We start from the raw sequence: 144,179 nt of genomic DNA, 5'->3' as shown, positions 1-144,179 counted from the left end.
CGCTGACGTCTAGCTCACTTTTAAATCCGTCTCCAACTCTCACTGCAATGAAAAACACCTGTCATTGTCAGGTGATGATCCTTACCATTCTCATCTCCTGATCTCGCTCTCCATTCAAGGGGCTCTCAATCATACCATCACCACCACAGGCAGCTAAAGTTCAAAATATTGAAAATTTTAGTGTAATGTTTGAAAACTTGGGGGAATACGTTGTTGCACTCAAATAAATGCAGCGCCATGAAAAGAGCAACATTTTTAACAGTTTAGGATTCTTTTAAGTTGACATGGTGTTTAAAAATGCAACCAAGCCACCAAAGACATCCGTCTAGCGCACGTTTTCATTGAAAAACAATTATAAAACAGCACAGACAGACACAAAATATGCATTCATATTAATAATGCATCATAATAGATGAATTTTAACTTGTTTTTACTACGATTTATAATGGTGAGACTGAGGTTATGTGCCCAGATGCAACAAACCCTTAGTAATAAATACTGTAAGGGTACGTCACTAAGCCTGGCACAACCATAGTGCAAACATCTGTGAATTTAATTTATGTTGTTTATTATATATATATATATATATATATATATATATATATATATATATATATATATATATATATATATATATATATATATATATATTACTTCCGTTCAGTACCTGTTTTTAAAGGTTTGGTCACAATTAACTTTTCTTTATTATTTGTTCCTATACATTTTAGAGTTTAGAGTATAAAGTCATCAAAACTAAGAAGAAACACAAATGGAAGATTGGAAATTATGCAGTGACCAAAACAAATTAAATCAACCATCTTATATTCAAGCTTCTTCAGTATAAGTGTAGATTCCAGCTGTGCACACTCTGTTCAGTCTCTTATGCAACCTCATGGTGTGCATTCTGGGTTACTTTTTAAACAGTACTGAGCGATTTCCTGTGTATGCTGGACACTTGTTGGCAATATTTTTAAGGGTTTGTATAGACATCTAAAATAAGACAAAATTTATTTTTGTGTACAGGATTAATCACAACATTTGAACATAAGCCTTTATATCACAAGGTTTAAAGCTTGTGAGAAACACACTTAGGTAGTGTACAGACCTTTGACTGGTAGTGAAGGCTACATATATTTATTTTATATTTATGTTTATATTAATTTTATTTACTAACTTTTGATATTTATTCATTTCATTTTTATTGTCTCTTTATTGCATGCTACTGCTGTAGATACATCTAAAATAACTATATTGGACACAATATTGAGTTAATGAGTTTTAAGGTCTCCAAACCCATAAGACACTGTTGTTGAAGCAGTAATACATCCCTTTTGCTTGTTATTTAAATATTTGTTGACTATGTTTCTGGTCAGACAGAAATTTGACCAAGATTAAAGTAATTCAATAAACTATGCTCATTCCTTTTTATCTCTGCATTTGTCTCCTGTTGCTCTTCCCCTGCACCTGCCTCTTAGTTGGTAGTCGAGTTTATGTATCAGACCAAATCTGATTTTCCAGAGAGAGAGAGCGAGAGAAGTTTTTTACGTTTTATACCTCTTTATTTAAGCAATTTCTTTTCCTCTAAAACATTATTTTTCAATTAACAACCATCATCACATAGAAAACTATATCAATATACAAATAATTAAAATAACAATAAAATAACAACAATTTAAAATAGGGATAGAGAGAGTGAGAGAGAGAGATCTAGCAATATAATATGAAGGATCAAATACAGATGAAGACTGAATAGCAACAAATGTATCTATGTGCCTCTGTCAAAGAATAAGTCCAATAAAGGCCCAGTGTTCATACATCAATTCCAAATGAAATTAATATTTTCAGCAGTTATATGAACTTAATATTTTGGTAGGTTTATCTTTCCAAATGGGTGCTATGAGTGAATGTATATATGCAGGAATGAAATAACGAAAGGTAATTACATATACGTTGATTACTTTTGTTTTTACATTTAAGTAATGCCAAATACTAAAAACAATTTAATGTCTATGACATGGGGCACAAATGAAAGACACCGGTTTAGAGTGATTTGGACTATTTGAGGTTGAGCGTGATGTCACCTTTCCCGAATACAAGCTGTTATTTCTAATGAGGGGAGATAGATACAATGTTTCTTTTAATGGCACAAATCAAGCCCAAACGAAAGACAATGATTCGGAGCGATTTGGACGGCATGTGGTGATGAATCTGCTCCCAAAAAGTTTTCCTGCTATATCTAAGAAAGGGAAATAATTACAGTGCTTGTTTTAATGGCACACACCGGCACAAATTGAGCACAAACGAACGGCACCGGTTTGGATCGATTTGGATCACATGGGGTGGAAAGTAACATCACACAGGCATCACTTTCTGTAAGATCTGATTTTATGCATTTTGAACACAGCAGAAAAATAAACATCCTCTCAATTACAACTGCTTTTATTTTAAATTTAACATGTGTAAATATTTGTATGAATATAAAAATATGAAACAACTAAGACATAAACTGGACAAGTTTCACAGACATGTGACTAACAGAAATGGAATAATGTGTCCCTGAACTAAAGGGGGGTCAAAATCAAAAGTAACAGACAGTATCTGGTGTGGCCACCAGCTGCATTAAGTAGTGCAGTGCATCTCCTCCTCATGGACTGCACCAGATTTGCCAGTTCTTGCTGTGAGATTTGCAAGTTCTCAGACATTTCTGGGGGGAATGGCCCTAGCCCTCACCCTCTGATCCAACAGGTCCCAGACAAGCTCAATGGGATTGAGATCCGGGCTTTTTGCTGGTCATGGCAGTACACTGACATTCCTGTCTTTCAGGAAATCACGCACAGAACGAGCAGTATGGCTGGTGGCATTGTCATGCTGGAGGGTCATTTCACGATGAGTCTGCAGGAAGGGTACCACATGAGGGAGGAGGATGTCTTCCCTGTAATGCACAGCATTGAGATTGCCTGCAATGATAATAAGCTCAGTCCGATGATGCTGTGACACACCGCCCCAGACCACGACAGACCCTCCACATCCAAATCGATGTAACCGGTGTAACACTCATTACTTTGATGATAAACGGGAGTCTGACCATCAACCCTGGTGAGACAAACCTGTGACTCATCAGTGAAGAGCACTTTTTGCCAGTCCTGTCTGGTCTAGGGATGGTGGGTTTGTGCCCATAGGCGACATTGTTGCCAGTGATGTCTGCCTTACAACAGCCCTACAAGCCCTCAGTCCAGTCTCTATCCGCCTCTTGCGGACAGTCTGAGCACTGATGGACGTATTGTGCATTCCTGGTGTAACTCGGGCAGTTGTTGTTGCCATTCTGTATCTGTCCCGCAGGTGTAATATTCGGATGTACCGATCCTGTGTAGGTGTTGTTACATGTGATCAGCCACTGTGAGGACAATCAGCTGTCCTTCCTGTCTCCCTGTAGTGCTGTGTTAGGCGTCTCACAGTACGGACATTGTAATTTATTGCCCTGTCCACATCTGCAGTCCTCATGCCTCCATGCAGCATGTCTAAGGCACATTCACGCAGATGAGCAGAGACCCTGAGCATCTTTCTTTTGGTGTTTTTCAAAGTAGAAAGGTCTCTTTAGTGTCCTAAGTTTTTAAAACGGTTACCTTAATTGCCTACCATCTGTAAGCTATTAGTGTCTTAACGACAGTTTCACAGGTGCATGTTCATTAATTGTTTATGGTTCATTGAACATGCATGGAAAACATTGTTTAAACCCCTTACAATAAATATCTGTAAAGTTCTTTGAATTTTTACAAAATTATCTTTAAAATACAGTGTCCTGAAAAAGAGACGTTTCTTTTTCTGCAGAATTTTATATTGAATTTTGAATATTGAAATAAATTTTCAGCTGTAATTTTATAATCAGAATATTTACATCTAATTTCACCTTTAAAACATTCACAACACAAAATCTGCTGTTTAAATATGCAAAACTATAAAATACGCCACAAAAACAATTACATTTTGTTAAATCCCACATGTCTAATTTACAAAATTCAAAATCAAATCTTTTTGTCATTAATTTAGCTATATATCTTAGAGCTTTCAAGCTACATCCGCCAAACTCTGTACCAGTTGGATAAATCATTCAAAAAAGTAATCCACTACAAATTACTAATTAGTTCACTAAAATTATAATCATATTATTTTACTGATTACTTCTGAGGAAGAGTAATCACATTACTAATTACTTTACTTTTAAGTTACTACCTTAAAACATTTTCACAGAAAAGGTTTTGTTTTTCCACTCAACGAGTTCAAATTAATGTTTACATTACCTCCTGGTCCATTATGACAAGCCCTTTAGCGCCCACAGATACACAAGCAGATGTTCATATTTACAGAATTTGTATGTTAAATGTATCATGTATAAACAGGGTTGGGAGTGTTACATTTGAAATGTATTCCACTACAGATTACAGAATACATGCTGTAAAATGTAATTTGTAACATATTCCTTTAGATTACTCAAGGTCAGTAATGTATTAAAAATACTTTGGATTACATCTTCAGCACTGGTAAATTTTTTCACTTGTTTTGACTATAAAAACTCTGTCAGTACAGTAAGACAAAATACACATGTTATAAATACATTCTCTGAAAAACCTAAATATCTTATGCAGTGTTGTTTCTAAAATAAAATCAATCAAATTGATCTTGTTTTAAGGATTTTTGCTATTTTTACAGGAAAAAATGTAAAAATTGTCATCAAGAATAAATTTTTTGCCCTAATATCAAAGATCTTACTAGAAAAAAGAAATTATGAACTAATGTGAATTTTATTGATAATAAAATATGATCATGTCTTGTTACATGTGCATGTAAAATGGCTAGATAGCATTTTAGCTTAGCGTAAAGCTGACAATTTACACAAGGTTTATTTCTATTTCTTGTGCTCCAAACTTACTTCAAACTTACTTGTCTGTCTGCTCGTATGAATTTAACACATCATAAGAAAGTATTTCACTGCTGTTCAAATGCACTTTGGATCACATCATTTATGTGTAAATGTTTTCCATCTGAAAGGATTAAATATTAAATTAATCAAATGACAATAAAATGCAAAGTAATCTCTTCAGTAATCAAAATACATTTGAATGTAACTGTATTTGTCACGAATGGGCAGCGAAGGCAGACGAGGAGATGCGGATCCAAGTGCAGTTCAGCTTTATTGAGGAACAAACAGGGCAGGAACACGGACGGTGAGGCAGGGTCCTTCTCAGCAACGCCCACCGTGAGCGGTGAGGCGCACACCAGTAGGGTCGCCACCAGGAAGTCGCGGAGGGTCCAGTCACGCGTCGCCTGTGGCAGCCGCTCCTTCAGTGCGGGGTGCAGATTGCCCCTGAAGAAGACCACCAGACAGTAGTCCGGGAAATCCGAAATACTCGCCAGCTTAAGGAAGTCGCGGATGTGTCCTCTATAGGGCGGTCTTCTTGTCTTCAGTGCTGAACCACTGGATCCATAGTTGGTCTATCGTTTTGTCACGAATGGGCAGCGAAGGCAGACGAGAAGATGCGGATCCAAGTGCAGTTCAACTTTATTGATGAACAAACAGGGCAGGTACACGGAAAACACGGGAACAAAGGGAAAAACCCTCGATGGGGAAATAAACACAAGGCAGAGGAAAACGGGCAGGGAACACACACCGGGCTAACAACATTCAACGATAGACACCGACTGAACAAACAGACAGGGTTTAAATACATAGACATAGGACAAAGGGGCCAATGAACAAACAGAACTCAAAACAAGATAACAAGGTGAATGAACAGAAACCAATGGTAAACTAATGAGGACAGGTGAAAACAATGACAGAGAACACGAACGCTAACAGGGAGACTGTGGAGCTAAACAAAGGACAAAAGTGAAATCTATGGAATACAAAAAGGGACAAAAATGGTAAACAAAGGGTAACAGTGAAACAAGACGAGGTAACCCTAACATAGCCCCCCCTCAAGGATCGGATTCCAGACGATCAACAGTAACAGAACAAAAAACAGGAAGAACAAATGTCCATTGACTGGGGGGGAAGCTTGTGGTGGGCAGACAGACCAAGGGGAGCAACGAAGGGCAGACAGGCAGACCAGGGGGCAACCAGGGGCAGACAGGCAGTCCAGGGGGCAACAAGGGGCAGACAGGCAGTCCAGGGGGCAACGAGGGGCAGACAGGCAGTCCAGGGGGGCACAAAGGGCAGGCAGGAAGTCCAGGGGGGCACAAAGGGCAGGCAGGAAGTCCAGGGGGGCACAAAGGGCAGGCAGGAAGTCCAAGGGGGCACAGAGGGCAAGGACAGGTTCAGGTGGTCTGGGAGCTGGCCACAGGGCAAGGGTAGGTTAGGGGGACCTGGGAGGAGGCCACTGGACAGGGACTGGGTCAGGGGGCCTGGGAAGAGGCCACAGGACCGAGACCGGGTCAGGAGGCCTGGGAGGAGGCCACAGGACTGGAACAAGGTCAGGAGGCCTGGGGGGAGGCCACAGGACGGGAACAGGGTCAGGGAGCCTGGGAGGAGGCCACAGGACAGGGTCAGGGAGCCTGGGAAGAGGCCACAGGACAGGGACAGGGTCAGGAGGCCTGGGAGGAGGCCACAGGACAGGGACCAGGTCAGGAGGCCTGGGAGGAGGCCACAGGACTGGAACAAGGTCAGGAGGCCTGGGAGGAGGCCACAGGACAGGGATCGGGTCAGGAGGCCTGTGAGGAGGCCACAGGACAGGGACCGGGTCAGGAGGCCTGGGAGGAGGCCACAGGACTGGAACAGGTCCCAGAGGCGGAGCTGTAGGAGGCTTGGGAGGCGGAGCCATAGGAGGCTCAGGAGGCGGAGCCGTGGGAGGCTCAGGAGGCGGAACCGCAGGAGGCGGAGCCGTAGGAGGCTCGGGAGGCGGAGCCATAGGAGGCTCGGGAGGCAGAGCCGTAGGAGGCTCGGAAGTCTCTGGAGGCGGAGCCATAGAAGGCTCGGGAGGCGGAGCCGTAGGAGGCTCTGGAGGTGGAGCCGTAGGAGGCTCGGGAGGCAGAGCCGAAGGAGGCTCGGGAAGAAGAGCCATAGGGCGCTCTAGAGGCGGAGCCCTAGAAGGCTCTGGAGTCTCTGGGAGGCAGAGCCGTAGGAGGCTCGGGAGGCTGGAGGCCGAGTAGGGAGGCTAGAGAGGCAGAGCCCTAGAAAGCTCTGGAGTCTCTGGGAGCAGAGCCGTAGGGAGGCTCGGGAGGCGGAGCCAGTAGGGAGGCTCTGAGCGAGAGGCTGGAGCCAGTGAGGGAGGCTCGAGAGGCGGAGCCCTAGAAAGCTCTGGAGTCTCTGGGAGCAGAGCCGTAGGAGGCTCGGGAGGCGGAGCCGTAGGAGGCTCTGGAGGTGGAGCCGTAGGAGGCTCTGGAGGTGGAGCCGTAGGAGGCTCGGGGAGTAGGGCCGTGGAAGACTCGAGAGGCTCTGGAGGCGGAGCCCTGGAAGGCTCGAGAGGCTTGAGAGGCGGAGCCCTGGGAGGCCCGAGAGGCTTGAGAGGCGGAGCCCTGGGAGGCTCGAGAGGCTTGAGAGGAGGAGCCCTGGGAGGCTCGAGAGGAGGAGCCCTGGAAGGCTCGAGAGGAGGAGCCCTGGGAGGCTCGAGAGGAGGAGCCCTGGGAGGCTCGAGAGGCGGGGCCCTGGGAGGCTCGAGAGGCAGGGCCCTGGGAGGCCCGAGAGGAGCCCTGGGAGGCCAGAGAGGAGCCCTGGGAGGCTCGAGAGACTTGAGAGAGTTTCGAGAGGCGGGGCCCTGGGAGGCCCGAGAGGAGCCCTGGGAGGCTCGAGAGACTTGAGACTTGAGAGGCGGAGCCCTGGAAGACTCGGGAGGCGGAGCTCTGGGAAGCTCGAAAGGAGCCCTGGAAGACTCGGTAGGCGGAGCTCTGGAAAGCTCGGAAGGCGGAGCTCTGGAAAGCTCGGGAGGCGGAGCTCTGGAAAGCTCGGGAGGCGGAGTTCTGGAAAGCTCTGGAAAGCTCGGAAGGCAGAGCTCTGGAAAGCTCGGAAGGCGGAGCTCTGTAAAGCTCGGAAGGCGGAGCTCTGGAAAGCTCGGAAGGCATTGGCGCTTGGACGGTCATGGCTACTGACGCTGGCTCAGGGACGGTCGAGGCTACAGGCGCTGGCTCAGGGACGGTCGAGGCTACAGGCACTGGCTCAGGGACGGTCGAGGCTACAGGCACTGGCTCTTGGACAGTCGAGGCTACAGGCGCTGGCTCTTGGACGGTCAAGGCTACAGGCGTTGGCTCTTGGACGGTCCTGGCTACTGGCACTGGCTCTTGGACGGTCGAGGCGACAGGCACTGGCTCACTGACTTCTGAGGCGACAGGCACTGGCTCACTTGCTCGCTCACAGTGACACGCGTAGGCGCTGGCTCGCTCACAGTGACATGCATAGGCGCTGGCTCGAAGACCGGGGCAGGCATGGACCGGAAGGCGGAAGCCCGTCTTCTCTCCCTCCTCCGGGCAGACGAAGAGGGCCGTGCTGGCTCGTGGAAGGCGACTGACGTGAGGGTGACCTCGTTGACAGGTGGAGTTGGTGTTACAGGGGTCGCCGGGGGTGGCTGAAGGGACAAACACTGTGGACGGTGAGGCAAGGTCCTTCTCAGCAACGCCCACCGTGAGCGGTGAGGCGCACACCAGTAGGGTCGCCACCAGGAAGTCGCGGAGGGTCCAGTCACGCGTCGCCTGTGGCAGCCGCTCCTTCAGTGCAAGGGGCAGATTGCCCCTGAAGAAGACCACCAGAGAGTAGTCCGGGAAATCCGAAATACTCGCCAGCTTAAGGAAGTCGCGGATGTGTCCTCTATAGGGTGGTCTTCTTGTCGCAAGCAGAGCAGGTGGTAGTTTGCTTGCTGAACCGCTGGATCCATAGTTGGTCTATCGTTTTGTCACGAATGGGCAGCGAAGGCAGACGAGGAGATGCGGATCCAAGTGCAGTTCAACTTTATTGAGGAACAAACAGGGCAGGTACACGGAAAACACGGGAACAAAGGGAAAAACCCTCGATGGGGAAATAAACACAAGGCAGAGGAAAACGGGCAGGGAACACACACCGGTCTAACAACATTCAACAATAGACACCGACTGAACAAACAGACAGGGTTTAAATACATAGACATAGGACAAAGGGGCCAATGAACAAACAGAACTCAAAACAAGATAACAAGGTGAATGAACAGAAACCAATGGTAAACTAATGAGGACAGGTGAAAACAATGACAGAGAACACGAACGCTAACAGGGAGACTGTGGAGCTAAATAAAGGACAAAAGTGAAAACTACGGAATACAAAAAGGGACAAAAATGGTAAACAAAGGGTAACAGTGAAACAAGACGAGGTAACCCTAACAGTATTCTAATTACCAATTATTTAAATTGTAACTGTAGTGGAATACTTTTCCACTACAGTTACAAATATGTTATCCCGTTACATGTATCCCCAAATCTATGTATAAATATATTATTATAAAAATATTATTTTGGAAATATGTGTAACCCGACTAATACACTTAATGTAATCACATTAATTGAAAATCAGTAACTTCTGATATATGATACAAGAATATAAAATGTAATGTGATACACTAAAAGTTTTGACTAAAAAGTAATTTGATTACAGTAACCAGTTACTTTGTAATCCGATTACACCCAACACTGCTCAGCACAGACCTTAGACATATATGTCTTTTCTAAATTATCAGACTTACAGTTTTCCTGTGGCGGACAGTCGAAAACAGAGACTATTTAGCAGAGACGGGCCATTTTTATTAAAATGAGTTGCGGAAAAACTGGAATGCCCAATGGTCAACGGATGTAGAAAGGAAGTCCTGCCTTACAAGTAAAAAAGCATTTCACAAAGATACAGACATCGGCTGTCAATCAACTTGAGAAAACGCACAAGCTATACAAGCCAGAAAATTGCGTTTTAGCTAATCTGAGGTAAAAGAGGTATAAGTTATGATACCAGTGTTTTTGTCTTTCCCTATTCAAGTAGATAGGAGCTCCACTTTCATAACAGGAAATAGCATCCCGGGAGCATTCCAAAAATGGCTGCTAGTGGACTGACTTTCTAGAGAGACTTTGTAAAAAAAAAAAAAACAAGTTCCTTAGACTTACATTGATGAAAATGTTTCTTCCGTCAAGCCAATTTCAAAGTTTTACTTGACAATTTGTTCCTACAGTATCTAATTGAAAGTTTACGTCTTATATACCATTATTTTACTGCTGTGTTATTAAAGTGTTGTGTTGTGCCTAAGAACACCCTTTATCCATGGAAATATTATTGTAATGCCTGTAAGGCATCTATTTAATTAATTTCAATTCACTCAACCTTGTATTATTCCAAATCCATATGATTTTCTTTCTTCAATGGAACACTACATATCTCAGTCACCATTCACTTTACTTCATGTTTTTTTTTTTTTTTTTTTGCATACAATGAAAGTGAATGGTGACTGAGGATGTTATTTTACCTAACATTATCTTTTTTGTTCCACAGAAGAAAGCAAGTCACACGTGTTTGGAACAGCCCAGTTGGGTAAGTTAATAATGACAGATTTTTGAAATTTGGGCGAACTATACCTTTAATTCTTTATTACTATTTTTATCCCCATGTTTTCTCATGTATTTATTTTTTATTCAGTTCAGTTAGTCACCATTGCTTCTACTGAACAAAAGCAGGGTATAACCAAGCCTGAACAAATAAACAAAATGTATCACTAAAATTACCTCCCATTCACACAAATAAAATGCTCGAAATATTTCTGATGCACTAACAAACTCCAACCTGTTTCAATTAGCACGTGCGAATTCGAGGCCTAATGGCTTCCCAGTTTAGCACACACAAATAGCTAGTCATGCCTCCCTGCTTCCTCATTAGCATAGTTAATCCTGTGTCTTGAAGAGGTCTGAGTAAAATATTCCTTGCAGGCAACTTCACACAACAAGCGCCACTGATACACTACATGAATAAATTACGGAGATAATTAAAGGAAATGTCAACGCGGGACTGGATGGAGCATTATTAATGATGGCTGGGCTCTGGTAAAGTATCCTGGGCTGAAGTGAGCATGATTAATGTGCGTTTAATGGCAGTGGAGAAGAACACAGCTCTGGCTTTAATAAAGAGAGCTTATTTTACTGGGGGTTGTATCTGGGATTGACCGATGCTCAACACCCTGAGGAGTGCAGTTTGACCTTTCCAAAGATCATCTAATCTCCCAGTCTTGTTCAGAGATTTATTTCCAACAACAATTATAATGGCGTGATATGGATGGATATGCCTAGGAAGTTCGAATAAAATTTGGGGATTTTTTTTATGTATAAGTGGGAGTGTTTTAGGCCTGTGGCTTGCCAATGATGCTTTTTATAAGTTTCTTGTGCAAAAGAACCAGTAAAAATTGTTTTTCAGTAGAAATATCTTTTTAAGTTGTCACCATGCAGCTCTTGCCTGGTTGCCCACTAATGCTAAGCAGGGTTGAGCCTGGTTAGTTCCTGGATGGGACACCTGCTGGGGAAAACTGTGGTTGCTGCAGGAAAAGGTATTAGGGAGTCCAGCAGGGGGTGCTCACCCTGTGGTGTGCGTGGGTGCTAATGCCCCAGTATGGTGATGGAGACACTATACTGTAAAAATGCATAGTCTTTCGGATGAGACATTAAACTGAGGTCCTGACTTTGTGTGGTCATTACAAATCTTAGAGCAAATCTCATAAAGAGTAGGGGGTGTACCCTGGTGTCCTGACCAAATTCCCCCCATTGGCCATTATCTATCATGGCCTCCTTATAATCCCCATCCCTGAATTGGCTACATCACTCTACTCTCCACTCCACAAACAGCTGGTGTGTGGCGAGTGTACTGGTGCATTATGTCTGCCATCAAATCATCCATGTGGATGCTGCACACTGGTGGTGGTTGAGGAGATTCATATATTATTATAGAACACAGTATACAGTATATATTCTTTGAAAACAAGGCATATTGTCTTACTAAATATTTTTTTTTTGCAGTGCAGAAAGTAACAAAGGCTGTATTAGAGTCACTTTCCTCCTGGTATTATAGGTTTTGCATCCATGCTGCAGTGAAGTGGATAGGTTATTGCTGAAACCAGAATAAAGTCTACTGGTAAACCTCGCTAAACCCTGCCGCAAGTGTTAAACACACAACAAAACAGCACTTATGCTTATGGAATGGTGGCACCCGTAGTTTCGCCATTTATCCCTGACTGGGATTGATCAGACTTCGAGGTCAATGTCAGCACACTCAGACACGTAATCTATGTCAAAGCATGGGCTGAAGCACTTATGACAGAATTGCCAGGCTCTCATTTCTTTGACGTAACGCAAGTTCAATGCACTCAATGCACAGTTCAGTGATTTAGGTGTCATAAAAAGCTTTTCAGTGAATTTCTGAGATTCTTTAGAGTAAGTGTATAATATAGCTGTTCTGTAAATTAAAGTTCTCTGATAAGATTAAAATATTCAGTACATTGACAAAACCTAACTACAACCAACTAACTATTCAATAAATAATAAAAAATACTATGGCTATTACCAAGACTGTCATAAGGGATAACAACAAGAAACATAAGGGGGGCCACTAAGGTCCAGTATGGTGTAGCCATATTATATTGTAGTGCTTCTAGTGTTTATTTCACCAGGAAACTGCCAGACACCTACAATGAGATGTAACAGAGGTCAAGTTATGATACTGTACTCATCATTCGCTGACTTCATTGTAATTATGGCTGATATAATTTTATAATCTTTGGAGAGGCATTGTGATCTTTAGGGTGGGTAAGTGGGCAAGTCTCTTTATCACACAGGGATGGGGGAGGGGGTCAATAGTCTCCCCATAGGACTGAAAATGGGTGGGTGGGGGGTTACTCAGCTATATTTAATTGCATATTAAACATCAGCATTTCTAATCGTTCAGTTGGCGCATGCAGTTACACCAGTTTCATACACTAACCTGTACCTGTAACCCCCCTTTTTCACCTAATTTGGAATGCCTAATTCATAATGCACTTTTAAGTCCACATGGTCGTGTAATGACTCTTCACGCTTCAATCCGGGTGGCCAAGGACCAATCCCAGCTGCCTCTGCGTCTGAGACTGTCAACCCGCACATCTTTTCACGTGGCTTGTTGAGCGTGTTGCCACGGAAACATAGCGTGTGTGGAGGCTTCGCGCCATCCACCACGGCATCCACGTTCAACTCACCACGTGCCCCACCGAGAACGAACCACAAACCATTATAGAGACCATGAGTAGGTTACCCCATGTGACTCTACCCTCCTTAGCAACCGGTCCAATTTGGTTGCTTAGGAGACCTGACTGGAGTCACTCAGCACACCCTGGGATTCAAACTCCAGGGGTTGTAGCCAGCATCTTTACCACTGAGCTTCCCAGGCCCCCAAGACATGTTTTTCTAAGTATAGTTAACTACGTTTAACTTGACAGCCACCTAAAAAAGGTATGTTTATGATGCAATGCAACCAAAGTGAGACGCTCCAAAAGTGCCCGTCTGATGCAGGTGTACATTGGCACGTCCTTAGAAAGCCCTCATAATAAGTCTACCTCGGACAGATTGACAAATTCGGGGGCCGGGGGCCCGGGGCCGGGGGCTGGGTGTGCGGAATCACTCCGGCCTGCCACAGCTTTATATTCAAAAATATGGAAATAAACAATATATTGAATTCTAAAGCCAATTTTTGTTTTGACTTATCACTCCTCTGCTACAACAATGTAATATATTTTAATTATCTGAATTATTATTTTTTTTTTATAATAAATGGCTGGTGGCACCAAATAATTGAGTCAGATGGTGGCGCTATTGTTCATAATGTCTGCCTCTCCTGTCTTTCGCTATCATTCTGCTCTCTCTCTCTCTCTCTCTCTCTCTCTCTCTCTCTCTCTCTCTCTCTCTCTCTCTCTCTCTGCTGATTTGCTGGACCCAGTGCTGCTGGTTTGACACGCTGAATGTAAATCTGGCCACAAACAACGTCTGTCTCTTTCTCTCTATGGCTGTGAATGCAGTGAGGTGAGCGTGACAGAAACGGGATTGTCTCTGTCTGTACACACATTGCGCTGGAATATTTCTGGGGGTGAAGAACCGAAGGAGAAAGGGCGAAACCCATCTACATCCTGCTCTTTTCTGTCTCTGGACGCACAGAATTGGGCGAAATGGTTTTTCCGAAATCTCAGTGACTGCGATGTCAGCACCTCGCGTCCTCGACATGTGGAGCACAAACTGAAGAAAAACACACATTGAACGTTGGAAAAGACACGTTCTTCAGGTGAAGTACACATTTTTACATAAATGTATATCATTTTAGAGGGAAAGCATTTATTATTATTCTGCTTGCTCATTGTTTCACCTTGCATGGTTGCAGGTGCGTTAATGTTAATTCATTCATATAACAGGTTTTATTCTCTGCGTTATAAATTATGGATCCCTGTTGATTGAAGAAGCATATGCTTTGATCAGCAGATCAAATGTTAGTTCACGCATCAGCTCTTGTTGGTTTTGCGTTAAAAAGTATGTGTTGTGATGTATGTTGGTGATTGACGGGGTTTGATTTGGCAGATATGAATGTAAGGAGCTCTGGGCTTTGGGTGTCTGCAGCAGTGAAGTTCAGGTAGAGCTTCGCTGAACTGCGCATCTCCTGCAGAAACGGACAAGTGCTCTGCTGGTCTGAAAGGGAAGCCCCTGGAGAGACAGCTTGACATTCACAACGAATAAGTGGTTGACACTTCACATTACAGTGTTCATGCTGCACAGATTGCATTTAATAGGAGAGTAATGCTAACTTTGTGTTATTAGTAAATATAACACGCTTTAACTTGGTTAAAGCCCAGACACTGTTTAAATATGGGAATGAACATATGTTGGGCTAATCTTACCCTGCAAGTTGGGTTGTTCATTTGATTTTAACCCAGCAAAGGGGTTATTTATTCAAACCAGATGCTGGTTTATTTTTACAGGAATGCAGGGTTAATGTGATAATTTTCATAAATGTGTACCTCCTTTATTTGGGATTAATGTTAATACATGCAATAATTACAGTTAACTCATTTTACAAAATTGTCAATAAATAGCTTGTAGAATAAACAGTTAGAATTAATGTTAGTTACTTTAGGCATTAAAAACATTAAAGGTATATTTCACCCAAAAATGAAAATTCTCTCATTATACATCCCAGATATGTATGACTTTCTTTCTTCAGCTGAACACAAAGAAAGATTTTTAGAATAATTTTTCAGCTCTGTAGGTCCATACAATGCAAGTAAATGGTGATCAGACATGTGCAGCTCGTAAAATCAAATAAAAGTAAAACATATAAATCTAGTGGTTTATATATATATATATATATTTAAAAAATGACTAAATATTGATCAGTTTCTCACCAATATTTAGTCATTTTTTTACTCAATCTCCACTTTCACTTTTACATCTGAAAGTCACATGTGGCACCTGTTTAGTTTCACTTTCACATCTGAAGTGGAGATTTATAGCAAAAAAAGAACTTCAATTTTAAACAGTTTCTCACCCACATCTATCGTATAACTTCTGAAGATATGAATTTAACCACTGGCACCTTATAAATTACTTTTATATATACTTTGTTATTTTTGGCGCTATAAAGGTCTGATCAACATTCACTTGCATTTTGAGGACCAACAGAGCTGAGATATTCTTCTAAAAATCTTTGTTTGTGTTAAGCAGAAGAAAGTAAGTCATACACACCTCGGATGGCATGAGGGTGAATAAATAATGAGAGAATTACATTTTTGGGTGAACCATCAACCAAATGTATAAATATCAATAAAAATAATTACATTAAAACAAAAATGTAAAATAATCTATGTGCAGGCCTGTTTTGCCGAGTGAAGGATGTAGGGAAATAATCCTTTACAACAGCCTTCTGTAGGTACTCCACCATATTTGTTCCAACCTAAATACAGACATTCAGAATCAGAATCAGCTTTATTGCCAAGTATGCTTACACATACAAGGAATTTGTCTAGGTGACAGGAGCTTCCAGTAAACAACAATACAAACAATACCAAAAACAGCAGCAAGACATAGGTGATTAAAAACAAAAAAGAACACAAAATAAATAATTATACATATACGTACATACACTCACCTTCATACATACCCACATACACACGTAGTGCAAATCTAATACAATCTGTTATATAAAGAACAAAAACCTGTATATTATGTACAGAGCAATGTAAGTAATGGCAGAAGTGGATATGTTGGATAATATAAATTAAAATTAAAATTAAACTGTGTATTGCACATAATTATTGCTCAATGGGGCAATTTAATTGTTCATTAGATTGATGGCCTGAGGGAAAAAACTGTTCCTGTGTCTGACGGTTCTGGTGTTCAGAGCTCTGAAGCGCCGGCCAGAAGGCAACAGTTCAAAAAGGTAGTGAGCAGGGTGAGTGGATAGAAAAAAGATAGAAAAGGAAAAATGCCTTATCAACCCAAAATGTTAGCAATTAAGCAGTCATCAGAATACAGGAAGCATATTATTAATAGCTGCGTCTGTGCAACAACATGTTAAACTTTGTACCAGTTGTGTTGCCTCATTGATGATCGTGTTTGCAGCACAAGTGTTGCCTCATTGATAATGTTTTTTAATGTACAAAGCAACAAGTCATTTATAAAAACTCAGACTTTATACCATATAGAATGTCTAATAGTTTTATTTTATTCATTAATTGTGTCCGAGCATCCTAAGACTTCAGTTCTTTCATATAAACTCACCTGAAACATTCCTGGACATTCAATGACTGCTCTTTAATACTTTCTGCAAAGAATTTATCAAAGCAATTTCCAAGATTTTTTTTCTTCTCCAAATTCAAATACATTTTTTCACTGTTTACAATGCACACCAATGCTTTTCATGTGAAGGTCATAGCTCCGCATGACACTTGCGTTAAGCAGTGTGTTGAAGCTTTGAAGCCCATGATGCGAGTGATGTAAAATGGCCTTCGTGTCTACACTGAAAACATCTAGCAATGCACCCCTCGCATCCGGTGTTGACAAGGTGTTATAGGCTAGGAACTAAATGAATCACATAGGTGATATACAGTATTTTGGACTTAGAACAGCGAATTTCACTGAAATCACTCAAAAATCAAAAAAAGTGTTTAACAAGCGTATTCACGATCCATTGGGCATTATAGGCTCAAAGCTAAAGAAGCTAGCATGACATTTAATAACAGTTATGTAATAGGAACTGTCCTGTTCAAATTATGGGATAGTATCTTTTCATTTTCTAATGTACAGTAATGATTTTATAGGTAAAAACACTGATACAAACCTTATTTCACCAAACACACAAATTTGTCCATTCTCACTCCCGAAGATGAGCCAAACAGCCTGTGACAGGTAACAAAGTGGCTGAATTGTTGTGATGCTGCAGCGGGGTTGTTGCATTGGATAGACGGAGAGAATAGTTCACCCAAAAATGAAAATTCTCTCATTGTTTACCACCCACAAACAGATGGGTTGGTGGAAAAATGTTACGTTATTCACTTACCCTGATGCCATCCCAGATATTTATGACTGTCTTTCTTCAGCAGAAATCAAATAAAGATTTTTAAAGAAGAATCTTCCTTATAATAGGTCCTTATAATAGAAGGACATGGGGGCCAGCACTTTGATGGTCCAAAAGTCACATTTAGGCAGCATAAAAGTAATCCACACAAGTAAATGAATGTCTTCTGAAGCAAATCAATATGTTTGTGTAATTTATTATTTAATGTAAATCAATAATTAAAATATTATTAACTTCCTGCCAGCAGCTGACGTGAAACGTGACATAAAAGTGTCGGTGAGTTCATGCGAGAATTCGGAAGTGGCGCTTATTTACAGCAGAAGAAATGTCATGTGAGAGCTCGGCCATTTCAAAATGCATCAGAGCCATGGATGGAAGCACTGATTTAAAGTTAAAACATTTTTAAATATCAACTTGTTTCTTTCATTAGTGATGGGAATTCCAGCTCTTTCGAGTGAGCCGGCTTGTTCGGCTTAGCTCACCAAAAATCTCTTTTGGCTCCCAAATGGCTCTTTAAAAAAATGTTTTGTATTTTTTCAAGTCAAACTGTTTATGATAGTTTGACAATAATTGGTGTTAAAACAATTCTAATGAAATTATTAAATTAAGTCATACTCTACCTTAACCACAATGTATTTAAAAATGCATTGGTTTGTTATGAAAAAGAATGCTATTAAACATTTGCATTTAAAGTATAACTTTTTATTGTATATAAACAAAGTGCATATAAATCTAACCATTCAAAATTAATGCAATCTTAACAGCATAATAGAATATTGCACCATATCAAAGAAAAATAAATAACAATTAGCAAAACTGCAGCATCCCACAAATATGAAATAAATGTAAATAAATGTAAATTTTATTAGCAAATAAAATGCTATTACACATGTGCATTTAAAGTATACAATTTTTAAGGTATATAAACAAAGTGCATATAAATGAAACAATTCAAAACGAATACAATCTGAACAACATAATAAGTTGGCTCCGCCCTCCTCACACATCTTTAGTTCATTGGTTGACACTGCCTGTCTGATTGACAGGAACAACAGATGAGGCTGTTAGTCTGAGCGGACAGTCAGAACTAATGTGTGTGCGCTTCGCCAGGGCCACAGGGACCACCTCCCTCCATGCTTTTAGGTGGTTGAGATTGTAAACTTGACATACCCCACCCCTATCCGTTCGCTTAACCTCATAATCAAGATCTCCGACTCGCCGTGTGACCTCAAAGGGCCCTTGCCACTTGGTGAGTAATTTAGAACTTGATGTGGGCATTAATACAAGCACTTTATCTCACAATGTGAATTCTCATTGTCAAGTTCCCCTGTCATACAGCCGGCTTTAACGTTCCTGAGCTCAGAGCCAGTTCTCCTGTGTTAATCGACCGAAGGTGCAGAGTTTTGTTCTAAGATCAAGAATGTACTGAAGTGAATTTTTACTGTTTGAAAATCCTTCCTCCCAAGCTTCCCATATGACTTCGAGCACGCCACGCGGCCGATGCCCATACAGTAGCTTGAATGGAAGAAACCCTGTGGAGGCTTGCGGGACCTCTCGCACTGCAAATAACAGGGGATTGAGCCACTTATCCCAATTTCTATTCATCCTCATTTACAAGCTTGCGAATCATATTTTTTATGATTTGGTTTTATAAAAATTTTCCACCAACCCATCTGTTTGTGGGTGGTAAACACTGGTGAGAATCGATTAATGAAACAATTCATATAGTTCACGTAGTGTTTGTGACATATAGGTAGTGCCTTTATCAGTGAGGATTTCTTTTGGAATCCCCACTCGGGAGATTATTCTGAAGAGTGCCTCCGCTTCACTACTTGCTTAGATGTTGCACAGGGGCACTGCTTGCGGATATCGCGTTGCATAGTTCACCAGAACTAATACAAAGCAATGTCCGCATGTGGTCTGTTCTAATGGCCCGACAAGGTCCATGCCAATTCTTTTGAAGGGAACCTTGATTAGCGGTAGAGGGTGCAGTGACGCTTTTGGGGTGGCTGGTGGGTTCACCAACTGACATTCACGGCACGCCGCACAAAACTTGCGAACATCCCAGTGAATTCCTGGCCAAAAAACAGGCCATTATTCAGTTAAGTGTTCTCTCGTGCCCTAGATGGCTAGCCCTTGAATTATGGTGAGCCACCTGAAAAAGCGTTTCCAGACGGTTCTTCGGTACTAACAATTGGGTTGTATTTTCTTTCGTTTGAGTGTCCTGCGTCACTCGATAAAACCTATCTTTGATAATAGAAAAATACGGATTTGTGAGTGTGACGGCAGGCTGTAGTTGCTGACCATCGATTACTCTCACTTGGTCAAACACGTGCTTGAGAGACTCGTCACGTGACTGCTCACGTTCCTGAGGACAGGAACTTTCTCCCCTGCCTAATTATGATGCTGAGCCCGGGCACCACATATCTGGACAAAGCAACACACACCTAGACAACATTCTACAGGACCCATCCACACATATTTCAATTAATATATTCTTAAAACCAGTCCAATTCATTCCCAAAATTAGTTGATGGGTGGGGCGGGTATTAACCATGGCCTCTATCCTATAATTTTTCCCCTGAATAGTATCTCAATGGTAACCACTGAATACCTGTGAATATCCCCATGCACCCTTATCATTTACCCATGCCCAATGCCCCATCTTGCACCAAGTGTTGGTGAGTGGAGGTTTGAGAAAAGCCTGAATCCACCAATGCATGGTATGTATCCCCTTTTAGACTTACCGGTACACGATACGCCGGTAAGTCTAAAAGGGGATACATACCATGCATTGGTCAGATGCATGAGCGTCAGGGATCCGGACCAGTGTCACCATCTCCATTGTCGATCACTAATCCTGGAAGTGCCAGGCTTCCCTGCAGCCCCAGCAGACCAGCCCAGGCCTCCATACCTCACTCATGAGGGTGGTCCCGCTAACCTGGGAAGGAAAGTGGAGAGAGACAGGAGAAGTGGGAGATACGGGAGATACGGGAGATACGGGGAAGGACCCCATAGTTCAGGGGAGGTGTTTGGGTGGGGTTTCTCCCCACCACCAGGGAGCCGGAACTGGACGGGAAGGGGCAGGGTGTAGGAGAGAGAGAGAGAAGAGAGATAAAAAGAAACTGCTTCGCTGCCTCCCTGAAACGCCGCCATGTAGTCTCTTCCAGCGATGCCAGGCGGTGGCACTGGACCCACTCGGCCATCCAATGAGGAAGCTGGGTGATGAACTGCTCCAGTACCCCCAGTCAACATTTCCGGCAAGCATACCAGAACTGATGGGCAAAGGCAAATAGGCGGCCGTGTCTTCCGAACCTCAGGGATCGGAACCGCTGGCGAACTACGACCGACACGCTGCAGGATGGTTTTCATGAGGTTGGGGTAATTGAGGAGGCTGGTGGTCGGAAGTTGTTGGGCTGCTAGCTGCGCATCCCCAGAGAGTAATGGCAACAAGCGGGCTTCCCACTGGTCGGACGGCCACTTCCACACCTCAGCAGTATTTTCAAACAAGTCTGGCCCCAACTTCATGAGGGTCATGGGGGAAGTGGGCTCTGGGGGGTTGCAGCGCCAGCCCAATCTCTGTCGATTAGGCTACGGAACACCTGCCTCCAGAACACTTAAGCCTGGAGCAAGAGTTGGAACCACTGTTCCTGCTCCAGGCGTAAAGTTATGAGGGTTGATGCTGGGTTTGCTGCATACTGGCAAGGGATTTGATGACTTGCCCAGCGGTGAAGATTCAAAATGGTATCATCCTCCAAAGTCCCAGGTTTCGGCGCCAGTGTATCAAGTTCTGTTCTCTTGGGCAATGGAGGAGTCATGAGACAACAAAGCAGTGCAGGCAAGACTTTTATTTCTCTGCCTCAGGTTCTGAACACAGTCTGTTCACATAGATTCAAACACTCAATCAGATAACAAAAGAAACGTTTTTTAAACACTCAGTCAGTTCATGGAAACACTCAGTAAGCGTCGAGTTCGTGCTCTCTCTCTCTCTCTCTCTCTCTCTCTCTCTCTCCCTCCACTGGTGAGCTGGTGCGGCTTTTGAGTCTCCCTCCGTCATCACTATAAAAAGAGACAGGTGTTAGAGATAATTACAACCCAGGTGATGAGCCTTAACGCTCTCACAGACCCGCAGACAGAGACACTACCATGCCCCCATCCCCAAGGAACATTAAAGATAAAATCATGGAGAACCGACAAGCGTGAGTTTGGAGCAACTATGTGTGTACTGAGAAATTTGTGTGTGTGTAAAGAACAGTGGCATTATGTAAACAAACTTGCATTTAAAGTGTTAAAATCCTGAAAATTAATGAATATTTGTTAGTTATGATCAGGACTGATGTTGGTTAAAAAAGTGTCAGTGAAAGTGAAAAGTAATATTAATAAATAATATTATTATGGGAGTTTTTTGTTGCTGACATTTTTGTCCTCTATGAGAGTAACTTTTTTTATTGATGGATAAGGGTTCATTTGGTAAAGGAATTTTAAAAGTCAAAAGTTTTTAGTATCAGTTTGATTTACTCTTTCTGTAATGGACCAATTTTGAAAGCCCTTTCCCCAGAATTTCCTGCTATCCTGAATATCCTGGCTTGGCCCACGTGCCCCAAATATTTTTTCCACCTGGCCCATTTGTCAATGAAGTTGAATAACCCAGACACATATGATAAATTGCCCCATTAAAAATGTGACAACTTTCCCCATCCTAACATTTATGAAAACTACCCTTTTCTTGAGAGCATGTAAAGCACATATTATTTTTTCAGTGTAGTTCAACGTTTTGGCTTTAATTACTTTAATTACACAGCTAACCTTTGCTTGAACGTATGCAAGTGTGGTTTTATTGTGTTCACTTGTTTACCCAAAAGCTATAGCAAAAATATGGAGGAAATTTTGGAGGATAAAAAATTCTAATAAAATAAAAATCTAATTTAAAAGGTGTTTAAAATGTATCTGACACCAAGTGCAAGAGACAAGGCACATTTGTGTAATTGGAATTTTGTCTCAAAACCATAAAGTTACTGAGATATAACCCTTGTGACAACTTCCCTGTGTGACAACTAGCCCCGTTCGCCAATATGTTGGTTATTTGTATTATACCTCACTTACTCATGCAATTACAGTGTAATTACAATGTACAGTAACATGCTCACTGTAATGTTAAAAATGTCAAAAGGTGGCAGTAAGGGGGGAAAATTTTCCCGGTTTCTGTGTCTGTAATGATATTTTATTACTATTCTTTTATTTTTCATATGATGTAATATTTCAAAATGCTCTGTGTGCTCCCTGATATCATACCCTCTTCGAGCCTAACCACTTCCTCTGGAAATGCTACGTGTAATATGGTTTTGCATTTTTAATGTGAACTTTTGGGTTTTAATTTCACTTGAATTATTCATCTGAAATATGCATACAATATGTGATGGCCATGGTATCACAGTAAGTCAAGAAAAGTCAAGAAATGTTTCACTTTCACACTGCTCAGAAGTGGCTAGTGTCCTTTCATCTTGCTGCCACAGATTTAATATGAACACATGATACAAATTCTACCGAGGACTCTCTTCCTCATACACAAAATGTGCTAAACATTCTGCATTGCATGAGATGTGAATCTGGGATTAAATGCGGCATCTGAGTCATTTCACTTGACACTTCACTTGTGATGTAAAAAAATCTGTGGACCACAAATCATTTTGAAGCTGTGAAATGAAGTCATTCATCACTACAGTTATAGTACAAGCAACGTGTGAAAGTTGTATGGCAGAATATTCAGTCAAGAAAAGTGTGATTGTGTTGAAAAGACCTGCTTCATATATGTGCACACTCTTCAATTTATTCATGTCAAAAACTAAATCGTATTTAAAATGATCTCCTGAACTCTGTATGCAGAAAAATAACAACTAGAGTAACATCTCACTGAGTATAACACCCACACTGACCTTCATTTCACACAAACACCAACACCTCCTGCATCCCCCCTCCTGCTACTCAACCTGCACTTAAGATCTGTGAAGATGATGTGTTCTGGGTTTTTCGGAAACAAAAGACAAGGAAGGCTTCAGGCCCAGATGGTGTCTCACCAGCGTGTCTTCGATCCTGTGCTAACCAGCTGGCCCCCATCTTCACACAGATCTTCAACAGATCACTGGAGCAGTGTGAATTCCATGCTCCTTCAAATGCTCAATCATTATCCCTGTCCCAAAAAAAACAAAAATCTTAAACGTAATGACTACAGACCTGTTGCCCTGATGTCTGTGGTCATGAAATCATTTGCGAGACTGGTGTTGGCCCACCTAAAGAACATCACTGGACCCTGTCTAGATCCCCTTCAATTTGCTTATCGATCAAACAGGTCTGTGGAAGATGCAGTCAACATGGGATTGCATCATATCCTGCAACATCTGGACAGACCAGGGACATATTCAAGGATCCTTTTTGTGGACTTCAGTTTGGCTTTCAACACCATCATCTTAGCTATACTCCAGAACAATTTACACCAACTCTTTGTTCCCATGTCTATCTGTCAGTGGATCACAAGCTTTCTGACAGACAGGTAGCAGCTTGTGAGACAGGGTAAATTCACTTCCAGAACCTGTTCAATTAATCCTGGTGTCCCCCAGGATGTGTGCTCTCCCCACCACTCTTCTCTCTCTACACCAGTGACTGCATCGCCAAGGACCCCTATGTCAAGCTCCTGAAGTTTGCAGATGACACCACTGTCATCAGCCTCATCCGAGATGACGATGAGTCTGCATACAGAATGGAGGTGAACAGCTGGCTGTCTGGTGCAGTCATAACAACCTTAAGCTGAACACGCTCAAAATGGTGGAGATGATTGTGGACTTTAGGAGGAACACCACAACACTAACCCCACTCATCATTCTAAAAAGCACTGTTGCAGCAGTGGAGTCATTCAGGTTCCTGGGCACTACCATCTCACAGGACCAGAAGTGGGATACACACATAGATTCATTGTGAAAAAGGCACAGCAGAGGTTATACTTCCTTCACCAGCTGAGGAAGTTCAACCTGCCACAGGCACTGCTGATACAGTTCTACTCAGCAGTCATTGAGTCTATCCTCTGCACTTCAATAACTGTCTGGTTTGGTTCAGCTACGAAATCAGACATCAGAAGACTACAATGTACAGTTCGGACTGCTGAGATGATTATTGGTTTAGTCTTTATTAAGACTAAACCAATGACTACCATTCCATTCCTCTGGGGAAAAAATACAAATATTTGCACTGTACATAATATACTTGTATTTTGCACTGTACATAACAGCTAACAGATTTGTATTAGAAGAGCACTATGCATGTGTGTATCTATGTATGTGTGTCTGTGTGTGTATGTACATATGTGTATAATTAATTTTTATTATTATCTATGTCTTGCTGCTGTTTTTGTATTGTTTTTTTGTATTGCTGTGCACTAGAAGCTCCTGTTACCGAGACAAATTCCTTGTATGTGTAAGCATACTTGGCAATAAAGCTGATTCTGATCTTCTGATCTAACTTAAAAGTGCTGTTTAATTTTTTTATGTTAAAATGCTTTCTCCTATGCAAGCTAAATAAGGCTAGACATCTGTAGGTTGATTTCTCCGAAAGGTGTAAACATGATATTATCAGAGCAATGCTCTATTTGTTTGAACATGCCACCATAGGAATTTTGGTTTAACCTTGGTTGGTTTAACTGCATGAGTCTGGGCAAGGGCGGGACTTGGTCTGTTTATCGACCAATGGCAGATGACGGGATTGTTCAGGAAACCTGTGAAAGAAAGTAATTATTTTTGCAATTCAGTTTGGTGATACCAGTGGCATAGATATTCCACATGTCATCTTTAAAGGTGCTGTACACTGTATAAAATGACAAAATCTTACTAGTAGAAATCTTTATGGTATGAAACTAAGTAAAATCTACTGTGACATAATATTGATTAAAGTGTGTGAGTAAATTTAACTTGAACATTTTAGTAAACTCAGTAACTTTTTTACTTATGATATTCATGATACTTAAATAAACTTATCCATCCATCCATCCATCCATCCATCGTTAACCGCTTATCCTGTGTACAGGGTCGCGGGGGGCTGGAGCCTATCCCAGCTAACATTGGGCGAAAGGCGGGGGACACCCTGGACAGGTCGCCAGTCCATCGCAGTAAATAAACTTAGTAAAATGTAATTAAATATGTTATCTTGAATTTTCTTTCAAACATAAGTTTATACATGTACAACATGACATACAGAAGTCCTAGCGATAGTGACAAGATACAGAGCACTCAGACCTCAACACATGGTGCACAAAACACACCTTGATGGTGACAATCAAAAGATAATTATTTTGATCATGAATGGGTCATTTTGAGTAGAAAATGAACTTGAGACTGCACAAAACAAGAAGTTACCAGATGTAACAACAAAATTACAACAATAAAAATACTTGCAAACAGTGAAACCATGCAAGCTCATTAATTAATCAAGCCCAGTTCATGCTGGGAACACCAGCTTCAAAAAGTTAAAGAGCCCAAATTATGCTAATTTACAGGCTCATCATTTAATTTTAAGGGTCTATTAGAATAGGTTTACATGCTTTAATGTTCAAAAAAACGCATTGTTTTTCTCACACTGTACATTGCTGCAGCACCTCTTTTCACCCTCCATCATAAACGCTCTGTTGTAGCTCCTGTCTCATTAAAGTCCCCCTTTCCGAAAAACCCAGTCTGCTCTGATTGGTCAGCTGGCCCAGTCTGTTGTGATTGGTCAACCACTTAGAGTGTATGTTGGAAAGGTAACGCTCCTTACCTCAACCGATTTTCAGCTCCAGAGGCTTCCTGAGCAGTGCATTCTTGAGGTGGGCATTATGCAGATGTGTTACATAGTGATATAGCTATGTCATGGAACAAATGGCTGTACTGCAAACCAAGGTAGTTTTAAGGTAGTTCAGGAGAAGCGTTTTCTGTGGGAGAGAATAACATAATTTTACATGCACGAACAGCTATATTACACACTAAAGGAAAAGCAAAATCCCAAATTTACTTATTTTATTTACCAGTAAAATTTATGCAAATACATATGACAAGATTGTCTATTATAAAATGAATACATGATGGCACAATGTAAAAATAACAAACAACCATTATGTGAATTATTGAGGCTTAATTATATTTTTATGCCATGTTGTTCATAACAGTTGTCAGTTGAGGGCACTATTTTGCTCCTGTTGTTTTTAACAACCACTTCTGCCTGGTGTCGATCTCAATAAAGCTCATTTGTTATCTTTGGAGTGCAGGTTTGGGAAAGAAGGGGCATGGCTTATCCAATGGCTCATTTTGTGGAAATTCCAGAACTGCTAAAATTGCTTACAGAACCTTTAAGGTATTTGTTTCCATAAGTGCCTATACAGGCATATGTTGTTTAAAAAATTGCTTAAAAAATCCTTGAGCACAGGGAGCAACTATGATGAGACTTATTAGTGGTCAAGTCATATAGGAGTTGGAAGAATTCTGTGCCTTGAGACCTGTTATAAAAGCTGACGTTAGTTATCCTAATGAGTGCCTCAGACTTTGGGCTTAAGGGAGCAAATAAATTAAGGACGAATACATGCCCACTCTAATTACAACACATAAGCCCTGAAAAACAATGTAACAGAAACAGTCCTGATAAACAAATTGTTTTGGTCAACAAAGAGTTTTAACAACCTCTTTTAACAAACTCAGATGTTTTATGATGTAGTACTAAATTGTTGTTTTTTAAGTACCTCCATTAATGACTAAAGCATTTTGTTTGTCAGTAAACCCCCTTTAATAGCCCCTCTGATTCCCTGAAAGGCTGTTTGTAACACAGTTCAGACGGGCAAGGAGGAGGCGAGAACCGGCTTGGCAGTAACCAACTCACCTCGCGGACGGCGGCCGTTCGCCGCATCCGGGTGGTCGGGCTACTCCCTCCCGGGTTGGCAGCTGCGCTCCCCCGGGTGAACAGCAGTGTCGAGGACTCCGTGACGGGTATCCCTCCCCCTTCCCGGATTTTGGCACCAGTGTAACGCAACTCAATGGAAAGGAGGAGGCGAGAACCGGCTTGTCAATATAAACAATATTTTAATGGATAACCTTAAACATAAGACAAACACACACAAATGACGGACATGTCGGTAAATTATCTCTCTCTCCTGCACCATCCTCAGTAGTCGGCATTTATCACTCTCATAGGCTTAATTAGCCTGATAAGGGACCGGGTGTGTAGAATCACGACCTGGCCCCACCCTCCGCCCTGCCACAATGTTAAAATGACTTTAATAGTAGGTCTGTAAGGTTCTTGGAAAGAATGCCAAATGAGGACAGTGCTTAAAAAAGAGAGGGATTAAAAAAGAAAATGTTTGGAAAGAATATTATTATTGCTCATATATTTTACATATTTTATTCTATCCAAATTCTCAAACGTGTCAGCATCATTACATAGCAGTCTCTTTTTCAGGCATGGTTTTGATAAACTGTCTTCTTCACATTTGGTTAAGCTAACATGTCACTATTACAGTAGATGCAGTTGTCATCTGTTTTGAAGTAAAGTGCCTACAGGAGAAGGGACAGAGTGAATGATGGATCACAGATCCTGCACCTCAGCATATTGTTTCCCTCGCTGCTGCCAGTCTCATTTGCTATTTTGATGATGTGTTTCAGTACCCGTAGAGGCCACTCTGTGGTTAGAGAGAAAGCGAGAGTAGTTGATAGGCTGTTATTAATGGCTTTGTGTCTTAGCCAAGCCTAAACGCCTCACTCATCACTACCTGAGATTAATATTGCTAGCTCCTTTAAAACTGTTCCTCCAAGTCATACCCTGCTCATTGCTTTATTTATGGACATTAATTCAACAGATGCTGTCAGTAGGTCAGTGATGTTATCTACAATATATTTACTGCAATATTAGCTGGTATAGATTGATGTGTTATTGCTATTATGTTGATGAGTTCCCCTTCAGCCTTGACTGTATATAAGGGCTGTCAATTAAACATGTTAATTTAGTGTGATTAATAATATATATAAAAAAAAATAATGCATAAAGTAATTGATGCAATTAATCATTCCCCCAGGCCCATACGTAAACTTCGTAATAAAAGTAGATATTTCCTTACCATCGGAACAATTCAAGCTTTAAGTATATGTAACTTCATTCTTTACGAGCCGCATTAACAGGGGGTAGTCAGCGCACCTCAACGAACCTGACAAGCGGTGCAGCCACAGAATGAGAGCCAGTCAAGTGGTCACACAGGCCACTTTCATGACAGCTGGACGAAGCACAGCAGAATGCAGATGTTTTGATTTTCAAAGTTTCAACTACTTAGAAATTAACACAGCATCCTAAAAATGTGTCTTGTTTGGTGCTGGATTGCAGTGAGATGCTCCAAAAGCATCCAACTGACATAAACCCACAATTAAAAAAAACAAAAAATGGACAGATTGATCAACTCAAATGAGGCGTATGTTTAATGATAGGGGAGTAAACCAAACCAAAAAATAGACTTCTAAAGCCACTTTTTGTATTGTCTAATCAATGCTTTATACATTTGCCACAGTAATGCAATATACTGTATTTGAATTATAATCTGAATTATTATATTGATAATATTTTTTATTTATATTATTTGAATTATTATGTACTGTATTATCAGAAGCTGTTTAGCAGAGACAGGTCACTTCTGTTCAAATGAATGTGAGAAATTAGAAAGGAAGTCCCGCATTACAGTTAAAAAAGCCAATCACCTATAGAGACAGACATTGCCTGTCAATCAACTCAAGAACACGCATGCGCATTAGCTATAAATCTGGGAAAACTGTGGATATGTTTTAGCGTAATCTAAGGTAAAGCACAATTTATGATTTCAGTGTTGTCAGATTTTACTGCTGATTTGAAATATGTTCTTTGATCATTATCTTGACCAACCATTTTTGAGATGTTTGGACATTCCCCATTCAAATAGATAGGAGCTGCACTGTCATGATTGCAAATTGCCCCCCGAGAGTGCTCCACAGATGGCCGCCAGTGGACTGACTTGCTAGAAAGACTTTTATTTATATTGAATTATCTTTATTTGGGGGCTTTTCTCAGCAAATATTGATATTTGCAATTAATTATTAATGTGATTTATTAATTGGCATGTAATGTAATTAATTTGATAAATCATTTAAATATACACACCCTGAGCACTTTATTATGAACACCTGTACACATACTTATTCATGTGTTTATCTAATCAGCCAGTTGTGTGGCAGCAGTGTAATGAATAAAATCTTGCAGATTCAGGTCAGGAGCTTTAGTAGTTCACATCAACCATCAGAATGGGTAAAAAATTCTAGATTTTCTAGAATTTACTCAAAATTGTGCCAAAAACAAAAAACATCCAATGAGGGGCAGTTTTGTGGACAGAAATGCCTTGTTGATGAGAGAGGTCAACAGAGAATGGCCAGACTGGTTCGAGCTGACAGAAAGTCTACAGTAACTCAGACAACCACTCTGTACAATTGTAGTGAGCAGAATTGCATCTCAGAATGCACAACATGGTGAGCCTTGAGGTGGATGAGCTATAACAGCAGAAGACCACATCGGGCACTTTATTAGGAGCGTAGTGTATATAAATATATATGTGAGTGTGTGTGTGGGATTTGACACGTTAATTTTGTCTGATTAATTATATACAAAAATAACACAATTAATCATAACCCTGAACCACAGGGTCTTATGTAAGACAAATAAATATTTTCCAACCATCGGAGCACTTCAATCTTGAAGTACATGTCGTGTTTTCACAAGGAATGGCTGTGTCTCCTTTGTGTTGGAATGAGGACAGGGAACACTGAGATATCTGAAAACTATGACGTATTTGTTTTCATGTGACATAGTCATGCGATCAATTAAACTCAAAACAATCAAGATGGCTGCCTATGTTGTAGTGGAGTTGATGTGCCTGCTGTTCACTTTGATAGTATTGTTAAAGATAAATATTACTTTGTACAACCTTCACATTGCATTCCTGTCAATGGTGAAGAAAGCTTACTCGGAATTGCTTTCCGGCCATGTTACATAAGGACAATTGCATTTCAGACCATACATGAAGGGCAATTTTTTGCATTAGCAATCAGGGGATTTAAAAGTTTTCATACATTTCAGCGTGGACGAGAAACTTTTGGAAACACTTAAAAATGTGGAAACGTGTGGACGGAGATTGTTTCGAAAATGAAAACACTGTTTTCAAATGAATACGGTTTAGTGTGGATGTAGCCTTATGCCTCCTACACACTACACAACTTTCAAAGACATCTGATTGTGGTACCGTTCATATTACACAACTGTCTGTCTTGTCATTGAAGTCTTACAGTTTTCAAATTACACGAGGAATCGGCGACAGGGGTGACCACATTACAAACCATTACACTATTGATGAATCCCCGACGACTCTGCCTGGACTCCAAATTACGCTTCACAATAGAATACATGCGAGAAGTGTTACGAGATATGAAAACAAATGCATGATCATATGTTATGCATTTCAGAATATGATGTGTATGTTTTTATTATACTGGTTACAATATTAAAATGTACCTCCTACTGAAAAATCTACCTATTTGCTTACCTGACTTTCCAAGAGAATATTCTCTCCAACTCTTCTCTTTCTCCACCCAGTTGTGGTACAGTTCAGATGAGACATCAAATAGTCACTGGTGCTCCTGCCAATGTTCCACTCATTTTTCCTTAATTTCTTCAGTCCAATGAGACTTTCTTGATACCACAGCCATGCTAGTTGATGTTCTGTTGCAGGTACATCAGTACTCATCCCACTGAACTTCCCATGCCCTGTTTCTTGCTCTCTCATTGGCTGTAGGTCAAAACACATTTCACATTGTGTGATTTGGAATCGCAGATAGGTCCAGATATTTAACATTCTAGATATCTCGCTGACATTGCCGACGCGTCGGCGCTTCTCTCAAATCACGTCTTTGATAGTTCATGCATTGCGAGCTCTGATTTGCCTAAGATTTCAGGCTTTTGTTGGCAATCTCCACAAAACTGTCAGCATGCAAAGATCGAGCTTAAAATCGTGTACTGTAAACTCGGCATAAAGCGTCTGATGCATAAGTTAATTCACAACAATTAAAATTAGGGCAGACGGAACACAAGAACACTTCCTGTGAGAACAAGACAGATAAATGAACTAAATTGAAAATGGATTGTTGTGAATTGTAGTCCAGTGTAAGGCATTTGTTTAATGATATGGAAATAAAACAAACAATGTATTGACTTCTAAATCTTTTTGGATTGTCTAACCAATGCTTTATATACAAATATATATCAAAAATGTTTTATCCCTCTCTTTTTTAAGCACTGTCCTCATTTGGCAATAACCTTACAGACCTACTATTAAAGTCCATTTCAACATCCTTTCAGGGAATCAGAGGGGCTGTTAAAGGGGGTTTACTGACAAACAAAATGCTTTAGTCATTAATGGAGGTACTTAAAAAACAACAATTTAGTACTACATCATAAAACATCTGAGTTTGTTAAAAGAGGTTGTTAAAACTCTCTTTGTCTGATCAATACAAATATCTACATTATTAAATTAATTATACATTTTATATTTCTAATAATAATAATTGTAATTATTATGTGTCGTTTATTAAACAACATTTTCTTGGGGGCCTTTCTCAGAGATCTTGATTTATGCGATTACTTAATCAGCATTAGATTGTCATGTTATTAATTAGTTTAAAACATTTTATATAGTACAGTAGTTTCGTGTTGTGACAAAACTGCTTCCATTTGCAGATCTACAGCATTGCAGCCCATGTTCTCGTGTTTGGATAAATCACACATGATGCCATTTATATCTGCATTATTACATAAGGAACATAATACATATTCGTTGCTTTTTTCAGCCTCATTTCATGTGTCATGCACCCTGTAAAAAAATGAAAATAATTCAATAAAAAATATAACATCTGTCCTGGCTAAACTGCTTTCAACAGATTTGTAATTGCAAAAATCAGGCAGGCCAGTCAGCCACGCAATAATTCCTCTTTGCAGAATGACAGCATCATCAAAACAACCCAGCAAGACCTCACCTGTGTATTATACAAAAATAAAGCTTTGTGTTATGTAGGCATTAGTAAATAAATACTTGCGTTATGGGACAGTAACAGATTTATTTGTCATGAATGGACTGTAATCCAAATGTGTTGTTCATCAGAACGCTTTCAGTTTCCTAAATCATTTCACAGCTTAAAATGTTTTTCAACTGTTATTGACTGAATATAGTTCTCAGGAGAGAAGAATAGTTCAGGTGAATTTCCTGCTACGCTTGAACATTTTTCATCATAAGTGTTATTACACTCAGTTGGTTACTGACATCAGGAATCTGGGTATGTTGTAGACTGTAACAGATCTCGACTCACTCATAAGAAAAAGTTGATAGATGGTTGGGTCCAAAAGTCTGAGATCACTAGTGAAAACGGTTCTATTTTGCATTGTGTAATTTAATACTGTTGTAAATTATGCATCTTATTATCAGCAGAACAGTTTGAATGGAACGTTTCAGGATTTATTAGTACTTGGTATGTTCCTCTATTGCTTTAATGACAGTATGCCTTAAAAGATATGAAAGATAATTTATTTAAATTTATATCATTTTTTAAAAATGTGCACAAACATGTGAAAAACCTCATGATCCTCTCAGATATTTTTGCATTGCCTCAAGTTTCCGTTGTGGTACGACTGGAAACGAGACCTGGTTTTGGATCTTGTGTTGAAACCAGGAAGTCATTGTGTTCATATAATCAGTGATGAGTGCAATTTGGAGTTTTTTATATTTTTCATTTTTCATTTGATTATGTTATTCAAAATACTTCATGGGACTGTAGTGCATTCCTTCATGAAAGATGTTAAGAACACAGTCTTGTAGCTTTAAATACTTTTTGCTTTAAATTAACGTTTGTAATGTTGTGATTCACCTCTAAACTGGTTGGTTTGGTTCAGGGTTTTTATGAAATCCTATTAAGGGTCAAGACTAGAAAAACCTTATTAAGGAGTACTGTTAGGTACAAAAGCATAATTTAGCTGTTTACGTCCTGACTTATTTATTTGTTATAAATAATAACATTTTATTTGCCTTGCGACAATCAAGTTCCAAAAAATAGAAAATAATTAAATTAGATGAAGTACATTTCATTTGTAAAGTATTTAATTCACTGGATTATCCAAAAAAATGGCATTGCCACATGGTTATTGTGGCAATGGTTATTATGAGTTGAATTTACATAAAAAAAATAACTATGTCATGATATATATATTTTTTTAAGAAAATTGCGCAGCTTTAATGCAGAGACTAGCACCCTGACATTGTTTTATTTAACTTTTATTCAGAGTGTGGTGATTTTTGCCATCCAGTGTTGGGGGGTCTTTCTATCCAGAACAGGAACATGCTGGACAAGGTGACAAAAATGGGTAGGAAAATTACTGGATCAGATGTGAAAAGCATCACAAATCTTACTGACCAGCATACCCTCAATTTGGCACTGAGGATACTGGAGGATCCATTGCACCCACTTTGCACAGAATATTACCTCCTCCCCTCTGGATGTAGATTTAGAATGCCCCGAACAAAAACTAAACGACATATTACATCATTTGTGCCGAGGAGCATTCAGTTACTAAATGGATCATCTATGGGCACATAGATTTATTTTAAATGTGCATTATTGAATATATATCTATTTATTGATTCTTTAAGCTGTTGAACATTTTAGATGCGTATTATTGAATATATATCTATCTATTGATTCCTTAAGTTGTCGAATTGATAATTTTATGTCACTATTTGCTGTGTTATTGTTGTTCTGTGTTTGTTGTGGTTATGTTTATTGTGGTTCCCATGAGTGTAAAACAAATTCCCCATGGGGCAATAAAGGTTTTCATCATATATAACGTTACCGTGATATAAAATTACTCAGACTGTGACATAAGATTTTGGTGATAATGCCCATGCCTTGTATTAACCCATGATTATGCTATAGAACAGAGAAACATTATCAAAGGAACAGCTACCTTGTTTGTAGTGGAGTGGACAGGGCTCTTTTAAGCAGTACTTGCATTGAGGTATTGAACAGTAAACATCATGATGCAGTTTTGCATCTTGAAGGTGTTTTATTCAGAGGGATTTGAATTGTTTGTATAAAAGGCATCAGATTAGGCAGCAAATAACCCCTGATTACACAGCATATGCTCTTATTAATGGGAAGAAACTAGACGTTCCAGTGTGATGAGAAGGTCTCACAGGCTAGCTGCCATTGAGTATTTTGCTTCAGAACTGCTTAGCAAGAATGAACATGACACAAACAACATGAATCCAGTTTTATATGCTTACTCCTGTTAAAGCCCACCTAAAACATAAAAGAATAGAGGAATCCTTCCTGAGGCCTCACAGTACTGCAGCAGCACAAGATGACAATAATGATCATTCTTGAAGTACCCTGGTCTTCATTGGCCTGGATATTACTTTGTGTATGGAGTTTGTACTGGGGGGGTGTGGGGGTGTGTACTTTATACTAATGAATTAATCAATTTGCTATGTTTCTGAGAAATACATTTGAGAATTACGTCTAATCTCAGCACAAAGTCTAAAATCAGTTCCTGTATTTGCAGTTTGGGGATCCTACCAGCAGATGATGGATTAATAATAATAATAATAATAAATTAATTTTGTCCCAGAGAGGCGATAGAGAACATAAATAATATAGTCTGTGGTCCAGAGCTGCACAGGTGACAAACAGAGCAAGGGATGCATTGCATACAGCCCATTTACAATACCAAATTCTTATTATCTATATCGAAGTTGCCTGAAGTGTTGGAAGTGTCCCCTGACTGTTTGAAAAAAAAAATATATATATATATATATATATATATATATATATATATATATATATATATATATATATATATATATTGTAAGTCTCATGGATCCTCGCACCCTATATTGGTAGAGCTCAGTGAATAACCAAAAAAGAAACTCCGATTTTAATTGCATTGACTTTGTGCGTGAAGCTTCGCAAACCCACTTGCGCCTAGATTGCACGAAAATATCAAAATTTCATGGCCATGCCAACTGACCTTGCGCAAATGATGTATCTTATAGTGCTGCACTTAAGCCATAGTGCTCTTAAAATAGGGCCCTCTTTTCAGTGGAGAAAGAATAATTTTGCCCCCATATGTTGCAATTATGGCATCTAACCAGTCAACCCATGTTAAACAGCCCTGATCCCTTGGGGTTTGCTGACATTGGGTTGGCAGACATGTCTTTGGAGGGCAGTTTTGGAAAGGGGGCATGTGTTTGACGTTATCAAAATGGAGGAAGTTAGCAGAACAGCTGAATTTGTCTTCCCATCTTTTAGTTTTTTTCTTCCATTATAAAATCTCTCTAGTTTTTATGTGCATTAATTTTGTCAATCAGTGTTGGGGAAATCTAATTACAAAGCAATTAGTTAATTTAATCTAATTATGTTTTAAGTCCAAAAAGTACTGGTACAATCAGTAAAATTATCCTCATTTATAAAAAAACAGTACTTTTTGACATGAAGACTCCAGTCTTATCAGTAACTTAAAAATCTGAGGGTCCCCTCAGTGAGGATCACATGACCAGCCAAAAACTAGTTGTTTAATCTCAGTAGCCACCCTGTTACTTGACACTTTCACTCATGGAATAAATTAATCATGGATGACTATGAATAGTGAATTTCTACAATGGCATTGATTTCTAAAAACTTTTGCTGCATCCAGGCCTCTAGGTGTCAGTGTCCAAGTCCAAGATGACATGCATTAAAAGTTTAATGTTTAATGTTTACACCTTTAAATTCTTGTAATTGCATTACAGTTACTGACTTTAAGTTAGGGAAATTCATTTTAAGTACATTTCTTGGGTTGCACATACAGTATTTCTAAAATAATATAAATGATTTTCTTTTTTTTTTGCAAGAAGTGACATCTACTCACTTGTTTGTGTTACATTAGCTGCATTAGTGTGCTGTAATATTGTGGGTACATTACGGTATGTCTAGTGTACCACACAAAAACCACTGATTTTTACCTCATGACTTTCTGTTATATTAAAAACAAACAGCAGGAGTTAATTGAGAAAAATAGACTGGTCTCATACATTGATCTGTAAGTTCTAATTTCACTTAATTCACTCTTCAACAGGTCAGGTGTGTTTTTCTCTTGAGATCAGCCGTTCCTTTACAGTGCACTGGATGCAAGTAGCACTCGCCCCTGGCAACTGAAGATGACGTTACTATGGAAACAGTTTTTTCTGGTATCAATCATGGAATATCTTGCAGGTAAAATGAATTGGTAATTTTTCCCACGTGGCTCTTGTGGCATATTCACAACTATGTCTCTATCAACTTTAACTTAATTTTTTCAGCATGAAGAAGTTCTAACAGTCACAGATAAAATGAAGAAACCATATATTGTAGCTGCTCCTCAAAGCTAGCTTCATGGACATGGACCGCTGGGTCCAATGTTTTCCTCTAGCTCAGTGAAGCATTACAGTGTGTATGTGGTTAACTTGTCTGGTCGTTCATTGGTCCAGTGTAAACCTACAGCAGAGAGGAACAAATGTGTTGATACTGCATTTGTTGTTAACAGCCCATATCTTGATTATGAGCGGAAGACAGTAATAGACCCTGACGCACAGAATCAGGCTTACAGGAACCAGACTTGTTTTGGCCATGTGCAAGAGCTTTCAGTTAAGCTGTGCAGTCAATTTGAAAATGAATTGCGTTGTGTCATGGAAGCTTTGAGAGACTTCGATACTATGTGTCCTCCATGGAAATAGAAATAATATGTCACAGTTTAATGGCTCTTCTCCATACAGATATGGGAGTGGGAATTATTTTTCTGAATATAAATTTACTGGAAATATACTACAGTATATACTATATCCCCCAAAGTATTTGGGCACTGGAGCTACATTTACAAATTGATTGATTTAATTGCATAGATAACAAAATATCAAACCAAGCGATGCTAGATGTTTTCTCAGAACCTTTTTTTATGCTTATTTTGTGTATGCTTTTAACTAACTGGTTTCTAAAGTCATTTTAGTGTATGTATGCAGTCAAATCAAGTCTGCAAGTGTCCTTGTAGAGTAACCAGAGGTGTAGTGCATCACATTAACTATGCACATGCTCCACTAATGTTTGACAACTAGAAACTGTTTAAATGATCTTTGTCTTCATTTTGAGATTATCTTTTGTTTTGTCATTTAAAAACGAAATGCTTATTTTTGTGAAAGGTTTTGCTTGTGCTATGTTTCTTTAAAATACATACCAATTGTTTTGATATTTTGTTATCTATTACAACAAGATTCATACATTTTGATGTGTAGTTTAAGTGTCCAAATGCTTTTTGGGAACACTGTATTCCAAATCACCCTCAAAGATTCAGTTTGTAGGACCAACATAAAAACTGAATGTAGACTAGCATTTCAGTTTAGATGAGAAGAGGATACACAATATAAATACAGCGTTTTTTTTAAACACCATGATTCTGATTTGCAAAATCTTAATGTAATTTGAGACATAATCTTATTTTCTGACATTCCCTTTTGCAAACAAATGTCACACTTAAATGTGCAGAATCCTGTGATTTTGTCTCTTGGATACCATCTTAAACAGAAATTGAGTGATGTGAGCATTGCACTTGATTAAAATCCACACACCTGGTGTGATCTCACCACATATGGTCTGTTTTTCTGTGCTCTGTCTCTACACATGCTTATTACTATGCAAGGTCTGTCATCTGCACAAAATTATTCCCACAAATACCAACAAACTTCGTTGTAAAAAGGCTGAACGTCATGCCAAATGTAATTTATGTTTGTTTTCAGCAAACAGGCTGGATTTAAACTATGCTAAAAATTAATACTTCACCTTAAATGAAAAATGTTGTAATTATTTTTACACCCTCGTGTTGACTTTCTCTCCTCCATGGAACGCAAAAGGAGATGTTTAGAATACCAAATGGCATTGCTTATCACTTGTCTCATAAATTATTGCTTTGCACCCAGTGTCGATAAAGGGAAGCACAAATGAGATTTAATAGCTATGGTGGAGGGGAAGATTTCCAGTGAATAATGATTGATAATAATGAAATAAATACATTTTCATTTTTAGGTGAACTATTCCTTATATAAAAGTATATGTATAAATATGTATTAAGGCTGTCAATTTAACATGTTAATTCAGTGCAATTAGTAATATAAAAAATAACGCAAAACAATTTACATAATTAATCGAGCCACGTTAATAAGCAAATGCCAACTCCATGTTTTTGCAAGTGTCAGTCCGCAGAGGGCAGTATGTCCAGCTCCAGCTGTACAGACATCAAACCGACAGCTGATGAAAGTTAATAGTATCCAATTGCAGCACCACAGCCCCAGCCACTTCAGGACATAGTAGTGCTAGGGCAGTCGTCTCCAGGTGGAACTAAAGCCTTACGTTGTTACCTCAGTTTCTGGCCAGCAAGCAGGACGGAAGTTGACAGTACATGCTATTGGTTTGTTTGGTGGAATTGTTTCTCGCTAAGTGTTTAGATATCTTTCCTGTTATCTTCTGTAAAAGTTGTGGTCAATATATAAATATAGATATAAATAAAATGGCTGATGATGAACAAAGTACATAATATCTCAGTAAAATGTGTTTTAGGTTGCATTCGAAAAAAAATATTATTGTAAAAATAGCATGTCATAGCTCCACCCTCACTTCTGCCCGGAGACTGGCACCCTGGTGCACCTGCCCTGAAATGGCTGGTTCTGAGGGTCGCAGTTGGACTAATCTCAGCTGGGTACTATTGGCACATATTGAGAGGCTAATGTTAATGCTAGTGAATTTAAGAGGAGAGTTCACCAGAGTGGACCTCTGAATTTGAAGGATCTGGAGAGATTCCATTTGGAGGTATCTCCTTGCCAGGTGTTCTCCAACCTCATTAGGTATTATAAGAGAAGAATCAGAGCTGTTATCTTGGCAAAGGGAGGTTGCAGAAACTATTGAATAAAAGGGTGCCAATAATTACGGCCAATGTGTTTTGGAGAAAACTATTGATTTAATAAGGAGATATTTCCCCTGTTCCAATTATTTACTTCAATTAAGGGTTAGATTTAAAAACAAAAAGTGTGTTCATATGTGTGTGTGTAAGAGAGAAAAAATACACAATGACATACAGTACAGCATGAGAGAGAGAAAAACATGTGAAGACAATTAATGATCCGCTTGGTTTCATCGGGTTTCTTACTGCTCACACAAAGTGTATGACGACTGTAGAGAACACTAATATTAAAACAGCCAAATACCAGAAATCTTTGGGAAATCTAAAAATCCCAAACAAGTTTTTAAGGTCTGAAAAAGAGGACATGTACAGGAAAAAGATGACGTATGGTCATCTTAGGTTCTGTTTAATAATCAGCAGAATTAAATTATATGATTTTGAACAAGAGCGACTTATATTTAGGTGCAACTTTATATCCGGAATATATCATATTAAATTATGTGGAAATAAACCAAACAATTAACTGACTTCTTAAACCACTTTTTGCTTTTGACTTATCAATGCTTTACTCATCTGCCACAATTATGTACTTCTTTGTATCTGAATTATTATATGTATTATCTATTCTATTTATAAATAGATTGATTATTATACTGTATATTGAATGATCTATTTAGGGGAGGCCTTTTTCAGGAAATATTGATATATGTGATTAATTTCAATTAACTGTATTAATTAATCTGCATAACATGAAAGTCATTCATTTAAAATTTGAATAGATTGAAAGCCTTGTGTAAATGTGTACATGTACTATATATATATATATAAGTAGAATTATGTTTTGTCAATATTTTTTTATAATCTGCTCTCAGAGTGTCTGGATTATAAATCCTTTAATGGCCCAAAATGGCGGATGGAACCCAGTGATCTTACAGTGGGCTTGCTGGATGAAGAAGCCACACTTTCCTGTGATGCAAAAGGAATTCCTCCCCCTCAATACAGGTATGATGTAGAACAGTTTGAATTTTCTGCCTCTGTTGCTTTCTCTCTCTCTTTATGGGTTTGTCCCAATACCTAACCGGAGCTGCCTTGCTGTCTGCTGCCTACATAGGCACCTGCATTCCAAAGCAACATCCTGACTGAAGTACGCAGGTTTGCTGTTAGCATGTTGCTAAGCTAATGATGCAATACTCAATATTACTCATAAGTAGCATAAAAACACATAGGATACTCAACTATTGAGTAAAAGAATGTATTGTTTATGATACTTTTCTGGTTGAATGAATTATGCTTTGTCCACCATCTTAAAAGACAACAGAATTCAGATTTTGGAACAGCATTTGCATTGGGAGTGTGCCTGTTATGTCTTAAAATGCTGCCTGCGTAGGCAGCTCACTAGCTTTTGGAACAGTGCCTTTTTCTTACCCTCTGTAATTTGAATGATTGTGCAATCATGCGTGAGTGTAAGTTTATCTGTGCAGAGCCGTATGATATTATAAGCGTTTAATGACTAAATTGCACAGATTTCACAACTTTCACTCCCTCGCAATGGTGAGAGTTGTTCAGGACAACAAAATAATCATGTTATTTGGAATGTCTCAACAGTCCATTAATTTCTGCTGTATATACAGTTTAGATATAAGCTGAGAAGCAATATGTCACATTTTGACACCTGCATTATCTGATGGTAATGGACAGTTTGGAGTGTTTCTGTCATTTAATGGATTATAGATTTCACTGAGGTTGTACCTCTTAATGTCGTCCTGGGCTCCATCTCAATAGAAGAGCCATAAAACTGCAGTATTTACACTGCTTCACGCTGTCAGGGCTCAGTGAATGTATTGACACTTCCACATCAATTAAACACGTGACACACGTTACGTGCTATGCATCATTAAATTTAAACCAAGCTAGATCGTTCAAATGCAAGATGTGCATCTTTTATTCAAAATAATACTTGGAATACAGGCTTGTAACATGTTTCCTGTTACAAATCTGTTTTTGTCTCCAAAATCTCCATATGAGAAAATAGCTAGATTGCTGCTGAAAATACCAACATAGTTGTAGTTGTCAGTAGTAGTAAAGGGATATTTCACCCAAAAATTGAATTTCTGCAATCATTTACTCACCCTCATGCTGTTCCAAACTTGTTAACATTGATGCCTAACATTCTGCAAAACATCTCAATGTATGTTCCTTTGAATAAATGAAGATTTTTCATTGTTTGGTTGAACTATCTATCCCTTTAGATTCAAATCTTTAATCACCATCCAAAGTAACTGCTGGGCCCACCTCTGTTAAGGATCAGATTTCATCCCTCTGATTGAAGACATGTTTGGTGATGTTTAGCTTTACTGTACTCTTTGTACGCCTGTGCATTCCTCCCTGTCTTCTAATCATCTTTTTGCTTGTTCTCTTGCTGTGCTCAGCGTCATGCAGAGCCACTGCCTGCTCCTTAACCTGCACACCTCGCTTGATGTGCAAATCGGGCTGAAGCATTTTTCGCTTCCTCCTTGCTGCTATTGAGCAGAGAAGCTGAGATGTCAGCTCTCTCGAATAAATTGCCCCGGTAAGACCATGAGACTCATAAAAACTGAAGGTAGATGCACTTTTAAATTACTCCCCCACTATCTCACAGGCCTGGCCTGAACAGTGCTGCACTTGCTCCACTTAGCACAATAGCATTTCTCCCACCCAAGTTTGCTGACACCTTGGCAAAAAAAATATTGACAAAAACCTCTCAAGCAAAAAGCCCCATGCTAATATCAACAGTGAATTGTGTAAAATATTTGATTTAATACATATAAATGCTTAAATGAACTTTGATTGCAGACAAAAATACAGTTTTGATGTGAGTCATGTAGCAGAGTTTAAATGAATCTGGTGCTAAAAAGATGTGTGCAAATGACAGGGTAATTGCTTGAAAGAATACATCAAACCATCTTTCAATGTTTTATCAAAATACCTGCCCTTGCTGAGGCATTGAATGAAAAATTTGTTTGCTTAATAGACATATCTTTCCACTGAGAATGCAAATACAGTCAAATGGCACAGTAAAAAAAAAATTATTGTTTTGACACTTAGTAAGTAAAAGCTGTCTTTGTGTGCTATGTGGTATGTCTGAGTAGGTGTGGTAAATACTAAGGCTGGTTGATATATTTTGAAAATATAAAATATCACTAAATATTTCCGCATTTTGATGATATAAATGTTTCATTAAAAGATACATTTTTAAGTAAATTGCAACAAAACATCCATTATTCCCATGGAAATTCCAAATGTTTAATGTAAGCACTAGTGTTGTCAGTTGATATTTTTTTAATTGTGATTAATCGCATAATTATTTGTAGTTAATTGCGATTAATCGCAGATTTTGAAAGTGTTGAAATTTGACCACAAATATATACTCCTTTTCCTGTCAAAATGCATTTATTTCCATCTTAGGAAAGTAAACAAAATAATATGTAACAATATAATTCTTGATTAACATGTTCCCCATATATATAAATTATAAAGTTAGAAATGCACTAAAATAGCACCAATTCAAGTAACATTAAATGTTTCCCAAAGTCTAAGTGAGAGTTTGACTCTTTGAAAGAACATGGTTACTCGATAAGCTCATTCCTTCCATCTGTCACTCACTCGACCTTGTGTCGATTGCAGTGACACAAGGGGTCCCACTTAAAAACGCAATGCACTACCCCATGTTACGTGGCTGTCGAGCCAGGTGCAAGCAGGCTGTTGCGTGCTAGAAGCAGCTGGGTCAGCTGCACGTAACCCTCCCCAACGACTCCAATAAAAGGTGTCATATACCGCTCTTAGTTCCCCGTACCCACACGAAAACAGGCAACATTACTTGCATGGGAGCCAGCTGGCCAGCCGCGCATTTTCTCACTCTATGTTTCTCGTCATAGAGTTAAAAGCGGCTGGGGCTATCTTAACACTATATATGCGTCGGGGAAGGCGTCCTTTCCTGTTCCTATTCTTTCGGGGGAAAAGGACAGAGACCACGACCTGCCCAAACTGGGGGGAGGTAACTTTTGGTTAATACACAGGGGGGTTGTCAAGCCAAGCACTGGATCAGCTTGGTGAAGGGCGGAAGGTGCAAGCAGAACACCCGGTCAGTTGTTCCGTATTACTGAGTTCTACTGGCTCGGACCTGTCAAAACACAGGAAGAGACCGACTCAACCCTGAGGTTGTAGAACCTAGCAAAGGTGTTTGGTGTTGCCCAGCCCACCGCTCTGCAGATGTCTGCTAAGGAGGTGCTGTGGGCCAGTGCCCATGAGGATGCCACACTTCTCATAGAGTGTGCTCGAACCCGCAAGGGTGGGGGGGCATGGCCTGGGTGTGATAGGCTAGGTAAATAGCATCAACAACCCAAAGAGCTAACCTCCATCTTCAAGGAGAGGGTTTTGAACTTGACTGAACCAAGCGGCTCGAATGGGGGTCTCTGAAGGCCCGAGATGACCACTGAGAGATCCCAGGAGGGGAACAGGCTTGGCCGGGAAGGGTTCAACCTCCAGGCGCCTCTTAAGGAACCTGATAATCAAGTCGTGCTTACCAAGGGACTTATATTTATATATATTATATTTATGCATTTGGCAGACACTTTTATCCAAAGCGACTTACAGTGCACTTATTAGAGGGACAATCCCCCCGGAGCAACCTGGAGTTAAGTGTCTTGCTCAAGGACACAATGGTGGTGGCTGTGGAACTCGAACCAGCATCCTTCTGATTACCAGATTACCAGTTATGTGCTTAGACCACTACACCACCACCACTCCGGACTTGCATTTGACTGCGTCGTGGTGGGCTGTGATAGTAGCGACACACACCTTCAAGGTGGAGGGGGACAGCCTTCAGTCCAGCCACTCCTGCAGGAATGAAGCACTGACCGAACTACGCATCTCTTTGGGTCTTCAGATCTGGAAGAACACCAATTTGCGAACAGACGCCACTTGAGGGCGTAAAGTTGCCTGGTAGAGGGAGCTCTGGCTTGGTTGATTATGTCTACGACTGCAGGTGGTAGACCACTTAAGTCTTCCGCGTCCCATCCAGGGGCCAGACGTGGAAATTTTAGAGGTCTGGGCGTGGGTGCCAGAGGGTGCCCCGTCCCTGAGAAAGGAGGTCCTCCATCAGGGGAATTTGCCAGGGAGGTGCTGTCATGAGGAGCGTGAGATCCAAGAAACAGGTCTGGGTGGTTCAATAAGGAGCCACCAAGGTGACCTGTTCCTTGTCCTCCCTGACCTTGCACAGCACAAGAAGGCTTACTGGGGTAAATATGTACTTGCGCAGCCCCTGGGGCCAGCTGTGTGCCAGCGCGTCTGTGCTGAGAGGGGCCTTCTTTAGGGAGTACCAGAGCAGGCAGTGGGAGTTGTCTTGGGAGGCAAAGAGGTCTATCTGTGCCCTGCCGAAGTGGCCCCAAATCAACTGGACCACCTGGGGGTGGAGCCTCCACTCTCCGCTGAGCGAGACCTGTCGCGACAGCAAGTCCGCCGTCGTGTTGCGGTCGCCAGGGATATGAGTGGTGAGCAGTGATCTGAGTCGCGGCTGACTCCAAAGGAGGAGATGGAGCGTCCAGGGGCAGAGTCTGCACAGCGTGCAGAGAGGAGAAAGCCGCTGGAACGCACCGTCAGATCCAACAGCAAGCTCTCTTGCAGAGGTGGGTGAAGCAGTCGTGTATCACACAACTCACCGATCACACAACCATTCGGCTCCGAAGAAAAAATCTGTCTGGCATTCGTTTGCCCGCTCCTTTTATCCCGTATGTCCGGGGCGGGGCATGCTAATTCTGTCTGCCAACTTGACATTGGCCTTTTCTCAAGTTCAAGTTCAGAGGTACGCAAGGCTCTCAGAAGACACCCCTTGTGTCACTACAATGTCGAGTAAGTGACAGAAGGGGAAGTAGTCTCTCAATATGTTGCATTTTTTAATTGCAATAGGCATTAAATCTCTTAAACTCTCATCTTCCACAATATGAATCTGCCAGTAGACTGTGGCTATCCACTTTCCTACGTCTTTAATCATGAAGCACGTTTCATGTCAGGGTGTCAGCACTGCTTTGAACTCCACATGAAAGTGCTTGCAGACAAAAACGTCTCATTCTACATTTTGGTAATAGTTAAGACTTGACATGGTTCTGTGGTCATTAAAATAAAAAATACTTGATTTCTATCACAAGCCCCATCTGGGCTTGTTTTGTACATCAAATAGCATCAATTTATCACTGACAGGGAAGCGCTGTTGTGTGTGTGTGTGTGTGTGTGTTGTGAAGTGTGTGTCAGTGTAATGAATCCGTGTGGACACATTACAAAGGTTCCCTCTTTCCAACCTGTGTTTATGCCAGTTGATGCTGTATTAACAGTGAAAGCATTAATCGTGATTAAGAAAAATGTATACGTTAAACTTAAATGAATCACATTGCAGTTTTTTTATCAATAATTTAGTTTTGAAACATGGATCAAGGAAGACAGGTTGGTGGGGAAATAAGAGTGGCAGGGAGAGGGAGAATGTCTGGAGGACAAAGTAGAGGAAGTCCAAGAGCGGTGGTCTCTGATGGGATAAGGGCCACAATTTTGAGTCCATCCACATGACCAGATGTCCTTACTGGATGCCATGAATGCAGGGTGTGGAGACATTTCTCCTGAAGGTTGCCAGGGTTGGATTAGACATATTCCATATATATATGGAATGTGGAGACCATCGCTGTGTTGTCTGTCCGGACCAACATGTGCTTGCTCCGGATCAATGACAATAGCATCCGCAGGGTGAGCAGTACAGCTAGCAACTAGAGGCAGTTGATGCGCCAACACAGCCGCGGACCTGTCCAGAAGCCAGCAGATGCGTGCCCATTGCACATGGTGCCCCAGCCTAACTTGGAGGCATCTGTCGTGAACATGACGCACCTGGACAGTTGCTGTAGGACAGGGGTTTTCAAATTGGGTGAAAGTGAGCCTCCCCCTAGAGAACTTGAAAACAGCCATGCGACCCACCCACACACACACACACACACACACACACACACACACACACACACACACACACACACACACACACACACACACACACACACACACACACTAACTAACCACTAACCACTAATTAGACTATTATTATTGGTACTACTAGGCTACTACTATTAGTAGTAGTAGTAATACTATTAGTAGTATTGCTTTAGGCTATGTTCCACTCAAAATGAATTTCATCAATATATATTATTTTTTTTTATTAAGATAAACTTTTTTATTAAGCTATGAACATTCCATTTTAAATTCAGTTTCATTTTTAAATAGGTTGTATTTTTTCAAAACTTTTCAAACATGTTTGTCAAACCATATATGGTTGTGAAACCATACTTTGCAACACATTTTTACCACATTCAAGCAATTGGGAAACTGTTAAAATTAGCCTTCTGAACAGAATCCTCCACAGTCAAAAAACTAGACGAATTATTGTCAACAGCCCTATATCCTAAGCGCTAACAAAATCAGACATAGAACAAAATCAGCACCATGGACAGCTCTATTTTATGATACCCCTCGATGGTCAAATAACTAAACTGGAAACACGTTAATTAACAGCCACAGGCTACTAATGTTATATCAATTGAATACGAGCTATTTTGGAGATTTTAGGCTTCTTAACCCTCTGGGGTCTGGGCCCTGGAGAAGTTTTGACATGCCTTGACACTTTTGCTTTTTTCAGTTGCTTAAAAACACATTAATGGCTCAAGTCTGATAACACTGTATTCAGCACAAACTGGGCTACAATAATATGTGAGCAACATCTGTGTACATGTTTGTATTTTTGAGAAAATAACGTTTATGCATGGTTTTTGAAAAAACTAAATTAAGTAATTGACATAAGGCCATATAACACATACTAAACATTTGTCCACAAGCCTTTTGAAAACTGGATCTTGTAACCTGGAGATTTTGCTACAAAATTATGTGAAAACCATCCTGATCACTCATTCATACAAAACAATATAGTAATTTAACTTTTGTAAGACACTTTTAGTGTTAGAAAGGTCATATGCGAGGAGGCGTGAACTATCATGAATATGGATGTATTTCACACCTGAGGAGACAAAAGACCCCTCCCTGGGCTTATCAATGAGGACTTTGACAGAAAGAGAATGAATGTGAGGAGACTTAATGATCAAGACCTTGGTGTAAAGACTTTACTTAATTTTAGAGCTACACTACCGTTTAAAAGAAGTCTTTTCTGCTCACCAAGGCTGCATTTATTTGATCAAAAATACAGTAAAATCAGTGATATTTTGAACTATTTTTACAATATAAAAGAACAGTTTTCTATTTGAATATATTGTAAAAATGCATTTGTGATCAAAGCTGAAATTTCAGCATCATTACTGCAGTCTTCAGTGTCTCATGATCCTCCAGAAATCATAATAATATGCTGATTTTCTAATATGGGCATATTTAAAGTGCATTTAACCTGAATACATATTTGCAAGCACAAGCTTTGTTGATGATAATGAGGCAGCATAAATACTAGATAACATATAATATAAACATTATCATAATTTTTATATCAAATTACATATCATATTTATATCAATTTAAATACCTGCTTTAGCCGAAACAGCATTGTGTATCATGCTGTCTTTTAAACGCGCAGAAAAATGAACATACTTGTTGTTTTAAGACGAAGTCGGGGGCGTTTACCATTTGTATTGATCGTCTCAGTACATTAGCGTATGAATGGCGCGGTCTGCTGGTGGGTGTGATCACATTAGAGATAAATTAGCTGAGCCAGGAAAACTGTACATCGCTATGTTTCATACAGATTACATTGCAGGAGAATATTTGTTTTAAATTTGAATTGTTTTATTTAAAAGTAGACATTTTAAGCTTTCTTTAGACATATGTTTCATGTTTGTGTGATAAGTATCCGCAGAGTTTCAGTTCATTTTTGTGACGTGTTTCAGATATATGCTCGCAAACCCAGAGACTACTTACAGCTCACCCTTTTTATTTACTTTATTTTACAAAAGCACAAGGTTTTGTTGTTATTGTGAGTGTACACAAATAAAAGTAGACCCTTTATAGTCTCTAATGATCTATGCCCCAAAATGACGGATCATTTTATGTTGTTTCCGCTGTAATGCCAAAAAAATCCAGCAGGACGCACCGGGCATCCGTCGACCCCAGAGGGTTAAGTTAATTCAACATTGGAAACATCAACATCAGTCATCAAACAACATCAGCGAGATGGCCAGCGCTGTTTTGTCAAATGCATAAAAATCACTTCCATATAGGCCTACGTTAAGAAGAAAAAAGAAAAGTAAAAAAGCCTCTTCATTTTCATTGCACCTACATCAGTGGACAATGAGTCTGACTTTTTGATGCGAACAGGTGATCGATGCTGGGCTGCACGAACGAAAGGAATAAATGTAAATCGTCCTCCACCTGCAGCCTTGATCGGTATTTGCTTTTAAACAGGGTCAAAGCCGAAAACCCACTCTCACATAAGTAAGCGCAGGTGATGGGGATGAGGAATTTCATAGCCTTTCAAGAGAGGTGGGAAAATTCAGTCCTATATGTAAAGAAACATGATATGATGCTTCAGGTGCCTTAGTATTAACAGAGTTAAAGGCTGTATTACTCTCTTTTGTGTTTGCGATTCTTTTAGCTTTCTGTCAAAAAATTCCAGTAGCTTGGCCACCAGACTAGAGTACTTGGCATCAATGTGACGCCGGAGCTTACAGGGTCTCACACTATCATCTGCTAGCACATTTTGCAAATAACACACTGTGGCAGCGGCGCATCATTGGGACCGCTCCACGAAAATCCCAACTTTAAATATTCGTGATCATACTTTCTCCGTTTTGCTTGGCCCAGAATCTGCTTCCTCTCATGTAGACTTCTGTATTGTAGACACTACAAAGCGATCCATTTTGCAACATGCATATGCATAACACTTTGCAGCTAGCAGGACAGATGTGTACAGGCATGAAACGTTATGTTTTTTTCCCAATGCTTTGGGCTCTCTGGCGCCCCCCCAGGGGAGGCGCACCTCACTAATTGAAAATCTCTGCTGTAGGAGGACTGCTGCCCACAGAAATGCAAGGTCTGTCCAAGGGCTGAACAAGTGGCGGCAGACCGGCATAATAGTCATGCACTATGCCCATCTCGGGACTTGAGTCTGAAGTGGTCTTATACACATCAACCTGAGCAGTGTAACCACCGCTGAGGATGTCATATGCCCCAGGATCTTCTGAGAGTGTTTCTGTGGAACCGCTGTCATTCAGGCAGTTTAGCACCAACTGCGCATGCTTGCTTATGAGGCGCGCTATCATCGAGACAACTTCATGTTGAGATAAAAGGTGCTCTTAACCGGGAGAACTTCCTTTTTTCCCAGTTGACCCGAAGCCCTAGATGGCTGAGGTACCTGACACCTGTTATCACACAGCAAGTCTCGAGAGTGTGCTAGAATCAGCCACATCAGAGTTTGCTAGAATCAACATACTCAGTAGTTGAGTATGCGGACACCCACTTTCCTTAACGGGGCAAGAGCGGCCTCTGCGACCTTCGTGAAGATGTGAGGGGACAGGGGCAGGCCGAAGTGGAGGACCTTGTACTGATATGCCCGGCTAAAGAAAACCGTAGGAATGGTCTGTGTCGAGGTAAAACCTAGATGTGAAAGTACGCATCCTTCAGGTCTACCGCCCGGTTCAGAACTCGCAGGTCCAAGATTGGCCGCAACCCACCACCTTTATTTGGCACGATTAATTAAGGGCTGTAGAACCCTTTCCTTATCTAAGGTGGAGGGACAGGCTCTATTGTGCCCTTGCGCATAAGGGTCACCATCGCCACACTCAGGGTGGCGGTGTTCTCGCAGTGCACCGAGGTGAAGCGGACGCCGGTGAACAGGGGCAGTCATCTGGCGAACTGATTCGTGTAGCCGAGTTGGATGGTCCTGGCCAGCCACTGCGACAGGCTGGAAAGCGATAGCCACGCGTTCAAGCTCCGGGCGAGGGGAACTAAGGGGACAATCACATCTGACATACCTGGGTATCGCGGTGGGGGGAGCAGGAATCATGGCGGTCAGCTCTGCTGTACTACTATTATATACTGTTCAGCACTTTCATACAGATGTTCAATACTGTATTGCTTCCAATATATACACTGTACTACTGTAAGTTGTGTTTAATATACTTTTTTGACATTAATTGCAAAATGTGTTTACTATATACAATAAAATAAAAAATGTCTGTAACTAAATGCCCTGGGTGTATGGTCTGAAAGCATTGTTTGATTTTCAGCACAGATTAAATGGTTTTGAGGCGATTGTTTGATTTTGCCAGATGAGTCAGGGGTTTTGTGAATATTGTTTGAAGATTTGGTTTTGTGGATAAATTTGTGAGAAAATTAGATGGTTTCAATAAATGTGTTTTAGCTATTCAGAAAAACTGTATTATTGCAGCACTTGAATTTCAGGAATTTTTACTTAAAACTTTTTTGCAAGTAAATTACTATATGCAAAGATATAGAAGGAATGAAGAACATGGAAGCAAATTGCAGCATTTCAGCAGATTCATTCTTGTTACATATATTTTAGTACAGTCAATACAGTGAAAGTACTTGAAATACTGATTTAAGTGAAATATCATTCAAATTTCAAAGATAAAAGTTCATCATTATGTAATGTTGGTAGTGTTTTTTAGGTCAGTGTGTTCTGAGTGACATTATATGCTTTCTGAGTGAGAAATGTTTCCAGTGTTATGGTCGAACTAAAACAGTAAATGTATTTAACTGTTTAATATAGTATTAAACAGCAATAAGCCACATAGGCCTATGTTTTTCCTAAAATATTTTAGTACTATATAAAAAATGAAAGTGATGGCACAAATTAATAATTGAATCGGAATTTTGAATTGACTTAGAAACAAATAAAAATAGAAATATAAAAAAGTGCATTCAAATCATCATGATATTTAAAATGTTAGCAATGGCAGCAAACATGTTATAAACATGTTTTATGTCATGGTAAATATGTTGAAAATATTTGAGATTCACCCAAAAAAAACAAAACCCAGGTTTTGTTTAAGGATTTTCAAGCATTAGGAGTGCCTGGCCTGTGTGTGTGTGTGTGTGTGTGTGTGTGTGTGGAGGGATATTGCTGCCACCATAGCCAGAGACTGGTTTCAAGGGCAGTCCACAGGTGTTGAAATCTGAGCATCATGAGACAAGAAGAGAGATGCAGATGAGCCTAGAGCTTTGGAGCCCACACCAGCAGTCATATCAATGATGCCCCCTCCCACTCCTACCTCATTCAAAATTTATATGAACAGCAGGGTCAACTCCAGTTCAACCTTAGCAACACTAGAGACATGACACTTTCCAGAAAAACCTTAAAGCGAGCGTAACCCCACTTCACACCTCTCTGCCTCGCTCAATCTCCTTTTCTCCCACTATCACAGCCTGCACGGATGTGGCACCTATTTGCTGCAGTGTGTTAAGTGCCTTTGATCAGGTCTCACTTGGATCACTACTGTTTTTACCCAACTGAAAACCACTTATTGACACTGCGCGGCTCTTATTTGCATTGCTCACAGAATGCCTTGCATTCAAAGCAGCTGATGATTTTAACGGAATGGCAATTCTATTACAGCGGAATTCTGAGATGTCACAAGCATTTTTGCTCATAGTCCTCACCCTGATCTGTGCTATGTTCACGACATATACATCTGCTCGTAGAGATAAACATAGTTAAAAGAGAAGATAATAAATATACATGGCTGAAAATGTTAAACCTGTGTGACTGGAACCAATGCATCAAGTGTTTATTCTATCATATTTACTCAGGAATGGTTGAACCTGTTGTGTCATCCACTAAAGCGGCACTTGACAGTAACCTATTCTTAAGAATAATTGCTGAATTTTGTAGTGTGTGTGGTGGAAACCAGCTCATGTCCTTCCTTGTCAGTAATGCTCCCCCTAAAACGCACACATGCGTAAATGGTCGCTTCTGATGTTGCTCAGGCGCCATTCAGGCGACATTCTGTGCATAAGGCTGAACCAAAAAATATACGACAGCGTTTTAGTGCCACGTTAAAAAGAAGAAGAGAAAATATAATTAGTAATATTTTGATAATAAAGTCAAAATTACTTGAATAAAGTCATAGTGTGAGATTAAAGGCAGAATATTGTAAAGGTGCAGTATGTGAGATTCAGAAACCCTTGTTATTAATGACACCTGTGGCCGTTAAGTGAACTGCAGCCAGCTACATGTTGCTCGTGCACACACTCCATAGGGATGCAAGCATCGACCAAAACAATGACGTAACATACAAAGAGACTGAACGTGATCCACCAGCATCATGCTGACAGATGAGGTAGCATAATTTTTTATTAAAATATTACACAGTTATGATTGTTTTACTACAAACATTGAGACTAAACAAACTACTTATCAGCTAACATAGCATACTGATACACACATTCAGCTGCATACTACCAAACTATACCAGACAGTTTACTGTTGCCCTATTGTATGTTTTGTATGTCATATGTTGTACTACGATCAAGAAACCTGATCTGTGCTATGTAAGCTTACCTGTCCAATAAGAAGAACGCCAATTCAGGGTCGGTTTTGATCCCCAAAAATAAAGGTCCCTCCCGGAATCAAATGCCCTGCCGATGTTCACTCTTGTTTTCACTCGACCAAGATCATTATCCTGCTTAGCCGGACGGGATTCAGTAGATAAAGGCTGTTGTTGTTTTTTTGGGCTTTTTTGTGTAGGAGTTGTTGTTGTGCTGGGAGCTGGACATTTGCTGGATTTGATCTCTAAGATAATGTTAACTAGTGTTGTAGTTGAATATCGGAAGCACTGAGGCAAAGCTCACGGGAGAGCGCATAAACATCACATCCTTTGGATTTTCCTGGCAAAACCGACCTGCTCCCTTCACATGAAAATCAGTCTACCAGCTAAATCTTTTAAGTTGCGTTACAAGCCGTTCACACATTGGCAAAAAAAAGGTGAAAGTTACATGAAAATTGTTACATACTACACTTTTAAGAATAATCTCATGAAAGGCATTTAAAAGAATAAATTAATAAAGTTTTGTTCAAAAAAGTTGTATCATTATAAGATTAAAGTAGTTCTATTTTGAGAATAAAGTCATAGCATTATGAGATTAAAGAAGTAATATTTTTAAAATAAAGTAAAAATGATGAATATAAAGTTGTAACATTATGAGATTATAGTAATATTTTGAGAATAAAGTCAAAATTATGAGTATAAAGTTGTAGTATGAGATTAAAGTCATATTGTTTTGAGTATAGTCTCATAGTCTTACTCTATTACAAGAGTAAATTCATAACGTTTTGAGAGTAAAATTGTAACAGTACTAGATTAAATTAGTCATATTTTGAAAATAAAGTCAAGATTATGTGAATAAAGTTGTAGCATTATGAGATCAAATTTAAAACGATGAGTATGAAGTCATAGTATGAGATTAAAGACGCAATATTTTGAGAAAAACTCATAATAGGCCTTTTACGAGATTAAAGTTATAAAGTTTTGAGACTTAACAGTAGCAGTACAAGATTAAAGTAGTACAATTTTGAGAATATAGTTCATTACTAGTTTATAGTCCTGAAAGTGATGTTATAAATAAAAGAAAAATGGAACACTGGTTGCCATTTCAGATTGCACAAAATGTCCGATTGTCATGTTTAAACTGTTTTGTTAAGTTTTTTACATAACAACTGCAGTGTTCGAATACTAATGATAACCCAGTGCCGATGCACCAAAAGACAAAGGATTTCATTTTTGTTAAATTCCATCCTCAAGTATTTCTACTGTATTCAAAATTGTTCATGAAATATTTGTACTTAATTCACACAATATTACGCCTTTAACTCCTAATTTTACCACTTATAAAATAACGTTGCAACTTTAGCCTCAAAACATTACTACTTTATTCTTCTAATGTTAAGATTGTATTATCAAAATCATATTTTTTTTATTTTAATGTGGCAATAGAACACTTTAGTAAAAAATGAATGAGCATTTCAACTGGAGTCCATCCAAATGGCTATTGAATTTTCTTCAGTAAATCTGTGAGAAATCTTGAGCAGAAATGTATGCCATTGATTAATTTGCCTCGAAGAGTATAACGTTTTTATAGTGGCACTTTCAAAATCCCACAGAGGCTGTGCAGTATTCTTGTATTGTTTTTGAGATCTCGACAAAACAAGTTGTCTTACAGAAATGTTTGCTTGCAAGAACAAAAATTAGAGAGAACATTGCTTTTCAATGTGTAGACTTTAGCATCTCTGATCATGGGAGTGCATAGCTCGATAAACACACCACTTTGTTGTTGTTATCAGTCTCATGGGGCTTTAGGTGTTACATGATCCTCTGAGAATTGAGCGATTGATCTGTAACAATGTTTCTGTTTTTAGACCTCTGTTGTTTTGAGGCTGTTTTGTATTGATCCAAGATGGCGGCGCGGTAGCACGCAGCGGCCACTCCGGATCCACAAGGGTGCTATTTTTGTTAAAAAAGCCCGACTTTTGCAACACATGGACATCGGAGCAACCGGTGTTCGTGTCTACCATCGCCAGACACTACTGAAATATAAGACTCATGCAAAAACCAAGCTGCATGATGACCTGCAGGAGGCGCTACGCGTACTCGGCTTGCTGCGGAGACCAGGCCTCCAGCCCTCGGCGTCGCCTGATGCCGGTGGCAGGGGGAGAGGACGTCGTAAGCGGTGTCGCGAAAGCGGAAGCGCGGAGAGAGGGCGGGGGTCCATGCTAGGCTAAAAACAAAGCCTAGCCGGCCGGCTCTCCCGTCTATCCTGCTCTCAAATGTTTGCTCCCTGGACAATAAACTGGACTATATCCGACTCATGCAGGCTACGCAGCGTGAGTTTAGAGACTGCTGCGTCTTTGTTTTCACGGAGACGTGGCTCAGCGACAGAGTTCCGGATGCCGCCATTCAGCTAGACGGGCTCGCCTCGTTTCGTGCCGACAGAAATACAGCTCTCTGCGGTAAGACTCGCGGTGGTGGCTTGTGTGTTTACATCAACACGGAATGGTGCAAGAACTCTATGCTAGTCTCTAGTTACTGTTCATCGCTGTTGGAGCTTGTGACTGTTAGATGCAGACCTTTTTATCTACCACGGGAATTCACCACTGTTTGCATAACCGGGTTTACATTCCCCCAGCGCTAACGCTAAGGAAGCGCTCTGTGAACTGTATGGGGCTATGAGCGAACTGCAGAACGCTCACCCCGACGGACTGTTTATTGTCGCCAGAGATTTCAACCATGCAAATCTCAAGACAGTGCTCCCTAAATTCCATCAGTATGTGGACTTTGCAACGAGAGGGGCTGAACGGCTTGATCTTGTTTACACAAACATCCCAGGCGCGTGCCGGGCGGAGCCCGCCCCCACCTCGGCTACTCAGACCACATCTCTGTTATGTTAATTCCAGCATACAGACCGCTCGTCAGATGCACAAAACCGCTTCAGAAGCAGGTGAAAACCTGGCCAGCAGGAGCCATCTCTGCTCTTCAGGACTGTTTTGAGTGTACTGACTGGCACATGTTCAGGGAGGCTGCAACATATGGCGATTCTACCAACTTGGAGGAATACACAGCATCAGTGACCAGCTACATCAGCAAGTGCATTGATGATGTCACTTTCTCAAGACCATCACCACATGCTCCAACCAGAAGCCGTGGATGACTGCGGAGGTGCGCACGCTGCTGAGGTCCCGAGACTCCGCCTTCAGAGCAGGTGATAAGGCAGCCCTAAGAACAGCTAGGGCCAAACTGTCATGGGCAATCAGAGAGGCAAAGCGCGACACGCCCAGAGAATCCACAGTCACTTCCAGGACAGCGGTGACACGCGGCACATGTGGCAGGGCATCCAGGCCATCACCAACTACAGGACAACATCAGTTGCCTGTGACAAAGATGCCTCCCTTCCAGATGCGCTGAACGACTTCTACGCTCGGTTTGAAGTGCAGAACGACGTGATGGCGAGGAAGTCCACCCCTCCTCCCAACGACCAGGTGCTCTGTCTTACCACGGCAGATGTGAGGAAAACTCTACGTAGAGTCAACCCACGGAAGGCTGCTGGACCAGACAACATTCCTGGCAGAGTGCTCAGAGGATGTGCAGACCAGCTAGCAGATGTTCTTACCGACATCTTCAACATCTCTCTGAGCAGCGCCATCGTTCCAACGTGCTTCAAGGCCACCACCATCATCCCCATGCCAAAGAAGTCTTCAGTGTCCTGCCTCAACGACTACCGTCCCGTCGCACTTACACCCATCATCATGAAGTGCTTCGAGAGGCTCGTCATGAGGCAGATTAAGACCCAGCTGCCCCCCTCACTAGACCCACTGCAGTTTGCATATCGTTCAAACTGTTCAACGGACGATGCCATCACGACAACCCTCCATCTGGCCCTCACCCACCTAGACAATAAGGACTCATACGTTTGAATGCTGTTCATAGATTTCAGCTCAGCATTCAACACAATCATTCCCCAGCACCTGATTGGAAAGCTGAACCTGCTGGGCCTGGACACCTCCCTCTGCAACTGGATCCTGGACTTCCTGACTGGGAGACCTCAGTCAGTCCGGATCGGGAACAGCATCTCCACCACCACCACACTGAGCACTGGGGCCCCCAGGGCTGTGTGCTCAGTCCACTGCTGTTCACTCTGCTGACTCACGACTGTGCAGCAATGCACAGCTCGAATCACATCATCAAGTTCGCCGATGACACGACCGTGGTGGGTCTCATCAGCAAGAACGACGAGTCAGCATACAGAGAGGAGGTGCAGCGGCTGATCGAACTGGTGTAGAGCCAACAACCTGTCCCTGAATGTCGACAAAACAAAAGAGATGGTTGTTGACTTTAGGAGAGCACAAGGTGAACACACTCCGCTGAACATCGACGGCTCCTCTGTGGAGATTGTCAAAAGCACCAAATTCCTTGGTGTTCACTTGGCGGAGAACCTCACCTGGTCCCTCAACACCAGCTCTATCACCAAGAAAGCCCAGCAGCGTCTCTACTTTCTTCGAAGGCTGAGGAAAGCACATCTCCCAACCCCCATCCTAACTACATTCTATAGAGGGACTATTGAGAGCATCCTGAGCAGCTGCATCACTGCCTGGTTTGGGACTTGCACCGTTTCGGACCGCAAAGCCCTGCAGAGGATAGTGAGGACAGCTGAGAAGATCATTGGGGTCTCTCTTCCCTCCATCAAAGACATTTACAAAAAACACTGTATCCACAAAGCAACCAGCATTGTGGACGACCCCACACACCCCTCACACAAACTCTTTACCCTCCTCCCGTCTGGCAAGAGGTACCGAAGCATTCAGGCCCTCACGGCCAGACTGTGTAACAGCTTCTTCCCCAAGCCATCAGACTCCTCAATACTCAGAGACTGGTTTGACACACACGTGTCCTGAGTTGCACTTTAATTACTGTCACTTTATAACTGTCTGCTACCTCAATAACTGCTATGTGCATAGAACATTATCTCATAGTATGTTATGTTTACATTTTTAGAAACTGTCATCTTTTTGCACTACTGAGTACTGGTCGGCGCTGCACTGTCTATTGTCCTGTTCATTGCCAGAAATTTGTTGTACTGTCCTGTACTTTTTGCACATGTTTGCACGTGCACTTTATATAGGTATATGTAGGTTTTTTTTATATAGGTATTTTATTTCGTTGTGTTGTCTCATGTGGTCCTGTGTTGGTCCTTTGTTGTTTTTATGTAGCACCATGGTCCTGGAGGAACGTTGTCTCGTTTTGCTGTGTACTGTACTAACTGTATATGGTTGAAACGACAATAAAAACCACTTGACTTGACTTGTTAATGTCTCAACCACACAGAGACTTACATGAACATTTCTGAATGGTGGCGCAAACAAATTATTAAACCAGCCTACGGTCAATGCTTGAAGTGAGCTGGTATGCAACTTTTTCATACTGGCTGCTGTTCTGTGATGGCAGTACAGTCACCCTGATGGAGAAACACCCCCAGATGGATGGAGAAACTCAAGGAAGGGGGGCCGGCACCGATTTTGTTCCACTTAGAGCACTGCCTAAGGTGATTTGCTGGTCTTTGTTGGTTTAAGCTGGGCTCCCAGCCTGTGAAAGTTAGAATTTAGTTGATTTAGCTGGTAGGTTCAAATGTTTAAGGCAGGGATTGGCTGGCCATCGGGAGCACTGGGACATTTCCCTGCGGGACAGTAGAGTAGTAGGCCGATTGCCGAAACGATCAAGGGTCAGACACTTGCCCCACTCTTATTTAATAAGCTGCCATTGTCAGCTGAACATGGGAAACTCTGAAAGCCAAATACACCAAAACTGTGAAGAAATGGTGCTACTCTATTAAACCATGCAGCGCATCCACCGGCCATACTCTCTCACCCACGTAGCGCTGACAAACTCGCTCAGCACTCACGTTGCGCTGTCCAGTGGTAAAAGCGCATGTTGATCTACCTATTTGAATTCAACTCAGAATGATCTGTTTTCCACCCATATGATATGGAAATCGTAAAGACCCCCGGCATTCTAAACTGTAGTAAAGAGCAAAACACTGTGCCACAAAAAACGCTAATTACAAGGCTTTTCAATTCACTCATCATCACCCTTATAGATTTCTTCTTTGCAGTTACTTTAGTTACTGCCATGGCCAAAAGTATAGCCAATGACATAAATTGTGTGTTTCGCAAAGTTTTCTGCTTCAGTTGTTGTGGTGTTGATTCACATTGTTTCTAGATTATTGTGCAGAGTGATCAGATGCATTTTAAATCATTGCAAAAAAATTTACTTTATCACAAAAGCCCAAATTTCACTGTTTTTTGGCCCTAGCACAAAATGACCAGCTAACATCATTTCACTAATCATATCAGCAGCACCTGGGAAAGTGTGAACAAGTACTAGTCAGGTGAAATCACTATCATTCTGATTGGATTATAAGAGCAGACAGATTGCTTTAAAAGAAGGGAAGAAGTGCTTTCAATCATTGTGTTCTTGTTAGCAATGATTACCTCTAAAGAAAGACGTGCAGCCATCATCGATTTGCATCAAAATGGACTCACATGCAAGGAAATTGCTGCAAAGAATACTGCACCTGAAAGAACCATTTTCCGGATCATCAAGAACTTAAAGGAGAGAGGTTCAACTGCAGTGAAGAAGGCTTCAGTACGTCCCAGCCTGTCCAGCAAGTGCCAGGACCATCTCCTCCTAAGGAGTCAGCTATGGAATCGTGTCACCAGCAGTGCAGAGCTCAATATTGGCCGCAGGTTGGTGTGAGTGCATCTGCACACACAGTGAGTCGAAGACTTTTGGACAGTGGCCTGGTGTCAAGAGGGGCAGCAAAGAAGCCACTTCTCTCCAAGAAAAACATCAAGGACAGACTAAAATTATGCAGGAAGTACAAGGATTGGACAGCAGAGGACTGGTGCAAAGTTATTTTCTCTGATGAAGCCCCCTTCCAACTGTTTGGGACATCTGGAAAATCATTAGTCCGGAGAAGAGAAGGTGAACGCTACCATGAGTCCTGTGTTGTGCCAACAGTGAAGCATCTTGAGACCATCCATGTGTGGGGTTGCTTTTCATCCAAGGGAGTGGGCTCTCTCACAATTCTGCCCAAAAACACTGCCCAAAAAATATTCAAACAATGAATAAAGAAAGGTATCAAAACGTCCTGCAAGAGCAACTTCTCCCAACGATCCAGGAGCAATTTGGTGATGATCCGTACATTTTCCAGCATGATGGAGAACCATGTCACAAGGCAAGGCAAAGAGTAATAATGAAGTGGCTCGGAGATCATTACATTGAAATGTTGGATCCGTGGCCAGGCAACTCCCCGAATCTTAATCCCTTAATAGAACCTGTGGTCAATCCTCAAAAGGCGAGTGGCCAAGCAAAAGCCCACAAATTCTGATCAACTCCAAGCACTAATAAGGCAAGAATGGATCGCCATCAGTCAGGATTTGGCCCAAAAGCTGATATCCAGCATGCCAGAGTGAATTGCAGAGGTTATGAAGAACAAGGGTCAACACTGTAAATATTGACTATTTGCATTTATTGAATCTTTTTGCCAATAAAAGCCTTTAATACTCATGAAATGCATATCATTGTTTCCCAGTATACCATAGAAACATGTGAAAAAATAATCTACAAATACTGAGGCAGCAAACTTTGTAAAACACAAAATTGATGTCACTGCCAATACTTTTGGCCACGGCTGTACACCCTGTCTACACCAGGCATGTCCATTGATGTGACGCGATGGTTTGAGGCTGTCTACACTGGAAGCTTTGACATGAATGTTCGAAACAATTTATTTGTATTGTTGGCAGTAATAGCGTCACCACGTGTAGTGCAAAATGGAACAGACACCCGTTTACTGTTGGCACGACACAATGAGCTGCAACCGACGATTCCAATGTAGAACATAATTGATTATAATGGGTTCTATTGGTTTTGACGTGACACGCCGCTCTCTCCGGTGTAGACAGGGTGTAACACTAACTGTAGAAACTACAGTGTTTTGGCAGATATGTTGTATGTATTTACAATAAATGTTACTATTATTATAATTATATTAAATATATATTTGGGTCATTTAAGTCACTATTATGGCAGTTGTTTTTATAGTTTCTACTTGTGTTTAGGTTACAGTTTTCATTACAAAATCCATAGTTGTTTTTGTTGTAGTAGTTTTTTGTTTTTTTAGAAACCATAATTACATCTAACATGGTAATGAGAAGCAAGAACTATGCATGAACTGTGGTACATTTTTATAAAGGCAACTACAAAGGATAATTTAACAAAAGAGCTTTTTATGGACAGATTTTATAACTGTTTCTCCTTTGTGTGTTCAGTACTAATGAACTTTAATTGAAGGAATACATTAATTCAATAATTAAGAGCCTAATGAAATATAAAGCAGTTAATAAGTCCTACTGTCAGAATGTTTGAACATAACCCGACATGAGTTATATTAGAAATAAGATATAAGTACATGATATTACTGTTGTTAATATCAGTAAATTTACATCTTTGTTCCAACTCAAAATCAATGCTTGACTGTAAAATGTGCATTTCTATGTGACCAAAAATATGTAATATTAATATTGTTAACTGCATTTGTGATTAATTAGTAATACCAGGTTCTTAGCTGGTTTAAATACGGTTCTTAGCTGGTTTAAGCTGGTCTAGTAGGTCTCCCAGCCTGGACAAGTGAAAAGTTTCCAAAACCCCTTTAAACCCATAAAGATTGACCAGCTTAACCACATTAGGCCAGTTTAAGATTATTTTTCATCAGTGGTAAAATATAGTGTCAGGCCCCTCTCTTATTGGCATCTGTTCCTGGGGTGTGCAGACTCACAGATGAACCATGGGTACAACTGACACATTGTCAAGATAAATAACTGATGAAACCTCAAGATCATCAAATACTCTATTAATACTCTATTAAACCGTGCAGTGCATCCACCGGCCATTTTCTCTCACCCACGTAGTGCTGACTAACTCGCTCAGCACTCGCGTTGCGCTGTCCAGTGTTAAAGGCGCATGCTGATCTACTTATTTGAATTCAACACAGAATGATCTGTTTTCCACCCATATGATATAGGAATCTTAAAATCAGACACACATTTAAACCATGGGAGTTGAACCCAACTGACACCCTGTCAGGATAAATGACTGTTGAAACCCCAGGATCATCAAATGATCCTGCACCCTTTGAATAGCTGTCTCTATTAGAGCACTGGTCTCTGAATTAGAAGCTAGTTGTTGTGGCCTCAGATGGCGTTGGATCTGGGGTCTTAATGTTAGGCGTAGATGAGGTGCGAGGAAGTGGAATTGATGATCCTCTCTGGCGCTAATAATCATGCAGTGAAAAGGACAGGGAGAAAGAGCTGTGGGAAATCTTTCACAAATTTCTTTTCAGTCTTTAACTAGCTGCTTTGTATTACCTCTAGACCTAGATTGCATAAGCCATCAGATTATTAATTTTATTAATACGCTATCTCTATTTTATTTTCATATTAAGAAAAATCAAGGATCTGGGTCTAGTTTTGTATACACTGATGAGACAAAACATTATGACCACCTGCCTAATATGTTGTTGGTCCTCTGTGTGACACCAAAAAAGTGCCGACCCACCGAGGCATGGACTCTACAAGACCCATGAAGGTTTCCTGTGGTATTTGGCACCAAGACATTAGCTGCAGATCCTTTAAGTCCTGTAAGTTGCGAGGTGGAGCCGCCATGGATTGGACATGTTGGTTCAGCACATCCCACTGGAGATTTTGTGGCCAAGGCAACACCTTGAACTCTTCATTATGTTCCTCAAAACATTCCCAAACAATGTGTGCAGTGTGACAGGGCACATTATCCTGCTGAAAGAGGCCACTGCCATCAGGGAATATCATTGCCATGAAGGGGTGTACCTGGGCTGCTACAATGTTTAGGTAGGTGGTATGTGTCAAATGGACATCCACATTAATGGCTAGACCTAGGGTTTCCCAGCAGAACATTGCACAGAGCATCACACACTATCCACCGGCTTGTTGTCTACCCACAGTGCATGTGGTGCCATCACTTCCCAGGTAAATGGTGCACATGTACATGGCTGTCCATGTGATGTAAAAGAAAACAGGATTCATTAGACCAGGCGACCTTCTTCCACTGCTCCAAGGTTCAGTTCTGACACTCGCGCTGCCTTTGTAGGTGCATTCGATGGTGTACAGAGTTCATCATGTGCACTCTGACCGGTCTGGAGCTGCGCATCCCCATACACAGCAGGGTGTGATGCACTGTGTGACACATTCCTCCCATAACATCATTAAACTGTTCTGTGACTTGTGCCACAGTAGACCTTCTGACAGTTCGGACCAGACGGGATAGCCTTTGTTGGCCTCGTGCATTGATGAGCCTTGGGCCTGTCACCGGTTTGTGGTTTGTCCCTGCTCGGATCACTGTTGGTAGGTACTCACCTCTGCTGACCGGGAGCACCTCACAAGCCTTACCGTTTCAGAGATGCTCTCACCCAGTCATCTGACCATAACAATTTGGAGTTGTCAAAGTCACTCAGGTCTTTTCTCCTGCCCATTTCTCCTGCATTCAACATGTTGACTACGAGAACTGATTGTTCGCTTACCATCTAATCAACCCTGACGTGACATGTGTACTTGTTAGGAGATGATCAACGATATTCACTTCACTTGTGAGTGATCATAATGTTTTGGCTCATCAGTGTTTCTTTAATACTGATCTTAATCTAGTGCCAGAAACTTTTTTTTTATTATGGACAGGAAAAAGTCTGGTGAAAAGTCACATTTTTAAAGCATTTTTGTCCCAAGCCCTGGTTAATTTGGACCGTGCCTGAATCATTTGTAGTTCTTTGTAATGATACAATGATATTACAAGTGATAATGCACTAGTACATCCAAAAAAAAAATATTTCAAAGGTAATCACAAGAGAAATTAATCAAATTTGGTGGTAATCACAACACATTTAGATTTACAGTCTGTTTGTGTGTGTGTCTGTAGGTGGTCTCTGAACGGCACATTGATTAATCTCAGGACTGATTCCCGTCGTCTGCTATCTGGGGGGAATTTGGTCATTAGGAGTCTGGACCGGGACCAGGATGGAGGGATATACCAGTGCACTGCCTTCAACCTACAGGGAGCAATTCTCAGCAGGAGATCTAGCCTCCAGTTTGCATGTGAGTTATCGATTGTGTGCTAGCCTGCTATGTTAGCCCTTCAGCAACTCAAATCAGGATGACAGGTGCTGGAGTGGATACTGCCAATATTGAGCTAGCTTATAGAATGAGAGAATTTAATTATTGACACCTTAAAGAAATTATTATATAAGAGTTATTGCGATTGCCAGAATAAGTTTAATTAAATTCAATTTACAATATTTGTATTCCGGTTTTCACAACACATTTACACAAAACATGTTCCAAAGCAACTTTACAAATAATTGTGCCTCACACCATGCTCTACACTGAAAAAGAATGTTAACCTAAAAATATGCTTTACTGTATGTGGTATCATAAAAAAAATATATATATTCAAGTCAAAAAATATTATTTAACATCACTGAAACAAGCTGAATACATTAGGTTACACCAACTAAACAAAATGTATGGGTTACGTCAGATAGAAATCGTCTAGGTTACGGATGTAACCTCCATTCCCTGATGGAGGGAACGAGACGTTGTGTCGGAGAAGCGACACTAGGGGTCTCTCTTGAGTGCCGAATATGCCTCTGATCCATTGAAAAAAGGCCAATGAGAAGTTGGTAGTCAGTATTTGCATACCCCGCCCCCGGACATACGGGCATAAAGGCTAGAGTTCTGGAATACTAGAGTTCATTCAGGATTTTTCTGAGGAGCCGGAACGTGGCCGGGAAGACACAACGTCTCGTTCCCTCCATCAGGGAACGGAAGTTACATCCGTAACCTAGACGTTCCCCGTCTGTCGCTCTCTCCACATTGTGTCGGAGAAGCGACACTAGGGGTCCAATTTAAATCCGCCATGCGCTGAGCCGTGTACGTGTTCTGCTGACACAGGAGCGGGCAGGTATTTGTTACGTGCCAAACGACCAGCTGTGCCAGGGCACATACCCTTCCTCAATGCCCCAGAAAAGTCATCGGGATCCTTTTGGTTACCCTAGGCAGGGGAACAAGGCGACGCTTGCCAACCTGGGAAAGGGCCAAGCCTGGCTGGGCCTCTTTTCTCTCTATGTTTCTTGCATAGAGCAATAGACAGCCGGGGCCCTTACACGCATTGAGGGAAGGGGGTCTTACCCAGTTTCCCCTATTTTCAGGGGAGACCCGCGGAGACCACCCCTGCCCAGCTGGGGAGGTATGGTGGTGAATACGTCACATGTGTTCTTAGGCGACACGTGGAAGTGGCCTAAGGAGGGGAACAGGCTTGGCCGGGAGGGATTTAACCTCCGGGCGCCTCTTAGGAACCTGATGATTAAGTCGTGCTTACCAAGAAACTTATCGTCTACTGCGTTGTGGTGAGCCGCGATAGCAGCGACATACACCTTTAGGGTGGAAGGGGACAGCCTCCCCTCCAGCCTCTCCTGCAGGAATAAGAGCACTGACCTAACTGTGCACCTCTGTGGGTCTTCGGCCCTGGAAGAACACCAATCTGCGAACAGGAGCCACTTCTGTTTGTAAAGCTGCCTGGTAGAAGGGGCTCTGGCTTGGTTGATCGTGTCTACGAGGGTAGGTGGTAGACCAGCTAGATCTTCCACGTCCCATCCAGGGACCAGACGTGGAGTTTCCAGAGGTCTGGATGCGGATGCCAGAGCATGCCCTGCCCCTGAGAAAGAAGGTCCTTCCTCAGGGGAATTCACCAGGGAGGGGCTGTCGCGAGGAGCACGAGGTCCGTGAACCCGGCCCGGTTGGGCCAGTAGGGAGCCACTAGTGTGACTTGTTCCTCATCCTCCCTGACCTTGCACAGCACCTGTGCAAGAAGGCTCACTGGGGGAAAAGCATACTTGTGTAGCCCCGCGGGCCAGCTGTGCGCCAGCGCGTCTGTCCCAAGGGGAGCCTCTGTTCGGCCGTACCAGAGCGGGCAGTGGGAGGTCTCTCGGGAGGCAAGCAGGTCTACCTGGGCTCTGCCGAACGGTTCCCAAATCAGCTGGACTGACTGGGGGTGGAGCCTCCACTCTCCACTGGGTAAGCTCTGTCGTGACAGTGCGTCCGCTACCACATTGAGCTTGCCGGGGATGTGAGTGGCACGCAGCGACCGGAGTCGCTGCTGACTCCAAAGGAGGAGACGACGGGCGAGTCGTGACATGTGGCGGGAGCGTACGCCGCCTTGGCGATTTATGTACGCTACCGCAGTGGTGCTGTCTGACCTGATTAGGACCTGTTTGTCTCGAATTAACGGGAGAAACCGCCGCAGGGCAAAGAAGACAGTCAACAACTCTAGGCAATTGATATGCCAGCGCAGCGGGGCCCCTCTCCAATGGCCTGCGGCTGCGTGCCCTTTGCACACGGCGCCCCAACCCAATCTGGAGGCGTCGGTAGTGACCAGGACGCGTCGGGACACCTGCTGCAGGGGCACTCCTGCCCGTAGAAAGCAGAGGTCTGTCCAGGGTTGTAGTGTTTTTCGGCAGGCGTGGGTGATCGTCACACGGTGCGTGCCGTGGCGCCATGCTCATCTCGGGACTCGAGTCTGAAGCCAGTGCTGAATCGGTCTCCTATGCATCAACCCCAGGCGGAGGATGCTATATGTATGCCCCCGGAGCCTCTGGAAGAGTTTTAAAGGGACCGTTGTGCCTGGCCTGAATTTGGCGAGGCATTTCAGCACCGACTGCGCACGCTCGTTGGTGAGACGTGCGGACATTGAGACTGAGTCTAACTCCATGCCGAGAAAGGAGATGCTCTGGACTGGGGTGAGCTTGTTCTTTTCTCGGTTGACCTGAAGCCCCAAGCGGCTGAGGTGCCTGAGCACCTGGTCTCTGTGAGCGCATAGTAACTCTCGGGAGTGGGCCAGTATGAGCCAGTTGTCGAGGTAGTTGAGTATGCGGATGCCGGCTTCTCGGAGCGGGGCAAGAGCTGCCTCTGCGACTTTCGTGAAGACGCGAGGGGACAGAGACATGCCGAAGGGGAGGACTTTGTACTGGAATGCCTGGCCGTCGAACGCGAACCGTAGAAAAGGTCGGTGTCGCGGCAAGATTGAGACGTGGAAGTACGCGTCCTTCAGGTCTACCGCTGTGAACCAATCTAGGTGTTGGACGCTTGTCAAGATGCATTTGTGCGTGAGCATTTTGAACAGGAGTTTGAGCAGTGCTCGATTGAAAACTCGCAGGTCCAAGATTGGTCGTAAGCCGCCGCCTTTCTTGGGTACAATGAAGTAAGGGCTGTAGAAACCCTTCTTCATTTCGGTTGGAGGGACAGGCTCTATCGCGTCTTTGAGTAAGAGAGTAGCGATCTCCGCGCGCAGGAATTTGGCATGTTGGCCGTGCACTGCGGTAAAGCGGACGCCCGTGAAGGGGGGCGGGGGCCTGGCAAACTTAATTGCGTAACCGAGTCGGATGGTCCGGGCCAGCCAGCGAGACGGGTTGGGAAGTGAAAGCCACGCATCCAATCTCCGTGCTAGGGGCACCAAAGGGACGGTTATTTTTGACGTACCCGGCGGGGCTTCGCAGCAGGGTGGAGCAGGTAGTACGCCGTCGGGAGGCACGGACACGTCCTGAGGCTCTGGTGCTGAGAAAAGACTCAAAGCACTTACCTTGCTCCATACATCCGGCAGGGGGCGGGTTGGTGACTGAGGAGGAGGTCCTTTAGTGGCGTCCTCTGGACTCGTCAGAACCGGCCGGCCGGGGACAGTCGTGGGGCTGAAGGCGGATCTGGGGCCGCGTTCAGCGTGCCGGGACTGTTGAGGCCTGGCGGCAGAGTGCCGTGAGAACGGCATTTGCGGGCCAGGTGACCCAGAGACAAAAAAGGAAATAGCTCTATTATTGAGAATGTGAGTACCGCAGCCCCCGTTAGGGGGTGTGGCAAATGAAATTAATTCAACAAAAGATTCTCCTCCCGGCCCTCCACCGGGGAACGGAGTGGTCTTACCAGCTCCGGAGCTAACGTTTCAGTCTCTGGGTCGTCATCTCAGGAGTGCCTGGGAGCCTTCCGGGTCCTCCAGGGGGTCCGTGAGATGAGGGGGCGTCCATCTTCTGCGGGGAGCTCGACGCCAGGGCGGAGAGCTGGGCCCATGTTTGTTGAGGCAGAGCACCGCTTTTCTTTCTTTCTTGAAAGCCTCAGGAGGACGCCCTCGGCGAGCAGACAGGGCATGGCCTCTGGCGGCACGTTTGCTGCAGGGCAGGATGTGTGAAATAGCCTCCATCTGTTTCTTCACCACTGAGGGCTGCTGGGTAGAGTCGTCTACCTCCTCTACTGCGACCAGGTCCAGTCCATGTGTTGAGTTTCCGGACCACAAGGGGGCCATTGCGTGTTCGAGTGCAGTTCCTGCAGCACGTCAAGAACAGGACTACTCAAGTGCACATTTTTGGAGCCTTGACCCGGCGGACTGCTGGGGGGGCCATGGTGTGCGGGGGGAGTGGTCTGGGACCGCTCTACCGCCGAGGGTAGTGAAAGCGGAGGAGCGAGGAAGCTTGGCTTGCTCAGCTCGTCATGCACATCCGAGAAGAAAGGAACCGGGGGTGGGTGCGGCTGTGAGCGGCGCACATGCCCGTGGAACCAAACAAGTAGCCGTGAGGGGGAGGGGGACGGGATTTTCCGGTCCAACCTCGCGCTCGCTGTACCCGGGGAAGCATATCGGACCTCTGTGCATCAGGCTCAGACTGGGCGGGCAGACCCGATGGTGGCGGAGCAGACGAGTCATCAGCATCAGACGCCGCTGTAACGCTCCGCGATGCAGCGGTGATTATCGTCATCCAATCCCGGGAGCTCAAGGGACCGGCAGGCCGGCCGTGAAGCGGGCCGCACTCATCCCGAGCAGATGGGAGCAAGCAAGCGTGCTGGGGAGGCTGGTGGTTCGCGGGGGGGTACCCGGCGAACACAGCCCGTCTTTATCCCCAAATCACCTTCATCGCCCGCGGCGCCTGCCCCAATCCCGTGGGAAAGAGGCGAGGCGCGGGGGGCGGCTGAAGTGACTTTCTCTCATGACAAAAGAAAGCCTATGACCGCAATGCTGCAACAGCTATGTTCTCGCACTGACAACATAACCTTATTGGAGAGAAAACGCTCATCCCGAGCTCGGACAGAAGCCAGCAAGCGTACCGGGGAGGCGGGAGGCTCGCGGGGGGGTACCCGGCGAACACAGCCCGTCTTTATCCCCAAATCACCTTCATTGGCCGCGGCGCCTGCCCCAATCCCGTGGGAAAGAGGCGAGGCGTGGGGGGCGGCTGAAGTGGCTTTCTCTCACTACAAGAAAAAGCCTACGACCGCAATGCTGTCATGGCTATGTTCTCGCACTGAAAACATAGACCATTCATAAAAACGCTGGCTGCGTGTAATTGCCACCCAGGTACGCCAGGCAGTTTTTATGACCATAGGAGGTGGGAGAAATCGACCGCATCCGAAAACTACACAGAGGCGGAAACACGTCTTTAAAAAGACGCGTCCTGAAAAGGACGTTCAACGCCGCTGTGTATTGCTGTTTTAGAGAAAATCGCTCTCTTAAACAACTCTCTTAGAGTTGGGATTCTGCACTGTCGAAGCACCCAGGGGCAATTGCACTGCCGTGCAAGAAGGAGAAATCGCCGCTGTAATGCGCCCTCAATCCAACAGCATGCAGAGCGTCAGAGGAATACAGGAACTGGTGTGATCTCACGCGAACAGCATGCACAACCATCGGTTCCGAAGAAAATTTCTGAATGAACTCTAGTATTTGCCTCACCTTTATGCCCGTATGTCCGGGGGCGGGGTATGCAAATACTGACTGCCAACTTCTCATTGGCCTTTTTTCAATGGATCAGAGGCATATTCGGCGCTCAAGAGAGACCCCTAGTGTCGCTTCTCTGACACAACGTGGAGAGAGCGACAGACGGGGAAAGCCCCTTTACCCTTTAAGCTCCGAAGATGTTTTTATAGATTTCCTGTTTCAGTAGCATGCACAAAATTCTGGACTTTTTTAACCCAGAGAAGGTCAATTGTTTGGTATTATTTTAAAGACAACTTTTAATGATATACTATAGATTATAATAAATTATGAGACCTTCTAAGAAACTTCTGAAAACCTATTTTGTTTTGTTCCCAATCATGTCACTTGTAACAGAGTAAAATTTTCTATTGATACATCAAAGCAATCAAATTTATATCATTACAAAAAATAATAAAATGTCTCCAAGTGTCCAAAAGCCTCTCCAAACTAATAAAACATTATAATTGTACATAAGAACTAATTACACATGCAGATACAACAATGACTAAAGGTATGCTCTCTCTCCAAATCATGCAGGCATGAGTAACGAGATCTCATTCAGTTATTTTCTGTGTCATTTGAGCTTTCATTGAGTCTGTTTCATGTACTTGGCACATTCTGCTATTGGCCATATGTAATTAGAGTGAACGATCCTCTCTGCCCATATTTGGATGGCTTCCACTTCTCGTTGCAGCAATCTGAATCCTAATACGTTTGGTTTAGCTTCCATGTTCCGTTATTACATAAGGTTACATCAACAAAACTGACTTTATGGGTTTGATCAAGGAAGAAATACCACTTTTTACAGAGTAACAGATAAAGCTTCCATGTGCAGTAAATCTGTGTTTTTGTCTCAACCAGACACAACCGTGATATCTCAAACGAAAAATCTTTTGATTGCTTGGTTATGATTTTGTCACGTTATGTTGCAGTTTGACTTTCAGTGTGGACAGACAAATTGTTTAATCTTACCTGGTTAGGAAAAGGTGTGTCTCATTTACTTTTAATGCATACAAGTTGTGTTTTTATGTGAACAGAAAAAAGAACGTGGGGCAAGATCTTTGAGTAAAGCAAAGTATCATTCTCAAAACCATTAAACACCTTTTAGGTGGCCTATACAAGCCTATACTAAACATGACTGGCTTAATTTTTACGCCAAACCTATCTCAGATTTAGCTGTAATGCACATCTTTTTTGTCGCTTCAAAATAAGTCAAACTTATTAATTAAGTAATTACATTTCTAATAATAATATATTCAGTATAAAGAATATTGGCAGAACACATTCATGTTTTTAATGCTTCTGGAGTTGTGTATGTGTGGTATTCGTCGGTTCTTAATGTAATCGTAAATTTCAAATAAATTTAAGTTCAAACTTATTGATGAATAATGATTTATTTGTGAACATGTTTGCATGCAGATTTTACACACAGATATGCTAAGTTAGTTAATGAGGTCCAGTTTTACAAATGGTTGTATTATAATATTTATTTCACAACCCTTTGTTTCGAAAAAGTTCCTATGCATATCTTTTTGATATATAAAGTGTTTTCATGCACACATCCTGTATAATATTGCTGTATATCCTCTAAAAGTGTGTTAATGCCTTTCAGACTTGAATTTAAAAACTCAAACGAGAAGTGCTGTGTCTGTGCGAGAAGGCCAGGGGGTAGTTTTACTTTGTGGCACACCGTCGTATTCAGGAGGTAAGGCTACAACACTGGCTTTCACAGTCTTATGCTTTTTTACAGTTCAATTTAGCTTTATTTAAAATGGCATAAAATTCTGCAAAGTTATTTAACTTTTTAGAGGCTACAAAGTCCAAACGCCTTAACACCACAAGGTCTTTTTGCACTTTATGGCCTCAAAATAATTTTTGACAAAATGTGCTCTTGCCTGATCTACTCTCTTTGAGCCTATGCAATTTACATATTTAAACTGCAATGTTTGGTGTGGACACTTATGTTGTGTTTCATTCATATGCATTTAACATAGTTTGGGCTTCTAATGTCATATGATGATACAGAAAAGTTAAAAGAAATCTTAAGATCCCAAAGTTTCCTATTTGGCCAGCCTGGTTCATTTATTTTGCAATAAATTACATATGTTTTGTGCTACGTCTCCTCTCCAGATCTCTCATTTGCATGGGTTTTCAACGAGTACCCTTACTTTGTTCAGCAAGACAATCGACGCTTTGTCTCTCAGGAGACAGGAAACCTTTACATTGCCAAAGTGGAGCCCTCGGATGTGGGTAACTACACGTGTGTGGTGGTAAACCGCATCACTAAAGGCAAAGTCCTCAGCTCCCCGACCCCTCTGGTACTACGGACAGATGGTAATTGTCTATATGACACTGATTATGTGGTCATAGGTGTTTCAGGGGTTTCTTTTGGGTTTTCATTGAACTTTGTTTTATTGAATGTTAAATAAATGTGGGAAGTTGACGTGTCCTACTGTATGACATTTATTGCAATTATTGTGCATATTTATAAAAATGTATTTGTAACAATGCAGGACCATTTAAATTTAACTAGTGAAGCCATAAATTTCATTAAAAATAACATTTTAACCTTAAATCTTAATTTAACAGTTGATCCAAGCTCTTGTGTTTGAATTAAAATGATCACAGTAGTTTGTTTTGTTTTAAGATTTGAAAGCAACACCCACAACACTGACAGTATTTTCTCTGGTCTTAACTTGACAGCATGTTTACCAGGCAGACACCTTTTTTAACATAATGAGACAGTGCAAATGAGTTCCCCATCCTAAAGTTGCAACAGCGTGTTTTATGAACCAAAGCCTGAAATTAGACACTCCTGCTTACTATCCAAGAATAAAATTTCAGTGCTAAATATACTTTGCTATAAAGTAAACAAACAATGGCTTGATAAAATATTTACCGACACTCAAACAACTGCAGCAAACACCACACCTCCCTAACTTATGGTGTCAGACTCCAGAGTGATATTAATTATTTGTTGTCTTTGTTCTCATGCTTGCTTTCTGGAAAAGTACAGTAGCTGTTCACCTACTAACATTCTTTCATAAGTGGGTGATTCTTCAATTAGGGTAATGATTTTGTTCATAAACAATCATTCTACTCAAACTCTGGAGCAATTTTGGGCTGCTGCCTGCATTTTTTCATACTCAAATTTAAAAGCTCAACATTTACACATACTATGGACTAATTGCTAAAAAATTGTCACCTTTTTTTAGAAAGCCCCCCCAAATAAAACAAAAAAGACATTTCTTTATAAATAATATTGACTAATATTAAAAAGACTTCATTAATAGTATCATATACTGTATGTTTACATTTGTATATTTGTTTGTAATTCATGTAATTCTGGTTCTGATCACTCCCAAAACCCAAAACCCTTTTCTCTATCACCATCCATCACAATTAGAAGATCTGAAATGTAGGTGGTGCTCTAACGGATTTCAGCCTTCAAAGATGTGCTCGTCCATAGACATTCAGTCTAATATTCAGTACATGCACCAACCCCCATTGTGCCATTGAAAATCTTGGCCTCTGAGTGAATTATAAGCTCAATCTTGGTTTCACAAGAAACTGAGATTCTTCTTTTTGCGACGATATAAAAAATGTTATCACCAATAGCATATATTTCCGATGATTTGTTTAGCATGCTTTTTATGGACATCTAAGATATAACATTGGATTATTCACCCAAGCAAGCTCACAGAAAAGTACAAAATAGCACATTTTTTAGAACATACATAAAGTAAAAGCGGATATAACGTTTTTGGCTGCTTGGGGCTTACAGCTGCACTGATCAATGCATACATGAGACATTTGTATATGATGTCTTACAGAAATCATATTTCACTTTATTGAAAATCATTTGAACTGTGTTATTAGGGCAACACAATAAACAGCATAGTCATATTTCTGAGCAACAGAGCTTTCATTTGATATTTGACTTGTCCATTTAAGTGCTATGTGAAAGAATGTTATATTCATATTAATATTACTACCACATTATCCATATGTGGCGCTTATTTGCAACGTGGATGATTTAAGGCATTATTTAGCTATTTTCTGTGACATAAATGCAAACATTATGGTATTCTATGGAAAGTTCAGATTCTAAGCTTTCAAATGATATCACTTCTGTATCCGGAGACTTTTGCGTTTTAAACGTAATCTTATTTCGCGATATAGCGCCCTCCTATGGATGGCAGGTCCTTAGAGTTTAAGGATAGGTTACATTAGCTGTAATCTTTTACTACTGAGTATATTTAATGACTTTTTCCTCATTTCTTTAAGTGTTGAATTGTCACATTTTGGGCTTGTTTCCCAATTTCCACCAATGAAAACATAAAATGTGCTACAATCCAGAAAATTTTATTTTTCACTTTTTCATTAGAACTTAGAATCTTATTTTCAATTAATTTTGTATTTATGTGTACATTTTACCTTGATTAAAGAATCTCCTATCCATTGTATAAAGGTGCTACTATTATACCTACTGTATGTCTCAACCTGTGTATGAAATAGGAATGAAAATTAAAGCATTTTTGTCTTTCTCTTAGGTGTAATGGGTGAATATGAGCCAAAAATAGAGGTTCATTTCCCTGACATGGTCCCAGCTGCAAAGGGATCAGTTGTGACACTGGAGTGTTTTGCTTTGGGAAAGTAAGTGGAATTCTGTACCCTTTTCAGTTACCGATGCTGCTTTCTTTCTTTGCGGGTATCCCGACTTTTCATGGCACTCCGTCACTGAGCTTAATGTGTTTTTCGACTTGGCCCTTTTCCACCTCTCTCCACCTTTTAAAGATGCTTGTCAAAGTCTGTTTGGATAATACCGTATAAGTCTATTTTTTGCCTTGAGGCAATTTTGCTGTCTCAATTGATCCCATTACTGGATGAGCTATATACGTTTTCTCAATTTCCTTGCAAAAAGAAATGAGATGGTGTCTTATGAGGAAATCTAACTCATTTAGTTTGTTAGAGCTGAGATATGAGAAGAAAGGACAGTAATCTACACAATAATAAAATGAAATAAAATCTCCATCCTAGGAGGCTTTATTTTTTCTTTATTTCCTTCTCTCTTTTCTCCTTTATTTCTGTTTTCCTTTTTATCTTTCACATTTTCACATCCCTTACTGCTTTTTTATTTCTTATTTCTCTCTCTTTCTTTTTGAAGGATGTGTATATGTTTGTATTTAATTGTCACAAGCCAGGTGGTTGTGAATAACTGTGCCACAGATGCAAATCCATTGCATCTGTGTTTTTAAAGATGGACAGATTTATCAAAATTGCTGTGTTTATCTCACGTACGAACACATCCCCTTAAACATTCACAGTGCCATGGAAAATGTAAGTGAACCCTTGGATTTAATAACTGGTCAATCCACCTTTGGCAGCAATAACCTCAACCAAGTGTTTCCGGTAGCTGCAGATTAGACCTGCACTATTCAAAAGGAATTTTGGACCATTCTTCTTTACAGAACTACTTCAGTTAAGACATATACTTAGAATATCTTGTGTGAACAGCTCTCTTGAGGTCATTCCACATCATCTCTATTGGGTTAGGTTCTGGGCTCTGACTGGGCCTCTACAAAAGTTGGATTTTCTTTTTTTTGAAGCCATTCTGTAGTGGATTTACTTCAATGTTTAGGGTCATTGTCCTGCTGCATCACCCAACTTCTACTGAGCTTCAGCTGGCGCACAGCCACCCTGACATTGTCCTGAAGGATATCTTGATATATTTGGGAATTCATTGTTCCCTTGATGATGGCAAGTGGTTTAGGCCACGAAGCAGCAAAGCAGACCAAAATCATGATGCTCCTTCCACCGTACTTCACAGTTGGGATTATGATTTCATATTGGTATGCGGTGCCCATTTTACGGCATATGTAGTGCTGTGTGCTCTTCCCAAACAATTCAGCCTTAATTTCATTAGTCCACAAACATTCTCCACATAGTAGACTCATGAGCAGAGATGTTAACCAGTTCCAATGATTCCTTCAAGTCTTAAGCTGTCACTGTAGGGAAAGTAGCCACAGTAATAAATAATATCCATTGATAGAAAGTTTGTGCACCCTTTGGAAAGGGTCTGGCAAAGTCTGGCAGCTGTAGTCCCACTTACAGTTAAAAGATCCAATCTCCTTTTTGATTGCACGCACATTACTTATTTTGATTTGAGCAATAGAAGCACAATTTCTGATACCATAGCTGTCTGATTTGATTTCCCAATTGAAATTTGTTATTGTAATGTATTATTGCAAAAACTGCTTAGTCAAATACAAGAATATCTGACATTTTTCTAAATTACAAAAACAAAATGTCTTACTTTCAGCCCAGTTCCAGAGATAACATGGAGGAGAGCGAATGGAGTTCCGTTTCCCAGTAAGGTGAAAATGAAGAACTCTAATGTCGTTTTGGAGATTCCCAGTTTTCAGCAGGAGGATGCTGGAGGATATGAATGTGTGGCAGAGAACAAGATGGGAAAGAACACGGTGCAAGGACGACTGTCTTTCCACGGTATGATTATTTCAAGCATAGTACTTTTATATTAAGTGCGCATGGCACAGAATGATTATTTTATACAAAGCATTGTTGTATTTAATGCACATGACATGAATATTTTTCTATGCCATGATACGTTTATATTTATTGTACATGGTATGATTGTTTCATACATTGTTCTGTTATATTAGGTAGCCATGCTATGATTATTTCATCCTTGGTACTGTGGGATTTGGTGTACATGGTATGATTATTTCATAATCAGTATTGTTTTTGAAGCACATGGTATGATTATTTTATCCATGCTAGTATTGTTTTGGTACACGTTGGTATGATTATTTTATCCGTGGTACAATTATATTTAGTGAACATATTAGTATAAATATTTCATACATTGTTCTGTTCCCCTTCTGTCACTCACTCAACGTTGTGTCAATTGTAGTGACACAAGGGGTCTTTCTTGAGAGCCTTGCGTACCTCTGAACTTGAGAAAAGGCCAATTTGAAATTGGCAGACAGAATTGGCATGCCCCGCCCCTGGACATACGGGTATAAAGGGAGCGTACGTGCTTCTGTCAGTCAGATTTTTTCTTCGGAGCCGAGCGGTTGTGTGATCAGCGAGCTGTGTTCACTACTGCTTCACCCACCTCTGCAAGAGAGCTTCCAGCGGCTTTCTCCTTTCTGCATGCTGTCTAGCCTCTGCCACTGGGCGCTTCGACAGCGCTTCTCTCAGAAAAGAGAGTGATTTCTCTGAAAGAGTATATTTCCTCTAAAAGAGTTTATTGACGTGTCTTTTTAAAGATGCCCTTCCGCCGCTGTGTATTTCCTGGAGTTGGTAGATATCTCTCCAGATCCGATGGTGATAGATGCTGGCTTGTGTGCCTGGGCACTGAGGCGGCGTTTGTGGATGTTTCATGTTCTTATTGCGAGAACATTACCATGGCAATGTTGCGGTCTCGGCTTTCGTTCTTAAAGACGAACGCTGCCTCTCGTATCACTCCTTCTTGCCACAGGATTGAGGACGACCCGGCTGGCGATGGAGGCGATTTGGGGATGGCAGTAGGCTCTGTTTCGCCGGGCACATCCCCACGAACCACCCACCCCCCCGGCATGCTTGTTTGCTTCCGTCCGTGCTCGGGAAGACAACGGCTCACCTCACGGCCAGTTTGCCTCCTCCCTAGAGCCAGGTCTGGATGATGATATCGCCATTGTATCTGAGAGCATTCAGGCTTCTGACGCTGAAGATTTAACTGGGCTGCCGCCTTCAGGCCAGTCTCGGTCTCAATGTCATCGCACCTCACAACTGAGTGTGCACAGTCAGTGCTCAGGTGCCTTGCTTGCTTCAAGCCAGGCACAGCGGTTCCTCTCAAACAGTTCCAGAGGCTCCAGGGGCATATGGCATCCTCGGTCACTGTCACGCCGCTCAGGTTGATGCATATTAGATCGCTGCAGCACTGGCTTCAGACTCAAGTCCCAAGATGGGCATGGCGCCGCGGCACATAACGTGTGTTAATCACCCCTTCCTGCAGTCAGACTTTCAACCCTTGGACAGACCTCTGTTTTCTGCGGACAGGAGCCCCCCTACAGCAGGTGTCCAGACATGTCGTGGTCACCACAGACGCCTCTCTACTGGGTCGCCATGTGCAACAGGCACGCAGCCGCTAGCTCCTGGACAGGGACCTGCCTGCATTGGCACATCAACTACCTCGAGTTGTTGGCTGTAGTCCTTGCCCTGAGGATGTTTCTCCCACTAGTTTGGGGCAAGCACGTCTTGATCCCTTCAGACAGTACCGCGACGGTAGTGTACATAAATCGTCATGGCGGCGTGTGCTCTCATCATATGTTACAACTTGCCTGCCATCTCCTCCTTTGGAATCAGCCGCAACTCAGGTCGCTGCACGCCACTCACATCCCAGGCGACCACAACACGACGGGGACACGCCCGCTCTGGTACTCCCTAATGTAGGCCCCTCTCAGCACAGACGCATTGGCACACAGCTGGCAAGTACGCATTCCCTCAGTGAGCCTTCTCGCACTGGTACTATGCAAGGTTAGCAAGGACAAGGAACAGGTCATCTTAGTGGCCCCTTACTGGCCCACTCGGACTTGGTTCTCGGATCTCACGCTCCTCGCGACAACACCTCCCTGGCAAATTCCCCCGAGGAAGGACCTTCTTTCTCAGGGACGGGGCACCCTTTGGCACCCACGCCCAGACCTCTGGAACCTCCACATCTGGCCTCTGGACCACTTAAGCAGTCTACCACCTGCAGTCGTAGACACGATCAACCAAGCCAGAGCTCCCTCTACCAGGCAGCTCCTGCAGGAGAGGTTGGAGGGGAGGCTGTTTTATTGGGGGCGTTGGGGAGGGTTTCGAGCGGCCGACACAGCTGCTTCTTGCACGCAACAGCCTGCTTGCACCTGTCTCAGCAGTACACGTAACATGGTTTAGTGCATGCAGTTTTTAAATGGAACCCCTAGTGTCACTACAAATGACACAACGTCGAGTGAGTGACAAAAGGGGAACTTCATGGTTACTGTTGTAACCTCTGTTCCCCGATGGAGTGAACGAGACACTGTTTCCCCCTTGCCATGGCACTATCCCTACCAATGTAATGAGCCATACCTAATTCTTGGCTCCTCAGTGCAAAAACCTGACTGACAGATGCATGTCCGCTCCCTTTATACCTCTATATCCGGGTGGGGGGGGGTTGCAGGACATGCAAATTCTGTCTGCCCATTTCACATTGGCCTTTTCTCAAGTTCAGAAGTACACAAGACCCCTTGTGTCACTATAATCGACACAACGTCTCGTTCCCTCCATCAGAGAACTGAGGTTACAACAGTAACCATGATATTATATTTGGTAGACATGATTTAATTGTTTTATGCTTTGTACTAATATATTTTTCAGCTTAGTAACAGGGTTTCCGCTCTCATGGAAAACCTGGAAATATCTGGGTTTTCTGGGCCTGGTTTCAATTGATAAAACCTTAAAGGTCATGGATATTTCTATAGTCAGTATACTTTTTCTATTTTTCCTCTGCTTTTAAATATTTCATCAGCTAGATATTACTCCTCTGTTGTGTAAAACTTGCTAAAATAGTGTAAAATGGTTTCTTTGAGTCTTTTCTTTTCACAGTTGGTCTAAATGATTTATTACTGAATCTGTCTAAAAGAAATTATATAAATCTGTATCCAGTAGTCACATATGACTGGAAAGGTAATTGAAAAGATATGGAATATCATTGAAGGTGGGAATCCTGTAGTAAATAAGTGATTTTTAAATAATATATATATATATATATTTCTTTTTTTTATTTTTTATAGAAATTAATAGCATGTTCTATGTAATCTTTGCCATATAATTTCCTCTGTTTTTGAAGTGAGTGCATGCTAATTGTTTGACATTTTCTCATATTATATTATTTTTGTCACAACCTTTCTTGCCATCATTTACCCTGAGGAATTCTGCCAGTTCTGTCATTTCACAAGAATTTATCAGTCAATTATTTTCTGATTACTTTCTGCCTTGTCTGGACTTTCTTATAGTTTCCAAAACTGCCAAAATAAATCAAGCTCACGTAATAGATTTGGCACTGCAATGCTGCAACGTGCCAAGACTCAGGAGTGTTAAATGCTAATTTGAGACACTTTTGTTGATCCAGAAAGGTGTCAAATGGCATAAGTTAAAGTTTTATACAGCATACAATTTAGAGAGATCAAAAGACTAGAAACCCATAACTCTCAACACATATTTTTCAGAATGCATAGTGCTTTTAAAATCAACAGGAAATGGTGTTTGCAATACATTTTTATCTATCTGACATATTTTCGTATCCAACAAGAAAAGGGCAGGACTTGGGGAATTGCTTTGATAATGAAAAGTGGGTGTTACATAGCTAAATTAAGACAGGTGGTTGGAGTGAGTGGTCTACATTAGAGGGATTGGTGACGTCAGCCGAAAGGAAAGTCATTTCAGAGATGAAGCAAGTTAATACATTTTACCTAAAGTTTACCGAGGTTGAATAACATGCACAGATGAATTGTGCAAAAGAAGTGTAACGTATTAGAAAAGACGATGATGTGTGATGAACCCAAGTGCAGTTTTATTTACAAACGTGATATCCAAAAAAACATAAATACAAATGTGAACAAAACAAAAACAACAGTAAGATATGGTGAAATCCTAGGTAAATTTGGATTTCTGGCCCTACATGGACCTATTATTTGTGCTAAGACAAGATTCAACAGGGTTATTAGGTACTGTAAGCAAGCATATGAGAATCATTAGCTCCTTCAATCTGTCAATTTTTATTGACTCAATAACAAGAAGAACAGAGCTCAAGCTAATGATGTGGTGATATCCTTGGATCACTATCACTGTAAATTGCTGCTTGTGGAAGAATGACAGTATATTGTGATTAAAATAGCAAATGTTTCCCATGATAAATGATAGCTACTCAATATCTGTAAATATGGAAACCTTTGGAAACATGTGGTGTGCTATTGATTTAAAGAAAACAGATATACTGTATAGAAAGAAGAAAATAACTTGTAAAGAAACCATTACCGGAATAAAATGCAAAAAAACACTATAGCATAAACTCTCAAACTCTGTGAACCCGTCGTTGTGTCCAAAAGGGGGCGATGTATTGCAGAAAATTGTAATCTTTAATTTTTTCAATCTTCAATCTTTTTAAAGATGCCTTTCTGTCTGTGTGTAGTTCCTGGATGCAGTCGCTATCTCTCCGCCTCTGATGGCCATGAGCACTGTCTCATGTGTCTAGGCCGTAGTCACGCTGAGGCTGTGTTCGTGGATGGTTCATGTTCTCACTGCGAGAATCCCCCACGGACCTGCCATTCCCCAGTACGCTCGTTTGCCCCGGTCGAGTTCTGGGACGTGACAGGCAGCTCGCCTCAGGGTGAGTTTAATGTCTCTTTCGGAGCTCGTGAGCAGGATGAGCTCTCAATTGCAGCATTGGAGAGTGGATTGGTGCAGTCATATGCTGAGGATTCGACTGGGCATCCACCTCAGGGTGGAAGGTCACGGTGCGGGCACTCAGGGAGGAAATGCCCTCCTTGGTGGTCCGGGAGCACCCCCTATCTCGATGCTCCCATCTCCTAAATTGTCCTATTTAACGACACTGTTGAGGACTTTGCCCAGCAGTTCTCAGCAGTGAAGAAGCTGGAGGCCATTCAACAGAAGACGGAGGCCATTCAACACATCCTGTCCCAGCGCGGTTCAAGGTCCCGCACCCTGTCCGTTCGCCACCGAGGACGTCCCCCTGTGGCTGCACTCAGGCGGCTCCGCCGCAGCCCGAGCCATAGAGCCCCCACAGGAAGCTGATGCCCCCTGTCTCATGGTCTGGCGCTAAGAGCCCCAGGAAGGCCCCCAAGCGCCCCTGAGATGGACGACCCAGGGAGGAATGGCCCACTGGAACCCCGGAACTGGTATCCAGGCCACTCCGTCCCCCGGTGGAGGGCTGGGAAGAGAATCCTGTGTTCCCTTTTGTTGGCTGTGGTACCCACATTTAAAAAATAGAGCTATTTCCTCACTCCCTTGGTCACACAGCCATGTTTACGGCCAAATTTATCACAACAGTCCAACACAGAACACTTGAGTTCGGCCATTGTGTGGCATCACGCCGATCTGCTGCCGCACATTCAGCCCTTGGACAGACCTTGCATTTCTGTGGGTAGGGGTCCCCTTACAGCTTGTGTCCAGGCATGTCATTGTTACGACAGATGCCTCCAAGTTAGGCTGGGGCACTGTGTGTAATGGGCCCACAGCCGCTGGCTCCTGGACAGGGCCGCGACTGCCTCGACATATCAACTGCCTCGAGTTTCTGGCGGTGTTGCTGGCCCTACGGAGGCTTTTGCCATTGATCAGGGCAAGCACGTGTTGGTCCGGATGGACAATATGGCAACGTTAGTGTCCTTTTCCATTGTGGATACGCCCAGGGTGTGAGTGACATTGTGTGACATTCTTGGGGCGTTGGGGTGGCTACGTGCAGACCAGATGAACCTGCTAAAAGGCACGCAGCATTGCTTGCGCCTGCACCGGTAGTCCACGTAACACAGTTCAGCTAGTTGTGGCTTTCGTATAGGGACCCCTAGTGTCACTACATCGACACAACGTCAAGTGAGTGACAGATAGGGAATGTCTTGTTTACTGTTGAAACCTTCAGAAGTTGTGTCCCTCTTGCCACAACGCTCTACTACCCGCTGAAATGGCCTGGACCCTGTCTCGGCTCCTCAGCACAAAACCTGAATGACCTGAAACCTGCAAGTCAGCTCCTTTTATACCTGTATGTCTGAGGGAGTGGCATGCAAATTCCATTCACCAATTCCCATTGGCATTTTCTCAAAGAGGTGTTTGGGGCTCCCAAGTGTGACCCCTAGTGTCACTAAATCGACACAACATCTCGTTCCCTCCATCAGGAAACGTCTCGGGTTACATGTGTAACCCTTGTTCCCTGAAAAAGGCGGAACGAGATGTTGCGCTGCTAAGCGCTACAGGGAACAGCTTTAGCTGTGAGCCGAGCTGAATAATGTGTGGAACACGTCAATGAACATTGACCGGAATTTATAGCCTCGGCTGATGTAATCATTAGATGCACCTGAGGCCAGGCTATAAATGGATACGTCACCAGGTGTCGTCAGATACTTCTTTTTGAAGAGCAGTCCTGGGACGTCCCAGTGCGGCAAAGCAGCGCAACATCTCGTTCCGCCTTTTTCAGGGAACAAGGGTTACACATGTAACCCGAGACGTTCCTTTACAAAAGGCTTCACTACGATGTTGCGCTGCTAAGCGCTACGGGGAACGCAATACCCACGCCGCCGCACTTGGGGCTGTCCGGACCCCTACGGTTGTGCAGTGTACTCACAAAAACGCAAGAGGTCTCAGACATGAGCTTCAAATGTTGACTCAAGGGCATAAGAGCCTTGAGTAGCATAAACATCTAAACCATTCAATTTTGATGAATGTGTGCGGAGAGGACCAGACAGCCGTATCACAAACTTGTTCAGGCATGAGCTGAGATGTCGACTCAAGGGCATAAGAGCCCGGAGTAGCAAAGCATCTAACCCATAAAGTTCGATGAATGTGTGCGAAGAGAACCCTATCGCACCACAAACTTGTCATAAAAACTGATGAATGTGAGCGGAGAGGACCAGCCTGCCACATCAGAAACTTGTTCAGGTATGAGCTGAGATGTCGACTCAAGGGCATAAGAGCCCGGAGTGCAGAACATCCAAACTAAAAAAGTCCAATGAATGTGTGCGGAGAGGACAACCTGCCGCATCACACACTTGTTTAGGCATGGGCTGAGATGCCGACTCAAGGGCATAAGAGCCCAGAGTAGCAAAGCATCTAGCCCATAAAGTTCGATGAATGTGTGCGAAGAGAACCCTATCGCAACACAAACTTGTCATAAAAACTGATGAATGTGAGCGGAGAGGACAAGCCTGCCGCATCACAAACTTGTTCAGGCATGAGCTGAGATGTCGACTCGAGGGCATAAGAGCCCGGAGTAGCAAAGCATCTAACCCATAAAGCTCGATGAATGTGTGCGAAGAGAACCCTATTGCACCACAAACTTGTCATAAAAACTGATGCATGTGAGCGGAGAGGACCAGCCTGCCGCATCACAAACTTGTTCAGGTATGAGCTGAGATGTCGACTCAAGGGCATAAGAGCCCGGAGTGCAGAACATCCAAACTAAAAAGGTCCAATGAATGTGTGCAGAGAGGACAACCTGCCGCATCACAAACTTGCTGCAGAGGGAGACCTCTAGCCAAGGTTTTAGAGGAGGAGAGCCCTCTGGTAGAGTGCGCCCTGAAACCTACTGGCGAAGCTTGACCGCGCGCCTCGTAGGCCCGGGCAATAATGAGGATGCCTCTTTGAGGGCACCCCGCCCACCAAGCCGTGGCAAACCGCAGTGGCCACATAGAACCTGGCAGTGGTGAGGCAAGTGCCCGCTGACAGTTCTTTCTACAGACAATCCAGAACTGAAACAAACTGGTAGTTAGCTGATTCTGTAATAAGAACTTTAGTAGAAGGAAACGCATGCAGGCGCATTTGCGTTACTACGTTCAGCCCCTCCCAAGGAGGAGGGGGGGGACTGGGCGACTCGGGGAGAAGTAGAGGAGACATTGCGCTATCAACAGAGGCGAAGAGGTCCTCTTCTGCCCTGTAAAATCTACCCAGATCAGTTCCAAGTGGAGGGAGCCCTAGCACTTGAAATGGTCTCAATAATCTCAAGAGAAAACCCTGTGAACCTCATTTGGTACCCTTAGGGGCCAGACATGAAAGGTTTCACAATTCGGGCCAAGGACGAGAAGGTCCTCCCTGTCCGGAATCGCCCAAGGCGAGCCGTCGAGGAGAGGAATTAGCTCCGAGAAACATATCCTGTCTGGCCAGCGCGGCACCATTAATAGGAGGCAAGATCCTTGCTGGTGAACATCGCCAAGACTTCCGGGAGCAGAGAAACCGGGGAAAGAAATACATACAGACGCATTCCGGGTCATGTATGTGTCTTAACGTCCAGACCCAAGGGGGCTGGGTGATTTCAGGGAGAAGTAGAGGAGACATTGCGCTATCCATAGAGGCGAAGAGGTCCTCTTCTGCCCTAAGATCTCACCCAAACTTGTTCCAAGTGGAAAAAGGCTGGCATTTAAAAAGGTCTCGATAACCTCAGGAGAAAGCCCTGTGTCCCTCAGTTGGTACCCTTAGGGGCCAAACATGAAAGATTCCACAATTTGGGGCAGGGATGAAATATTGCCCTGTGCCTGAGATAGAAGTTCCTTCCTCTTCGGAATCGCCCAAGGCGAGTCGTCGAGAGAAGAGATTAGCTCCGAGAACCAAGCCCTGTTCGGCCAGCCGGTGCTATCAGTAAGAGGCAAAAACCCTTGCTGGCGAACTCTGGGCAACTACTACCTTAGGGTGGAGTTCTTAACTCCCACGTTGGTATTTCCTGTCTGGACCGTAAATCTGCTCCCGTATATGGGCATCCAGGGATATAACTGACCTGAGTGACAGGAGCTTACCCTGGGCCCTAAGGAGAATCCGACGTGTCAGAAATACAACTGACAAGAACATGGGTCTCCTTGAAGATTTATGTAAGAGGCTACCGCTGCATTTTCCACCCGCACCAAGACATGGCAGCCTCAGGAGGAGGTATTTCAGGGCCAGAAATACAGCCATCAACCCGAGACAGTGACTGTGACAACCGAGCTGACGACCCTCCTATCCCCTTAAGCTGGACGACCGCTTAAGGCCGCTACCCCGCCCGTCAGGGAGGCGTCTGTCGTTAGCAGTCTGCGACAACAAGACGCACCTAGAGTGGGACCCAAGGCAGAAAACCGGGGTCTGAACCACATAGAAAGGGAACGAAGCCTGAGGCACGTAACCCTATTTAGCCCAGGGGTTTTGGCCCTTGGAAGAAATCCCCTGGCTTTTGGCCACAACAAAAACGGTCTCATGAGCAGAAGGTCCAGAGGGATCACCGTGGACGCGTTCGCCCTGAGACCTGGAAATCGTTGATACTGATAACAGTGCAACCTTGACCTAGCCTGACTTTGCTCAGGGTGATCTGAATTGACTCAATCCTAGCGGGAGACAGTTGTGCCCGCATTGTGATTGAACTCCATACGATGCCCCGATAGACAGTGTTCTGAGTGGGAGAGAGGACGCTTTTCTTGGCGTTGAGCCTCAACCCTAGAGAAACAGATGAGCTAAGACGATGTCCCTGTGCTGAACTGCCAGTTCCTGGAACTGCGCTTAGGATCAGCCAGTCGCTCTACGTAATTCAGAATGCAGATGCCCCGAGTCGCAAGGAGCCAGCGCTACATCATGCATTGTGAATGTGCGGGTAAAAAGGGCTAGGCTGAGTGAAAGAACCTGACCCTGGAAGATTTCGCCCCCAGAAGAGAACCTCAGGAACTTTCCATGTTGTGGCAGAACTTCTAAATGAAGTATAGAAGTGCGTCATAAGATCGATGGTGACCAGCCAAACGAGTTGTAGGGCTTGAGACACGACCGTCTTGTCAGGCATCATCTTGGACTTGAACACCCACGGGTAGTTCAAGCTTTAAGATCTAAGCCAGATGCCACCCCTCACCCTCCATGGGAAACGGGAAGTATTTAGTGTAATAACCTAACTCTCTCTCTGGAAGGGGAACACATACTATGGCATACTATTTTCTCTTACTAGAATTTATAGTCCTGAGGTCTTGCTTCGGGGGCTGGCGAGGGCGGCGAGACTATCCCCAATCCCTGGAGGAGGAGCACGACTCACCACGCTTTGCTTTTGAGCCTCCCTTCAGTCAGGACCGAGGTGGGTCTGAGGCTTGCTCGTCAAGCGCAGAACCCACACTCAGGTCGTCCAGGAGGTCAGCCTGGTACGCCTGAAAAACAGCATAATGTGCAGAGCAGCACCAGCCTGATCTGCTGCTTGATAAGCCCTTCCCACTAAAGTGGAGGTTGTCCTACAAGGCTTTGAAGGGAGAGAGGGCTTCTTAAGTGACGATGCCGAGCCCGGCGAGAGATAGCCCGCAAGCGTCTCTTCGACCAGCGGCATCACTGAATACCCCCGTGCCTCAGCACCCACGATAGTCGAATATAATGACGTCAAGGGTATGTGAACACGGGAAGAAAATATATATATATATATATATATATATATATATATATATATATATATATATATATATATATATATATATATATATATATATATATATATATATTATTATTATTATTTTTTTGGGGGGTTCTCCATGAGCTGAAAAAGCTCTTCATGGAGGTTATCAAAGAAAGGGAAGGGACCCATGAGGCGTTCCTTTCTTAGACTGGAAGATAAAATCTATCCCCTAATTGGTGCGTTTGGGGGTCTCTTTTCGCGTGGCCAGTCCAATCTGGCAACCGCACGAGTAACAACATCGAGCAATTCCTCCGTAGATTTTTTTATCGCGGACGGAAAGCTCGGAGGCGGGAAGAGAATAGCGATCCACCTCATGATCCGAAGAAGCGTTGGAACGCGCTTCGAGATCATGTGAAGGACCAGCTGGGTTTGGGGAGAGAGTGAGAGAAAGGGATCAACCCGTCTCTTGCTCCTCAGCCAAATCCATGCACGAGCCCCACGAACGATCTTTTCGTGAGTGCTGACTCCCGGAAGCAAGCGAGGCGAGCACGACGCACTCTGCCTGTTAAAGCAAATCGCAGTGCTCGCACCCACCCTGCTGCAACGCGAGAGCAGCATGCTCTACCCCCAAACAAACAGCAAAAACTGATGTGTGCCGTCTTCAGCTATAGAGTGTGAAGAGGGGAACACGCACCGTTTGCTTTCAGTCATTCTCTCTCTCTTTTTTTTTTTTTTTAGAAATATATATATAATATTTTCTAAACAGAAGAGAAAAATAGAACAACGTTCACTGCACACTGCCTAACATAATCTATCTCCTAACAGAGGAAAGAAAGTTTTGACAGCGTGTGTGAAACACACAGAAACAGAATCGCTCTGAAAAAAGAGTTTCTGACGACACCTGGTGACGTATACATTTATAGCCTGGCCTCAGGTGCATCTAATGATTACATCAGCCGAGGCTATAAATTACGGTCAGTGTTCATTGACGTGTTCCACACATTATTCAGCTCGGCTCACAGCTAAAGCTGTTCCCCGTAGCGCTTAGCAGCGCAACATCGTAGTGAAGCCTTTTGTAAAGGGAACGGAGGTTACAACAGTAACCAAGACATTTTGTGGTAGAAATATGAATATAAAAGTCTTTAAAATAGCACAAATCATATATCAAATGAAAGCTCTCTTTCTCAGGAACATGAGTGGATAGTTTATTTTGTTTTGTTGTTCAAAAGAATCACAAAGTGAAATATGATATTTGTCAGATAACAAATACAAATGTGACCCGTCACGGAAACCAGTGACACAAGTCGGCAGCACAACTTGTGAGCAAAATGAGAAACAAGTGTTTTTTTCCAAAATTGGTGATTTCCGCTTTTTTGCAGAATCTGTTAGTTGAGATCATGAAGAAGCCTCTCCATGTTTGAGATAACAGTATTGGTATATTTAAAAGCGTACATTTTGAGGTTGAAATCGGCTTGTTTTTCGGAGATTCTAGCATGCAGTAGGGGCGTATCATTGTCTGTGTGTATTTCCGTACTGAATAGCCGCCGGCGCTTTTGCCCCCGCCCCCAACAGCGTGGCTACTTATTATGCAGCGCTCTAGCCGGCTCTATCTGATATCAAAATTCAATGAAGATGGACGCCACAAAGAATGTCGCAGACGAGCTGAACCGTGGCCGTTACAACGAAAATGTTTTGAAGTACTTCTTCGACAAGCCGGATGCTTATGAACAAGCGTTCACTGATTCTGAAGACGATCTGAGCGACGAAGAAAGTGGAATGTCACTTTATCAACCAACCACCTGAATTTAGTTTTACATTCTTGTATGAAAAGCACTCAGTGTACATAAGAGTTGCCTATACAGTTTTATCGGTAGATGCTAAGAGACATTTATTTATTACCTGTTTGCAAACTTTTTTTTTCTTTGATGGCACATTTTCCTGACCTTTTGCTCCCCCTGTGCTTTACAGGGGGAGCTTTACAGGGGTATGGCTTATCTAAATGAGATGTAAATGAGCCCTATTGTCACTCCCAGCAGCAGAGAGAGGTGAGAACTGCACAATCTTTTGAGGCCGTTTTCTACCCTTTTAGCTTTTTTGAGTGCCCACCTTCAAATGGCCACAACTTCTCCAAATATTGTCAGATTTCCATGTGTTACAAATCGTTGGAAAGCTTGGAGACTACACTTTCAGAATATGTGAATAACTCAAAATGCCCCAAAACCGACTTGTGTCCCTACTTTCCGTGATCGGTCACAAATGTATCTTATCAGTTCTAAATGATAAAATGTTATACGTCATCGCAAAGGGAGGATCTCGGCTTTTAGTGACACCTACATTGAGCTTCTAGTCCACTCAGAAGGCGAGATATTCTATAAAAATGGGGATGGTGCAAGAACTGAAAATTAGACTGAATGTCTATGGACGAACACATCTGTGAAGGCTAAAATGCGTTAAAGCACCACCTATATTTCAGATCTGCATTTTGTGATGGAAGGTGATAGAGGAAAAAAAAAATTCTAGTAATTTCTGCCATCTAATGGAATAAAATAAGACTATTTTGATGGAGATGGGGTGAACAGAACCAAATTTCAGGACAACAACAAAAAATAATCTTAAACTTGTAAACATATACAATATTATTTATGAACAAAAAAGCTAAATCATCTCATCATTCTCTCCCACATGTGTGACTTTCTTTCTTCTGCTGAAAACAAAATAATATTTTTAGAAGAATATATCAGCTCACATAATGCAAGTGTACGGTGACCAAATCTTTGAAGGTCCAAAAAGCACATAAAAGCAGTGTAAAAGTTATCCATATAACTCCAGTGGTTAAGTGTATGTCTTCAGAAGTGATGTGATAGGTGTGGGTGAGAAACAGATCAATATTTAAGTCCTTTTTTACTATAAATTCTCCATGCCCAATAGGTGGAGATATGCAGGAATAATGCAAACTTCCAAAAACAAAAGGGGAAAAAATGTGAAAGTGAAATTGGAGATTTATAGTGAAGAATTACTAATATTGACCTGTTTCTCACCCACACCTGTCATATTGTTTATGAAGTGTTATCGATTACTTTTATGGTGCCTTTTTTTGCTTTTGGGCCTTCAAAATTTTGGTTCCCATTGACTGGAATTGTGAGGATCTACAGAGCTGAGATATTCTTCTAAAAATCTTTGTTTGTTTTCAGAAGAAGAAATAAAGTCATACACATCTGGGATGGCATGAGGGTGAGTAATTGATTAGAGAATATTCATTTTTGGGTGAACTGTCCCTTCGAGTCTTCTGAGCTGTCAAAGAGCAAATTCTGAGCTATAGAATCCCCCATAAGCATTGTGCTATTTGATTAGACAACCAGGATTTGAAAGGTGTACTTTCCACATACCTCTGTTTACGCACCATTTCTAAGTTCTAATTCAGATGGTAAATGGTCTGCACTTATATAGTGCCTTTTATTCTTTCTACATAGTGCTTTACACTGTGTCTCATTCACCCACTCACACATACACACACACACACACACACATACACTCACACGCCAATGACTGCAGAGCAGCCATGCAAGGCACTAGATTTGTTTTAATAAAGGTGATTCTCTAAAGCTTTCTCTGGGTTTAAATATGTCTTATTTAGAAGGTTAGCAGGGCAGGTGCAACACTGACCTTCCACTAAAGACACCTGACCTCTACAAAGATGAAACCAAGTTATTCACAATGCTGTAAGAGTGCAAGAGTTCTTTTATAATGCAGTACACCAAACTCTTTGAAAAAAGTCAGAGGATGTTGAAAGGGAGAGAACAGAAAAAATGTATAACAATTGCAAGATTGGTCAGCTCATGCATTTTATAGATATTCTAACAACAAACCTTGGGTTTAATTCATTCTTGAGAAAACAGGGCAAGGGCTAGTCTGTTTTTTTGATGAGTCATGAGCAACACTGATCAATCAATTATGTGCTTAGTTGCCATTAAACTTGCAAGTACGGTTAGCAGGAATGTTGATATTTTAGCTAATTGATGACCTAGAAATGTCTGCTTGAACATAGTGTGATTGGTTCGATTGAGGAATGCAGAACGTGAGGAGAAAATTACATTATAGAACCATATGAGGGCTCCATCGTGATTCTGACAAGACTAGAATCACACAACATATAGGCTGAATGTACAGTAAACCTGTTGCCATTTTCATTGGCAAAATACAATTTTAGATTAAACTAGATTTTAAATGACTAAGTTCAGGCAGGAAACACTGTTTGGCGCAAGCTGATAGGTTCTTTGAACTTGTTATTGGTTAGCCTATCAGTTTGCTAACATGTGATATGTCAAGCCAATGTGTAAGCTGATTGGTCCTTTGATGGGTAATCAGGTAGCCAGTCAACTTGCGTACTCTGCTTGCCTTACATTTAAATTAGCTCAGTTTGCCATTAAGCCGTTTTCACTGCAACAAGCTGCGAGAATTATCTCTGAAACCCACCACCTTCCCAGTGGCACATGTCTGAATCTGCTACATGGCGATTTTATTTATGTCTAATTGGGCAGAAACATGTCATTCATGCTTAACTCTGTATGTATGTGTATGTTTTAGCAGTAGCAAGTCTCTGTGTTTGCTCTGCAGCAGCAGCGTAGCAGATTTAGGCAAATATCCTATCAATATGCCATACCCACATTATAGAGTTTTCATGACAGAAAGAAATTCTGCTTGCCCATTCAAATTACGATGCTGGTGTGTTGTGTGTGGCTGCAAGCATGTTGCTTTGTGTTTGTTAAAGAATTCTGAGTGGTTTGTAGCTAATTCTAGGTAGGTTTATTTAAATTTCACACACAATGTAATTAAAAGTGATTTGCACATAAATGCTATGCAATTGCTAGTGTGTTCTGGGTGGTTGGTTTGTGCATTGCTATGTAGTTGATTGGCTGTTCTGGGTGGTTGCTAGGTCCAAAAGGCCCCACACCCATGCTGGCAACCACCTACAACACACCAGCATTGTAATAGTGTTTTTTTCATGGGCAAGTAGAAGTCAGGACCACTTCTGTCAAATAAATACTAACTTGAATACTGAATGAATACTTTATTGATTGTACACAATTTAAGCTGGCAATTAATTGTAGTCTTCGAGCACAGAACAACAAGACAGATGTAGAGAAAAACTAAAAGGCAAAGCTACCATGCAAGAAGTGGAACTGGGGATGGAGCATTGTGTTAAGTGCATCTTGCATCCATGCAATGGAAAGACAGCTAAAGCATTGAATAAATGGAGGACTTAAATGGAACCTCTCTTATGAGCATCAATATTTTGTTGGAAGATTCATGATCAGCTAGCTGACTAAGTGACCTGCCTGAACTGATGCTACCCTTGATTTAAACTGTAGTTTGATCTAAAATTACCTCTAATCTCCAATCACAAGATTAATGTAGGGTTAGCTGTGACATATGTACAATACATGCTGTTTGATTAATTGGAAGTAAGAAAGTCAGTGCGCTTTTGTTTCTCCATCTTTTTGCCAATGCAACAAGTTTTCATTCATTGTGTGATACTAGTCTTGTCTGAATCATGATGAAGCACTCATATAGTTATATAATGTCTTTTACTTTAATGTGACTATTGCTGGTTTATAAATCACTAAATAGCCTAGGACCTAGATACATTGCAGATATGCTTGTTGAATATAAACCTAATAGACCTAGGATCAAGTCAGTTAGATATACCAATGGTTCACTCAAAACACGAAGAAACAGCTTTTAGCTATTATGCCACCGGAAGAGGTCAGATGTGTTACAATAATAGCCACATTCAAATCCAGACAGAAAACATATCTGTTCAGCAGTGTTGCACTTACTGATTGCACTGTATCATTTTACTTCTGTATTCTATTTTATTTCATTTTTATTAATTTAAATATCTGGTGGAAACATCTAAATGATAATGGTGGTGGGTTACTAAAGACAAAGGACCCCTGGGGCACCTGTTCAGTGCTTCCACTCAGATAAGGGGCTCACAAACTTAGTGCCATTATCTTTCATGTACTTACTGATTGCACCGTATAATTTTATTTCATTTAAATATCTGGTAGAAACATCTGATCAATAAAGGATGGGGGGTTATTAAAGACTATATGAGTAGCTTTAAATTCACAGGGTTGTAGACATTAGGACATCAGGAAGGTGATTCTTAAAGGTCACTGGAGTGGCTGTTTCAATATCATGAGGTGATTGACCTTTGGACCCCTGTTGCACCTGTACTCAGTGTTAAATTATTATGTCTTCATTTTTATACTTGTCTTTCATTTTCTTATTTTTAAGTTTTTTCGAAAGGGACTTTTATGGATCTTTCCTTTATTTCCATGTAAAGTACTTTGAATTACCACTGTGATTGAAATGTGCTGATTTTTTCTTCCCTACTGTATATATGGCTCGGGTCCCTCCTTCAATGTAAGGCTAAAGGATTTCTCATCTGTTTTATTATTGACCAGGTGAAAATCATAAATCCGATTGTTTAGAACAGTTATAGAGTGCAACAGTCTGGTTTTGGAAGTAAAAAATAAAAATGAATGCGATTTTTAACAATGAATAGGAATTGAAACTCTGTGGGTTTTAATCAATTGTGAATGTTGAAGCCATCAGTCTGTGTTATTTCAAAATCATTAAAAAAAAAACATTTTTGTCTATTGATGGAATTTCTGGTCAAGAACTACATTATCCATGATCATGCAGAGAAGAATCCACCAATCATAGCTAACCTGTACAACAAGTGGTATATGTAAAATATAAAATTATTTAATCAAACGCAATTATTATAGCCTATATGGCCATTCTTGCCAATTGTGTTCTTGAAACTTTCTGGCAATGCCACTGAACAAATAGCAAGGTACAGAAAGACATGGATAAGGAGTCTGGTGTGGAATATCTTGACTGGCCTGCACACAGCCCAGACCAGAGCCACTCTGAACACCTTTGGGTTGAGCTGGGATGCTGACGTTGAGCCGTGCCTGACCTCAATGATGCTCTTGTGTCTGATTGGGAGCAAACCCTACAACCATGTTCGAACATCTAGTAGAGATGTTAAAGCTTAAAGCATAAAGCTTTCCTAACAGAGTGGAAGCTGTTAAATGGAGTGATTAATGCTATTGATTCTGAAATTAAATGTTCAAAAAGCCCATATTGGTGTAGTGTTCTGGCTTCCATATACTGTTGGCCATGCAGTGTATAAAAAAAACTTAAGAGTTTAATGTTGGATTCCAATAAAGATAGGGATAAATACATTTACTGATGCATCAATAATTCAAAGGAATTAAAGTACATTGAAATATTCATGATTATTATGAATGATAATGGAAATGTTATACTTTTGTCTCCTCAGCAAAACCTCAGTGGATGCAGACGATGCGAGACAGCGCTTTGTCAATTGAAGAGAGATTGTTTTGGGAGTGTAAGGCCAATGGGAAACCCAAACCTTCATACAGCTGGCTGAAGAATGGAGAATTACTTGCAGCTGAGGTAAAATTCAAACAGGGCAGGTAATAAGAGAGTGAATGCAGAGTTGTAACTGGACTGGCAATGCAAAGGTCTTAAACCATGGCTATTCACCATGCTCCATTATATGTACTGTGTATACGTTTTATTGATTATACAACGACTAAGTTTCCATCTTTGTTGTTTAAGCTGCATGCATAGCTATTATAAAATGCTTTGACAAAAGTCTTTTCATTGGTCTTCCTTTGTGTCACAGGACAGAATACAGATAGAGAATGGAGCTTTGATGATCAGCTATGTAAACCTCTCAGATGCTGGCATGTATCAGTGTGTTGCTGAGAACAAACATGGAATCATTTATTTTGGTGCAGAGCTGGTGGTTTTGGGTAAGAAAGCCTGCTGTTCTTCTCTCAGTTGCAATTATTTGTGCCTTTGTTCACACTGCATTTCATCTTAAGACATTTTTTAAAGATATTTCAGTGATTCTTCAATTAGGGTCACTTCTGACTAGAGGACGACCGATAGTGGATTTTGTAGATACCAATAACTAAGGTGGTGGAAGAGGCAGATAACTGATTAATCTGCCGATAGTTTTTAAAATCTATTTATAAAATGTACGAAAAAATGTGTCTTTCCTAACTACGATGGGCACAGATATAGAGGAAACCAAAATCCCAATTAGATTATTTGCATAAACAGGACTTATAACTAGAAATATGGAATACACTTACTTATTGTGAGACTCTTTTTTTTTTTTAAATGACGGAGACTATCATAATAGAGTTTTGCAGATAACCGATAGTTCCAAAAAAGCAACTATCGGCACCGATTAATTGGTTAAACCAATATATTGGTAGACCTCTACTTTTGACTTTTCTTAAATTCTCCCATTACCCGTATGAGGACGCTCAGGAGATCCTGCTCATAGGGAAGGCCGAACACTCAAGGGAAATTGTGGTGCTACAGTAGTAAAAGCAAATGAATTGCATCTACTTATGTGCAGTTAACGTTTGCCAACTATGTCTGATCTCAGTCGATCAGTTTTTTCATAGTGTAATAGCTATAAACGTCCATGTTATTGGTCGATTGGTTGTTGTTTATTTCCTTTGGTGCTGAAATGCATTACATTACAGCCACATTTGTACACTCTCTTCTATTCATTTTGAAAGAAAATGTCAAAATATTTCAGTGTAAATCCTTTCATTTAAAGTTTTTACACGGCATAAGGTAACCGCAGGTTCCTAATTCATCTTCAGGAGAGGCATCAGAATGGATCGAGACTACTTGTCAAGCTTATTCACGAGAAATCTGATGGTTTTTCACGCACTGGACGAAATTAAACTATTCTATCTTTCGTTGTTTTTGTGTGTCAAGTACTAATCCTAAACCTAAACCTAACCCATAATTGAAGAATCACCCTGTGGCAGACCTCTGCCTTTCCTATGAAGGAGGAAGCGGGAACTCCCAAACATAAGACACTTTATTAATTAACACACACACACTTTTCAGTGTCACACATAATGGGGTGCATTTCAGCACTGCATAAAATACATGCACTGCTTTTCAGCAGTCAAATCAAACACATAGACACACACACAGACAGCTTTGTGTGTCCCTCTCTTTCTCTCTAGAACTGCGGCTCTGGCTCCTCTTTATCTCTCTCCCGGCTGATTGTGATAATTATCCCCCAGTCATCCATTCTTATCGCACCCATATAAAGATTTTGGTGGACATTTGAGATTGTGCTTTTTGTCAAACTCATTGGCCATAGGTTCTATTGCCACTACAAAAAGTCACCAGTGCCATTTCCAAAAAAGTGGTTCAATCTGCAGTATGGTCCAGTATGAATAACAGAAGATACACTGGTGTGCTATACTGTTTTTATAGCCAAATAAACACTTGAAATGGCTTACACACCAAGGAGTTCCCCTCTTTTAAACATTTCCCATAAGAACATTGATTTTCCATCATTTAGAGTGGGGTGGCCTGGCACTGTGACCCTCAGTAATGTTAATCCAGTATTGATTGGCTGGTGGGAGATGAGAGACTTTGGCTGCTCTGTTGACAATGACAACAAAGCCACAACAGAGGGGTTCACTGGTGGTAAAAACCTTTGAGCAGACAGTGACAAAGACCAGACTGAGACCTTTGTCATCAACTCATTCAAAGAGAGAGAGAGAGTTAAGGTAGGAAGTGGATAGAGGTCATCAAGGACACCAATGCTTTCTGACTGTAGCCATTTCCTTCATCGGTCTCCTCTAATGATGTTTGTGTAGGGGCCAGCTGCCCACCATGAGCTAATTAGGTAACAGAGATGCTATTTAACAATGCTTTAGGCTACAGCGTGTAAGCTATGACAGTGAATAAGCGACTATATCTGCAGCATTGGATAGCGGCGCTTCTCGGCATAGTATATTCATTAGACATCCCAATTAGTGTTAGTTCTTTATCCTTAAGTCATCACTATTGAAAACATATTTCAGAGAAGGGCCACTTTGAATACTGTTTGGACAGCTTCTAACACTGGTGCCATCTGTCTGGGAAATATCATTAGCATTGATGATGGGGTGGGCGGCATGACCAAAATCTTATATCACATAGAGTAATTTTACATCACATCAACAGTATGTCACAATGTAGTTCTTTTTCCAGGAAATTCAACAGAACATTTTTATTTATAATATATATTAAAAATATATTATAAAGCCATGTGATAATTCATTTATCACAAAACCAAATTAATGGTAGTTTTATTTGGAACTTTTGAAGATTGTTTATAACAAACCAATGATGGTTTTACATTACAGTTCAAGCGTTTTAACTTGAGTTAAAAACAAGACTCAAAACAGTCAAACTAATATCATGGAATGGATAGTTCAGACCTAGATTCTGATTGGGTGAGCTACATTCGAAGATGTTGTAAAAATAGTTGACATATACACACCGGTGTCTACACATACAGTAAATTGAATTGAGTATTAATGCGGCAAACAACTAAACTCCACTTAATAACAAGTTCTTCCTTGGCTTCCAAAAATTATGTGTTTAAAGCCTCTTGTCCAGTGAACATCAATATTTTGCTCACTTGATTTGAATGGAACAGGTGTCTGCCACAGACTCCCATTAAAGCATGGCTTCCATAGCGCTCTATGGACTGTGCGTCCAATGAGTTCTATGGACATTGTAGTCTTAAAACAATCGCCACTGGGCTGTATAAATGGTAAAATCTCAACATGATGACATATTTTTACCCTTGCATCACTGCCCATGTCTACTAAATGGCATCCTTTAGTTAACCCCTTTAACTCTCTGGACCTACCAGCAGGTCCATAGGGGGGTGCTATAATGCGAAACAAGTCTAGATATAAATAAGTCAGGTACATGAATCTGAACTTTTCATAGAATACCATACATTTAGCATTTATGTTACATAAAATAACAAAATAAGGACTATAGACATCAGTGTCACAAATAAGCGCCACCTAGAGGTAATGTACTGTAGTAGTAATATGAATGTGAATATAAAAGTCATTTACATAGAACTTAACATGGCAAAGTCAAATGTAAAATATCAAATGAAAGCTCTCATTCTGAGAAATGTGACTGTATAGGTTTAGGGGAATATTATTTTCTTTTCTTTTTTTTTTAGAAAATGCTAAAATGGTCTTAGATCTGCAGTGTACACACAGTTCTCTCAGCCCTCCTTTCCATTCACGATGGTGTGTAAAGTGAATCTGTGCCTTTGGCAGCTGTTTGACTAATCCAGTCCTGTGTTTTTCCACAGCCTCGCCCCCAGACTTTTCCAGAAGCCCTCTCAAAGCTCTGCTTAAAGCCAAGTCAGGCAGCACAGTCACTATGGATTGCAGGCCGCAGGCCTATCCCACAGCCATCAGCCTGTGGAGGAAAGGCAACGAACCGCTGCAGAGCACCGACAGGTACAGATATAATCTTCAGATTTTTGGGTATTTTTTTTTTAATCTTTTCTTGCATTCTTGTCCTTAATTGAATAGTTCATACAAAAAGTTACAACTCTGGCATTATATAATCATCCTCATGTTGTTTCAAACCTGCATGACTTCTTTTTCATCTGTGGAACACAAAAGGAGACATTTTTGTTCCATGGCTGTGCATCATTGGGAAAGACACAAACCACCAAATAAGTACACAATTTACAATCCACTATAAAAGTATCTGTAAAGGGAACAATGGAAAGGAGGAGGCGAGAACCGGCTTGACAATATAAATAATATTTTAAAAGAAATAAAACCAAAAGACACAAACACACACATAGGACGGACAGCTGCCCGTAAACCCTCTCTCTCTCTCTGTCGCACCACCGTCCGCAGTCGGTCTTTATCCCTCTCAGAGGCTTGATTAGCCTGATAAGGGACCAGGTGTGTAGAATCACGACCCAGTCTTGTCCTCCGCCCTGTCACATTCCTCCCTAGTTCTCTCAGGCCAGGGAGCCCCTGGCATGACGTACACCCCCCTTTCCCTGGGTGAGGGCATTACTTACACCCCATCTCGCGGCAGGTCATCCCTGTTAAAATAGGGGGTACTTCCTCTAACAGTGTAGTATCCCCAACAAAAAAAAAACACTGTTAAATTTTAAAGAGAGGGAAAAGGCCAACACGGAGCAGCAGTGGGAGAGAGAGAGGAGAGGGAGAGAGAAAGGAAAAAAAAAACACTTACTTGCCGGTTCTCCGATATGCCGTAGCTTGGTCCTCGGCCACTCCTCCACCCTCTAATGGACGACAGCCGCGTCTCCTCAGGTGGATCGGAGGCAGACCTCCAGCCCCTTGTGGACAGATTGACCCGCCGCGTTCTCGGGAAACAGAAGGGGTCTCCCCCGCCATTGGTAGCGGTTCTCCCACTCCAGACGGTCGGCAGTGAGACCCTCCTCACTCGCGGTCGGCGGTCTCAGACCCCGCCTCGTTTCAGCGGCTGGTATGGGCCTTCTCTGCCCCTGGCAGCATCCCTGACCGCTCCAGGTGGTCGGTTAGGAGCCCCTCCTCCCCTCTCGGTCGCCAGCCATTGGCAGACGGCCGTGGCTGCTCTGTTGGGGTGTATGGTAGCGGCGAGAATTCCACTACGACGTATCCCTCCTCCTTCCCAGGTTTCGGCATCAGTGTAAAGGGAACAATGGAAAGGAGGATGCGAGAACCGGCTTGACAATATAAATAATATTTTTAATAAATAACTAAAACCAAAAGACACAAACACACACACATAGGATGGACAGCTGCCCGTAATCACTCTCTCTCTCTGTGGCACCACCATCCGCAGTCTGTCATTATCCCTCTAGGAGGCTTGATTAGCCTGATATGGGACCAGGTGTGTAGAGTCACGACCCGGCCCCACCCTCTGCCCTGTCACAGTATCATAAAGGTAGTCCATACAGCTTGTGCGCCATATTCCAAGTCCTCTGAAAGCATATGTTAGCTTTGTGTGCATGCGTCTAGCCTGCATTAGCATTCAGAATTGAAAAATATGTCAGGTTCAATAAATTATCACACAAGAACCAATGCTGTTTTGGTATCAGTGATGTTGACAAGCCCTTTTCTAGACGCAAGCTTCAGCAGAGGTAAAGATTATAGAGTTATATTCATTTCTGTGTAAAGATTTCCACTGAACAAATAACAACGATATTAGGAACGATATGAGGTTGAAAATAATAATGAAAGATTTTACATTTTTTTGGATGAACCATTTAATTCCTATAATTCCTTCTTTTTGAGCATCTATCTGGTGCAAGACTTCAACCCTACAGCTCTGCTATGTTCACACTATCTATGCACATGCTGCAACCAGAGTTTCCGCTAGAAAAAAATGGTGCCGTTTTACGGACATTTTGATGATATGCCGGTCAAATATATCGCCTCTTAATTAGTCAAGTTGAGGAAAACTGGAGGCAGTCTATGTAACTTAAAAAATGACATAATAAGGCCGTATAGAATGCAACATATTATTATTATTAGCTTAACTTTCAAATAGACGAAAAAAAAACATGAACGTCCGATTGGCGTCAATCAACGCCAAATGTTTTTTACTGTGGTTTCACACACATTCACTTTTTGAAACATTGAGGCACGGATGTACCTAATACAAATAAATAAAACATCTCAGTTAACTAGCAGATCATTCATTTAGTCCGTTATTAAATAAGAGATCTAGCGCTAAAATCTGTTGTTTTTTAAATCAAGCTGAGCGCTCGTGTCCGCTGCTATCAGTTGCATGGACGACGCGCTGCGCGAGTTGCGCAATCTTAACTAGGACGCGCGTTTCAATCTATCGCCGTTGCGGAGACTCTCTATTAATTCGGTGAAATCACAAAATAAAATGCACACAAACGTGTCCCTGCTTGATATAGACTGTAACCATGCACTGATGAACATAGGCTATTCAGTTTTGATGATAGAGAAAAAAACTGCACGAATGCGTGGATTAGAAGCACTGATCTATCTATAATGAGATGTTCCTGATTCACCATCGTCTGGCCTCTGAAAAAAGCTTTTAAAGCTAGTCTGCCTGGGCCTGGCCATATTTGAAACGTCTCACTCAATCGTTCGTTGTTTAGGTCTATATTGCAGCCGTTTTAGGCGTGCGCTTTATTTGAAATGCAGCATGCGATGTTGTTTCATAACTTTCAAACGATAGAGCCTGTTCCTTTATAACATAGCAAGAGATCGGTGTATTTTTGCTTTATACATTTTAGGCTTATTCTCAAATTCAGATTGTGTTAGGGGGACGGGATTATTTGGCAATTTTAATCGGACAATTTGAACGGAGAGATTTAATTTTGTCGGACATTTAATTTTTTTACCGGCCAATGTGCGGTAATTACCGGACAACGGAAACCCTGGCTGCAACTTAACAATTATCATAAGAAAGCTGCTCCGCTGATTGTGGCAGCTCACTGACCATAACACTCATGAATTATGAATCAGGCCATTAGGCTGGGCCAGCAGGAGGCTGCTCTGCATTTTGGGTTGACTGTCAAGTATGACATGACTCCTGGTGGGAGGCCACTTTAGGAAGCACACTGGACCACAAGCTTGGCTCTTTTTATAATGAAGTTGGATTAAATAGTATGGGGAGAATTCTGTCAAGGGTGGAAAACTACTGTGGAAAACAACAGATTTGCATTAAGCCACCGTTGTTTGCTTTGAGAGCATTCTGTGAGACATCCTCAGTCCAATTTAACCATAAGCGCTTTGCTGGGGAATTGTGTGCTAGCACATTAACATGCCAATACTGGGTTACCAGCATTTGGTACACTGTATATTATTGTGCAACACTGATTATATGAATTGCTGGTAGTTTTGAATTGCCCTTCAGAGTGAGTTGGAAGGATAGGGAGCTGAAAATATGTATGTTTAATATCTGTATCAACTATAGTTGGGATGTAGTGTAATTGCAAAGGGTTAAGTGGCAGAGAGTTCAGTTACAGTTAAATAGCAATTAAATTAAATTGAAAGCACTTCAAATTGAAGGTGCTTAAAAGAACATTTGGTTTGTATTATTCTGTTCCAAAACCTAGTGAGTTGCCTACGGAGGCAGCATTTTAAAGTAGTATATGTACGCTCACAACAAAAATGGCTGCTCCAAAAGGCAGGCAACTGATTTGTGCTGCTTCCTAAGATTCCTTGTTTTAGTCAAATACTAAGGAGCATTACATGTACCCTTCACAGAGAAGGCAATTCCTGAATACACTGTCCCAAGCTTAGAGAAAAAAAACTAATGAAAGTTGGTGGATGAGGCGAGTTTTGATAAATATTGATTAAAAAATTATATTATACTATTAAATAATAGTTTCATAATTAAGAATTTGTTATTTTACCCAATATTTGTTTGAGCTACTTATTTTTATGTTTATTGCAGTATCACATTATTATCTTAGCAACAGGCTAACATCAAACTTAAAATCAATTGACCCATGTCTAAACCACAGTCCAAAACAGTGATTGACCAAACATAGCTTGGCAAAGGTTACTGCGCTAGCTAGGGCACCTCAGACTATCTCTCAGGATTGAGAGCGTGTCTGGCACGCAAACACACAAAAACACACATAGAGGGGTTATTCCTGAATCTTATTAACAATCTAAAGTAAACCAGGAAATAATTATGGGTCCAGTGTTAGAAGCTGTCTTTATTCTTCCATGATGGCTTGGCACTATCTTTCTCTTGTGCTTCCAGCGGCTCTCCTCACATCTGGTGGTGCAATTCTATCAGAAAAGACTCAAAGGATTGGTAGAGTTGACTTGACATTTATTTGATGAAGTGATATTGAAACACAGAATATATTTTCTCTTTTGGCGCAAGCCCCGTCTGGCAGTCCGATGAGATGGCTACTCGAACTGTCAGATCCTGCCGGAGATAGGAGGCAGGGGGCGAGGAGCCTATCCCCATGCAGGATGGGACTCGACTGTTGGCGGTGGGGAGGTGGAGGTTGCTTCAGTTGTTTCATAAAGCCGTACAGTCTACCACAGCAAAACTGTATATGCATTGGATAAGAATGACAAACAATGAATATAATATCCTAAATTTATTTAAATTCCTGTTGAAAAGAGGCCTTGCACTCCCTCTGACTCTCTCTCACACTCACACACTCTGACACAAATACAAATGCACACACACACACACACACTAACACACACTAACAAATGTGACCAATAAACAGAGCTTTGATATCAGTGCACCCCCACGACTTTATCAATACAACAGTTTCTATATTATCCGAAATATCTTTTTATTGAAAGCAGCGCAAGCCTTCATTGCGATTTCTAAAGTGACGTTTTCAAACTAGCATTGAAGGCTTGGGCTGTATCAAAACAAGATGCTGAATCCGTGGCTGAAGAAAGTAGTTCCACTCATAAGAGAGTTTTAGGGATGAAAACCAGAAAATGTCTTGAGATTAAAACCCTGAACGATGTATTACCCATCGGATCAATTGAAGTATTGAAAAATAAGCCACACCCAAGGTGTAACGGCTTCGGCATTACCATTTCAGTTCATTGTTTTAATAATTCGACGGTCCGCTGTCATTATTCCTTACTCAGTTTATGAGCATATTTTAATTAAATTGTGGCAGCCACAGTAATCTCCCATTCATTTGAGATGTGTTGCCAACCTTGTCAAAGCAAGCAACCATAACCATTGGAGCTTAGGAAAGGTTAACTATCAAGTTGAGTCTTCTTAGACTTGCGTTACTGCTTCTGTGGAACGTTCCAAATCAGTCACTTTTGTGGTTTCATGATGGTTAGGATGCTACCTTGTAAGCATTAGGCAGTAAGGCAACTCACTTGATTTTGAACAGAGCATATATTTGTTTTTTCTAATATATATTTTAAACAGGCTGGAGGTCTAATTCAAATAATGTTGTGGTGGATTGCCTGCTATTGTAGCCTGTCAGCTCTGTGTTCGAATTAATGTTTCGTGTGAACACACACTTCAGCTTCATTGGCTCAGCTGTACACACTCGGCCATGGAGAGCATCCAATGTGCAAAGATTTATGTCCAATTCCAAAGAAACAAAAAAAATGTTTTTTCCCAATTCCACAGTTCCCGAAAGCTAAAACACGTTTGTAATTGTAATCTCACTCCATTATTAATTTAATCAGATTTTATTTTGATTTGAGTTGATTTTGGTTCTCTCCTTTAGGATAACTTTCCTCCCTGATGGAACACTTAGAATCACAAATGTGACCAAGATGGATGGTGGGACCTACTCATGCTTGGCTAGAAACCAGTTTGGTGCAGCCAGCACTACGGGAAGATTGCTGGTTACAGGTGAGGTTTACTGTTACACAATTACAGTTTGTACTTCCTGCCGAAACGAACCATTTTATAATGATACAAGAGATACAAAAAAAGATACAAATCTTCAACAGAATAATTGACTGGCAATAGGGAGCACCAGGACTGTTCCTGGTGGGTCAGTTGACTTGTGGGCTAGCTGTCAGAACCAAATTTAAATATAAATAATACAACAAAAAGTTCCTATTTCGTCACACCACTGTTGTTCAGTTTCCTGTCCCCCTCGGACCCCAATCTATTGGCTTATAAAACTTTTAATGTGTACTCTATTCTGTGCCATATTAGAAATCCCACAAAAATGCTTTATGATGCATGTTATCTTAACTGTACAAATATGACAATTAATGACTTTTATATTATGTCATATCATATCATTAATCTAAACCTATAATTGGCCAAATTAAAAATGTCTCTCTTTTTTGTTTGTCAGTTGTCTAATCTGTTCTCTTTCAAAAAAAAAACTCTTACTCCGTTTTTTACTATTGTCTCTCACTATCTCCTATACTCTGTCTTGTACTTTTCTGAGGAATTTCAGAATTTTTGTATTGCTTCAGTTCTCATATTATTGCTTCCTTAGGATGGTCATCATTTACAACTTAACTGCTAAAAGAATAAATGTAATTGTGCTGATTGGCCTGCTAGCTTAGCATGTCGCTAGATGATTAGCCTAATTGCTTCACATACTGTTAGCCAATTTGCCTGCTAGGTTTGCATGCTGCTAGCCGATTAGCCCACTAGCTTAGCATAGTGCTTACTGATTAGCCAGCTATCTTATACCACTGCCATCCACCTTTTTTCTGAATGTGATAGTGAATCAGGATTTACAACATAAGCCTGTTTTTGTTTTCCAGTCTCCTGTGTTTTTACTCACATTGCCGTATGTCTTCAGCGGATTAATGCGATGTTAATTGTATTGCATTTGTAAAAAAAAATAAAAAATTGCCAAATAAAAAAAACATGTGGCTTCATAGTGTTGATACGTCAGAGTTGTGATAACGGACTTTTGACAGTACCTCACTCGTCAAAGTTTAAGGAGTGGATAGATGACATGACGCAATGGCCAAAGTTTATTAACGTAGATATCATTAACTACTTCAGGTTGTTTTAACAAACAACAATTCTTCAAGTTGAGCCTGATCTTGCATAACACCGGCCCATTTAAGCCACGATGGTGGATCCTTGCATAGATGCAGCGTTCTCTAGTACCGCTGCAATTTCATGTATTTTGTTCAGTTGTGTCATAACATATAGCTTTTTCCAAGAAGCTTCCTGTTCTTTACTTCCCTCCTTGAAACTGGCCACTTTATCCCAATTCTGCTGATATCAGTGTAGAAGATTCCTCTCTTGCTCGAAGACAAACATGGTTGGGGGATGGATGTTATATTGCTGTAATAGCACTGTAAAATACAGGTCAAGTTAATGAAGTCTGTAAAATCACAAAACTTATGTCAAACATGCCTCGCTACTTTATTGAAATAATTGATTATAATTGTTTGTTTGTTCACCCAAGATTTGAACTCAGGTCTTTGTGACCTCGTTGGGAGTCAATTACCTTTTGATCACATGAACATTTATTTTGCGAAGATTAAACAGTTATTTTAAAGATAGATACATAGGTACTTTACTGATCCCATTTGGGAAATTGAGGTGCATTAGCAGCCAAGCAATAACTGTACAGTATGCAGAAAGTATCACATATAATTCAATAGATGCAAGACCAGAAGGTATGTACACAATTTACACAAAAAATAAACTCCATAGAACAGCAGGTGTTTAAAATAGTTTGCATTATTATAAATGTGCTACATATAGTTGATTATCCGCTTTGGGTTGTGTTGGGCAAAATTAGCAAATTGGCTTAAAACATTCCTGGACTTTTCATAATATCAAGCTGTTGTATTCTTGGTATATTCTTATGGTGATATGAATAATTAATAAGAGCAAGGCTTATGGAACTGCTTGACCTTTACTTTATTTAGGTTGACCATACGTCCTCTTTTTCCCAGACATATCCTCTTTTTCTGACATTAAAAAGAGTCCAGCTGGGATTTTTCAATTTGCGAAAATGTCCGGGATTCGGCTTTTTGTTGCATTATGATATGCATCTGGTCTAATAATGTATTGTGTGTGCATGCATATTTGCATTACTTTATCCGCTCTTTGTAAGTCCTGCCTTCTCGCACACCAATTGGTCAATTATAAGTCGCTTGCAGCAACTATTGGCCAAAGTCCTGCCTGTCAATCTCTCCATGAGCACACAAAGCTCTGTTGTGTTCAGCATTAAACAGTTGCTTGACAGTAGCAGCAAATGACAGCTGAGTGGAAACAATGCCCAAACAAAAGTGCACATTTACAGAAGATTTGCACACAAAAATTCCCAAGCTTTTGTCCAGGTCGATATCCGTGGGAAGCAGAATGTATGACAAAGCTGGCACTTTTCTGTCAGTTCCTAATAAAGGGGCAAGTGATTTAGAAGCACACATTAGCTCTGCGAAGCATAAAGGGTCAGCAAAAGGTGAAAGTTCATCAGGTAAATTAACAGACTACTTTTTACGACCAGGTCAAAATGTTATCACATTGCTTCATTTTCCATGGCCATTCAAAATAATAGTAATAGGTGGACTCATGGCATCAAATATTTTATTTTAGTACATGGACATTCAAAAGAATGTTGGAAATTGTTATTTATTTTATGTATATTTATGTTATGCTAATAGAGAGTCTTTTTCACTGTATAGAAGTTTAACCCTTTTATTCCGCTTTGTGATAATCCGCCTGACTTGTGGAGGACAGCATGGATTTGTATCCTCTACGGAACATCTGAAAAGAAAGTAGAAGAAGAAGGACAATTAAGGCTGCAAATACCATTGCACAAAGGCAGACTGGACCACAAGATCAGTCCACACAGAATGTGATGATTAAAAAATTTGCATAACTCATATTGTCCACATTACGATCAGCAAACGCACACAACCAAAGTATACTTTTTGCCATTTCCAAAACAACAAATAGATTCAAATAAATGGCAGGCCCCTGAGAGGATAAACAAATGTTTTCTGTACAATGAAAGGTGTTGTATGTCATGAAGTTCCCTTTATTTTTTATTATGCATTGAGAAAGGAAAGCTGTTTGATTGCTTTTTGGGGCTTATGTGCTTCTCTGTCGTCGGGTTGAGCATTTCAGCTCCGTTTTGAGTTCAGTTTTGTTCTGTCTGCTTAACTCAACAGGGATGGGATACAGTAGCTTTTTGTGTGTTGTTGTAATTACCCATTTTCACGCTTCGCTTATGGCATTGCAATTACCCTGGATTACACTAATGGAGTGTGTGACGGTGTAGGTTATAAGTTGAGCATGCACAATTTAGAGAGAAAAATAGGGAATGCTGCACTTGCTCTTACATATTTGCTGATATTTCTAAATGTTATTCTTTACAGCCGTACACATTTAAATGTGAATTTGATTGGATGTAACCTCCACATTAAGCAAAATATGAAAAATGGGTCTCATCTTAAAACATTGATGCAGTTGTTTGAGGGGCAATGAAGTATCCTGAGAAAAATAGTCATTCTTTATACTCCTAGAAATACGGTTCACGTTTTGAAACTCAAGCCAAGGGTTTTGAAACCAAAATGATTAATTCTCATCTGCCCATTTAAATGTTTTTGACGTCTTTTAGATGTTCAGAAACTTGGCCTGCCCAGTCACAGAGAGGTACCAAGGAACAAGTAGGATAGATAATATTATTCCTGAACACCTGAAGAACTAACAGTATATGTAAAATGAGGGAACGTTCATCAAACATTGTGCTTGTTCCTGGCTGTGTGTAGCACCTTACACTCTACCACGTATCTTTCTTAAGGATACCATTGTTAAAAAAAATTTTTTTTTCTTAAATCAATGTTAATTTCGGTCTGATCTTAACAGTTTGTGTGGCATATTTCAGTGTGGGTTGTTTTGTGAACTTCTCACAATGTAATGCAGGCTTTGAAAAAAAGCTAAGATTATTGATATACATTGAAGGATGGGGCGGTGCAAACTATATTGGACCCAAAAGCAAACTTACATTAAAAGGTCCTTTTTCATTCTAAGGGTCAGAGAGAAAGTTGGAAACAGTTTGGAAAAAGAAAAGTTTTTTGGACTGCAGTCATAAAAATATTGATTAAATGGATTTAAAATGTATAAAGAATGGATTAAAAATTGGGCCTCAAGGAAATAAATTATTAATAAATGTATTATATGAATCCTTTTATACTTTATGCCTCCTAATTAGATTCAATCAGTGTAAGACAACCAATACAAATAATAGTCTGAACATTTAAATGTTCATTTAATAACTTCATGACAAGCTGTTTGGTCTGATTTTGAACAGATCCTACACAAATCACCCAGGGTCCAGGTGATATGGAGATCATTGTCGGGGAGAGCATCGTTCTGCCCTGCCAGATCTCTTGTGACCCTGCTCTGGACGTTTCCTTCTCTTGGGCATTCAATGGGCAGCTCCTCAACAAGCCAGACCAACATTATGAGCATGTGGGTGGGGTAAGTCTTTAGTAGTGACATATTCTATATACAGTATTGTATCTATCTACAGTGGGGACCTGAAGTCTAAGACCACATTGAAAATCTAGTTTTTTTTTTTTTGCTTTCATCTAAACATGAAAGTAAACTGAAAGTGTAAGTATTTTGAAAAATGGAAACAAAGAAAAGCTCTGACGTAAAAATATTTAGTAGCTAATCAGAAGTAAGCACATTTTTGGCATTGACTGTGTTAACTCCTTTGTTTAAAAGGTCGGCTATTCTTGCTTCCATTGAAGCACACTAGATGCTCTTTGAAACATCCTTAAATTATTCCAGGATAACATGGATAGTCAGATTTCACACAAATTTGTGCCAGCTTGAGTGCATTAAAGCAAAAGCAGGACATGCAGTACTAAATACAAAGACATGATCAAATTTGGGAAATTTTAAACTTTTCACTCATACAGTATTGTTAATATTAAATGTAATGACATTTTTTTTTAAGTTAGATAAGTGCAAAATACAAGCATTTTCACTGGTGGTTTTGACGTTTGGACCCCACTGTATAATCTGTTCTATCTACATTATCTGTCAATACATTGAAATGTTACATTTTAGTGTCTATTCAAACATATCAAATGTATTTGTAAACCTTTTGCTAATTCTTCCATAATTATTATGCATCCATTATTATTATAACCATATTAATTGAAAGATCACATTGAATATTTGGAAAATTTGAGTTATTACAAAATGTATTTGTCACACCCATTCATATAAAGTCGAACCTAAAATCTTAATTTTGGTTAAAAATAAGCTATTGGATGTTAAGCATCAATGCTAATGTTAATCATCAACTACCCAAAATAGCTGAAAATGTATGAAAAAAAGGCTTTTAACATTTGTATACACACACGCTTATAACACATTTTGCTTCATTTAAGTCAGTGATTCTTATCAGTAATTAGATTCCAGTATTTATGAATTCTCTGATGCCACCCGTCTTGTAGGATTATCAGTCTGAAGTTCACAGTTTGGAAGAATTCATTTCCATAATGAAACTAAATCTGTGGCATAACATCTTTACTGCTGAAATAGCAGATTTACCTCTTGTTTACCATCCACAATCTCACCCTCAGATAAAACCACACATCTTATTTAATGTTATTTAATTGACTTGAAATTTAAGCGCTTTTATTAAATTTGTGTAGCTTTCAGTGCTAAATACTTGAGTGCAGCAGTGCACCAAGCACAGACAAAATCAAAGTGAATAGGCATACTGATACTATTCATAAACTACAGCAATAAAGAATACTTTCCAGGATTTTAGACTGAGAATTTATCATTCAGATTTAATGTAGGTGATTACCTCATTTTCAAAACACTAACCAAATTGTATTAAATTATTGTTATGTTTTTATAAGCATAACATTTACTTTAGTTTGTCAGATTGGCTTTGTTCACACTGCACCCAATTCTGATTTGATTTTGAAATCCTATATGTAGGACTTCATGCTCACAATGTAATTTTGTAAGTTTTGAAATTGGATCCAGTTGTTCAAACAGAGTAGTCAATAACTGGTTGCCAATGTAATTACTTAAGTGCCAGCTTACTGTAGTTCAGTCATGTCAGCTCTCGGAAATATGACATCTTGATAAGATATTGGTCTTGATAGTAGAGTCTTGTGCCCAAGTACAAAGTCCAGAGACTTGCTACTGCTAGAACATTCACAGACATACTGAGTTAGCATGTGGACATGCTGCTGCTGCTTAATTAGACAAAACACAAAACATGCTGCACCCACTGTATGCTAGCTAGGTGTTCCATGGCCACTGGCCGAATAGCGTAATGCTAGTAAATGACATTTCTTTGTGTGCCTTGGCCTGCTTGGCCAAAAGGCTTAAACAGCTAGTGACCTGACCTGAATTTGTTCCTGGAAAGCCCAGAGCTTATTTAACTTAGCCTATCTATGTGCAGGGCTTGACATTAACACCCATCCACCTGCTAAATGTTGGAAGAAATCGGCAGTGGCGGGTAACTCCGTCACCCTACTAGCCACTTTGGCGGAGGATGAAGCCACATCAAATTTACTTGTAAAATGTATTCATTTCTGTTAAAAAAAGGAAAGAACAATGGTAAACTTTTAAATAGTTAAGTAAAATTTAGAATGGTAAACGTGGTTAAAATGTGGACTTCCATGGACAAATCGACAAATTATTGACAAAGTTTTACTTCTGTTCTAACTGCCCATGTTTGCCTTCAGATATTCTAAGAGATGACATATCATTAGGCTTGTGTCCTGCTGAACTCATATAATTGTTGTTCAAATAAAATGCGTATGCGGTTAATTCTCCAGTTAGTTTTTCGCTTTTTGTGGTATACTTTGGAATACCACTAGCCACAGTGGCCGGTGAGCCAAAAAGTTAATGTTGAGCCCTGCCTATGTGTGGATTTATTTAAACTAATGACCTAAGTCCAGATTTGTCTAGCAGGCCTTACCGTGCAAGCTGTTTGAAGAAAAAGCCCCAGTAACCACCTGAGCATTTTCAGAGAAAAACTCACAGCACCTGAAAAACTGAGTATTTTATTGTTAGACAAAGAAAGATAGACAAGTTGATTGACTACCCGATTACATATCAAAGGACCAATTAAACCATGCAAGCCGATTGGCTTAGCATGTCACATGTGAGCTAGTCAATTGGCTTTCAGATAACATGTTCAAAGAATGGCTTGCTCCACATAGAGTTACATGGCTGAATTTCAGTAATTTATTGTAGTTTACATATTCATACTTGTTCACTCATTCAATATTTAATATATAGCGAAAGCTGAAAAAAGTGAGAACCTGAGTTTAGACATCTGTAGCCACTACTGCACATTGTGTATGAAATTACACACTACATGAAAAACTATGACATATCTGATTTGATTCTGATTTCAAAGCACATACTGTAAGGATGTGTTTGGATCAGGTTTGTAAAAATACAATTTCAAATTGTTGTTTTTTGTTGTTTGGATTCAAATGCACAAAAAAAATTCAGATTTTTGCAGCCTATCTGAATAAAGCCTATATATATATTACTTTTATTAAGGTGCTTATTATAAGCATAATTTCATAATGTATAAGGAATCTTATTACTAACCTATATCACCTGATCATGTTGATAATTGAATATGTCACCTTACCCGTTTTCACAGTACTTCTTCTATTCCTTTGCCTGGGCACTTTCAAAGTTCACCTCTACTCCTTATGCGCGCAACATTCAATGCTTCTAATTGCAGTGTGTGGATTTAGTATTCATCACTTGCACGGTTTAATATCACAGGATGTCGGCACACTGAATCCAATCACACTACATCTTTAATGTGATTAAGCTCTAATTAGCCAATTAGCCAGTAGGTTTGTTTGCTGGTTTCAGAGCAGTGTTGTTGTAGCCTCAGGGTTGGCCAGATGGAATGTTTATCCATGACGGGTGATTCAAACATGGCAGTGAACAGCCTTTGCCAAAAATCCTCCATTAGCTGTGGTGTTTGGCCACATTTTTCAGTCCCAAACCAAGCAGGATGTATGCACTTACAGAATCACTTGCTGGGGAATATAGCAAACAAGCCACATACCTTGCTGTAGCATTAAAGTACCATTTGATCAAGTGGATGTGTGTGTTTATATCCCTAGAGCACATCTGGAGATCTCATGATACGAAATATACAGCTGAAACATGCCGGAAAATACGTCTGTGCGGTCGACACGGATGTTGAGAGTTTATCGGGTGTAGCCATTTTAATCGTCAAAGGTAAGTGAACAACAGCTTCAAAAATGTATTTAAAATTAATGAGCAACTAAGTTAGCTAACTTTTTATTAGCTGTTTTAATCAGTTTACTTACTAATGTGAATAAATCAGATCCATATAGTGTAAAAAATTATAATAATAATTTTCAAGCACAGTAGCCCAGACCATTTAAAATTGATATTCTAATATTTCAACATAATTTGTTTTACATCCAAAATGTATCCGTAAAAGACAAAAGGGAGGCAAAATTAAATGTGCCTTCCTTCGCTTTAAAGTATCTTCAAGGTTCAAAACAAGTTAAACTCAGTCGACAAAATTTGTGGCACAATGTTGATTACACAGAAATTAATGTCGACTTAAGTCCCTCCTTTTCTTTAAAAAAAGCAAAAATCTGGGTTACAATGAAAGTGAATAGGGCCAATCCGTAAACGTTAAAATCAGGGGCATAACATCCATTATAATTCAATAATAACTAAAATCATCCCCCATTTTTTGAATAATAATAATTACATATTAATATGTTTATTTTGCTTAATTGTTGTGCAAGGGGTAAAATTACAGCTGTTTGCCTAAATCAAAGTCTTTAAGACACAGCAGAAGCCTCTGTCAGTTGCTTCGGCAGTGGGCGGAACTAACTAAAAAGCGCTATTCACATTGGCTAGCTCTAACATGATGGTTCCAATTTTGATTCAGCAAATCAGTTTGGGTAAACACAGACAAGGTGATTAATATTAAGCATGACAGACACTGGACTGCTGACAAAATGCAGTCTACCTGAGACAAAACTTGAGCAAAAAGAGAAGTCATCTTTGACTATTGTAAAATAATGTTGTTAAACAGGTAAAAACATTAAACATTTTTAGTAACTTTTAGCGAGTTTTTAATCTCAGACCTCTTTATTTGAAACTCTGAATGACCAATAACATCTCATATACAACCACTGGCCAAATTATTGAAGGGGCAATAGTGGCATATCTATTTTAGAAGAAAAAAAAAATTATAATAAGAATAAAGATCAGTCAACAGTGTAGACAGAATGGAGACCCATGCTACTGAAATTGTTCGGGCAAGACCATATTTGACACTGCCATTATGGAATATTTTTTAAGCTTTGATTCTTTGGTTCTGGCTGTATTCAAAGAACGAAAACCAAAAATGAACACATTTTTTTGCGGAACGTAACCGAAAATGGGAACAAAGTCCCTTCAAATGTTCCGGAGTAAAAACGTTATTTTTTAAATGCTGGTAACCGGTTAATAAATGGTTTATTTCATTCTGATTCTTTTTTCATGAAACTAAAGACCAAAGGGTTTACTACAATACATTTTTGCAATTACACCACTTCCTGTTACCCATATAAATGGGGCTTCACTCTTTAGTAGAGCATGATAAGCGTTTGCTTTGATCCTGAAGGAAACGCTGAATATCTTTTTGGCAACTATATATATTTAACACATATACATGCATGATTAATCCAGATGAAAGGAAAGGAAAAATATCAAGGTAAAAAGTAAATTTCTCAATTGTTTCCAAGTCTTTGCCGAATTATTATTAGGTATGATGCTTTTATATAGATTTAATGCTGCTGGGTTGTGACAGAGAAGCAGATCTGTAATTATAACAAATAATTTATAAATAAGATAAAATTCTTAAACCATTATAAAATAATTCAAATTAAATAATTTGCAAAAGATAACATTTAGTCTAAATGTGCCCATGCAGTGTGTGCGTGTATGCAGAAGAGAGAGATTTAGGCTATTCATTGATTTTAGATGGCCAGATGTATATTTGAAATAATAAAGGCTGTTTGGAGGAAGTGCTCATCACAAATGGTTTCTGTCGGAGATCACGTCTTTTATGTGTTTGTTAACGCATATGTGGCATTTATATATGTATATGTGCTCAAGTATGTCGGTGAATCCCAAAGTCTGATGTAAAGGGAAACCCATCTTTTACAATGTACTGTACTGTATGTATCTACCCTGTGCATCATGCAGCTTTCCTATCTTCTGCTGCTTCCTCACATTTAACGGCTTTCTGGTGTACGTGTAAATGAGCTTTTATTACTTTATATTCACGGAAATGATTACTCCACCCCCTGTATAAAGTCATTATTGACAGCGCTATGTTGATGAACTAACGTAGTTCAAATTATGGATGTGTGACATAGTTATAGGGTTTCGGTAACCGTCGTGACTAGCTAGTTAATTTCTCCAATGATGCATCATACTATGGTTGTTAAGCAATGAGTTACTTCGTTGTATGGGAAATGCACCCCAGATAATTTTTTCTCTTGTGAGATCTGGCAGCACTGGAATATCACCCACACTTAGCACAAAGTAGTCATTTTAAAAAAGAATGTTATTAACTGTTCTTTAATTTCATTCTCCAGAACACTGGAATGAAAAAATACAGTTTCTGCTCAGAACGAACCAAAATGAAAAACATTTCATTTTTAGTCCCTGTCAATGCATGTCATCATGCCCACATTGGGTTAATGCAACAAGTGAAGACTTTAAAAATTCAAATAAAATCCAAATTACTTGAACGCCAGGGTCATATATGAATTTGGCATAATGGAGTGGAAGAAGGAGTTCCTGTTAGATGGAATGGGGCCTTCCATTAATTTATAAATTATTGTATTGGTCGTAGTCTGTAGATGGCACTGCATGATTTGTCTGTTTACTTTATTGAAAGTGTTGTGTTGGCGATTAGAAAGATAATAACGCTTCATTATAATCAAGAATAGTTTAAGATATCAGGGCGAGATAATCTGGAGCGTAATTAGAAGAAAAAAAAGATCTACTAAAATATTTGATTGAAATTCCTTCATGGACTGCCACTGGGGTTTGTGAAAGCTGGAAATTTAGATTGGAATTTGGATTGCAAATCTAATACAATTCATCTCACAAATGGATACCTTTCAAATAGATACCTTTCAATTGAGTTTAGCCTGACATGCCAACTTCGACTACTATAACTCGCAATAGAGTAAATAGCTTATAAGAATGTAAAACTCTTGTATTAACCAGAAGGGGTTTATTTTGTGATAGTGAATGACTGACTACACTATCTCATTTTATACTGTACATGGCTGCTTACCAAAATAAATAAATAAATGGACATGATATATTGATTTGAGTTGATATTATTTTATTAGGTGAGAAGAAAGAGACTGGCGAGAGTCATTAAACTAGCACAGATGTAGACATTTGGTTGCCTTGATTAGAACAACGGTTAATTAAACAGTTTATTTGACAATATTTGACTGCAGAATGTGTAATAGTGCTAGATGATTGTGTAGAAGTCATGTCAGACCACTTAACAGTATGGAATTTTAATATTTTCAAATGTGTCAAATTTGTTCAGTGTAGTAGGAGATGGAGCATTTCTGTCCACATTTTAATTGCTTTTTTGGAGCTTTTCAAAGGAGACGTGGTTTAGCTGGTAGGAAAACAGCTCCAAACAAACAAACATGCCACTGAATATTCGGCTTTACAACAATGGAGACTTCTTACAAAAGAAATGGCTTAAAATGTAATAACAGCTTTTAGAAAGCATAATGGGGCGATAAGGGAAGAGCTTCTTGGCAGGGGGTGAGCAAGGTTAAATGTCAGTGAAGGTAACTTCATTTGTAATTGCTAATTTAGTGCTAATTGGCTGATTGAATCAGGCCCTCCAGGAGCTCCAGATGGCATAACAGTGGAGGAGATCACGGACAGCACTGCTCAGCTTTCTTGGAGACCCGGCCAGGACAACGGCAGCCCCATCACAAGCTATATCATCCAGGCCAAGACGGCTTTCACTGTGGGCTGGCAGGCGGTGAACACGGGTAACAATACAGGATTAGCTAAAGCTAGTCAAGTGAAGCATCAATTCAGTGAAAGGCTGAAATTATCATAGCAGGTCTCATCTGCTTTTAAAAAAGGAGCTTATGCTTTCTTTGAGGACATATAAGGACCTCTAAGTACTACTAGCGCAGAATGACTTAATCTGCTGCTTGCCTTGTCAAATTTTATTTGAATTCATTGAAATAACATCCCACCCAGAAAGAGATGTGGAATAGAAAAATGTATGTTTTTTGACATTCCTGGTTCACTGTAAACATTGGCTTAGCATAGCGTTGCTGTTGTTGACTTTGCGGCACCGTGTAATCCAGGCCTTTTCGGTTAAGCTGTGGCTTTTCTGTTTGCTCTCAGTCCCAGAGGTGATTGATGGGAACACACTGACGGCAACGGTGGTGGATCTGAATGCATGGGTGGAATATGAGTTCCGAGTGCTGGCCAGAAACAGCGTCGGCGTGGGGGAACCAAGTCCGGCTTCTCTTAAGACGAGAACTGAAGATGCAGGTGAGTCACCAACCATGTTGGGTAAATTACTCAGAAATTACCAATACATCTCTCAAATTATTATCAGATTACTTAACAGATTAGTTCATTAAAAGTAATCACATTAAGTTACTAGGGGTGCCATTATCTGTATTTGTGTCTGTATCTGTTCATATGAAAAAAATTATATGTATCTGTCTCTGTATTTTGATAGAACCGGGTGTGGGCGGGTCTTAAACTAGAAGTTTATCAAAACTAAATTAAATGCCCATTTATAAATGTTTCTTTTATAGTTTCTATTAATAAAATATGCCTTTATATCAAAATAATTATTTTTATTACTATTATTGTCTGTGCATGTATAACAACATTATTCTGAAGGCAGGAGATGTCAAGCAAAATGTGAAATGTCAAGCACACATTTTGCACTGAATAATAAATACAAATTCAAACATTAAAGAAATAAAAATAAAATCAATATAGACTACAAACAGGTGAAGGTCCCATAAGTCTATCAGGAATTTTTATGATAAGATACCATTATTTAGTTAAAAAATAATAATAATAATAATGTTACATTTATATTGCACCTTACCAGATAATAAATAAACAAGTATTCTAGTCCTATCTAGTCTTAAAGAAACAGCTGATTTCTTTCACATATGGTGCTGGGCGCACATTCATCATTTTTCATTTTCATTTTTGGGTGAACTATCCCTTTAAAAATTATAACACTTTTAGAAATTCCAAACTTTTTTGGAAATAATCTTTATATATTTAAAGCTTTGTTTTGTTGGCCACAGTGAGAATAAAAAAATTGTAGCCGGCCACATAAAACGACAACTTTAAGTCCAAACAGAAGCCTCTGCCAACTGGTTGAATCAGCAAAACAAATGGCAAAACGAACACGCACTTACCTGCAGAGACTTACCTGCTTTTCATCAAATCAGTTACGACTACTGAGGGAACGTTACATCACTTAGTTAAAATTCATGAGCCAGGTTGATAAGGTTTTTAATACGTTTTCCCCCCTCTTTGCAAATTGTTCCTATGCCTTGGTTCTTAGTGCCTGTATATTTCAAATATCTCATGATTATGTAATCCATTTTGGTGCATTCAGTGCTTTAGTGGCTCTTTTTATTCTTGTGCATCATGGAACAAATTCTGGTTGTGTTATTGTGAAGAGACTTTTGAAAAATGGTTAAATTCATGAGCAACAAAGCCAATTAACTCTACACTGCCCACAAAAGCTTTAAAAGCAGTTGCTAAGGGACTGGAACTTGCTTAATTTGATATTGATAATTTGAATACAAGATGGAAAGTAAAAAAAGAAAAGAAACAAGAAAGCTAGGCCATGAATCTTCTGTTCTGAAAATGTTGCTTTATTTTCCTTTCTTTTCCTGTTCTCAGTTCCTGATACAGCCCCCGCCGATGTCGGAGGTGGGGGTGGCTCCAAGTCAGAGTTAGTAATAACATGGGAGGTAAGTCATCTGTCTACATTATCACTCCCTCTGCGCGAGGTAATAGTTTTGGCTAATTAAATGGAATTGAATGGGGGTGTTTATTACTTCAGTCAAAGCCAAGCTTGTTTTCCATCTGGGCCCTTTAGTCCCGTAATGGCATTCAATTCAGATTTGGTTGTATATTAGAAAGCAGCTCATTTGCGCTTTTGAGAGCCTGCGTCTCTTTGCCAAAACAGCATGGGATTTTGAATGGCTCTGGGTGTGAACTTAGTCTGTATGTTTTAATATCACTACAGTTTTTGTTTCCCTCCCAGCCTGTGCCTGAGGAACTACAAAATGGAGACGGTTTTGGTTACATCATTGCTTTACGGCCGCTAGGAGAGGTCAACTGGACACACGCAGTCACCTCCGTACCAGGGCAGTCCCGTTTCGTGTACCGGAATGAGAGCCTTCCACCATTTTCACCTTTTAATGTGAAAGTGGGTGCCTACAACACCAAAGGCCAGGGACCATTCAGCCCCATCACCATTGTGTTCTCGGCTGAGAATGGTGAGATTGTAAATCACATTAAAATTGCACAAAAAATGTTACAAAGGAGGGAATATAAAGCTTTTTTGAGCCATTGCATGTAGATGCATTTCTGGTACAAACCTTAAAAAGCCTATATTTTAGTTTGGCTTGTCACAAATGAAAATTAAAAAAGTAAAAGACCGTACTTTTTCTTTTTCCTAAGAATTTGGCAGTCGTTTTTGTGGTTATTGTTAAGTTCCTGGAAAACCTTAGCTTTTGTCACACAGCACATAAATCTGATTTGTTTTTAAATCCATTCCATTCATTTTGTAAGTGATGAAATTGGATCCGTTTGTTGACTGTAGAATATATCTGTTTTCTACATCGGTTGCCATGGTAATGACCTGAGGTGATAGCAGGGTGCCAAAAATAAGTAAGGGTAGCTATCAGAATGGAAAACTGAAAATGTTGTACATTCATGACATCTCGCCATGGTGCTGAACTCATAAAGCACATCAGATGACATACTGTAAGTGTCAGAGGCATTGCTGTATTTACACATTCATGCATACTGCATGTGTCCAAAAACGTTTGCTCGTTCACTTATTTGCTATTCAATACATGAATGCCACATGTGAGCGCAAGCTCAGACACAGCTGTAGACGTGTATGTCCCAACACCATATTGAATAATGAACAAAACAAACATGAAAAAAATGTATGAAATCCAATCTGACCATTCAGAATGAAACGCATTTCAAAAAATCTGATTTTTATAAAATTTCAAATCATATATGGATGTAGTCGTGATTGTGATTGTAAAAATGGTATGTCATGTGCTTTTTTGCTGTTTAGACTACAATCAACTAAAAAAATGTGAGTTTGATTTTTGCTGCCTATCTGAACAAAGCCCTTGTTTCCTTGTTATGTACCTAAAACTGTGTTCTCTTAAAAAACACGAGGACATAATCAATTCCTTTACCAGTGCTTTTTACATGCAGCTTTAAAAGAACATTCTTAATTATAAATACCTACTGTGTTTCACACATTTCACATCTCCGGCACGTAAGTGGCGCATATTCATTTTGACGCACACATTAACAGGTTGCAGTATTCACACTGCATGTGTAGCATGACCGTAGATTTTCTATGCTATTTTGCTTTTCGTCACACGCTGAACTCAAACAGAAAACATGGTGAACGTGCCCTGTAAATTATTCCTTATTATGAGCAGTCTTTTGCAATATATGCTTTTATGATGCAACATAATATAATATAGTGTACCTGCACACAAACAGCACTTTTAATATGTCTGAAGATTTAGGCAGTTAATAGCCTATAGCTATGGTTTCAGTGTAAATTATTTCCCGATTGAGGACATGTTGGCTTCACATATAAATAAGATGTCATGATAATCAAGTTTGTAATAGATCTCATAAAATCACTAATGATTACCATTTTTTAATTTATAGCAATAAACAAAAGAAATACTTCATGGGGTAACACAACATTATGGATGGCAACTTTCCTTTTCAATTCAACATTAGTAATTATTTGCCTGAAGAACTATATTAGTACTTTACTTTTTTGGTATAGCAATTACAAAGCACATCTGTTTACCATGTTTACAATGTCAGATGATTTTAGCTCTAAAACCTTAGATTGGCATGCTCAGTATTTATAGTACCACTGTGGCATTCTTTTAGCTAGTTAGAATCACGGTGTGACTTCAGATGGGTCCTTTATTGCCAGTTTGATATTTGCTATTACAGCATAGAGTGACGGGCAGACAGCGTTCTGTCAGTAAGCAACAGTATTAATTGAATTTCTGTACAGATAATGTTTTTTGTGTCACTCAGCTATCCCATTAAAATAAAGGCCAGTCATTTACAATTTCCAGAGATTTTGCAACAGTCTTACTCTCATATCTCCACTAGCTATTGTAATGAAGGACACAATCTTCTCTTCTCGGCTCTTCTCTTCTAGTCTTGTGTCCTCTCTTCTGTTGTCTACTCTTCTTGCCTTGTGTCTTCACTAGGGATGGGAATCGTTAGGAATTGAATGATTCCAGTTCAGATTCTGATTCCTTTTACCGATTCTGGTTCCTCTTAATGATTCTCTCTGTGCCTTCGAGGAAGAATTAGTTGAAATAAGAAATACAAGGATTATTATTGCATTTACTGCCCACAGCAGCCTGTTGCCAAATGATGAGATCATTTCAGATTTCTGCAGATTGAACAAACCGGATATAAACTGAATATATGTTTGCATACTTTTTAGAGGCATAAATGCAATCCAATAATTGTTTCTTACTATATATATATATATATATATATTTATATGTGTGTGTAAACAAACAATAAATGTGATAACATATTTAATTAATTAATGTATTATTTATATAATTCCACTGATTACAACAAAACATGTGTGTATCTTTAACTTCACATTGTCATATTAATAAACACTTAATAACTGCACTGCCTGATTGAAGTCCCACAGGTCTGAAGTACCACATTAAATAAAAAAAGGTTCCAGAGACAGTTTTGTTACATTTTGTTACTTCAACAGTTCTGATATTATTTTGAGTTGCGCATCAGCATAAGATAAATTCAGTAACCACTCTTACTGATGTATGTGATTTTGATTCACTAAAAAGAGTCATTTTTTCAGCAATCGGATCATATCGGGAGTGTCGGATATTTTGCGCTATAAATTCAAAATAACCAGTTCAGAAGAGAAATTCGTACAGGAAGCAGGAAACACTGTCAGAGTATTTTAGTTAAGTGTTCAGACTGCATTAATGGAATTGAATTAATGGAATTGAAAGTCATGAAAATCATATGGTTCTGTTATTTAAAATAACAACTGAACTGGTTCTGAACAAGAACCGGTTCTTGGATCCCCACCCTAGTCTTCTCCTCTCTTGTCTTCTTATCCTGTCTTTCTTCTGATCTTGTGTCTTCTTGTCTCTTGTCTACTCTATTTCCTTGTGTCTTCTCCTCTAGCATCTTTTTGTGTCATCTTTTGTCTTCTCATCTGTTCTTGTTTTTTTTCTCTTCTAGCATTTTCTCCTCATGTCTTCTTATCTCTTGTCTTCTCATCTCATTTTGTGTCTTCTCTTCTCGCCTCTTGTGTTTTATTTCGTCTTCTTATCTCAATGTGTGTATTCCTGTCTCTTCTCTTCTTTACTCTTCTCGTATTGTGTCTTCTCATTTCATCTTATGTCTTCTCTTCTGGTCTCTTTCTAACTTGTCTTCTCGTCTCTTGTCTACTCATCTCTTTTTGTGTCTTCCATTCTCTTTTCATCTTGTCTCTTTTTGTCTTGTGTCTACTCGTCCCTTGTCTTTTCATTTCGGTGTGTGTTTTCTCTTCTCACCTCTTCTCCTCTCTCTTTTCTTATCTTGTCTTCTCGTCTCATGTCTTCTAATTTTTTCTTGTGTCTATTCTACTCGCCTCATTTCCCCTTCTCTTATGTCTTATCTGTTGCTATACATCTCTACTTGTGTCGTCTCTTCTTGCCTCATCTTGTCTTGTGTCTTCTCTTCTCACCTCTTCTGGTCTCTTCTCAACTTGTCTTCTTGTCTCTTGTCTACTCATCTCTTTTTGTGTCTATTCTTCTTGATTCATCTCATCTTGTGTCTTCCTTTCTCTTTTTGTCTTGTGTCTTCTCGTCTCTTGTCTTCTCATTTCGTTGTGTGCCTTCTCTTCTCACCTCTTCTCCTCTTTTCTTTTCTTATCTTGTCTTCTCGTCTCATGTCTTCAAATTTCTTCTTGTGTCTACTCTACTCGCCTCATTTCCTCTTCTCTTGTGTCTTATCTGTTGCTTTACATCTCTTCATGTGTCATCTCCTCTTGCCTCATCTTGTCTTGTGTCTTCTCTTCTCACCTCTTCTGGTCTCTTCTCAACTTGTCTTCTTGTCTCTTGTCTACTCATCTCTTTTTGTGTCTATTCTTCTTGCTTTCTCTTGTCTCGTCTTGTCTTTTCATCTCACCTTCTTATCTTGTGTCTCCTCATCTCACCTCTTTTCTCATCTTGTCTCCTCATCTCATGTTGTGTCTTCTCTTTTTAACTGTTCTTCTCTCTTCTCATCTCTTGTCTTCACTTCTTGTGTCTTCTTTCCTCTTGTCTACTAATATCTTCTTGTGTCTTACCTTATCATCATCTTTTCTCGACTTGTTTCTTATCTCTTTTCTTCTCTTATCTTGTGTCTTCACTTTTCTTATCTTTTTGCTCCTTCTCATCCTGTCTCTTCTCTTCTCACCTCTTCTTATCTTGTCTTCTTGTCTCTTGTCTTCTCTTTTCGTCTTTTGTCTTCTCTTCTCACTTCTTGTCCTCTCTTTGCATCTTGTCTTCTTGTCTTGTGTTTTCTCGTCTCTTGTCTTGTCATCTCTTCTTGTGTCTTCTCTTCTCGCCTTTTTTCGTCTCGTCTTGTGTCTTCTTATCTCTTGTCTTCTCTCTTCTTTTGTTTTTTTTTCTTTTCACCTCTTCTCGACTTGTACCTTTTATCTCTTGTTGTGTCTTATCTTCTACTCTCTTCTCGTCTTGTGTCCTCTCATCTCTTGTCTTCTCTTTCATCTTGTCTTTTCTTCTCACCTAATTTCCTCCTTTCCTCCATTCTTGTCTTCTTATCTCATCTTCTCTTCTCACCTCTTCCCCTTTCTTCTCTTCTTGCCTCTTCTCATCTTGACTTCTTTCTCATCTTGTGTCTTTTCTTCTGACCTCTTCTCCTCTTTCTCATCTTCACTTCATGTCTTGTGTCTTCTTATCTATGGTCTACTCATCTCATCTTATGCCATCTTTTTACTCGCTTTTTTGTCTCGTCCCACCCCTTCTTGTCTTGTCTCTTCGTTTCTTCTCATCTCATTTTGTGTTTTCTCTTCCTGTCACTTCTCTTCTTGCCTCTTCCCTTATCCTCTCTTCTAGTCTCGTCTCATGTATTCTAGTTTCCTGTTTGCTCATCTCTTCTTATCCTATGTCTTCGCTTATTTCTTTATTCACCTTTTTCTCTTTTTCTCTTTACATTCAGAGCCCAGTGGTGTTCCAGGTGGAGTGTGGGCCAAAAGCATTTCTGCCACTGAAATTGAAGTGAGCTGGAATATTCTCACTATTTCTCCAGAAAGAGTGTTGGGCTACGAGGTGCGTCCCTCCGTCTAAATGGAAATGACTCTCTGTCCGGTTTTGAAATGCAACATAGGTTCTGTCAGAGGCTTTCATCTCCCACGCTGCACCTCAGAGGTCTTTCTGTACCCATGGAAACGCTCCATTTGAAAATAAGAATAGGGTACCCTGTTCTTATCTTATGCATGGGAAGCCTTCTATACAGAATAAGAGAAATGGCTATTTGTGATCCTTTTTGAGGACATAGAAAACACATTACACATTCCTCTCTGAAACTCTTCATCCATGTCACCCCAAACCCACTGTGTGGAAGAAAATGTAGCAGTCCTGTATAATAATTCTATTGCACTGAACATAATGGCAACACAGTGTTATGTCTCCGAGGCTTTAGAAACAGCCTGTGCTTTCTCTCTTGAAATCAGGTGGTGTACTGGGAGGATGATACAAAACCAGAGACCATGGGTAAAGTCAGAGTGTCCGCTAATCAGAACAAGGTTAACATCAGTGATCTGAGAGCATACACTCAGTATTTCCTGACAGTGAGTTCTTTCAACACAGCGGGCACTGGCCCTCGCTCACCCACCATCAATGTGACCACTAAGAAGTCCCGTGAGTATGCACACAAAAATTCATAAAACCAAAAGCCTTTAAAGCCTAGCCTTTGTAGATATAGTATATATGAAACTTTTTGCGTTTTGCTTATTATTTTTTTTAAATGTTTAATCCTTTTTATTTTATTCAACAGGATAAAGAAAAATATCAAAGTTATCATGCTTAGATTTAAGTCAAATACAATAGCCATACAAATGAAGGCAAAATATCAAACCAAGTGGCATTTATTTTCAAGTAGAAACATGAAATCAAAATGGACCCTATTTAATTTCTTAATACACTTTCCTGATCTTAAAATGTCATTATTTCAAAGAAAAACATGCTGTGTTCGATGTCTTTCATCCAAAGTTATTAACTTGCTGTACCTCTGCAATAACTTTCTTTTTCGACTGATGTTTCCAAAATGTGGTTGTTGTTTTTTTTATGTACATTAATGTTAACCAATAGCCAAATATATTAGCTAAAGTATAGTATAAGCTTCTGGTGTAGGTTATGCAGTTAATACTTTAATGTAATAAAGGTTATGGCAATTAGCAAATAATTATATATTTGAATAAAATAAACATTGGATACATTTAGATGCTCTTGAGGATTAAATTTACCTTCAGCATCTGTTCTGGGCAAAGCACTTCCCAAAAGTGGGTACCAGCTTTAGAGCCAGACCTGAAATCAAGTTTGAGGGGTGTAGTTCTTCACTATCCACTATAAACTTGCATTCAGGTCTGGCTCTATCTGTGTTATGGAAAGCCCACTTTAATGATCCGAACAACTCTTGAAGAGTTAAGAAAAGTACATTTATTCCTGAGAAAATGACCATTTGTTTGCAGATGCCACGTGGTTTGATTAAATGCAATGTCATTAATACATTTTAACTGTCCAAAACTTTTGTGGCCAGTTTATATTATGGCTTTTGTCTGTAACAAGGCAGCTCTGCAGCCTTTCTCTGTGATGTCAATCAAATCACAACTTATGAGCTGTGTTTTCCCTTCAGCACCAGGGCAACCACCTCTGAATGTGGAATGGAATCTGATTGGCTCTAAGCTTACTGTTCATTGGGAGTCTGTAATTTCTCTGGAAATGGAGTCAGAGGTTACTGGGTATCAAGTAAGTGCTTCCCAGCAATGCAAACCTCAGAGCTGAACCATAGGGAATTATATTCACATAATCCCATTAGCTTGTTCTTTTCCCTCAGGCATTTTAGAAAACATTGACAATAAAATGCAAATATTACTTCTCTTTTTGCAAGATTACCCACATTAGTAGGAACGGAAATTAAAAATAAAACTAATTTCTGCTGCAAATAGAAAATAAATGCAATACAGTACAGCAGAACAACCAGCTCTGCTACTAAACACCGCAACACCCCACTATGTGTGATAATCTGATTGTACTTCCCTTACCAACTTAAATAGATCACACTGAATACAGGTAAGTGGTTGTTAGCACCTCTCTCATTTGTTTTCTACAGGTTTCATACAGAAGGAACAGACATAAAGAAATTAACACAATAACAACAAACCTGACCTCAGTGGAGCTCATTTTACCCGCCGATGATGATTACATGATTCAGATCCGAGCGCTGAGTGATGGTGGAGAGGGCATGGCCACCGAACCCATCAACATCCATAAACTTAGTAAGATCACACTATTTTTCTTAAACATTGTTATTTCATCTAATTGCAAAGACTTTATTAAATTTAATTAATTAAATCTGCCCACTTGAAAGAAGAATCACTAAAGAGACCTTTTTAACATCATAATGCAAACACAAGATTTTTCCATTGATGTTAATTTGTTCAAAAGTTATTTTGCTGTTAATTCAGTGGTCATTATATGTTTATTAAATTTTCAAAATGTTCAGATAAGATATAATATATAAATAAACACCTGTTACATTTTTTTTTAATAAATGCAAATTAAGGTTATTAGTTATTGGATTATTTTGTTCGAATAATCATCAAAAGAATTTCAAATTGAAATTGTGAATTAAAAGTTAATACACAAAAGTCTCATTTCTGCTCCGATCACTGCTTTTGTAAGCCCCAAATAGTCACTATATTAGAGCGGCACGATTATGACAAAAATCATATTTGCAGAGTATTTCATTTCATATTGTAATTGCGCTTATTCATTGTGATTAATAGAATTTGCATTAAAATACTTATTTTGTGTGGGGCAGTTGCATGGCATATTATATATGTAGGCTATGCATCAAAACAACTTGAAAACTACACTGATGAGCCTAATATGCTGTTGATCCTCTGCATGCCACAAAAACAACACCTATCTGCTGAGGCATGGACTCCACAAGACACCTGAAGGTGTACTGTGGTATCTGGCACCAAGACATTAGCTGCAGATCCTTCAAGTCCTTTCAGTTGTGAGGTGGAGCTGTCATAGCACATTCCACAGATGCTCAATTGGATTGAGATTTGGGGAATTTGGAGGCCAGGGCAACACCTTGAACACTTCAAACCATTGCAGAACAATGTGTGCAGTGTGGCAGGGCGCATTATCCTGTTGAAAGAGGCCACTGCCATCAGAGAATACCATTGTCATGAAGGGGTGTACCTGGTCTGCAAAGATATTTATGTAGGTGGCACGTGTCAAATTGGCATCCACATAAAAGGCCAGACCCAGGATTTCCCAGCAGAGCATTGCCTAGAGCATCACACTCCCTCCACCTGATAGTCGTCTTCCCACAGTGCATCCTGGTGCCATCACTTACCCAGGTAAATGATGCACATGTACACGGCAATCCACATTATGTTAATGAAAACAAGACTCACCAGACGACCTTCTTCCATGGCTCCAAGGTCCAGTTCTGATGCTCACGTGACCATTGTAGGCACTTTCGACCAGATAGGATAGCCTTCTTTGCCCTCACACATCGATGAGCACGGGGCGCCCAACACTCTGTCGCCGGTTTGTGGATTGTCCCTCCTCGGACCACTGTCAGTAGGTAATCACCACTGCTGACTGGGAGCACCGCACAAGTCTTGTCGTTTCAGAGATGCTGTGACTCAGTCATCTGACAATAACAATTTATCTCTTGTCAAAGTCGCTCAGGTCTTTACTCCTGCCCATTTCTCCTGCATTCAACACGTTGACTACTTACCATCTAATCTACCCAGTCCTTGACATGTGGCCTTGTTAGGAGATGATCAACATTATTCCCTTCTCTTTTCAGTGGTCATAATATTTTGGCTCATCAGTGTATATTCCTGAATTGCTTTAATAATAATAATAATAATAATTTAGTTAGTCATGTATTGAATAAATTTCACAGTATAATTTAGATATTGAGCATAATTGATATGCCTTTAACCTAATTAAAACACGTCAGATTTGACTCTGCATTCATGAACACAATGGCTGAAAACAAAGTGTAAATAGACCATTTTGGCACAATGGGACTGTGAATTGGAATGCTGTAATTGACACTTTTTACGATTATATAATTGCGACAGCTGTAATTGTAATCTCTATTATTTTTCCAATTAATTGTGCAACCCTACTCTATATCATTTCTTACCTTAGGTTGTTTTCTACTAAATTTGTCTATATTTACTTGTCTCTAAGATTGTCTGGGTAAATATATTAAGTTCAGCAAAAAAGCTATTAAAAACAAATCAGTTTTTGAATATGTTCCTGACTATTGATGATGAAATGTTATATATCATTGCAAAGCTGAGGTTCTTGGATTTTAAATTACACCAAGATCATGTTTGTAGGCTTCCCAAAAAAGGCTGGATGTCTATAGGCTGTGTCACAATAGAAGGTGATAGAGAAAAAAATATTTGTATTGTGTTCTCTGCCATCTAGTGGAATGATCTAAGACTAAATGTAGGGAGATAGAGCAAACAGAGCCTTTATTACAAGCTTTAGAAATTGAAGGTAACAAATGGGTAAATTTGGCCCGGCAGGTTCAAAGTAGGGACTTGATCATTGCGAACATCCAAGGGTTAAACATAACTGAGAACTTTATCATGTGTCCTGAGCTATGAAAGAGCAACCTGAGCAATATAATATCCTCTGGTGAATGAGTTCAAATCAAATCGATTGTATCAGCTACAAAACATTGTGATCTACATACATCTGAGTTGAACCCACAGACAGATGCATAGCACGTTCCTCTGCCCTCGTATTTTGAAGGCCATGATGTAAAAGATAGACATTCAGTGCCAAAGGGATATTAAAAAACACAGGCCCCTATAAAATAAACAACGCACAGTTGACCTCATAACGTTCTCCTCTCGTTCCCTCAAGTCAATAGCGCAGGTGCAGTTTGCAGCGTAGATATTCTCTGTTACTGCAGCCCGCAGAGTCTAATGCGACTCTCTAAACGAGTTCTCACTGATTTGACGTGTCCTCCTTGTACACCATTTATTCTCCACTGGGCTAAGCAGTCTGATCTATATTAACCATCCCAAGCTCTCGCCATCTATCTCTGCCCGTTCGTCTCGGGTCCCCCAGGAATACAACATCACAGTCTGATGAAATTGCAAGGGACAACCGTTCTCTGTGGCTTATTATTCACATTTTTCATCTGATGCTCTACAATGACCAGTTTTCAAGAAAAAAGCAAAGGAGTGGCTTTTTTTGGTTGTTAATATTGGAAATTATTAGCAGTGCCAACCGCATGGTTTTATAGCCTCCTGTAACATTAATTAGTTATTTATGTTTAGAGGGAAAACTGCTCAGCTAGCTTCTACTGGGAAGTCGATGTAAACCCACTCAGAGCACTAGACTGCCCAGAGGAAATTTTTATTGCTCAGAGTGTGCTCTTTCACAGCTCAAGAGACTTAATTGAGTCCATTAAGTATGAGCTCTGAAAAAGTTATAACCTGGAATTGTTACGTCAATTATCTGTTTCTACTCGATCTAACCAAGGGGTCTTCAACTTTTCAGGCCAACAGCCCCTTGGTAGATAGAGACATAGAATACATAGAGACATTTAGCTTCAAAGTCAACTTAATATGGTATTTTGGTTAAAAGAGGTTAACCAATAATTGTCAGACCGTATTGGGGTTGCAGTCCCCCTTTTGAAGACCCCTGATCTAACCAATAAAATGTACTTTTGTTGGTACATCATCATTTGTCAGGTTGATTGTCAGATAAATAAAATCTTTACACTGGTGCCGAAATCCGGAAAGGAGGAGGCGAGAACCGGCTTGACGATATAAATAATAGTTTTAATGATAAGACACACATGACTGACATGTCCGTTAATGATCTCTCTCTCGTCGCACCACCGTCTGCCATCGGCCTTTATCCCTCTCAGAGGCTTAATTAGCCTGATAAGGGGCCGGGTGTGTATAATCACGACCCGGCCCCGCCCTCCGCTCTGCCACAGTATATTACAACATTACCTGACAAATTGTTTTCATAATGAACTTGTATGTTTCTCCTAAAGCATCCCTCCTAAAATAGACACACATGGAACAATTGTTGTCATACATTATGAATAAAGAGCTATAAAAATTTATGCGGATAGTAATTTAATCTTAGAAGAATTTGAGAAATGTTAGAGTTCATATTGAAATCTCTGGCATCTGATTGGAGGCTTTGGCGTCTGAACAAAATGAGACATTGTTGATCATTGTAAAGGTTGTGGTTAGAATCTAATAACCACAAAACTTAAAGGGATAGTACTCCTCAAAATGTAAATTCTCTCATCATTTTCTCACTTTCTTGCCATCCCAGATGTGTATGACTTAATTTCTTCTGCTGAAAACAAATGAAGATCTGTAGAAGAATATTTCAGCTCTGTTGGTCCTTACAATGCAAGTGAATGTTAACCAGACCTTTGAACCTAAATAAATCGCATAATGGAAGCATAAAAGTAATCCATAAGACTCCAGTGTTTCAGTAATATCTTCATGTCTTCAGAAGTGATATGATATGTGTGGGTGAGAAACAGATCACTATTTAAGTCCTTTTTTACTGTAAATCTCCACTTTCACATTCTTTCACATTTTGAAAGTGGAGCTGTATGGTTAAAAAAAAAAAAAAATGACTTTCCTGTTTCACACCCACACATATAATATCGCTTTTGAACATATGAATGTAACCACTGGAGTCGTATGGATTACTTTTATGTGGCATTTATGTGATATTTTCACTTGCATTTTGAGGACCAACAGAGCTGAAATGTTCTTCTAAAACTCTCAGTTTGTGTTCAGAAGAACAAAGAAGGTAACCACTTCTAGGATAGCATGAGGGTGAGTAAATAATGAGAACATTTTCATTTTTGGGTGAACTATCTTTTAAGCAAAAGTCTCTATGTGCTCTCAATTTAATCTCATTGCTGTCTAGGAGAAACAAATTAGATATTACAGATCTCATTTGTGATTTTTGTTTATTAAGGATGTCCACCTCTATGTTGATTTAGACACTGATATAACAGATGTAAAACCTATAGTATATAAAACAATGTTTGATTGTAAACTTTTTTTGGTGGTGCTTGCTATAAGACAAGAAAGCCAGAAAGTGTCCACTCAGAACACCCTAGCATCTGCATGAATGCCCAGGCAACCATCCACAACACCCTTAGCTAGTTTTGCACAGGCATGCATCGCTATTTTACAGAGGCCCTTAGAGGACAGGGAGGGAATCATTTTTTTAAATAGTTATGCATTCCTTCGAAATAAGTTAACTTTGTTTGTGTTAATAAGGGGCTCCACACTATTTTCTCTAGAATGTGTATAAATCTAGTTTGTTAAACTGTAAAAAATAAATAAACATAAAGTCACAGAACCTAAAACATTTTCTTAATGTGGTAACATCTAAATTAACTATTTTTATTCACATCAAAAATTTAACATGAATAAATCATGTTACATTACACCAATAAATATACATATATGGGTAATTTCATTGTATTTATCTTGCAAAATAGCTCAGTTGAGTAGTTAAAATAGAGGACTTTTGGCAAGTCCATGTAAACCCACTCAGATACAAGACTGTCCACCTGTAGGCAGATTTAGAGCTAAGCACTAATAAAGCTGTGATAGAAAGCCCCAACGCTAATTTCATCCTTCAATTCCCAGTTATTGCTGTTATATTTGCTAGACTGTTTGTATTCATAAATTGCAAATTAATCAGTTTCAGAAGGGTGGTGCCTTTCCATTATTTATTTTTTTCTACATTCCAGGTATGAGTGTACGAGGATCCAGAGCTTGGAGACCCAACCCCAACACTATCCCCATCTTCTTGCTTTCTATTATTGCATTATCGACAGTGAGATCAGCTTTGTGTTAACAGTTTGAAGGATTGAACATCCTCTGACCGGGTTGATTGCCCGTGCTCTTCCGCGCTATGGAACCATGGGATGGGTGCACCAAAACGCTTTTAAGGCAAGACTATTGATCCATCTTTCCATAGTTATCTGAGCCAATGCCTGGCAATGCATTTGAGAAGCATGACAGGAAAACGACAGCGTCACTGTGGTTGGATTTCGTCTGCATGTTATGTACAGTGTATCATTGTCTCCTTGAAGGTAATCTGAGAATCTAACAAGGTTGTAGTCGAAGGTTTTTGAAGAGTTCTGGTGGAAGAGGAGGGATGACTCCTATAACTGCACTAAGATCCCAATTTCATGATTCCTCAGAACAAATGCCTTACTTCCATGTACATGCCAAAGTTGTTTACATATTTGTTTAGTAGTTATTAAGCTATTGTTAGTTAAACTTGTGATTCTTTTGTAATTATTGGATTGGATTACTGACTTTCTTTCATGGAACACAAGAGGAGACATGTTGAAGAAGTTTAGCACTGCTCTTTGCCATAAAATGAAAGTGAATGGCGATTGAGGCTAACATTCTGCCTGACAACTCCTTTTGCACTTCACTGGGGGAAAAAAGTAATATGGGTTTGGAACATCATGAGGGTTAGTAAATAATTGTAATTTCTTTATCACTTTTATTATCATTCTGCCTTTGCTTACCATTTCAGTTACTTGTTCAAGAGTTGTCTCTGTGCCTTATCTATGTTTTAGTATACATAAGTCTTATTCATGATTTTCACTATGTTACATTAGCATTTATGGAGGTTTTGTGAATAACTGGATTTGCGCTATTTGAACTGTGTTAACAGCAGGAGGTAGTTACATATACAATGTAAACACACAGCTATATAGAAGTATGTTATGCCACCGGTGGTATGTACAGCCTTGCCGTCTGTTATTTGTGTATTATGAGTCATGTAATTATTACGACCCTAGGGAACATGTTGGACTTGTAAGTCAATACAACATGCCAAAGACGTTCTTAGTTCAAATAGGTTTTAGAGAACGTTGCAAATGCTTTTATTAAACTTGTAATAACAGACATACAACTTTAAGACCTAAAGCAGTCATAAGGATTTGGTTTAGGGAGGAAATATGACCATTTTTGATGGAGCAAAATGCAGTTTATAGAGTAGAGTGAGAATGTAGGATTTGAAAGCTACCAATTATTACAATATGGTGGCCCATTTCAGAGTCATTGACTTTAATGAGTTGAAAAAAAAGTAAAAAGTATTAACTCATTCTTGACTTTTAAGTGCTCCATTCAAAATCTGAAATGCTGAGGTGGGAATTCACTAAGAAACATTTGCGTCAATTGATAGTGTTGTTTATTTGCGCATGCAGTCTGCATTGATTTAGTACCAGATTTAATAAAAGTATGCAAATAAGGTAATTAAAAATGTACAAAAGTAGCACTGAACACAATTTACAATAGCCCCATCTTAAATGTTAGTTCTGAGTGCTAGGATGTGGAGGATGCAGTAGACTACCGTGATTTGGCATACTTTACTGGGGCTGTACAGCATCCACCACTGCAGTCCAGACACCTGAATCAGCTCTTTAAAATGCTGCTCGACTACAGCACACCTGGATATATGCCGAGCTGTCATGCTATATTCTCATGCAATATCATTTGATCATATTTTTATGAAATACTCCACCTCAATCAATAGAAAATGTAACACAGACTTTTAAATAATTGGTCAAGCTTATTTACATGAAAAAAAATATGTTTGTGCTGAATGGAATGACAATGACTCAATTTAAAAACACATGGTGTGGCACTATTTTGGTGCATTTAGCACCTGCTTAAAGGAATATTCTGATTCAACACAAGTTAAGCTCAATTAACTGCATTTGTGGCATAATGCTGATCACCCCAAAAGATTATTTCAACTTTTTTTTTTTTTTACTGCTTTGATTTTTTTATTTATTTTTTAAATCAAGGTTACAGTGAGGCACTTACAATGGAAGTGAATGGGGCCAATTTTTGGAATCTGGTCAAAATTTTCACCAAACCACTTTTTCGTGCCTCGTTCTACATATCGATGCAGTTTTCTGGTGAAATAAACACTAGAGGCGCTACAACAGCAATGTGTTTTATTCACTTTCACAGAAATCATGAGTAAAACAGCAGCTTAACAGTTTATAAACACATATTTTTCACAATGCTCCCCACATAATACTATTTTATTACATCAATACATTTACTGTAACGCATGATTTAATTGACGATATATTTTAAAGCTTGCATTGCATAACCAACTACATATACAAGCTTACTCACACTGGCTTGTGTGGTAGTGCAGCTGATTGATCATTGCACTTAAAACCTGGAAGACTTGGGTTTGAGACCCAGTAAAGCACACTAGTTGACTACTGAGCCTTAAGCGTCATCGAAACACCACAAAATAACGTGGCTGGTTCACCTTTTGCATTTTCCATCTCACATTTGCTTTTATCACATCATCGGTTTGATTTAGATGTCTCATTTAGGGTAGGTAGGTCAGTTTTGTTCATTTAAAAATAGAAAAAATTATCATGTCACATTTGATTTTTATGACACTATTGGTTAGGTGTCTGTTAAAGTTTATTTATTTAACACTCTATAGAGCATTAACCTTAAAAACGTAATCTTTTTGGGAGAACATTAAACTCGCTTTTAGCGCCCCTCAGTGGACATTTCACCTTGAAACTGCAGCAATATGTGTAATAAACCCTGTAATATCATTTTGAGTAATTTTCATGAGATCAGGCTGAATTTTTGGAAGGTTTAAAGGCAGAAATGTGAAGCTTATTTTAAAAATGCACTTACAATATTAATTATCCTGTTAAAAATTATTTGAGTTGTAAAGTTGTTTACGTTGTCATTTTTACGGTTTACGGTGACATGGCTACGAAGCTGTAATAATTTTAGTTAGCAATTTTGTCACACTAAAATCATATTTACATGAACATTGTTTGCGTCACGTGGCTATATTTTTGTAACCGTTATTATTTTAACATTTACGAATTTGCCCCATTCACTTCCATTATAAGTACCTCACTGTACCCAGATGCTTGCTTTTTTTAAAGAAAAGGAGGGACAAGCTACATTAATTGTTCCAAGTTTTTTTGCAATTTAATTGTGCGTGCTAAAGAGGTGCATCTGTTTAGTAAATTCAGTCATGAATGTGTGCATTTTCCTACATAATCTCTAGATGACAAAAAAGTAAGATATCGTTCAGTTTAGCACGTATGAAAAGGTACAACTTTTATTCCCATAGAGACCAACCAATCAACAAAGAGAATATAATCGGTACACTATCAAATTTTAGTCAGCCTTCTATCCAACACTTTATTTTAAGAAAGAAAACATCAGTGAACAAATTAATAAATTTTATTTATTTATGCAATACTGATGTATGTCGACAATAACCGTAATCTTGTTACAAACCTGATTGTTTTACTTTCTTCTCTGTAACACAAAATGTATTTTCCTATTACACTTATGGTTAGGTTTAGGGCTTGGGTAAGAGGTTAAAGGGTTTAACTTTGAAAAATCATAATAACTTTGTTTATTGGTTCATTTGTTTTCTCTATGTGAGAAAAAATGTAAAATTTTGTACGAGCCAACACGATTTCACCATTTCGTACTCGTACAGCGTGTCATGAGACAGATTTGCAATTTTCTGGCCATGTCCATTCTGCGACTTGTTCATTTGTGACTGTTAAAAGTTCAGTTACTTTGAATTTTATACTAGTTTGCAAACCTCAGACAAAAATGTTTTGTGTTTTATTTGTTAAACTAGCTGTACATTCTGGACCGTGTCGCTGATTAGGCTGCTCACCAGATGCTCCTCGGAGCCTTTATCAGCTGAATCAGATGCGTTTATCAAACTTTGGGCTGAACATCTGCTTACTCTGTAGAACTCAAAAGTGGAGAATTACTACAGTCCCAGTAATTAATTATAATCCTTGCACTGCTATACAAAAAAAAAAAAAAAAAAAAAAAAACACACAGCCAAAAACGTTGCTGCTAAAATAATTACAAAAATAAGAATGACTAAAAATGTAGAGCAATGACCTGAAAGCACATAAAGCAGATCTCTTTTAGTCATCTTGTGATTAATTCTTTGACGGATCCTTGCAGAGATGTAGAAGCTATTAAACCGCCCTAATAAATGATAGTACTCTGCAGGGGCTTTTGACCAAATCTGCAAGGAAATAATGGTTATCAGGACAGCAGAGAAGATAGATGTGAGATGAACAGCATGATGAGCTATATCAGGACTGTCCAGACCAATGATGAGGAACAGGTTTGCTTTTTTCCTTCTTTCTTTTGTTTCTTCTCATGAAAGGAATGTGGCTACCTTTCTCAGTGTCATTTTAGGATTGGCAATGAGCAGTGCACTCAAAAGGCCATAGCTCATTTGTACGATTCTCACTTATGCACATGTGAGGACACTCTAGGGCATTGTTAAAGGCTGTCTGTATATTTGGCCTCGGTTTTGAACTGTAAGTTCAAATATGAAGCAGCTTAAAGTGAAAGTAAATGAAAACATGCTCTCCTCGACCTTGTTTGAGTGAGGAAAGTCGTATTGTCCCCACTGACTTGCCGTACAATACAGATGTCACATCAAACTCTGTTAAAGCTCTTGGATATTTTTGTGTCCAAGGATGAAGGCTGCTGCATGACTTTGATTTCTTTTGATAATGGTTGCTGACATTCACGTGCCTCTTCGGACTTGTGTATTTTGTTCGGGATTGTCAGCCCATTTTATGGATTTTATTCATATTTTTATAAGTGCTTAAAATAAATGTAAAAAAAAAAAAAAAAAAATCATTGGTTTATGTGAATGCTTAAAAAAAGGTAAAAAAAAAAAAAGAAAAAGTGATTTGTATTTTATAGTATTGTTTGGTTGTATGAGTTTAATGACATCACCCTTGTAATGGCTTTTATGTTACAAGTTGTCTTTGTCTTTTAAATGCACAGCAAATCTATGGCTTATTTGCAGAAAGATTAACTAGTGGAATGCAAGTGATAGTATGTTGTTCCTTTCTGGTTAAAATTATGAAAAAATCCAGATTTACTGGTTTTTTAAGTGTTAGATTCAAACAGATTCACCTTACATATGTTAATGTGTTGACCTATTGTTTTAATATTTATGTATTAATGCATTGTTTAATACATCTCTGTGAGATGATTTACCTGATCAGAATACTGTTTTCATATTGAAAAGAACTTGATTCACTGTGTATAGTAAAGTGTGCATGTTGATTGTTTAATGTGTGTACATTTTCTAAAGTAAATTTAATAAAACAACTTATTGGAGATTTACCTCCTTAATGTCAAAAGATTTAGTCTGAGAATCTTTGTTCTGTTTTATATTATATTACACTTTCATATTATATTACATGACATTACAATATATTATATTAGTATATCTATGAACCTGTCACGTTCCTGTGTTGTCTGCCCTATGTTCTGTTTCACCCATCACGTTTATGTCATGTTTCCGTGTTGTCTGGTCCGTGTTTTCCGTTTCACCCGTCACCGATCCTGTTCCATGTCACGTTTTCCCTGTTGTCCGCCCTGAGTCTCACTGTCCGTGTAATAAACTACAATTCCCACAATTCCTGGCCTCTCTCACTGCCTGCACTCTTCATTGTTCTCACCTGTGTCTCGTTTAGTCTTCATTGTGTTTGTGTATATAACCCTGTTTGTTTCTCCTTTCCCCTGTCGGTCTTTGATGTATGTGGACGCTTGTTACTCGTGCTTCCTGTTTTGGTTTATTTCTGTCACAAATCAGAACATAGGGCAGACAACACAGGAACGTGACAGAACCAATATGAATCGATAAGTTTAAATTCATTAATATTAGTAAATGCATTAGGTATTATGAACTAACAACTTGGTTCATTTGTAAATGTACTATTCATTTATAGTTTATATTAGTTAATGATGCATTATGTTACATGTACAACCTTTGCCAAAAATGTATTAGTATGTGTTGAAATTAACGTTAACCTACATTGTAACCTACATAATGTACTAATGCTTACTTTAGAACTATACAGCATGTTGCTGTATATCTGCAAATCATCATGGTCATATATCTTTGGCGGGTGAATTCTACAGTATGTTTTTTCTGTGAATCACAATACAGTAACCCCTCCCGGGTGCACAGAGGGAGGTAAGTGCTTTGAGTCTTTTCTCAGCACCCAAGCCTCGGGACGCTCTTCTTTCTCCCGACACGCTATTACCTGCTCCCCCCAGCCGCGAAGCCCGGTACGTCAAAAGCAATCGTCCATTTAGTGCCCCTCGTGCGGAGTTTGGACGCGTGACTTTCGCTGTCCAACCCGTCGCGCTGGTTTGCCAGGACCATCCAACTCAGCTACACGATTCAGTTCGCCCGGCTCGTTTCAGCGGTATTTGCTCCAACTCCGTACACGGCAAGAAAGCCAGCATTTATGGGCAGAGAACACGACTCTGCTTCTCAAGGACACGATAGAGCCCGTCCCTCCAGCCGAGATGAAGAAGGGTTCCTACAGCCCTTCAACATATCCAAAAAAGGTGGGGGTTACGCCCAATCTTGGACTTGCAAGATCTCAACCGGGCCTTACACAAACGCCGTTCAAAATGCTCATGCGGAAACAGATTCCAACCTGTGTTCGACTGCTAGATGGTTCGCGGCAGTAGACCTGACTTCCACGTCTCCATCTTGTCTCGACACCAACTCATTCTATTTTTCGCGTTCGACGGCCAGGCGTATCAGTACAAGGTCCTCCCCTTCGGCCTGTCCCCGTCCCCTCGTGTCTTTACCAAGGTCACAGAGGCCGCCCTTGCCTCGCAATGGGAATTGGGCATCTGCATACTCAATTACCTCAACGACTGGCTCATCCTGGCTCACTCTCGAGAGTTACTATACGCACAATGGGACCAGGTGCTCAGGCACCTCAGCCGTCTAGGGCTTCAGGTCAACTGGGAAAAGAGCAAGTTCGCCCTGGTTCAGAGCATCTCTTTTCTCGGCATGGAGTTAGACTTAGTCTCAATGACAGCATGCCTCACCAACGAGTGCGCGCAGTCAGTCCTCAGGTGCCTCGCTCTTTGAGCCCAGCACAGCAGTTCCTCAAAAACAATTCCAGAGGCTCCTGGGGCATATGGCATCCTCAGGCGCGGTAGCGCTGTTCGGGTTAATGCATATGAGACCGCTTCAGCACTGGCTACAGACTCGAGTCCCGAGATGGGCATGGCGCCGCAGCACATACCATGTGATAATCACCCCCTCCTGCCGTCAGACTTTCAACCCTTGGACAGACCTCTGTTTTCAGAGTCCCCCTTCAGCAGGTGCCCAGACGTGTCATGGTCACCACAGACGCCTCTCAACAGGGTTAGTGGTCGGCCACTAATCGGCACCGTGTGCAACGGGCACGCAGCCGCTGGCTTCTGGACAGGGCCCCGGCTGCATTGGCACATCAACAGCCTAGAGTTGCTGGCTGTATTCCTTGCCCTGCAGAGGTTTTCTCGGGGAAAGCATGTCTTGATCTGTTCAGACAGCACTGCAACGGTAGCGTACGTAAATCGCCAAGGCTGCATGCGCTCTCGTCATATGTCACAACTCGCCCGCCATCTCCTCCTTTGGAGTCAGCAGTGACTCCGGAATGACTGCGCGCCACTCATATCACTGGCAACCAAAACACGACGGCGGACACGCTGTAGCGACAGATTTCGCCCAGCGGAGATTGGAGGCTCCACCACCAGGTGGTCCAGCTGATTTGGGACCGATTCAGCATTTGCCTCCCAGGACAACTCCCTCTGCCCACTTTGGTACTCCCTGACAGAAGCCACTCTCGGGACAGACGTCTTGGCACACAGCTGGCCCCGGGGGCTGCGCAAGTACGCATTTCCCCCAGTGAGTCTTCTTGTACTGGTGCTGTGCAAGATCAGGGAGGACAAGGAACAGGTCACCTTGGTGGCTCCTTATTGGCCCACCCGGACTTGGTTTGCGACAGCACCTCCCTGGAAAATCCCCCTGAGGAAGGACCTTCTTTCTCATGGACGGGGCACCCTCTGGACCCCCACTTCGAGTTGCTTGACTCAAATGAGCTCAAGGCCCTCTCCAATGGCAGGCTAGCACCTTACATAGCAGCTCTGCCGCATGGTGTATGAATGAGTGTGTGTGTGAATGGGTGAATGAGACGCAGTGTAAAGCGCTTTGAAGCGCTTTACATGGGAGGAGGCAGACCCAGCCTTCTCGTTGCTGTGTCCGGTACATACTTTGTGTATCTATTTGGACCGCACACAGAGCTCTAGATGTTCTGAGCAGCTCTTTGTCTGCTTCGGCGGATGGCGGAAAGGGAACGCCATCTCCAAACTGAGGCTGCCCACTGGGTTGTCGAAGCGATTTCCTTGGTCTCCCAGACTCAGGCCTTGCGGGTTTGAGCACACTTGACGAGAAGTGTGGCATCCTTATGGGCACTGGCCAACGGCACCTCCCTAGCAGACATCTGCAGAGCAGCGGGCTGGGTAACAGATTTTACAATCTCATGGTTGAGTTGGTCTCGTCCCGTGTTTTGTGAGGTCCAAGCCAGTAGAACTGCTTGCACACACGCCCTTCACCAAGTTGATCCAGTGCGCATTCTCTCCCAGGTTAGCCACTAAGCGTCGCTTCCTGGATGTTCTCCTCCCTAGCTTTCTGGCCCGCGAATTCAGTGGAGCAATTTGCATCCAGACCCACTACGAACCACAGGTGTTCTGTACTGGGGTAGGGCTCCACGGCTTAGTTCCCTCTTCAGCTAACTCCCTGTGATGTATTTTCATTTCGGACCCGCGTCTCCCTTGGGCAGTCCCACTGCCCCCGGTCGCCGTGCTTGTAGAGCTCCTCCCTCATTAGGCAGGACCTACCACCATGCTGCTCCCACGTCAGGTCTTTTCCCCCTGAAAGAATAGGACCGGGAAAGACCGCTTTCCCCGATGCATTTCATAGTGCTAAGATAGCCTCAGCCGCTCCACACTCTATGCGAGAGACATAGAGAGAGAAAAGGCCCCGGCTGCTGGGATTGCTCCCATGCTGGTCATGTAGCACCTGTTCCCCCCTCAGGGGTGCTTGGAACCTAAGGTCTGTATATGACATCTCTTTTGGGGCGTTGGGAAGGGTTACATACAGTCGAAACAGGTGCCTCTAGCACGCAGCAGCCTGCTTGCACCTGTATCAACAGTTCACGTAACAAACTAGTGCATGGCATTTTTGAATGGGACCCCTTGTGTCACTTCATTCGACACAACGTCGAGTGAGTGACAGAAGGGGAACATCATGCTTACTGTTGTAACCTCCGTTCCCTGAGGGAGGGAATGAGACATTGTGTCCCTCCTGCCAAGGCACTAGACATTTGCATTTGAGATGTAAATTGTGTTTTGTAAATCTGATGTTTATTGTAGATTGGTATATGTCTCGTCACTGTCATGATGACTGCTATGTTGCTCGGAACTGCACACAAGACTTTCACCCACTGTTGCACTTGTGTATGTGGTCGTGTAACAATAAAGCGATTTGATTTGATTTGACAGACCTACCACTGTAAACGGCCGTGCCTTATGCTCGGCTCCTCGGTGCAAAAACCTGATTGACAGACCCCTTGTTTCACTTCACTCGACACTCCCTCAGGAAATGGAGGTTACAACAGTAACCATGACATTAAATGTATTTGGCTAAGGTGTATGTAAACTTATGACTTAAACTGTAGTGTTGTCAGTAGTAGAAACATACTGTGGTATTTCTAATGGGAAGTAATGGGATGGGATGAGTCAACAAAAATTGTCATAGAGCCATCAGTCTTCTCCATAAATTTCTACATAAGTAACTAATTCCTTCCACAGCAGAAGAAGACTCCAGCCCAGAAGGAAGAATATGGTTCAGGAAACAGAATCCAGTTCTGGAACAATTGTGTGTTTTTTCACATTGAATCAACGTTACTAGGAAACATGTGACTCAGAAAGCAAGTGTAAAACAATAGAGGACTTGCACACATCTTTATGATTAACAACTCCTTCCCTTTGTTTTTTCTTTTTCTTTCTTTTATATTTGTCTCTAAATGTACAGTCAAATTAACTAAAATCCTCAAACAATAAATCAATCATTTTAAAACTCTCTAAATATGCATAAAAAATTAACAAAATAATTTCAGGTCTTGCAGTTTAGATTGTCAGGGTAACTTGAACAAGAGGAAGGGTTTGTATGTTCAGGAAAGTAGTGTTGTTGTTTACAAAGTAAAAAATGGAAAAGAAAATCTATTATGAAACTTAATAAAACCTAATGTATTTTCAAATGTATAATGTTGAAAGTGAAGTTATACAATAAATTTAATTTTTGTGACAAAAACAGTGTCTTCATTTTACAGTATGTAATTATTTTACAGTTATTCATTTACAGTATTAAATTAAAACTGTAATGCCTGTTACAGTAGTATAATATTTGCAGTGATACAAAATACAACATGTTTTAAACAGCCAAAATGTCATAAAAATAGTTACATTAAAAAAGTACCAAACTCAAAATTGTCTCAGTTTAATGCTGAATTTGCTGATACTGATTGGGGTAATGAGATGTCTTTGCAAAATCCTGATCATGTTCTGTTAAATTTTTATAGAAGAGTGGAGGAAATACGTCAAAAATTCACTGCTACCTGTAAAATACATATTAGGCAAAATACAATACCTTGGGTAACTCCTGACATTTTTCAGCTTTTAAAAAAGAAGGCCTCCTTGAAAGCCTACAGATCACAAAAACACCTGAGGCTAAGCTTATTTTCACACAGTTTAGAAATAAGTGTAATTTACAAAGCAAAACAATTATATTTTGAAAATCTAATTAATCGAATGGCCTCCAACGCAAGAACATTATGGAAAACAATTAAATCTATAACTGGTGAAAACAAAAATAATAACAATTTACAAATATCCATAAATGGTACTCTTCTCACTGATCATGATAAAATTGCTAATTCTTTTAATGAGTATTTTATTGCATCTGTACAAGAATTATCTTCTAGATTTACTGTTCCTCTGTTTCTCACATCAGTACCAGCAGCATCTCAGCAATTTTCTTTTTCTGAAATTGCACAAAATGATATAACTAGTATTTTGTGTTCTTTGAATGCTTCTTATGCTTGTGATGTAAATAATTTAAACATGATTTTTCTTAAAACTCATCCCAATACTCTTATACCGCTTTTTCATCATTTAGTTAATCTGTGTATTAGGCAATCAGTATTTCTTGCCATGTGGAAAACGGCACAGATCACCCCGATTTTTAAGTCTGATGATCCTACTAATGTCTCCAATTACCGCCCAATTGCAATTCTTCCAACTGTTTCCAAGTTACTTGAAAAAACATTATATAATCAATTAATTAATCACCTTGAATACAATAACCTGCTCAGTGATTGTCAGCATGGCTTTCGACCATTGCGGTCAACAATGTCGGCTTTGCTGCTTTTTACTGAGCAGATACGGGCGTCTTTAAATAAGGGTCAGGTCACTGGAGTCATATACATAGATTTTCGAAAAGCTTTTGATACAGTTAATCATCAAATTTTGTTAAATAAACTTCGTTCTTTTCATTTGTCCTTCTCTGCAATAGATATGTTTGCATCATATTTATGTGACAGATCTCAGACTGTGAAGATCGGCTCAGTAACATCACAGTCACTACTATGTTCCATGGGAGTTCCACAGGGCAGCATTTTAGGTCCTTTACTTTTCATTATGTACATTAATGATCTTCCTTATGTTTTTAATTTTTCTAGTACTCTGTTATATGCTGATGACACTGTTATTTTTCTGTCTGGCTCAAACATTGACACAATTAATTACAAACTTAACACAGATTTACAGCATTTGCATAACTGGCTGCAAAATAACCATTTAACACTTAATATTAAGAAAACAGAATGTATGTATTTTTATTCATCTAGGAGACAGCTTTCTATATCCAATCCCATCACCTTCTCTAATCAAAAACGTTTAATTGTGTCCACGTATAAGTAGCTGGGAGTCTCTCTTGACTCA

General features: G+C 40.6%; 1 protein-coding gene across 1 annotated transcript; it reads left to right on the top strand.

Annotated features, from left to right (window-relative positions):
* Positions 1-36,872: 36,872 nt before the first annotated feature.
* Positions 36,873-132,105, top strand: cntn3a.2 (contactin 3a, tandem duplicate 2). The gene is made up of 22 exons (XM_052091309.1): positions 36,873-36,927; positions 40,510-40,639; positions 64,216-64,391; positions 71,690-71,782; positions 72,208-72,411; positions 74,631-74,733; positions 76,400-76,584; positions 94,569-94,705; positions 94,938-95,067; positions 98,466-98,616; positions 104,343-104,470; positions 108,867-109,036; positions 112,693-112,810; positions 116,482-116,640; positions 117,008-117,157; positions 118,547-118,617; positions 118,914-119,148; positions 124,139-124,248; positions 124,653-124,839; positions 125,834-125,946; positions 126,311-126,476; positions 131,999-132,105. Exons 1-22 carry the CDS (start codon positions 36,873-36,875, stop codon positions 132,103-132,105), a joined length of 3,078 nt encoding a protein of 1,025 aa, XP_051947269.1.
* Positions 132,106-144,179: the final 12,074 nt, after the last annotated feature.

The sequence above is a fragment of the Xyrauchen texanus genome, chromosome 25 (genome assembly GCF_025860055.1).
Source record: "Xyrauchen texanus isolate HMW12.3.18 chromosome 25, RBS_HiC_50CHRs, whole genome shotgun sequence".
Taxonomy (NCBI): domain Eukaryota; kingdom Metazoa; phylum Chordata; class Actinopteri; order Cypriniformes; family Catostomidae; genus Xyrauchen; species Xyrauchen texanus.
This window is presented reverse-complemented; position numbering and strand designations above follow the sequence as displayed.

What these genes read in the sequence shown, in the direction of transcription:
- cntn3a.2 (XM_052091309.1), top strand. Translation starts at nt 36,873, where the DNA reads ATGACGTTACTATGGAAACAGTTTTTTCTGGTATCAATCATGGAATAT. An exon ending in GAGAATTACTTGCAGCTGAG is followed by an intron (nt 94,706 to 94,937) that starts GTAAAATTCAAA and finishes TTTGTGTCACAG; the next exon opens with GACAGAATACAGATAGAGAA. An exon ending in AGCCATTTTAATCGTCAAAG is followed by an intron (nt 112,811 to 116,481) that starts GTAAGTGAACAA and finishes TGATTGAATCAG; the next exon opens with GCCCTCCAGGAGCTCCAGAT.